Genomic DNA, 144,179 nt, shown 5'->3' with positions numbered 1-144,179 from the left:
TATGTTATTGTTGTCCTGCGCGCAACCTGTAGGGTATAGGCTACATTTTGGGTTTATTTCTAAATGAAATAATTTACGCATTTGTTTATTGACGAACGGGAAAATCAGTAGATCTTAGAGGTTTTTTTTTGGTATTTCAATAGCAGAATTTAGTCTATTTCTCGTATTATTTTTAGATTCTTGAGTTCACTAATGAAATATCTGGATCTGACCAAATCTGGATCTGTATTAATTAGAATACGTCAAAACGCTCACGTTTTCATCTACAAATAATAATAATAATAATAATAATAATAATAATAATAGCAACAACAACAATAATAATCATCATCATCGTCGTCGTCATTATCATCACCAACAACAACAACATCATCATCATCTGCAGCAGCAGCAGCAACAACAACTAGGCTGCTGCTGCTTGCTAAAACAGTCCTTTTTGCTTTCTTTTTCTGCGAAGATTTGAGATGTATATATGTAAAATGGGGTTTAGTCCAACTATAGGTGATTGAAGCTCCATATAGCCTGCAATAAATCAACCAACTTGGAATTGATAATAATTTCCTAATACAAGATAGCTGTAGTCTTTCTTTACGGTCATCGCCGTGAAGATGTTAAACATCATGGAGCAAAAGTCTGTCTGATCAGAAGATTTTGAAATGCGTAAAATTCAAGTTTGCAAAACGATCTGCTTGGCACTATTAATCCTTTTTCCAAAATATTGGCTAAATTACCTACATTATTTTAAACGAGTATTGTAGAAGTTATATTTAATTGATAGACATAAATGTATACACCTTTAGCCAATAGGCATCGCTGGGTACTGATTATATGGCAAAACTAGAATACATTACATTCAATTAATAATTAATACGATTTAAACAACTTCATCATCTTGCTTTCAAATGGGGATTTGTCTGATTGCCCCCCTAAGAGTTAACGTCAAGATCATAACCATCGTTATTGCTTTATCAAACACAATCACAAAATGAATTAATCAACTGCTAAACGATCAAGCGCGCTTATCACTTCAAAGTAATGGATGGTATTAAGATTTGCCGATATTATTTTCTGTCATTCAAAGTAACAAATTGAACATTTATTGCATATATATTAAAAATTATACATTCATCGAGAGACGCAAAGGCCTCTTTTTTATTGAGGCTCTGCGCAAGGTGAGGCCTCTGAGGATTCATTGCTTTGCTTATTTCCCCCCTAGAAATGTTTCTGAAAATTGCCTCAAATAACCGCTGAATTGATTATGAAAGGAATTCACATCATATTTTGGGGGATGTTTTTAGTAAACCCGTGTCCACGAGAGTAAATGCATTTTAAAAATATTCCACTCTTCTCTCTTTTCGTTGATATTCCCACCTCTGCTTAAAAGGGAAGAGCAAACGGTTCATTTTGTTATTTTTATTAGTTACCTCATTTCCTAATCCGGCAGAAGATCAACTTCATACTCTGGTATGGTATCATAAACATAGCTGCGAGAGAATCACAATGCATTTATTGTATGATGGTCTTGCTCTTAAAATAGAACAGGGTCCAGGCGGGCAAGAAAAGAGATGCTGTCTTTGTCTCCATATTCGGAGATGAATGGCTGATGTCACATAGATGATTAGTTTGCACTATTAAATTGTCAAAAGGAAGGATTTCCCTAATAATACGTTTTTATGAGGAATTATGGAATTCAAAGTTGCTGGAGACAGAACTGGTACTAACAAAGGGTTAGGAGGGGTGAGGCAATTAGCAACCCGCCGAGAAAGGTCAGATGGAGTTCTCAATAATGTTCACTGCAAGTCTGCAAGCAAGGAAGAGGCTGGCATACGGTACAATGAGTCTACGTTGCCATTATACACAATTGGCTGTTTTTATTTGTGGACATTAAGAAAGCTTATAGCCTACTATCGGTATATGCTGCGAGCCAAGCCTATTAATCTGACCTACTTTTGTAATGCATTAACATAAGGTCGTTAAAATATTTCCCCGTGTGGAATGAGCGAAGACATCGGCTATAGCTTTGTCTATATCATTCAAATGTACCTGAATACATTTGTAAATTGTCACATAGGCCTATGCAAATGCAATTTAAAATAAGCAAATGTGACTTTTGTTCAAATGCTTGTATTTTAGAAATAGGACCTTGCCACGTTTTGTTGCCTCTTAGTTTATCAGAAAGCAGTTATCGAATGGAACATATTATAGGCCTGGACGGTACACAGATTATTGCAGGTTATGGGGCTATAACGAGTTGCATGTAAAGCCATCATTTTCTTGGTTAGGACATTATCATATAAGCCTGTATTTAAAACAGAACGTCGTTGAAGGAAACAGTCAAATGCGCAATTCATAGCGTAAATTATTCTGTGATATTATTAAAATGGATGAAAATGGATTTGGGTATTATCCTCGAACGTGCTTGGTATCCATGATATCCTTTGAATAAATCAGCAATTTTGAGAATATACAATTAAATTAGTCTGATATGATTAGTTTGATAGGCCCATGACACTAGCCAAAACGACCTGTCTTGAAGTTGTCAGTTTCTGACTCTGAAAAGCAACTGAAAAAAAAAGATCTATACGTGTGATATTCCAGTAGACCACTAGGCCTATGTTAGATGGTACTATATGAAGTGAATCGTAACGTTACACCAAAAATACACGATTTAATAGACCTAAGGTAAGGTACGGCACTTGAACAGAACAACAGAACTTCTTAGGGAAAGTTATATCTGTCCTATATACTGTATTTCCCTATTATCAATTTATAATACTCGATCTTTACTTTGGTATACTATTCCTATTAGAAAGTATGCCAATTGGACATTAATGTCAGTGTATACAAAAACATAACAACGAGACAATTCAGTGTATTATTTTATGAAGATTGGGCCAACCCTGTGTAATGTCGCTGCTGGCCATTTAACCCACATGGATAGCGGTCTTTGTCTATATATGATAGCTCTGGCCTGCAAAGACCCCTTCTATTTCGCATAACTTCTATTCTAGTGCTAACTTTTGTGTTAAATGTTAACAACTTGGAGCAATCCATTTTGTTTCCATCATCAAATCAATGTTGACTCGAACACTCGCTCCCTTTGTGCCCATTGTCTCCCTGCCCTCACTTGAAGATTTATGCATTTTTGATATTAAATTCCTCCAGTCATTAAGGCTGCACTCTTGTTGACTTTTCTTGACCTGCCGACCCCTTTCCTAAACTTTCCCATATTTAACGCGGGATCTTTTTTCCCCATTTTGGCGTCATTTGATTTCTTTATGCTCCGAAGTTGAATGCCGTCCCTCTCTGTGGCATGTGCTGTTTGCTCTGTTCTTGAACTTCAGTGCGCCACATAACCGACGCTGGCGTGTCCCCGTTCTGTACTTTGAACCCTGAATCTTCCTCAAAAAGTAGCTTGTCTTACATGCCACCCCCTGACTACCCAGCTTGCAAATTAGTTAAACAAACAGCTTCCCTAATGATTCCATGGGCCTGTCGATCTTTAAGGGGTTTTGTTAGACTCAGCTGCCGCTGCCGGGAACTTTGCTTGTCCTGCTGGAAACCTGGCCTCTCTGACCCGAACCATCACGGAGCTGTTAAACCCCGTGGACAGGCCAGTCCGAAGCAGTCTCCCCTAAGGCCAAAGGCCAGGGCAATGGGAGCAGGGGGACGCCACCAGCTGCTTAGGTGACGCTGGCTACAAAGACGCCTGGTATTACCCCACTGAAGGCCGTAATACTGATCATCATTTGCGTGCATGTTTCTGCGTTAATCATAGGAAGTAAATACAGACGGCTGCGTAATTATTCAAGAGGGCGGGAGTTACGCCTACGCCAAAAATCTTACTTTTAAACATCCGCTCTATCTGTCATCTGTTCAGTATCATTTTCGGCCCCTAGTTTGCACCACGTAGCCCATTCAGAGGTTTGCTTTGCAGCGTTTTCCTCAATTGCCTTGTCCAAGCGGTGCCTGTGTGCTCCCTGGAGGTCCCGACAGAAATTGATTCTAATTGTGGGGACTGTACACTGCTGGTTGCTGAGTCGCCTCTGGCTAGCCGAGAACCTGCTCGTCAGCGGCTAATTGACAAGAGCTTGTCTGTCCTAAGGAGCAGCTGGTCCTAACCACTGGCACACAAATGCAATCTTGACACAGACCCCCTTTGCCTGAAGGAGTTTGAGGGCAAATTTAGTTAAAATGAAGAAAGATTTATCGAAACTCCCACCGGGTGACGAGACAGACTAGGGGAGCATGATATTTCTATAGCGATCGCTTGTAACGCAGCCAGAACGTGGCATTTTAGGACAATTAAGCAGGTGACATAATTCCACCATGCATCACGGCAAACGATAAGGGGAGTGTTCAAAGTACTAATGGATCTGTCAATAAAAATATTGGCCACTTTGCTGAAGATTGAACTCATGGAACGCTGTTCTCCAGCAGAGTATGGCTTTAGGCAACAGCAGACCATTAAACCATCTTGGCCAATACATGTTCAGATTTATGGCCTACGTTTTTGAAGAACAGAGTAAACAAAGTATGCATACCTATTTTGATATATTTCTTCACGTCGTAACTTAAATGTTTTGTAAATAATCCGTAATGCTTTGTTTATTTTCTTAGCTATAGTTTATTCTAGTACACGTCCGTATATTTGATTGTTTCGTTCGTTTTATACTTTCCAAGTAGTAAAAACGAAGTAAAAAAAGTAAAATAGTAAAAAATAATAATAATAAAAAGGTTAAAAAAATGCAGTCGTGGGTAAACATTCTGTTTATTGTCTGGAACCACAGGCGTGCGATTATTATTTTCCACCAAGTCAATGAAACATGCCTAGTATTGTTTCAAGAAGGAAAGAAAGGGGTTTCAGTTTCCCAGTGTCTGTACGCGTAAGATAAGACAAAGCGAAATGGCAAACTTTCAGGACATTCTTGAAGCTATTCGCTCCTTTATTTTTCTGCAACAAAGGCTGCATTAAAGGACCCCGTTGGAACGCAGTTGGGGATCTTTCGGACTGTTTTAGACATCCATAGATTTCATCAATCAAGATGACTGCAGTTTTCCATAAAAATGCTGAATTTGGGACACTAACTGGGGAAAAGGGCTGAAAATCCTAAACTGTCTTGTGAGATGATAAATGACAATCTGATGACAAACTATTGGAAGAAAACTTGACTGTGACCCACTTTCCTCATAGGGAGTTTGAAATATCAGATTCTATGAGTGTCAAAGCGAAATATTTTGGTGGATTAGGCTTGCATAATAACATTTAATATGTAGAACACATAATAACAAAGGGGCAATAATATAGCACCAATGCAATATAATTTACTCTACATATAAAACACATATGAATAAAAGAAAATAAAATGAATATGTATTATGATAGGTGCCTCACCAATTAAAATAGAGCAACTAAATTGCAAACGTAATGTATATTAGCCTATATTATTTTATATCGTGTCCATAAGACATATGATTCGCAAACTTGGTCTTTGCCCCAGATCAAAGGCTTAAGCTTCCGTCCATAAAATTGTGGGCTCCTGAAATTTAATCGGTAGCAACGGGCCAATTGAAGCAGTCGTTTTCTGATGTATGTCTACTAGGTAACATATAGATATGGCGTCATCATAAACAACGTCATAAACAGGCTTGGGCCTGATGCGCCTCCCTCACCGTTAAGCATTGCCCACTATAAGCGATTATTTCCCATACGCTCTAGTCGGACCTCCAGATGTTATGAATCAATTTACAAGACGTGGTTGGCACCGCGAGCAGAGACACGCTCAAGCATTGGGTATGCTTTCATACTCACTCAGCTCTTTTTCTCACGGATGCCAGTCCACTACATTTCAAAGCTGCTTTTACCATTTGTGGACTCATCGCAGATCTACAAATGTGAATGAATTAATGATGAATGCTGAATACATTAATTAATACATGAATGATAGGGAAAGTTTTTAACTGTATTCATAACTCCTGTGTCAGCAAACAGTGTGATACTGGGGTGCAAAAGTGAACAAATGAGCCGTAAAAAGTGCATAGACTGCAAGATAATGTTAGGATGCAGAACGATCTTGTTTTGGACAGGAATAAAAATGTAGGCCAAGAGGCAAATGCAAGGTGGTAGATTAATTTTTGTATTTAATAGGTAGGGAGTTTATCCGTGTTGAATACCTCAAAGTGGGGCGCAACAAAATGAGAGTTTTTATTTTTGTTTTAAAAAAATTAAGTCAGTAGGCACTGCTCAGTCAGCAAGCGTGAGAGATTGTGCTCACACCGGGGAGTTATGTTATGATATTAGCCTTATGATGGGCAGTCCTCCTATAGGCTATAAGCCAAATGCCATGTGGTATTTTGCAAAGAAAAGTATGTGTTTGCATTTTGGTGATGAAAAACAATTAAAGCTAGAACCACAGGAGGTTTGTATTTGAGATTGCCTGCATGAGGTATTGTTTAATTTCATGGTTTGACTGGAGCAGGGATGCGATATTTCCTGCGGTGAGACCTGCATTGGTTGCTAATAGAGATCTAATTGATGGGCGAAGCCCTATTTCCGCGCAGCCTCCTTTATTGCTGCGTGCCGTCTACCATGAAATAGAACCTTAATCCGATTGCGCAATTCCTCCAGGAACTGAAAAAGAGCTCACGGCACAGGGAAAAATCGTTATTAAAAAAGTTAAAGCAGCCTTGAATTATGAAGCATGGAGAGGAAAGGAAAGGGCTACCGTCAATTGACCAGACATGTAACAGAGATCATCTCTAAATGTATTTAATTTTAACATTGTAAAAATTTTAATTTTAAATCGGTATTAGCACCTGCGGGTATTAAACGTTAATGTTTTATTACTTGCGTCTAAATACATTTCATATGTGCTTAATTTTACTCAATATCGTAATTATTTTCTGTTATTAGACCCTGGAACTATATATTTTTTGTTTGACATGTATGCCACGAACTATCTTCTTCTTTTCGGTCATCTTGGACCTCTGTATTTTTATTTTATTTATTTACTTACCATTTGATCTAAAAAAAACTAAACAAAGAAAAAGCGAATACATCACACAGAAATGTTGTATGGTCTACCTTCACTTTTTTAAACATATAGGCCTACAATATTATTCTGAGATGAAGAAAAAAAATATGAGTGATTTCTTGGTTAATATAACCATTCATTTTTGCACTCCATTCCATTCCAGTTTAACTGTCACTCCTCCAGGTCTTGACAAAATTTCCATAACATAACATTGATACGTGGAGCAGAACTGGCAATTGCCTTGGTCAAAATCTTGCAATACGGTTTATTATGTGACACTAATGTTATGGTTTGCGAATTAACATGTGCAGCTGCTAACTGTTTTATTAGAAGATTAATGCCAAGACTGTCTGCGACGTTAACCTTTAGCGCTTGTGGAGGACTTGGTCAGCGATAAGCATTAAATACAGACTCAGTGACAGATGGGATACCTAACCACATGACACATGGCAATGCGTATATGACGATACAGGATACACTGACCCAACAGTGTCCCTCTTTCTTCTCCCCCTTCCACCCTTCCACCCCTGTCTTCCTCTCTCCTTCTTTCTCTTCCGCATCCCCTCCCTTGCCTTTCCTCTAACTCTCCCTCCCTCTCTCTCTCTCTCTCTCTCTCTCTCTCTCTCTCTCTCGGCGCCCCCCTAGGAGGGTTTAATGAGGCATGTGTGCGGGAAGAGATGATTGATGAGTCTGAGGGCAAGGCCGAGCCCTAGCAGGGTACGGATCCACAGAGGCCCAAAGAAAGCCCGGATAGTGGAGGGGCTGGGCCGGTTCAATAGCCGCAGCCCCGGTTTATTGAGCCGAAACAGAGGGAAGGTGCCTCCTTGTTCCGTAATCCGTTTAGCCATTGAGCCACCAGCCGTTTGAAGCCGGGTAAGTGCCGCCGAGAGACGCGGGCGCGGCTAAAAACGGACGGAGCGGAGAGGACGAAAACGGACGTCCCGGGCACCGACGATTTGGGAGAACGAGGGAGAGGCTGGAGCCACTGTCCAGAATGCTACCCAGCTGTGGGAAGACCCAGCATGGGGCTCGCGCTGCTTCCAAAGGAGGTTTTGGGGTCGCGGAGGTGGGGGGGAAAGGGGGGCGGATGTTTCCACTACACCAAGGAATTCACACAAATGTTACATTTGTCACAGTGATGCACATTCAGAACAAGTAACAAAAGTTTAGGCAAACGGTGGCCTGAATGTAGGCAACATGACAAAGGTGCAGCATTGCAGTCAAGTTAGATTCAATTGTAGCATAAATAAATACTATGTATGGCTACTATGGCTATTAAGAGGAATTAATCATTTCATGAAAAGCCCAGGAAACACCACTAAAGCAATAGAATGCTTCAGTGCAAGTATAAAAGGTTAAATATTATATACTTATTAATATATTTGATCAACATTAATATATCAATATTTTAATAACAATTCATATTTATAAAATAATTTATATGTTCTGCGTACAAAATAATCTTAACTTGTTTTACAGTGATAAATTGATAAAATAAGCATCACTGTAAATCATTTTAGGTAATATTTATATTTGATTAGATGAGGATTCTACTACCCATAATAAACAACTTACCTACTTTCATTTTGCTAAGTAACAATATAACAAAAGAGAATCAAACAAGAATAGAATAAAATAACAATGTGTAATATTCAATCTGTGTGGCTAATGGTAATAACCTATTTTATTCTCTAAGAGGTGCTTGTGATTGCATTAATTTTAATAGGACTTCATTCCCTTTCTAATTTACTCCAAAGTACGACAAATCATTGTACCTTTGAGCAAGGTATTTATCATGAATTACTTAAATAAATAACTATCTATACAAAGTGATATTCACTTGTGTGTTTCACCCTGGATAAAGGATTCTGGTTAAAAAACAATTTATCAAAGTCTACAAATCACTGCCTTCCTGGTTAAAAATGTATCCACTCCAACTGCAATAACCCTTTTCAATGTTAATCGACCATATGATTCCTGTATGTGAAATGTATTCATTGCAGTTTGCTGAAGCCTGTAATGGAGAACTGAACCACAAATACCAAAACACAAGGCTCTATGTCATTTTTGTGTACTTTGTTTTTAAAATCATTATTTTTTATTATAAATGTAGAGGCCAATATTAGTTATGTCAAGCTGCATTTTATGATTGGTATAGTATTCACATATTGATACAAATAATTCTGAAGGCCAATTTACAATTCAAAACTAACTCAGTAGCAGCGACCATGGATAAATACATAAATTACCCCTACCCTACTAAAATGTGGGGGCCCATTTCCATGGGAACCCCACCGCCAGCACATCATCATCATCACCATCATCTCTTCCCATAGCCAGAGCCCACGCAGCTACTGTGACCAGCCAGCATGACTTTCTCAAAAGCAACACAGGAGCCATAACCTCAAACCAATTTGCTTTTATTGACTAGAGGTGATGGCACACAGAGTTCCAGAGGAGCTGCATTGCAGAAGATGGCGGGATGTAAGGATAGGGGGCAGGGGGTAACCAGTGGGTGGGAAGCACCAATTTGTGACTATTTAACTATGCACAAGCAGATCACATCTTATCACATAGCTCACCTGCAGGGCTATTGCTCCAACCTTCCCACAGAAGCACCACAAAGTGTAGTTTCTGCAGTTACAAATATGGCCATGAAATGGCAATACGGCAATAAGAATATAGGTAATTTGTTCAAGGGAGTATTTGCATAGCTTCATTCGATTAGCTTTAAATCAAACATTTTTACAATTCGGTCATGCTTCTTCCCATCAAGAATTTTCCCAACATCTCATGGACATTTCACATAAAGGCTTTGCAATGAACTGTGGGGGCTTGAGGCAAACATGGAATTACAGGATAACATTTTAGGTAGGAACATTGCCTTGACATCCTGATTTGCTTCACTGACATGGACAAGTAGTACATGCGCATGTGATTATGGCTGATTTTGAAATCCGTATGAAAATAATGTCACAGAGCATCTGAACACCAACACCGTTACTGAACCCCACCACCATCACCCAAAACTATAGCTGAACACTATTATTAAACACTAAAAACGGTACTAAGCACCAACACAATTATTAAACACTGCAACTGAACACCATCACTGTAAATGAGTACAGTTACCCAACACCAGCACGATGACTGAACAGCAACACTTCAGGAGCACCCGAGTACCACAGGCAACAGTGAGGATTTCCCATGAGCCTTCCCCTCGTACCTTCAGCAGCTCCACCAGTCTGTGCAGAGCCTTCACCGTGGTCTTGTTCAACAGGATATCATTATTGAGGGTTTGCATATACCTTTTATGTTTTTTATAAAGGTTTTTGATTATGTCACTGATGCAGTTTTCTTCCAGAGCTGCTGTTTCTGTGTGCAATAAAGAACTATATACATTGATTATATTGTCTGATCATTTTTGTTCTTTCCAAGAATACTAATGGTGTGTCTTTGTGAGATATGTATCAATAATTTGAAGCCACCATGTCAACAGGCTTGCAGAATTTAACTAATGGTCAAAAATGGCCAAATGTAAGGGATGCAACTGCCCTGAAGGTGAAAGATATAGCTAATTCAGGAATTTGGGCTATATTGTTAGAGTACGGCTGAATGGCCTAATGTCCTAGTTATGCTCAAAATTTTAAAGCCGTGTTTGTTTTAACCACAACTCTTATCCCAGCGATTTTGATTGTAAGAATCACTCTGCTAAATCCCTGTCTACCAATCGACCACCAAACAACAGAGGCACGTGGAGCGTGTGCTGAGCACCATCACCTCCCTCTTCCTCGTCTCTGGCTTTGATCAATGAATTAGCAGCACCAGGTCAAGCCAAGTTGGTCTTGGGCAGCTGTTTAAAAGCCACAGGAGAATTGACATTTATTACAGAGGCATGCTGGGTCTTTTTAAGGCAAACTAGCAGGGTGAAAAGGCACACGCCTCCAGCCAAAGCAGAAATTTGGACACAGACCAAATGGATATTTCTTTGATCTGAATGTTCAGACCTTGAGGGGAACATTTTATTTTAAAAATGCCACTTACCAAACAGAGGAATGAGTTTGGGCCTAAGTGACTAAAATCATATCTGTATCTAATCGACTGACTGCATTGGGAGAGGGAAAAATTATGAAACTCAAGAGAAATATGCTCATTTGTCGTTATTGCCGAGGTGTGCAATGCAAGTTTAAATTGTTTGCTTTGCTGAATTATTATATGAATATAGTCATTCTTCGCTGTAGCAATTCAAAGCTGTTTTCCAAGGAGTGTCCTTTAGAAAACAGACTGCAAGCGAATAACATGCATTTTAGTTGCATTAAAGGTTTCAAATAGCATGTCACAAACATGTATGGTAACCCACATTGCACAAAAACATCAATCACAGAAATTCACTGAAGGTAAAGGTGAAAATATTCAATCATTTCTGCAAAAAAAATAAAAAATAAAAATGAAAGAATTACTCAGGAAACCTTTATTGTCAACATATATTTATACATTGCTATAAATGGAACAAGCATCACAATGCGCCATGGCTGAATGAAAACTACACACACAGCCATATCTTTTTTAGAGAGCTTTTCTGAAATACAATGTTGAGCAGAAATATCAAAAAGGAATTTCTCTCCAAAAGTATAATTTAGGGTTGTTTGCAGCTCTTTGAGTTGCTAACAATAATATGTATTAGGATCACGGACATGTAATAGGGTGGGATTCTTAAAGTGGCTTATTTTTTTTGGGTAGTCATTATGTCACAGAGAGAAAGAGAAGAAGACCGAGCTCAAGATGTATTCTGCTCACAGAGACGGCTGCCTGCGAGAAAAGTAACTGCAGCAAATTCAATTTCTGGATTTGATAATGGAACCTTGAATAAATGAAAAAAAATTCCAAGTGAATCTGTGCAAATGAAAATAGATTTCGCCTGACATAATGGGATGGTGCAAGCCTGTCTCAAATGAGCTGTAATTTGTCTAAGAGGCCTCTTTTCTTTTTTTCCCTTTTCAAGGCTCAGTCATTGTTGCGTATTTATTATTTATTTTCCCTCGCTTCTGAGGGAATGAGAAATAAATGTGCTTTAAGGGAGGCGCATCCTTGTGTGTGCGTGCGTGTGTGCGTGTGCGTGTGTGTGCATGCGTGTGCGTGTGTGTGCGTGCGTGTGCATGTGTTTGTGTGTGTGTACCTGTGAGTGTGTGAGTGCACATGCACTTCTGTGTATCTCCCCACATTTTATGTGTTCATATACATGTCTGTGTGTATATGTGCCCATGTTTGGTATGTGTGTGTGCCTCTGTGTGTATTTGCGTGTCTGTGCGTGTGTGTATTCATGTGCACCGTTTGGCATGCTTATGTGGGCAAGTATCTATGCATGCGTGCGCACGTGTGCATGCACGCGAACACAGCAGCAAAAGCTTAAGCAGCGACAGGCTCTGACCAGTCAGATAGTCCTCCAACCACGAAAGGAAATATTCCTCCCATAAAAGCCCTCCTGACAGCTCCCATAAATGATGCGAGATTTTCATATTTCGGATATCATCTGCATTCATCTCGCGGGGGGCTGACCGAAGACGGCAGGGCATCCGGGAGGAGGTCCCTCCGCTGGCGCTGCGTTTGGCTGCTTCGCGGAACGGCCCGCAGGGACCCGGCTAATTGAATTGCGTCTCTGATTAGATTATCCCTGCAGCACTTTGCTGCCAATCTGAAGTATGGGCGCCTTCTATTCTACTTAACCCCGCTGCCCCGCACCCGCTGCCGCCTATATATGCGCCGAATGCATTCAGACCATCAAAGTTGGGAGTTATTATTATTTTCCTTTTCATTGTCTCCTTTTGTAAAAGCCCACATCGTTCATGGACAGAACCCCTTTTCCTCCCTCATCTACGCCAGCAGTCTCGGCCTTCGCAGTCCCAAACGAATCCGATTACACCACGGCTCCCTTTTTTGTCGGTAATGTTGTTACCCAATATTTGGGGGGTGGGAGACTAAAAAAGCCGTGTGAAACATTTCCAAATGAGAGGCGCATCGAAACACTCAACGGCCCTGACGTTTGTAAGATAGCATGTGGCGCTAATTCAATGGGGTTTGAAGACTTTCACGGGCCTTTTTTAGATGCACCTTAGTGGTTCTGTGTGGAGAAAACCAGGGGAAACTGTTTGGATGGACATACTAAATTAGCCCTTTCAAGACCTGTTTGATTGATGCGTCTTCAAAGCATCCAACCACACATTTTCTGGGATTCACTTTAAAATGTTTAGATTTTATTATTTTGTCATGTATAGTTTTTTAAAGCTCTGATCAGACACATAAATGGTTAGTATGCTTACATTTTCAAAGCACAAGCCCTGTAAAAAAAAAAAAAAAAAGATCGCTAGAAAATCTTTGACAGGTTCCTCAGCCAGTAAGACATATGCTCAAACACCAAGATGGTAAGTGAAAAGAGAGATAAGTGCTCACAATAATCACGTCATTGGATTCATACAACAAATCGTACACCAGCCAATCAACTTTGTGCTGAGAACTGTCTTTAAACAGCTCACCAGCCTTCACTGCCAATCACATCAGAGGCCCTTTTCTTATTTGCCACATTTGCGTTTACAGTCAGTGCACATTAGAGATCGATACATACTCTATATAAAGGAGAAATCCACTTTTGATTGGATTATCATCTATTGCTTCGTGTAATTGCATCAGAGCTCTTTGAACGGTTCTCTCATGTTGAACGTCTGGAAGAGAGACCTTCATTCTTTATATTTCTCCACTCTCATAAAAAGCGATTGAACTAGTGTCAGCAAAATTGGATTTTTTCCCTCTGTTGATTATATTGAAATACTTTTTTTTTTCGTTGGGAACAACAAACATTTCTTTGAAACTGTAAGAGTAAATATGTCAGAAACCAACCTTGGGTAGAGCAGGTCATGCAGTATACGTACACAAAATTTAGGCCAGTTAAATAGAGATGTATCCACAAAAAAGCTCATTTTTGCAAAGCATTTGTAATGCCTTCATTAATGAAGCATAGCAATTTGCGAATTAACTGTAGATTTTTTGCATTGCAGTTACATTAATGGATGCAGCCTGGCAGTGTTATCTTAGTTGTGTGATACACTGTTGCCTGTATAGTGATGCTGTGCAATTTCAGAGCCACGTTGTTGGTGGTGCAGTTAGGCTGACTGCATGCTTGTGTTCTTTTCCTAGTGCAGTAAATTAGTAGCAAAGTAATGATAATGCTCTAGTGCAGTAGGGACTATGTAGTGCGTTAGCAATGCAGAGTTAATTATGCAAGATGCGCTTGTGGCACGTTGCAGAGTTAAATGTACAAACCAGTCATTCCATTTCTGTAAAGTGATAGGTTGTTGACTAATGCATAACATATCTGTGCCAAGAATAATTGTAATGTTAGTCTCTTTAAACCGTATCTATTAGTGGAACTCAAAGAACAGACATAATTTTATTTAGAAGTGTCCTGTTTCAACAACGTTATTTGGTTATAGCCAATACAATCAAAGAAAAAACCTTTTCTGTTATTTATATATTCTATGGTACATAATAAACAATAGACAAATCTACATGGGTCTTTCAGAAACTTAAAATGAGGCATAACGTAAGTATAATTCAGAAGGACACAATGTAAATTTTTAAATTGTAAAACAAACTGTTGAGTCAGATCCTCCAGTATTTCTATGAGAGAGTGTCTTGCATATGTGGATTTTTAATTGTTTAATTGATCAGATCTTCCAAGTTCACAAACACTGTGTTTAAACCAATGATATAAATTGTAGAAAATCACTCTTAATTTTACTATAAAGAAGGGTTTCATTCTGGAGTTCAGGTGTCTTGATGGGTTGATTGCCCCCCTCCCCCCATCCGCAAGGCGGGCGCGCATGCACACAGGATACACACAACGACACATACACACAAATGTTTGGATCTACAAATCCATTGAACCTCAAATCCATCCATTGGAACTGAAAAACAGATGACTCCCTAAGAAAATAGAAACAAAAACATTATTATTTATTATTTATGATTATTTATTCATATATATGTAATAACTGATAAGTTGAAATTAAGTTTAAAGCATCAGTCGGTCCCAAAAGTTTATTATGGAAAAAAACCGCACTCATTAGTATTAACTTATGGGCATACTTGCGAGTATAGTATTGAAAATAAAATGAAGAACAACCACGGATCGATATGCAATAACACAATAACATTTTATTATTAAACAATATAAATGTAATATCTTTCGCACACTATTAACACTACAGTGCTCGACGCTTAAGAATATACTTCCTTTTACATTTCTTTATTATCGACACGTAATATTATATATTTAATATGGGCAGTATTACATTTTCGACTACAATGTACAATTATAAGCTATCTTCACGAATACGTAGGCTACTGTATATCCTCGAACTTAATATCATAAAGGTCATCACAGTTCAGAAAAACGGTTATCTCGCAAAAGCACTGTAAAAATGTGTTATGAGGTAGAGAGGACACCGTGAAACGAACTTACCTGTTAAGTCTGTCCGTGAACATTGACTACGACTGAAGCGTTCAGAATTCAAAAGGCACCCATCCTCCCCTCCGAGGTACTTTTCATAATTATTAAATTACGTTCCTCGCAACCCATTAAGTAGGGCATTTTCTTTATAACCACCTGCTCTTCCTCCGTCCACCAATTGGCACCATCAATCTTTCAGCGTTACCGGGCCCTAAAAGCTTTTTGACTTGTTTATAATGGGGACATCGCAGGGTCAGGGGCAAGGCTGTGTGCACAGTGATGCTCCAGTATTCGGGGTCACTTTGTCAGTCCGGCCACCGGGGTGCGAGGCAATTACAGGTCATTCTTTGAATGGATGCACATGAGAGACGAGGGGATGAAGGAAAAGGGAAAGTTTTCTTTCTTTTTTAATTCTCCCGCTGGTGTTGGTTAGCAATCTTTCTGTGACACTTTTCGCTCCGGGTATATTGTAAAGCGACCTGACCCTGGTCTGACAGGAGTTTTGACGTCGCCGACCGCACACAGCAACGGTCAGTGGTTGGTACTCTTTCTTACGGAAAGTCACAGACCAGTCACACCTCAGATGCAAGAATATCGCGCCAGTAAATGTCCTCTGTAAATGTATTTCAATATTTTTTTCGCGATCATCCATATTCTGCTTTTTCTAAATAAAAATAATACTATTTCAATAATGCTATTAAACGATACAGATGATAGTCTTGCAAAACTCCAATGATGACACTGCGTCCGGTGCTGAATTAAACCACAATAAGATTTGTGAGAGCTTATATTGTCCAAACTATTAGAATACAGATGTCATGTATTTGGATGATTAAACATCACAACCTGCTTATATACAGATTGATTAGTGTATTAAAATTAGTAAATCAAAGTTTCAAAAAAATGGATAGTGTACCACGTAACACTAAGATAGTTACACAATGTTACAAATAGCTTTCAAAACGGAGAATATGAAATTAAAATGAGCGCTTTTACTTATAGCGCTACAAGCCCAATTCAGACATTATACTTTTAAACTGCATCACTGTGACCAGCCAAATTATCGGAATATCATGAATCATGTGAGATAGTTAAATCGTAATTTCTTCAGGAGATTCGATGTATACTACACTATGAATCATAAAGCAGAAAAAATAATGACATCTTGCAAAAACATGCGGCATATGATGGCTCAATTTATTCCACATTTTTTATCACAGTGTGGGATTTTGATAATAATACAAATACAGTAGAGGAGACTAACTATGAGCCTTGGTTGTGTTGATCAGATAAACAGAATCAACACAGATGGAGCACCCAACTGCTAATGTGGTACAGCACACGTCTCTCCTCCCAGCAGGAAAATCATTAGCTAATGTTCACAGACCTGCTGAGTTTATAATCTCACACAGAGTGCCTCCTTTATATTACCTATTAATCATGATTACAGTCACAATCACTTGTATACACACGTTCATGTGCATGCATATATGTCCACAAAAAATACACACAAATTGCACACATGTACAAGCATGTACTCATAATTGCAACCACATGCACCCCCCTCTCTCTCTCTCTCTCTCGCTCTCTCTCGCTCTCTCTCTCTCTCACACACACACACACACATTCAAAACTCCTTCCACCACAGATGTGTGCAAATACATACCAAAATGTACAGAGACACAAATACTACATAATCAAACTCAAACACATGCACATGCACGTGTGCGAGCACACACACGCAGACACACGCACACACGCACACACGAGCACACGCGCGCACACACAAATGAACAACCTTAATTACATCCTAAACCTTTTTCCCTTCTGTGTTTAAACTGGCATCCTCTTTACATTCGGTAATGGGATTAGCGCTCAGCTAATGGGTCTCCTTCTGCCATTTGGAGACGATGTGCCCAGACCTTGGAAAGCACACACCAGCGCTGCAGTGGAGGGAGACATCTGTAGAGAAAGGCCTTAGCTGCTCCCCCTCGACCAGATCCATAGAGAGAGCGCAAACCAGAGACAGGTGCATTTTTCCGCAAATCGAGTTAGCCGCGAGACGCCACATCCAATTGGGCCAAATTGATGTGAGAGTTTGTGATGTCTGCCGTGGGTCATATAGAAAAGGTCAGTGTGCCGAGACAATGACATCAATCTGACCCACGCTGCACAACATCTGTGTTCAAGTACGCATGGCAAATACAATGCAAACATTCTCATGAGGATTGGAGGCCGTTTGGCTGTGGAGGGTAAGAAAGTGGGTTTAAAAGTAACAGACGTGTTTGTTCGTAGTAAAGTTGTGTACAACATATTAAACTTATATTAAACAGTGTATTGATCCAGTGCTTCTAGAAAGCAATACTTTCCACAATGCAAATATCATTGTGCATGATCACTTCTAATATTCCATAAATAGGCTTTAACAAATTTCTTATCGTTTTTAGAAGATCTGTGTTGTAGCAAATTTTGTGGCTGCTATATAAGATCTGTCAAAAAAAAAAAAAGTTTTTCATGAAGGTTTTGAAGGTTTTTAGATTACATATGATGGAATCAGTTCATTTAGTTGAACAAGGTACTTTCATTATTGCAATTAGATTTGTAGCCATAAAATGAATCCACCATGTATTTATCACAAACATTTACACAGAATTACACATTAATCTTATCATAAACATTAGTTTAAATATCTAATCTTACTTTTTTCTATGACTCTGATTGCATCCAGCTGAGGGAATCATATTACAGCCTGCTGTAGCATTAGATTTTATAATTCTGTTGTGTAACCCGATACTCCAAAATAACTCTGGAAATAGAAATTCAATGTCCACCTGTATTCAGCGGCTATGGCCATTCTGTCTTTTGGGGCCTATCTCTGCAGGGTATCTTGGATCTTGGATCTTCGATTTTTTGTTTGCATGCTCTGAAATGAACATGCTCAAACTTGAAACAATAGGCCTGGTTTCCAGCTGACTCAGTATTGATCCAATTCCACCTGTAAAAAAGATGAAGCATTTGATAGGAAGAGTTTCTAAACAACGCCATTTTCAAATATGCATGTTGTTGAATAAGAAAGATATGTGTCCTGTCAACAGCACGCATGTTCATTCTAACCAATAAACAATGTTCCACCGACGAGGGAGGGGCTTATATTGTCCTTTGTTCTTTTTCTTGTTAACTCTTAGCAACAAGACCGCAACATGAACACAGATATTTTCACTGATTTAACATAACATAACACAACACAACATAATGAGGAGAACAGGCCATTCACCATTCCACTGCTTGCCATTCTCCTGAATAAATTAGTGCCCTGTTTACCGACAGACTAGATATTATCTAACACTGTTTTTTTCAAGGCTAGTTTCTGCCTCCGCTATATGACCTGGCAGCTATTCCACACCTTGACTACTCTCTGCACAAAAAATTATTTCTGTACAGAATTTACTTTTTGCTAATTTCCATTTATGTCTCCTTGTTCTACTAACAGATGGTATTTCAGAGGTATCGCCTCATAGTGACACATTGTTTTCATTACACCTCAGTATGAGATGCTGTCTCTGTTTAGCATGTCAGTTTATTTCAGAAAGTATACCATTATCATAAAATAATAATTTTTTTTTTTTTTAGAATTATTGTGTGAAATGATGCTCTTATTTGAATTCTTTCTTTGGCAAATAAATTACGATTAAGACTGTTTTCTTTTTTTTCATGTGGAAATTAGTGTCCCATTTTGAAATAAAATAATGGTGTTAAATCAGCCAAGGTTGCTTTATTTGGCACTGCAAAAGCACCCCCTAGCTACATCCTAGGTAGTTACAGGTTACCATCTGAACCTCTAGTCGATGTATTGGAAGAGTACACAATGCACATGGTTTAGCAGTGAATCTTGTTTGAGTAAAGATAGCATTTTAGTAACGCAGGCCAATTATAATAGGTGATTCCAAATGTGATTCCAAATGTTTTAGTAATCACACAAGCAGAAAAACATTTGTGTAGCATTCAAACTAAACCAGGGACAGGTATTCATTGGGATATTAATATTTGTCTCTTCAGCAAGCGATTCTGTACTTCTACAATGAGATAAAAGGAAATCTTCTTTGGTTGATATGGTAGGCTACATTGTCTGATCTAAATAATTCACTAATTTTTTTTCTTTACCCTACCAAGTATGCATCTTTAGTGTTGTATAGGCAGCTAAAGATCAGCTGATCAATTAACTGAACAATCATTGATTGGCTGATCACATTATTACATTAGAGTGGCAGACTGACTTAAACAAGGAATTACATAGCTTTAATAAAAAATAAAAAAGCATAAAAGTTCCAGACCTACAGAAAAAGATAGCAGCCATAACTGTGTGTTAAGAAGTGGTACTCAACTGAGTTCTTAGCATGGTTATCTAACCTGGTGGACATTCACAATCTATTACAACTGCTTAATATGTTCAACACATTGAACTATTGAAACTGCCCATCATATTCAGTATCAGCATTTGGCAAATTCAGAATGTTCAACATATTCAGCATATCCAAGAAAAGTCTTAGTAGCCAACTTATCTATGAAACATATTGTGTAAGAAGAGGGTCAGTATTGAGAGCTAATAAGCTGCTCGAAGAGGGAGGTCTGCAATCAGTTAATCAATAAATCAATTAATAAATTAGTCAATTGGTCATTCAATTAACCAATCGGTTAGTAAATCCATTAATCAATCAATGCATTAATTCAAATAAGACTGTATCCACCTCATGGCTTGTGTAATGCACAAAACAAAGACATGTAAGCGAGAAAATGGAAACCGTTGAAAGGCAGCTATATGCAACTGACATTAGAATAGAGTTTCTGAAATTTACAGATGGCACGAAATATTGTAATTCTATGATGGATGAAAATTCACAAATATGATCTCCTTTGAGATGTCTTATGAACGATACTCCTTCCCTGAGCACAAAGTATGTTTACAATAAAGAAAGCACTCAATCATTCATTATGTCACACAGGCTGTCCTGTCACTTGTTCTGCCAAGACGTTTATGGCTAATTCCAGTAAACCTCTACGTACCCAAAGGCTTGTCACCCCCTGTAGACTATAGTGATTAGCAGCCTATCCGTCTAGAATGCACAGGGATGCACCCCAGTAAGCCCCCAGTGCCAAAGTGCCTGAGGGAACTCACTGAGCGTGCGTGAAGCCTGAAGATGGGAAGATTGGCTAATGATAAACTTGACCGTGACTTCCCCAAAAGGCATTTAATTCTGCTGAAATAACAGCTGAGCAGCAAATATTTGCCACTGCAGCTAATAAACGTCAATTACTAATGCGAAAGCCTCCCCACTCTATCGCCACTCTTTTCATATGCATTTTACCAGACGACGACAAGCAACAATCAAAGAAAGGTGAACTAAATAGAAAAAATAACTATGAAGGATTTTTATTTATTTTTTATATTATTATTTTTTATCATTAAAGATGCTTTACCTTAACCTCGACCAGCGCCATGAAATTGGCTCTGTAGATGGAGTGGAGTTTATCCCCACTAATGAATATTAAAAAAAAAACACTACCAAGACTGTAGATTTTAACAGTACAGGAAGAAAATGCGACCGTGGGGCGGTGTGAGAGAGATCTCGATGGGCGGAGAATTCCCTTTTAATCAAGAGAAATTCCTCCAATTACGCAGAAGGCCTGTTTCAAAATGTTAAGTGATATTTCTGTTAAATTGGTCATTTCCCGATGGATTGTTACACGTAATGTCTCCATGGATTAATGAACTACACGAATGAAGGCATGCGAAGCTAGGCCCGCTAAATGCGAGTTCTTGGAGACCACCCTATGGTGAACAACTGATGGCGAATGTTAAACTGTGCAAGATGAAACGATGACAAGGAACTCCGTTAAGAATTTAATTCCATCTCATTTTGGACAATTTTATGAATACGATTTGTTCATACTTGTGAGAGATTTAATGATCGCATATTTTGAAAATCTTATTTCAGTCCGGTCGATGGCCATTTTTTCGTTAATGTCGACTTAAGAGCTCGGAGTAATTTAGTAATTGATTCAAAACATTGCATCCCGCCAGTGCCAGACCCACATTTGAGGGTAATATGTTTGCTAATTTTATCCTACTGAATGAGATTACTATGCTAATATATCTCTCCATGCCTGGTTTCTTGGTCACTTGGGAAGCCTTGCTATCTGGTCCAAAGACCTCTGATATGAGCGAATGGAAGCGTTCGGGATAGGGCCGTTGGAAACAGAGCCCAGCATTCCTCCAGTTCCCCCGTCAGACCGTATTGTTAAAACGACCAATATTGTTGCAACACACAAAGTTCCTAGTAAAGAGAAATAAAACAAAGTAAATAAATACATTGTTATTATTATTATTAGCCAATTATTATTATTATAACAATGATGATGATAACAATAAGCATATGTCTCTAATAATAATAGTTATTATTATTTTTTTATTTAGGCTATTATTGTCATTACCATTGCTGTAGTTGTTGTCGTTGTTATCGTTGTTATTCTTGCTGTAATTGCAGTAGTGGTTGGTCTAGTAGTTACAACAGAAGAAAGCTTCAGGCAATTAAGGCTTGGAACCACACCTACGCTCAACTATTTCGAACGCCGTTAGTAGGCTACTCACCTTGACAATGCACAAGCGTCTTAAATCTGTTGCAGGTCCTGTGAGCAACTTGATACATTACATAAGCACGTGGATCCCAGTTTAGTTTACTTATGATTACACAGAGCTCAGAAAAAAATAATATAACATAAACAGTTTCTAATAGCAAGTAAGCTGAATAGGCTTATACGATTCGAGAAAGTTAAATCATTAGTTGCTTCGCTGTTTTGAATATCAGACCTAAGATAAAATACCCTAACAGAGAGCATGGTCGATGCTCTGTCGATGATTCTATAAATATGAAATGTTACATTTTAATATTGATACAGTCTAAACAGTTGGTTTTAGATGAGGTGTTAAATTGCTCATAAACACTGTGTCAAAAACGAGATCCTCAAAAATTAACGAAACTTTAAAAAAAGCATTATTACATGAAGCAGTTGTAATTTCATTTTGAGCATCATTTTAATAAGATTGTAGCTCGTGTTTTGGCATATTTCTGGTTTTATTATAGGTTTTGGATTTTTAAATTTATTTTAGTAGGTTGCCACGCTCCTACTCCAATTAATAGTTTTTCCCCCAAGATGAAATAAACGCTATAAACACACTTAACGTTCATCACAATGAAATATTAATAAAAAAATAAATAACGAAGGATTGACCAAAATAAATATTTATGCGATGTGTTCATGCCTTATATTGCCCGCATTAGCCTAAATGTTTGAATACAGGTATGATTTACTTAGCGTAAGATGTTATGATTAACAAGACGGGGATTTCTCATCTGCGTCCCCGTCATTCTTGTCCTCTGTTTTTATTGATAGGCTAAGTCTATACAATGACATTATGCTTGTCCTTTTGTCTCCCTGTCTACCCACATTCCTCCTTTCCTGAGCAACGACAACGTGTTCTGAAGAGAGAGAAGTCACCCTTATGCCAAACGTCTCACTCTTTTGTGTGCCAATTGCAAACTGAAATTTAGGGTCTTGTAAGCTTTCTGTGTAGACTGATTTATTTCGAATGAAACCATGCGATGGTTGTTATTTATGAGCCATTAAGTCAGTGATACCAGGCAATATACTGTTAATTATTTAACACACCTAGCTACATCGTTTCCTTGTTTGTGTCAGTGAATGTACTGACCCACTACACTTTTGAAAGCGCCCAATGACGAGCTTGCAAACAACGAAATATAACCGCGGTTTTGTTTGAGAAGGCCTATTTATTTTGAATATCCCTAGTAGTCGATTTCCCCCGGAAAGGTTGTACTTATATATAACTGTATGGAATTATATTATATTAGCTGACATCTATCCAAAACTGTAAAAAACAATGACGCTACATTTTCCAGAAAATCTATATAATAGTCTACTGCAAGGTAATAAAATTGTTTTAGAATTTTGTGAAACATCTCACAGCTGACTTATATTACTGACCTGCATAAGCATTCGTTTAGCCTTATCAAATGTTAGTTATACTTCAACAAAGTTGTTCTTATTTCTCTCCATAAATAGCCTACTGAAAACAGTTAATAATGCAATGAAAGATGCTGAAAGTATAAAAGAGAGGCGATTCAATGGCTGCTGGATTATAGACCTCGAGTATAAAGAGCCGTTTGAATGAGAGAAACGGACAGCAAAGATGTAATTCTATTTGCTTCACCAATGTATCAGAGGGACTTCTCCGTCCTTTGTGCGTTATTAGATTATTCCTTATGGTTTCTTTTTGCCATCGCCAGACGCGTGGAGCAAAGTCAGAGAACCAGTTGCTCTTTGGTTTCAGTAATTAAATTAACCATTTGGTAGGCTACAAATTTTAGCCTGGACTCGCGTGTAGAAAGAAAAACATTTACATAAAGACGGGTATGTGTCAAGGAAGAATTAGCATTTCTTGTCTTCAAATTCTCCAGCTGAAACAAACGAGGAAAAAACTGAAAATTTTGCATTTGAAATCTTTTCCTCGATTGAAAATGGTCACAATTATGTGACAAAGGCCTAAAAGAAGCTCCAAATTTGGTTTAAATTAAATGTTGATAAATAATGTTTTATTTTTTATTTTATTATTTTATGAAACGACAAGGGTTAAAATAATAACTCATGAAAGTTTTTTTTGTTGAAAACCGTTAAATCATTCAATTATTCCTTTGTTGTTTGATCTTCGGGTTTGTGAATGGTTTGTCTTTATGACCGAGGCAAGTATTCATCTTCTCCGTTGAAAAAAATGACACAAGTAACTTGAGTAATAACCTTCGTATTGACATCAGTCTTACCCGCTTTAAAAGTTGGAAGATACCCAGGACAGATGCTTTCGCATCCTTCGTTTTCTATGGGAGACCGGGAGACAAGAAACAACAGGCCGTTTTGTCTCGACAATGTGTTTTTCAATGTCAGGCGGTGAACATTAATTTTCATTGATGTTGTGGGGAAGAAAGATTATTAGCGCTGGACATCCTTTGCTTTTATCAAATAATCTCTGAAAATCACCTGTAGCGGTAAAGCCACTGAAACAAGAGACAACAGGGCATTAGCGTAAATCAGGATTCCAAACGTGTGCAAGATTGTGAGGTATTATTTATATTGATTCTGGGTTGAGAAAAGACCAAATCATGCTAAAATAACATTGCTTGAACATAATTTCTACTTGTAATCTCCCAAGAAAGTCTTCTAATTGCAAGAATATGGCAGCGTTTTTCCTAACAAAATTAACCACTTAACAGGCCAATATTGCGAGCCGAACTGCCCCAATGACTGCTTTATGAGTTTGTTACTTTAATTACTAAGTTGTTCCTGGGCACGGAAAGGGAATGAAAGATGCAACTTTAGTAATTACAAGCAAATTTAAATAAAGAAAAATAAACAAATAACCGCGCTACGCAGATCACCATACACAAGGAATTAAAAAGGACATTTAAGTGAGGAAATTATCAAGTAGATAGTCTTACATTTCTCTTGAGATGTTATTTTATGATATAGACATCGTTATTTAAATATAAAATATCGCTAAATTCATAGTGTTATTATTATTATTATTTATTATTATTATTATTATTATTATTAATAATATAAAATAACCATCATTAATATCATCATCGTTTGTATTGGCTTCCTTTTCTTCTTTTTCTTCTTATAATAATAATAATAATAATAATAATAATAATAATAATAATAATAATGTTTTACGCAAAGTTTGTGTATATAAGACCAATTCCATATTTGAGGAAATTTAATTTCACTAAATTATACTACATTACACAAATTATTATTATTATTATCATTATTATTATTATTATTATTATTATTTAGTAGTAGTAGTAGTAGTAGTATTGTTATTGTTATTGTTGCTGTTAATTTTTGTCGTGTTTTTCACCATTTCTAATTCTAATATTTCCTATAGCCTCGTGCAAGGGTTCTTATAGATAAAATCATACGAAGAGTAGGCAAAGACCATTCAAACCGATCCCTATTTCCAATATATCTAAATAGTTCACGTGCGTCGGGGGTCAAGCGAAGTGCTAAACTGGGCATGTAACATTCTTACAAGCGTGGCACCCGGGTTCCCGCACTTCAGGCCAAAAAAAAAGAATGGAAATCTGCGCAAAGAAAACGAGAGAAGGGGAACACTATCCAAAATGTGTGCCCGGGGTACATGATCAGTTAAAAGGCTTAAAAGCTCGGGGGGAAATTGGATCAGGGAAAATCGTCACCCAACTTTCATTATTTCCAAGTGGTGTGATTGAATTAAAGGGGTGGATGGTGGTTGAGAGAGGATGGAGGGGGCTCAGCGCGTAATGGTGCGGTATTAAATTCTAATTAGAGATGCAGGGGATCAATGATGGAAGAGGCCGGACAGCTCGGTCCCCCTGTGCCAGCCCAACAGACTGATGAGTTATTGTCATGTAAAAAGCGCCAGCAATAAGACCAAACGCTTTGCTATTGTCCAAGTGGAAAGAGCCAAGTTTATTATGTGGACTATATGCTCTAGAGACCTCGGGCTAGGCGGCTCATAGGAGGCTTTTCATAAAACAAGGCGCTGTTTCTGTGAAGGAGGCCAGTTTAGAAGCAGGCGCCGAGCAGTGCACATCTAGCCACAGTATAGCCTCCTTCGAACAAAAAATAAACCGTTATCTCCCCCCGAGCATTATTTTTAAAATCTCATTAACCATATCTCGAGTTTACTTTGAAATACATTTTTTTCCGAGGGAGAAGAATTTTTTAACCCACTGAGCCTTTTCAATGTATAAAATGGAGTACTCTTACCTCAATTCCTCTGCCTACGAGTCATGTATGGCTGGGATGGACACCTCGAGCTTGGCATCTGCCTACGCGGACTTCAGCTCGTGCAGCCAAGCCGGTGGCTTTCAGTACAATCCGATCAGGACTACATTTGGGGCCACCTCCGGGTGTCCCTCCCTCACTCCGGGTTCCTGTAGTCTGGGGACACTACGGGACCACCAGAGTAGCCCATATACTGCAGGTAAGGACGTTCTATCTTTTGCTCCGTGCGCGAGAAAAATCTTCCCTGGTATATAGAAGCCTTGATTACATTTGAAAATGGAAATGTGCTTAGTATTTTCCAAACTAAATTTGCTTACACAAATGAAAGAATCTATCACGTTAGAAGCGATTGCAGGCGAGAGGTAATTCAGTTATGGGGTTACACTATCCCAGTCACACCCGAACCGCCAACAAAATTATCTTAAGCTGCCAAAATGATAGGCATAATTTATTTACTTTGCGATGAGACATAAAGCTCGGAGAATAATTAAATAACAAAAGCTCATTATTGGCACTGCATTTACGTTACAGCAGCAATAACTGAGGGTGATGACATAATTACAACAGGTTTCCAAACTTTAAAAACATATTTAGAAGTAATTTGTAGTGAATCTTAATACTACACTAATATTATATTTATCCGTATTCAAAGTCCGTCAGATGTATAGAATTTCAAAAACATTATTATTATTTGCATTGTACGTTTTTTTTGTTGTTTAATTTCTTATGTTTTGATGAAATATAAAAGATGTTATATTCTAAATGAAGTAAATAGCCTACTTATGCAGCGGCAATATAAAGTATTGATAAACATTTTGCCGAACATGAATGTATTCGTTTTTTACACTTTGTTTTGTGAATACAGTATGGGCAACTTCATACAGATTGTGGTGAATGTTTATTAATGTATTATTCATTTGGCCTGTTTTACAATATGTTTAAATGCTTACATGTGTGCCATTTCCATTTGTTTTTAGTCCCCTACAAACTGTTTACGGACCACGGTGGCTTGAACGAGAAACGGAAACAGAGGAGGATCCGTACCACCTTCACCAGCGCGCAGCTGAAAGAGCTAGAGCGAGTTTTCGCTGAGACTCACTACCCTGACATCTACACACGAGAGGAGCTAGCACTCAAAATCGATCTTACAGAAGCCAGAGTTCAGGTGTGTTTCCTATTTGCACGTAAAATACACACGTAATATAAATTGATTGAATTCAATTTCAGGTAACTATTAGCCGATACGTTTCAGGACAATGACAATCCGAAAGCATGAGTTCTGTATCGCATGCAGATAATATTTTGTTTGGTGCAAAGTCGATATGTAGGCTAATTAAACACCGAGTCTATGTAAAACAGTAACAATGCAACTGTGACTGCAGCCACTTCAGCGCAATTTCACTCGATATCCAGGCATAGAATGAGCCGTTCTTCTGTAACCAAGGGTTCCAAATTACAAGAGCAAACATCAGATTGTGGTCGACTGTCTTCTGTAGTTCAAAATAAACAGCTCTTCATATATTCAGAGATATCTCTGTGGGAGCATGAAAATCGGACAGATCAACCGCAAATATTCACGTTATTGAATCTAGGCCTAATCTTGATAATGGGTATTCCTATTCACAGTAAACAGTAAAATATATTTTTAAAAATTGTAAAATGTCGATGTTAAATCAACTCTCGAGCAGTACGTTGTAAGAGCTGATTTAATACTGGACATTTTACTGAGTTGGTATTACCATATGCCCTTTCAAACATGCATATGATACCACAATGGTGTTCAAATAATATCAAATATTAGCATTACTGTAGCTTGTTGTTACTGGACCTCGCTACGGCGTGCATCACTATGATAAGTGGAGCTGGCTACCTAGTAGTACAGTTGGCATAGCTTCACTTACAACCACTACACGATCTTACACAATGTCGATTTTAAAATAAGATGCAAATTATCTATCTATTCAAATCCTTCCAGGTGTGGTTCCAGAACAGGCGCGCCAAGTTCCGCAAACAGGAGCGCGCAGCGGCCGCGGCAGCAGCGGCTGCCAAGAACGGATCTTCGGGGAAGAAATCTGACTCAAGGGATGATGACGGCAAAGAAACAAAAGCTACCGACCCAGACAGTACCGGGGGTCCTGTGCCTAACGCGAATCCCACCCCTAGCTGTGGTGGCCTAAGCCCGACCGGAGGACAGGTTAACCCCGGAGGGAATGGGCCAGTGGATCAGGTGAAGACGTCTATAGCTGGAGGATTGGTAGGCACTGCGCCCAGTCAAGGATGGGCACCCACTCCCGCAAACATCACCTCCATTCCGGACTCTTTAGGCGGACCGTTCGCAAGCGTCCTGTCCACCTTGCAGAGACAGAATGGAACCAAAGCTACTTTAGTAAAAACCAGTATGTTCTAATCGGCAACATGGAGACGCTTGAAAAAAAGAAGAAGAAAAAAAGAAGAAAAAGTTTCCTCTGTCGACTGTACAGTCCTTACTCGTGCAACAAGGAATGCCAAAAGACAGGAGACACGCTTCTCTTACAACAGTTAAAAAACGAATGGAATGGAGACGAGAACACAATAGCCCTGGTTTGATTGACAGGTTCTGCGCTATAGCGACCAACCTTTTGCTGCAGATAGCCCTCAGTCAGCGAGTGGAGTGACAAAATATTTGTTCTACGCAGTTTTTATTTTCACCTTTCTGTGTTCATTGGGGTGTTGTGGTCAGCACTTACCTTTACCTGTTCAGGGACATCAGTCCGTCACGAATGTATTTTCATACGAGCCTAATGAGGTTATCATTCTGTGGCCTTTATTCACGTGTCAAGATAATTTAAACAACTCAAATATAAATTTCAAACAAATCCAAACTGAAGTCAGTGTTGATGAGACATAACTAGGCTACTTTCTTTTCATGAATAGATATACCGTATGAACACGCACGGTCTCTTGGGTTATGAATAAATATTTAAAAGGCACCTGAGTTAGTTCGCATCATATTTTTCCAGACAACACGAAGTAAGTTTCAAGATCTAATCAGATATAAATTGTATTTTTGAGAACAGTATAGGTGGCCTTTAAAATGTTGTAGCAATTATTATTTAAAAAACATGATTTCCTAAAGGCACAAACTGCACATTTCACTGTTGACAGGAAGACTTAAATGTTTTGTGTGTCCTTCTACAGCTGTATTTGTGTGGATCAGATGTGTAGTGTTAATAGATATAAACCCGTCTTTATTGTTGACCCTAGGACATTATGGAGTGTTTTGACGTTTATACAATGTCACCACGTGCGAATTACTTCTGGCATAAACCGAAATGATTCAAGCACTGTACGTGTACGATTTTAGTTGCATGTTGTCTTTTGTGTCCAGTTTTTAAATATATTTTTTCTTTTTAGTGAGTCAAATATTTCAGGTTTTGTCCAGATTTGAAAATTATTTATATGTAGGTAAATGAATGCTTATATTTAAGAAGGAACTATTTCTACATGTGTATATAGTTTTCCAAGTGTATCCTTTACTTGGTGGTTGATAAAATGATAACAAAGATGCACTGTGTTTTCATTCGTCACTACAGAATAGCCTATAACTGTCACCTGACTGTTACCTGTTCACAAATGGAAAATCAAAAAAACAAATGTTCGAATACGCTTGCGTCCAGAGATAAACCGGAGTGAAGCAGATGAACCAAGAAAGGCTTCCGTCAGTTGCTGCATGATCTATTATGCTTAGACACTACTCACTTTTAAAATGACCATTTACTGTGAATAAAAAAGAAAGGTACTAATATGCTTTTTTTCAAAAGTGATATTAATTGAAACTTTTTAGACATTTTGCAGATCTGCAGGATTTTGCGGGGCTTACATTTAACATAATTTATTATCTACAATACATTCAGCAGTGCTACAAATAAGTAGCCTATGTTACGTGCATCACAAAAACATCCAAACCATATGGAGATTGCACGATTATCGAACGACATTCTCAAACATTGTGTTTAATATGTACACGTACTCGGCCACCAATATTGTTAATTTCTATCTAAATTCAGTGATACGATAGGCTATTTCGTTTGGTAAGCCGTGAGCTCACCTTTCAACGCGAATATAAATAAACCACTCAAGCCGGACAATAATCAAAGAAGGTGAAATCAACCACTTAATCCAAGAAACATTTATTTGTAGATACTTTTGATAATCCTTAAAAAAAGATTATATATATATATATATATATATATATATATATATATATAAAGATTTGATAAACTGTAAGCCTACAAATTGCACCAAAATTGTTTTTCGTGAAAGAAACTTCAGGTATTACGTTAAGTATTAACAGTTCCGTGCAGGATTTACATATACCCCTTAATCAGTCACGTTGTTAGCTGCATATTCAAGTCATTAAAATTTCCTGGCCAATTAATATCAGAGGAGGCTATAAAAAAGTATTTTAAAGTACAGTGTCCCAATAGTTACTAAAAAAACTTTGTCAAATGGTTTTTCTTGCAATTTTTATTATTTTTATTTTTAGAAATCGTGTTTTGAAATCCGTATAAATGCGTACGGATACGTACTGGCTTCATAATGAGAAATACAATATACTAAACAATTATATCATGTTGGCTATTTTATATTGCTATATTACCCGCCAAGTATTACGAGTTTAACAAATGCGTTTTGACAGACACATGCACGGCTGTTTCAAGTGTATGCACAACCTTGTCTATAAAATGATCAACAAACCGTCCTTTATTTCCCCCATCCTTCTTGAATATTTAGAAGTTCGGGCTCTATATAGCGCGTGATTTGATGCCCTCTTGTGGCTAATATTTAAACATTTTTCCTTGTATAATTGTCTTTAATTTCAAACTGTTCCGACTCAAAATGGATTAGAACAAAAACAAAAAAATATATTCAAATCAAATAGGCACAGCGACAATGTACACATAATTTTCTTATTGTTAACAATCTCGTGTTTTATTTTTTAAAAATAAAAAAAATCAGGACATTGGACAGCGCCTTCTCTTTTTCGAGAGCATAATATAACGGTAAATAAATCGTAGGTTGAATTATACGCACACATGGAGGCCTATAACAATAATGACAAGACCGATGTATGTTTAAACATTTTATTTATAAACATACATTTGCTATAAAAGCCATTGCATTTCAACATTTCTATTCTCTGTGTTTTCAGATGGATATCACAATAAATACAGAGTTTAATCGCACGAATCGTTTCCATTTTCACCATATAAGTATATCCCATCCCAGATAACATTACACCGGGACTATACTGCCTCTCTCCAGGTATCAGTTACACTTTAATCCTACCTAAATAAACATAACAAAACATAATCAGAACTGAAGCTTAAAATATGTAGGACAAAAAAATAATGCAGACGGGACGAGTGCGTAATAACTACTACGTATTCCTCAAAATAATCGCTATTTGCTAAGCTGTGAAGAGGTGGGATGATAATATCATACTCGAAAATAAAAAGTGTACGCTACGTACAGATACTTTTGAGAATATATGCAGGGAGAAGGTCTGGTGTTTATTTGGATTCAGAAGGAAAATCCACTGAGATGCAGCTAAGCTGGCAACTACGGAACTGCAGCACGTCGGTTGAACTGGACTGCGGAATTCGATTTTCACAGAATCATGAAATTCAACCAAATAAAGAGTCATGTTTATTATTTCCAAAATAAATACGGAACAAGCCTTCGTGGAGACCTGAAATATAGCTACTGTAATAGTGTATTCGAATCCCACACATTATCAAGAGGGAACAAACACATGGTGTATGCGAATGCAAATTATGTAGCCTATGCGTAATATCAGTGTATTAATATATTGCTTTAAGGTGCCGACGGAGAGCGTCACATCCTATTCTTGTTGGAAAACTGTCAAGAGTGTGTCGGAAAGAAAGCCACGGGCTGTGTATTGCCACAGCGCTCCAACTCCAGAGGACTGTAGTTATTGTCTCATTGTCTCCATGGCGTTACATTTACAATGAAAATGAATATCCTGCTCACTTACGAGTCCTAATCAATATAATTCATCTTTGGATTTAAACGTAAGCGCCAACATTCCACCAAGTGTGCAATCACTGGTATTCCTAAGGCACGTGTGCAATGTAATGACATTTGGAGACCAAATCTCTAACACTAAAGGTAACGAAATATTTATGAAAAACGACTTTGCTTAATGAAACTATTGCGAGCAGGGTCTCTGTGAGAGAATCCAGCGTACATGCACATCTTTTTTATCGGCTAAGATCAATTATAGCCAGTATGTAGGCTAATTTACCATCCGACTCAATTGCCGGAGCGAAAAAGAAAACATAAGAAAAGCTTAGACTACGTTTGACACGTAAAACCATGAATTTAATATCTCAATTTTCTTAAAACAACAACAACTCTGTTCAAGCTGCCTTAACTATATACTTAATATATTAAGGCAGATTAAATAATGAACCGGGTATCTCAAACAAATTTACATAAGTGGAACTTAATTGGATTAACCTCATCAAAAGGTTCTTATTTAATTCAACACAGCCTGTGAAGAACATTGAAGTTCTCGAATTCCGGAACAGGCAAATGGTAAAAAAAACGCGTAACATGCCTTAATTATCACATCTGCAGTTAGGCTACAAACGCAGCTTTACGATTAAGGCATTACTAGCACAACACCCCATTTTTCCTGTTTTCATCCAGCAGTAAAAATGAATATATTACAATGATAAAGGACAAAATTAAAACTACATTTTTTTTATTTTCGAAAATATGTTTAGCTATTTTATTTATTGAACTATAGGTTACAGGCAAGTGTTCCCTTTAAAATGACTATCTTCGGTTGCAGCTCGCATAATAAATTAGGCGAAATTTTGGGAGGCGGATCCGGATTTTACTTAATTTACTGAAATCTCAGTTAAAATTTAGCTGTTCTAAGTCAAAATACAAAATTTAGGGGATTAAAAAGAAGGTCCACTTTATTGTTTTTTAAAGGGATCTCCATAATCCTTACTATAAATTAACTTCACTGATTAGTGTTAATGCCATTACACAATTTTTAATAGGCCTACAGCGACTGCCTTCCTTTCCAAAGTTTTAATATTTCTGATCAGCTACGGCATTTGCGCAGGTTCCAATATTGCTTTAGGTGTAGGCATAGGGAACAATATAATGTATGATTCTGGAACGAAATATAAAACCAGCAGAACAGGAAACGTATATTTGGCGAACAAGCCGGAAACGTAGTTAATTCGGTTGTGCTATACCTTGCAACAGTTACCACAGGGCACGACTTCCTCTGCTTGTTGGGATCCAATCTATTTGGTCGCCATAATTATTTCTCACAATTTAATTCAAATATCATTTTCAGACTGGAACCATCCCTCCAATCCAACTTGCGATTGTCCAGACAAACAGCGGCAAAGGAGCGGACAGTATCTTAAATCCTCGCACTGTTCAAAGGCCAAGTTTCTTCACAACGTGGTGGGCTGGCCAGCAGCTATCAATGAAAGAAGACGAAAATCATTATTCGTTGATTTCAGGCAGCCCTTGCAATTTCAACAGGAAACTCCTCTGACCAGTTCTAGTCAAAAGCAGCTACTGGTTGAAAAAATTGCATGGTCATTATCCCCTGAAGGGAAAGGACAAAGAGAACAGGTCAAAAGCATGGGAAATGGAAACCAATGAGCGTGCAGCACATGCTTGTGACTTACAGCGAGATCTGATGTAGCACTGGTGACAGTTGAGGAGGCCGCTACGAATTCTCACATCTGTACCGGTGCTGGTGTCACCTAACTGTCCTTTACAGATTCCACACTACACAATACACAGCAGGGGTGTGGGGGAAGAAGTGAGAGAGAGAGAGAGAGAGAGAGAACCATAGTTGTATCAACATCTCACCTTGCAGTTCCTGAAGGCCCTCATCAATACCAGTTTCCATTGGAACCACCTCAAATGCTTTTACTTGTTTACTTTGCTAATCATAATCATCCGTACAAAATCAATTCTCTATGAACTGTTGAGAATAAAAGGCAAGGCTTGGCCTTGATGATGAAATACATATTTAAGCACTGGTCAGTATTTTTCATTTACTCAACAATATTATTTGTAGTTTGCGAGTCACTGACAGCTATGGAAAAAGGGGACAAAAAAAGCAACACTTGGATAAATTTGCTGTTCCAAGTCAATAAAAAACCACGTCTGGACTTTTACACAATGATAATAAAACAAACATTAAGATCCCCAGCAACGTGATCTCAGATAGCTACTGATCATAACTTTATTGGCAGTATGTCATTACTGACATTAATCCTGTGGTCACAAACCTTGAAACACTGGATGTGGAAGTAGAGGCTCAGGGTTTCGATAATCATCGCAGCCCCTTTGCCCAAAGGGTGGCCACAACTGGAGCAAAGCTTTTTCCCACTGACCGACCTGCAGGGGGCAAGAAAGAGACACCCACACAAACACATGTATGCAAACACACGCACGCACACATGAACGCACGCACACACGTAAGTGTATCAGTCCAGGTGGTTGTATCAAACTGAATTTTGCGTGGCAATATAGTACAGGTAACTCCTGGCTGGTCGGACCTTTGCTTGAAGATAAACTGAGGTTGCAGGACAACAAGCTAACCTGCCAGTAAGAAAAACAAGCCAACAAAAAACGGTTTGCCCTGGAAGCTTGATTTTCTGACATGAAACAAAAACTAAAAGGGAGAAAATCCACACTCAGTCCAATCAGACAGTGACGACAATTGTCAAGTGAGACAGGAGACTGAAGACGTTTACTAGAGTCAAGCGTTCGCTAGAACGCTTACTTCCTCTCCTTATTAAAAAGATCAACATCAAGTGGAAAGCACTGCGTGAACATTCCCAAGGTGTCCATATTGTTTCATATATCTCAAAACATGAAATTGAACTGGCATTACAAAAAAAAAAGGCAAGCAGCTCAATGAATGCATGTATATGCATGGATGAGGCATTGTGTGTCAACCAGGTTTTGCTGCAGCATCAGTCCATTCTCTACCGGAGCAGGACCCTGCCACATGCAAACGAGGCGTGCACAGAGTTTGTGGGGGGAGGGGGGGGGGGTCACAGGGGTCACCATTCTGTACCTGTTGGGGGACTGGGGTTGGACATCAGATGAGCATGAAGATGACGGGGATGAGTTTGTCCCTAAGTTCTCATAGGAACCAGACCTGAGAACAACAAACCAATGCAAACCTTCGTGACCACATGTGAATAAAAATTTCCACATGCAAAAATAAAATGTGAATAAAAATTTCCACATGCAAAAATAAAAACGTGACATGAAATCACATGAAATTCCTCGCTTTCACATGCGACTGAATTTTTCAAATGTGAACCGCAATTTTCATGTGAAAACGACATTGTCGCCACGTATGGCCAAAATACAATGTGGCAAGTACGTTACAAGTGCAAGCATCCGTAAACACACCTAAAAATATATTTAAGCAGACATGAGCACACACACACACACACACACAAAGGCAGACCTCTTCATCCCCCCAGGTTGGGTCTGTGGAGTGTTCCAATTGCGGTCCAGTGAAGCGGTCTTCCTCCAGACCTCTTCCTCCCCCTGCTGCTCGGTCTGTCTGCTGTTCCATGACGGGGCTGACCCAGAGGCACAAAAAAACAGACACTTCAGAATGGCACGATTCTGAGAGCTTACGCAGACACAGTGCACGTAAATAAGAAGAATGCATGTGATATTACACACATTAAAGTAAAACAATGAACATGGTGTAGAAATAGAATATGCTAAGAATATATTATAAGAAAATATATTATCAAGACATTTCAACACTCTGAAATATGTGGTCCAATACACATTCAGATATTCCATGATATTACACTGCTTTAAAATATATACGTCATTACATTTTCAAAAAAGGCGATATTTAATGAAACATGTTCCATATCTGCTAGGGAAGGTTCTCTAATCTGTCAGGAACTATCAAACCCACGCTTATATATATTTCTATCAAATCATCAAACTATGAAAGCCTTAAATAATTCAGATACATTAGTAATTATCCACTTTCACAAATGTAATAATACTGACGATGTGCCCCCATTGCCTGTCGTGACCATGTAGAAACTTCAGCGTAAGTCTGGGGTCGATGTTCTATGAATGGGGTGAATCCAAACGAGAGCTCAGCGCTCTTCACTTGCCACTCCACCCCCTGTTACCCCCACCCTCACCCGTCAGGGGTGCAGTCTCACCAGGGAGGAACTGCAGCTGGGGTGCGGTGGGTGATCTTTGGCCGTTCTGCTGAGCTGGTGCGATTGCTTCTGTCTGTCCGTAGTTCAGGGACTGTGAGCTATGGAGGGAGGGGCATAACGCAGTGAAAATCGGAACCAGGCAAGTCTTAAAGATGCACGGCTCACTCTGAAGACATGTCTTAGAACATTAATCAATTACACAATTTGTAAAAGGAATATCGCTGAGAAGAAGATTTTCATATGTCTTCTTTCAAGATTATCTCCATTTACAAAATAAACAAGACAGCGCAAAGAAATGACAAGATATTAAACAATAAGATGCACATTGATAGGAGTTCTCAGTTCATCCAATAGGGGGTTATCTAGACTTCCAAAACTAACTTTTCCGTGAACCTGCTGCAGTCCTTCGTTGCCGCGGTCGACTGTCCACTGACTGCTTCATTCCAGTCTGGGTGTTCTCTTTTCTCTTCCCTCTCTCCGTCCACCCCTCTCTGTGTGGGAAGGGTAGACAATGAGCCAGTGACACAGGTGAAAATTTGCCTGACTTTCAGACAGAAACTATGTAACACACAACGACAGTGCCTGATTGCTCTTTTTACCTGTTCAAGGTTTGAAACTTGTGCTAATTTGGAATTCTCGCTCGTCTCAGCATAATTGTTTTACGCCTTCTCACTATTGCATTTATCAAATTGTATTTAAAATTCCCTGGAAATATTTCGTCCACATAGGAATACAAAACCCAATGACAGTGTTTAAATTGATCTTTCAAAATAGGAATGCTTGATGCAAACTTAATTTATAACCAAATCAGATTTACATTTTCATCAATTTTTCAGTGAAGTTGTAAGGAAAAATGTGTATTTTTATTGCTGCGGTAGTGAAATCTGGCAAAACTAATTTATGAGGCTAATACTCTACACTCCATAAACTTGCAAAATATTTTGTGAGCACAGACATAGACCTGTGGTTGTCCTTGGCACTGAATACCAAACCCTGTGACTTTTGGCAGTGGAAGGAATGCACAAGCCTGGAAGCTAATCAGATTTCTGCAAAATGGAAATCTCAATATATTGACACTGCTAAACAAATTGCACGACTTTCCGTGTTTTTGATCCGTGTTTTGAGCTTTTCGGGATGAAAATGCAATATTTTCAAGCACTGAGGAAACTAACGTTCTGATTAAGTTTGAGGGTAAAAAAAAGACAACTGTGCCATCCTGGTAAATTCCAGGAGCTTGGTACGTGCATGTGACCATATCCCCCCCCCCCCCCCAAATTCTGCACCCCCACCCCTCATCCCTCTTGCTTGCCCTCCATCCCAACGCCAGGCTCACCGCCTGCCTCTCCAGCAGCTCCTGCTTGCGCTCCCAGTCGGCCAGCGAGCGGACGATGGTGTCCTGGGGTCCCGCAAGGGGCGGCTTCTCCGCACAGTTGGGGGAGGACAGGGCGGACGAGCGAGGGGTCAGGGGGGCCACCGTCTCCTCAAGGATCTTCTGCTCCTGAGGCGAGAGGGGCTGTCAGCACAATGTCCAAAAAAAATGCCCCCAACCGGGGAAAGACCGTACAATGATCAGGGAACGATCTTAAAACAATCTTATAGCTGTTACGAATTTGAGTGTTTTTATCTTCACAAGAAACGTTTGCAGAATTCATTTTTGCATGTATGTGAAGAAGGAGGCAAATACTTGCATTTAATCATAAATCAAAGTTAAGGCCAATTATTGACTGAATCCAGGCCAATGAGTCTGGAGAAAGAAAACTTCGAACCAGGAGAGAAAAGGGGGAAGTGATTTTCACTTGCTTTTACAGCATCATTTACAGTTCCCAGCTAGTTATTGTTTTTTTAATGTTCTGCTGTGTTACACCATAAATAACCTTGACCGGAAAATTGTGTCTTCCACAAATAAAGTCGATTATGAATATTACAGCTCATCATTATTGTTCGTGATGCTGCTCCCTGGCGGGCGGCGGGTTCGGCTCCCACCTCCTCGTGGTACTTGCGCTCCTCCTCTTCCACCTCCCTCTGCGCCCGCTCCCACTCCTGCTTCAGCTTCTCCTGCTCCCGCCGGTACTTCTCCTGCCAGCCGCACACACAGGACGCGCGTCACGCAGGGATGACGTACAGACGAACGGACGGACGGACGCGGGGACGCATCGGCTGCCGACCTCGCCTCCCGGTGCCTCCCCCCGCGTAGTCGAGCCCCTCGGCCGGACCGACGTCGCGACCGTCGGTCGTTAACGGCAGGTACGCGAGGACGCTAGCTAGCAGCTAGCCTGCTGCGTGTGAATGCTGTTGAGATTTTCTTTCAGGCAGAAGAGTTTGCTTTTGGGGACCTAAAGGCCTCTTGAGGACCTAAAGGCCTCTTGAGAATCCCGTACTGCAGGTCTAGACTCCGCCCCTTTCTTTCCCCTTCCGTCTACTAAAATGTCACCCACCTATCTGAATCAGGCTCAGACGAAGCACCTGCCATCAGCAGACCCCACCCCGGAAGCCAAACCCTCGCTGCGTTTAGCCACTTCACCGCTACATGCCGTTCACATTCAGCAGTGCGCTGCCGTGTCCTCTTGACCGGAACATTCCGACGACATCGACAAGACCGACAAAAACACAGAAGCCGTGCAGAAGGTGGCATGCGGAGCGTCCGCCTGGCAGCGTGCGGGACAGGCACCATGGGTAGCCAACAGCAGGGGAGAGCAGCAAGGATGGTGCATGGCGCATTAGCGCATGAGCGCATTGGGCGCATGGCGAATGACATACAAACCAGCCCTGGGGTCAAAGGTCAGCCAGACGAACGGTCATCCCTGCGTACAGCAAAGCGGTGGCTGGGCGGTGAGGGTGGGAGGATAACGAGCGAGATGCCAGCGACGTTCTGAGCGCACATTGAGCAGGGCGGGGCTGAGAGGGGGGTTCGGCCTTGGCGGCGGTGGGGGGAGGAGCAGGGATTGGCTGAGGGGCAGGGCTGTGGGGCGGGGTCAGGCCTAGCGCTGGTTAATCTACCTGAAGCATGCGATCCTGCTCCTGCTGCCACCTCTCCTGACGCCTGCGCTCCTCGTTCGGGTCCCAAGAAAAGTGGTCGGACCGCTTAGGCAAATTCAACACTGGGACCAGGATCTGAGGCTGGGGCCGCGCCCGTACACAGCAGCACACACACGCACACACACAGGTATGCATGCACACACACACGCACACACACACAGTCATACACAGACACACACACACCAATACACATACACACACACGCGCACACACACACACACAGGTATACATGCACACACACACACACAATCACACACAGACACACACATAGACACACACAAACACATTCATGCACACACACGCGCACACACACAGGTATGCATGCACACACACACACACACAATCACACACACACACAGGTATACATGCACACACACACACACACACACACACAATCACACACAGACACACACATACCAATACATATACACACACACAAACACACACATTCATGCACACACACGCACACACACACACACACACATGCACACACAAAGCAGAGGAGAAAGGAAAGGTGATAGGAAGGTGAGGTCTATAGCTACACCTGCAATGTCATTAGTGCTAGTGATGTCATCACATTAGTGATGGAGATACTATTTTTTGTGTGATGCTCATACTACACAGAAAGAGAGGAAGACCAGGGAGGAAGCAAACAGGGAGGAAGCTCTGGGCTGTTCTGTTTCCTCTTCAGGCCAGGACCATAAGTTTACACATGCAGCTGTGGTTTTGACCACGACACTTGTGGGCTCAGCTGAACTAATTCAGTTTTACTCTCTCAGATATTAAAAATTAAAGTGTGTAGAGAAGCAGTCTAAGAATTGTGTTTAGTTACATCAGCAAGAGAGATGCTCATTTTCTTTCCAAAATTAATTGCTTTCATTATTACTTGGCACCTACAGTGTTTCTTTGAAAAAAAACAAGACCCAGAGAAAACATTTAATCGGTCATTACAAGCATAAATGAATAACACACTTTCCCTGGGGTCCATTTTGAAAAACATATTTGTGTTTTCCGGAAAATTTATAATTAATTTCATGTTGAAATTAGAAACACAATATAAAGACTACTGCAAGGTAGATTATTTATAAGTAAGTCCAATGTGATCTTTAAATTAATATTGCTTTAGGAGGCAAAGAGTTGATGACTATTTACAGCCTCTTTAATAATACAACTCTTCATTCAGGGCCAGGAGAGAAAAGGGAATCGTTTTCATGGCTTTTTAAAGCATTTTAAGCAACAGGTTTCACCGCTGTGACCCTGATCCAGAATAATGAGCTTCTGCGGATACTGACCTTAGCCTTAGCACTGTCCAACTCCACACCTGAGGAAAAACCATAAAAAATGTATTGCATCATTTTAAAGAACGTACTGTCTCAAGCAGCAGCCACTGCAATGCAAATGAGCAACCGCACCAATTCAGATTGAGCACATTCTTCAATTAGCATCCCCCCCCCCCCCCTTTAAATTGACCTGGATCCACATGAACTGAATTGCGTGCTATGAGAAATTTTGTAGCTGAATGGGACATAACTGCTGGGACCCACTTCCCAACCATAAGATTATTTAGCAGAAGCCCCGTGCAGTCGTGTGGGGTCGTGGAGTGTAAAAAAATCCGAAATCTCTGTGTGAACCGCTAAGGGTCTTGTGTTATGTTCACCTGCGTTAGGTGGTCCCTGAGGTGGGTTGGTCGGTGGCGTGTGAGCTGGGAGCAGGCTATCTCCGGTGTCTTGCGCCGACTCAAGGGGACGGTCATTGACCTGTCAATCAAACATGATAAAACTGTTCACCTGCAACAGACTCACGTGCCTATTAAAGGTGGGAACAGAAGCTTGACGGTGGCCGAGCTGTGACCTGGTTTCCTGATTGGGTAACAGGGAGGCTCACCTGTGTCGCGGTAGGTGTGTTCGCGTGCTGGTGACCGTCCGTCACGGGGAGCTCCGCTGGGGCGGGGGCGGCGGCAACAGCGTTCTGATCCGTCGCTACGGAGCTCGCCAAGGAGGGGACCTGCTCTTTAACATGCTGGACCTCTACACCAGACACAGGACAGAAGCAAAAACATTAGACACCGTTTATGCCGCATAACGTTAAAAAAGGCACCAAGTCAATTCATGATTCACAAGTGCTTCAGTGAATATGGCCACTATGAATACAAGTGCACTGAACTTGCATGGACAGAATCCCCTTTTTCCTTTTTCAGTAATTAGCTTTTTGTAAGTGGATTGTCACAGTGCATACAATGCATAGTGCAACTGAGAGACTGAAACACAGAACAAAAGTTATGAAAACATAATATGAAATAATATGGGTTTATGAAAACAAAAAGTTTTCACATTGGCCACTAGGTGTCAGGCTATGTGCAGTAAAGAGCATGGCATCCCAGACAAACAGGCTCTCCAGACCTTTTGAGAGGCAGGGCTGGTCAGTGCCCTCTCTTCCGGCTGTTCCATCCGGCGAATCTAAGAGGCCGACCTCAGCTTCCCCCTCACGAACCACGCCCTCCCTCTGCAGCTCCTATGGGCCAAAAAAAAACAAAAAAGAGATGGTATGGTCTCACTGCCTTACAGTAATGCTCAGGAAGACACTTACCGTTATTATATTTCAATCACGTAATTATTGATTGTAACATGATTGTAGTATAATAAAGATAATTATATAATGACTGCGTTAACTCCAAATTGTGCTAAAGTGATATTGATCTGTTTCTGAACTCTTTGCACAGTGTGTGAAGCTGAGTACTTGCCGTGGGGAGGGATGTGGGCTGGGTGGGCGTGTCTTCTTCCCGCCGCATGTCCTCAGGCGCCTCCGCGGGTGGGTCAGGAGAGACGGAGGGCGCTGTGTTGAGTGGTTCGCAAGAGCTCTGATGGGCGTCGCCATCCCCTGGGACTGCCTCTGGCTCCGCCTCCAGTCCCGCCTCCTTCCTGGGACTACCGGAAGCTGGGGTAGAGGGGGCGGAGACTTCGGTCGCGCTCTCGCGGGTCGCCGTCTGGGCGGGCGAGGGGAGGAACCCCGTCAGGTAGTCTCCGCCTTCCTTCTCCGCCTCCTCGCTGTCCTCCGCAGGGGCGAACACGTCATCGGTCTCTCCGTTCACAGGCACCATACTGTCCACCTGGACCGGGGGGAAAAACACACTGAAGGCCTGATTCCCCACCAGCAGACTGGGTTTCATTTACCATTCACTCTCTGACAATGGATAGTTCAACTAAACTCCATCAAACTTACGAAATTCCATTAAAAAATTCACAGTGGTGGCACTGTAGCAATGTGCAGGAATACACTCTTAATATGAAATGTCATTCACTTCTCCGCACCCTTTAATAAGGGACTGGGCAATACTCCATGCAGGATTTGAGCCCGCAACCCTCTGGCTGCCAGACTAGTTTCCAACGACTCTGCCATACTGCCACCCACCATGAAAAAACCAAAACGTTGCGGTTGCAGAATAAAATAACCCCTCGATTACTATTCATAAAAGCTCTCGCACATGCCCATTGGCATCGGATGGAAAGCCTGCCCGCCCGCGGGTGCCCGTGCCAGCTCCCACGGACCCGCTGCCGGGGCGCCCGGATCGAGCGGGTCAGAACGTGAAGGGGCCGCTCTAATGAATGCGTAAGGAGCTCTGGGGAGGGTAGCCCGGCCCGGCGCGGCGCGGTGAATGGCAGTCTCCAGCCAGCCCGGCGGGGGCCCGCGTGGGGGCCTTTGTGTTCTGAGGGGTCCACTCCACATCGAGAGGGACCCGCTCGTCGCCGGGGGAACGGAACCCCCCCCCCCCCCGCCCCCCCCCATTCAGCGGGGCCGCCCCCCTTCTGCGTCGCAGCAGGACTTTCCCACGATGGGAGCGGGCGTGTGTTTGGGGCGAGTTTGTTCCTGCATTATCCGAGACCATGTTGTCCGCAGCTGGCAAAATACACCCGACAGGCACTAATCACAAAAGAGGACCTTAGTTTACATTGTAAGCATGCTTTCAGGCTTTCTCTGCCATTTCAGACAACATTACTCTTATCATTGCCAAAATGGCACGTAAAAAAAAATACCCCCATTAAAACAAAAATTCATTGCTTTATGTCAAAAGAATGAGTCGTTACGTTTATTGACGTAGCAGTCTAATGAATTCATAAATTGATTAATTTTAGTAAGTTATAAACTATAGCTCTTCAAAACAATGTCATGCTTTGCCAATTTTGCAATTTACTGCAATTCCCATCAAGCATTTTGCCAATATCTCGCAGATGTCATACACGAAGAATTTGCAAAGAATTATGGGAATACAGAAATGGCTGTGCATTTTGTCTTGCTAGATGAAGTTCAAAAGGCACATCTATTCTACGTACTTGCACATTTATACAGCATATGATTGATTTTGAATCACAAAGACAATGACAAGTCGCCAACAGCATGAATACTAATGTGCATTTATTTTTCATTACACAGGGAGAACCTGTTTTCAAGCGTCCCAGATTGCTCGGATGTCATAAAGAGCTATTTGTTTCACTTGAAGATTCGCTAACTTATAAAGCAGAAAGAGCAGAACATTAAAGAAATGTGAATATGTCTTCTTCCTCCTTGTCCTACAGTGACATCTGATTTGTATCATGTTTGCAATAAGATGTGGTTTCTGTTGTGTTTTATTTACTTGCACAAGGAAAACATACAGATGGACACGATAGCAGCTATATACCTATTGTGCAGGTGAGAAAAAATGCCCAAAACGGCTTATAGTACTCTCACCCAGTACTGGTCAGTCAATTGAATTAATAAACAATAACAACAACAAAAGAAGGAACAAAAAAGCAGGCAAACATGAAAATGTTATAAGCAAGCACCGACAAGCTACAACACAATGGCAGAATCTAGTAGATCAGGGAATGCTGGTTTAGCTTAGCGGGGTGTGAGGGTAGTTTTGGGTCTTACCTGGACTGGCTTGGAGGCTGAAAACGAGTTCCTTGGCTGGCTGTAAGGTTTGGGGGTGAGCAAAGGCACTGCCTTGGTGGGGAGGGTGCGGTTGGGGGAGCGCTCGGGGGACCCGGCCCGGTTCTGGTTCTGGTTCTGGTTCTGGGCCCGGGCAGGGGACTGGGGCAGCCCCACCATGGCCTCCACCGTGGAGGTGAACTTGGGCGCGGGGAGCGACTGCTGCCTCAGGTACTTCATGGCGCTGGGCTCCCTGGTGGGGGAGGCGGAGGAGGCGCGGTGGGGCGGGGCCCCGGGGTCGACGGACACGCTCCGGTCCAGGAGCTTGGGCAGGTGGAGGCGCTCCAGCACGGCCTCGCTGATGGTGAAGCGCTGGGCGTAGCGCTGCAGGACGGCGGCCGCCTCCTCCGGCGTGCGCGCCTTCCGGTACGCCTCGTGCAGCTCCCTCTCGCGGCGCTCCCTGCGGAGGGAGGGAGGGGAGAGAGGGATAGAGAAGAGGAGAGACAAGAACAGGATGAGACATGAGAGCAGATTCAGACAAAAGAACAGGATCAGACAGGAGAGTAGCATGAAACACTGGCCCCTCAGATATTGAGAGTAGGTTCAGCAATTAGAAAAGTCACAGACAGGAGAGCAGGTCTGGCAAGTAGAAAAGTGTCAGACAGGAGAGTAGGTTCAGCAATTAGAAAAATGTCAGACAGGAGAGTAGGTTCAGCAATTAGAAAAGTCACACAGGAGAGTAGAGTTGGCAAGTAGAAAAGTCAGAGAGGACAGTAGTTTCAGCTAGTAGAAAAGTCAGCCAGGAGAGTAGGTTCAGCGAGGAGAAAAGTTACGGACAGGAGCAGGTTCAAACAGGAGAGTAGGTTCAGAAAGGAGAAAAGTCACAGATAGGAGAGTAAGTTCAGCAAGTATAAAAGTCAGCCAGGAGAGTAGGTTCAGCAAGGAGAAAAGCCACACACAGGGGAAGGAGGGACTAACACAGGAGATCAGCAGTAGACACATAAATTATAACCAGCAAGAGTTTGCTTTTCTCCTCAACCTGGGACACATACTTTTCCTCCACAATCTCCCTGTAGGTCTTGATGCTCTTCCTCCTCTGGGACGTGCTCTCATCGTTGCTCAACAGCCTCTCCATCGTCTTCCTCTCTTCTTCCTTCTTGATCAGGTCCTGCGAGATGCTCCGCCGCCTGTTCTTCCAACGCGCCAGGTCCTACAAAGAGCCAGAAGACGTTAATCAAGGCAAGCAGCTCCAAATCACCACCACCGTCTCCGCCATTTCTCCCTTCACCATCTCAGTATCGCTGCTTGAATCCCTGCCACTTTTCTCTTAACCATGACCACATCCTAACCATGTCCATGTCATCTGTCTTTTCTGTCATCTATCTAAACAGACTCATTGTCTGTTTTTCCCATTTCACCATCTGGCTTATTTTACCACCATAATGGCTTTTACTTAAAGATGTTCTCATTCAAGGAGACTTACCTACCATTACACAGGAAAATGTTCAGTATTAAATACAGAGTACATATGGTCCCTATTGGACTCATACGTACTCTTTTAGAGTTAAATTAACACTGATCATTTCACTGTGTAGAGGATACGATTACAGTTTAAAACACATACACCCCAGTGAAAAAAGTGGCAACATTCATTCAGAAATACTAGCCTCCACCTGAGTATCCTATAATAACACAGGTCTGATAATAAATGCAAATGTAAAATGAGGCATTTACATAGTAACTGCCCTTGTCTGAATTGAAATAATGCAGAAATGGGCGATGGCGCCCCCTTGTGGAACTCACATCCTGCCAGTGGTCCTCCTCCTCACGCAGTCGGTTGTACTGGTTGTGCATGAGCTCGTGGCGAGCCTGGCTGTGGGGGTGCTGGATACCCTCTTCCTCATATCTCACGTCAATCATGCTCACACTTCTAGATGCACAGGACGAAAAAAAAAAATAGGAAGCGGATGCCGTTACTACCGCAGGGAGAGGACGCGGTCGCCAAGAAAAACACCCAAGAGACACCGGGAAAGCCTCGATGCCAAACGGCTGTTGATTTTGAGCTCTTTTTTCATTCTCTCCGCTGGCAGTCAGTCCTGTTGGGAAGAATGTAAGCAAGAGCGAGACGGCGCAACTGTGAGACCCTGGTCATGCAGTCTGACTGGCCTCCTGCTTCGTTTTTTGTTTTCGGTAAGGGCTGCAGTGAGAAGTACAAGTCGGGGAAACAGACTTTTCAACACAGAGATGCAGATTTGAATCTTTAGCACATATGATTTACAAAAATAGAGATTTTCGTGGATCTTGGGTACTAAAGCTTCAGTAAAAATCCAGCCCTTTAAATGGATATTTGAATTATAAGCAGTGAAAGTAATCCTGGATAATTAGTACAGATGGGAAATTCATAAATAATAATGCGTGCAATAAGAAGGCTTGCTATTAATGAGTATTCACTCAATAATATGCAGTTCGAACGCTATGGGGGTGAAAGGGTTAACGCAATGCACAGATGCAGAAATATTTAACTAAATGCCCATAAAAAATCTATTATGGGTTCCCACAGCTGCTATTTTGTCTTCCCTTAATTAAAATAACAGGAACATTTTTACCATTCTGTACATTTGAATATCAGCTGTAATGTTTAAGACATCTCTCTTACCGTACACCCTCGTGCAAAGTAAAAAAAAAAAATTGACACAAGAATGTACTAATTGGCGGGTTGGGAGAAAGGAAGATAAGAGTATTCACTCTGTGAAACGGGCTGGGCACAAGCACATGCTGCTCAAGCAAACTGCACTGCCAGCAGTCTTCGCCCTTGTCCAACAGGGCGGTACAGGTGGAAGGAAGTTGTCGTCAGCATTAAAAAATATCTCTAGACCGTGCGCCAGCAATGACCAGTGGCTCCAGGGGAGAGGGGCGGACAAAAACTCCACGCAAACTTAAGTGAACCTTCGAGGCCTTTGGCACCCATGGCAGCAGACAAGAAAACAGTGGGAATTTTACCTTGCCCATTGTTTATCAAAAAAGGAGTCTCGGGCCTTCAAAACTCAAATTAAAAAATGCCACACTCCAATGATTAATCAAACAAGCAATTACAACTTATTTTATTTTTTATTTTCAAAGCAGACCAGGAAATACAATTGGCTGGTTTTAGATTTGAGAGGAGATTAACCAGGAAGTCAGCATCTCAGCTGGGGTCTGTTTAGGAAGCTAATTTTAGAATCACGTGAGGTCATCGCGCACACAGCCTACCGCCGCACCTGCACTTTGTTTTCAACTGCAGATCTAGTGATCGGGTCAGTATTTTTAACCGCTTCAGCGTCCAGTCATTTCCTTACTGAGAAAACAAGCCACAAAAGAACACACTTGGGACAATCTGGCCATTAGTGCTCAGACTGACCTTTGTTTGTGTGAAACAATGCGGACATTCATTTTAAATGTGAAAAGAAAAGTTCTGCATGGATGTCCAATACGTTGAGGGTACTGTGCCAACAGAGGATTACAGACAATAATGAGCTGTTATGATCAATAAGAAAAGGAAATGAGTGCTATTAGAGGTTATTCTGAAAGCCTCCTTACCACTACAGTTTCAGATAGTAGAGCATGCTGGTCACTGTAGTCAATACCAGTCTAGTCATGTTGTTACTGTTAACAAGCAGAGCAGTATTAGTCACTTAGAAAAAAGAAAAAAAAAACATACACACAACTTACCCAGGGTTCCCTCAAGAGCCAGTACACATTAAAATGTCAAGTATTCATTCAACACTAACAGTGTTAACTCAACTCTCAAAAGATAACATTTGGTCCCACGTTCCAGAGTGAAGTTGAATTAACACTGGACGTTTTCCTGTGTATATAAAGACCAACTGGGCTTTACGTTAGTGGATTATTCTGGAGGTCTAAAGGAGGGCCTTTGCAAGTGGCTCAAAGGCCTGACCAGATCGACATAATCACCAATTGCAAGCAACAAAATCCAGTAAAGACAAAAGTAGGTCCTGCCCCCCCACCAGTGGACAACTGAGCATGGTGTTTCAATAACTAGAGCATGATCCCATTCACTTTGGTCTACATGACAAATAGCTTTAAAATACTGGAAGTGAGAAGCTGATTCTTTGGGAATATTGTCATGGCACTCAAAGCAATGTCAAATAATACACTTAGCCTCGATCAATGAGAAAATAAAATGGAGGGAACGCCATTTTAGGCCAAATATTGACTTGTGATGGGTTTTTCCAAATAACACTTTCCCACTTTCCCGAACACTTATTAACATACGATTTCAATTAGCTAACAACAGAAAATTTTAAATGAATTATAAACTACTACAAAGTAACAGCATTTAAAAAAAGCTTTTTAAAAACAATAACATGGCTTCATAATAAATAATAAATTAAGATCAAACAGCTGCCACCAGTAACTATGTTGAAAAAAAAACAGCTATTCTTAAAGAAATAGATATCGCCACGGTCACAGGCATAACTCTTGACACTGATCAATAAACCTCACACACTGTGAGATACATGTTTTATATTGTGTCCGTCATAATGTCATCAGGCAATCATGCTGATTGGCTGTCACATCTCAGATAAGGTCAGTAAAGAGGTCCCTACCCCCCCCCCCCCCCCCCCCCCCACCTTGCATTCGAGAGACTCAAACACGTCAGCTCTGTTGGTTAAGTGCACGCATGCGCTCTCGTATCTGCGCAACAGTATGGAGCTGGAATCGCAGAAAAGAGGGAAACCATGAGCATGCACATGCAGGCGACCCGTCACCGAGGCGACAGGAAAGAGCGAAGGAGTTAACGCACGCGGTGAGAGGGACTTACTCGTGGTCATCTGAAACACTAGATCTGTGGCTGAATCTACAAAAACAAAACATAGGAAAGAAAAAAAAAAACACTTAAGAACAAACAATGGGGTTCAACGCGCATCCAATGAAGGACAAATGCACAGAGCAAAAGACATTCATGCAGTTTAAAAATCCCAATAATGCAATAAGTAATATTTGAAAAGCAACACTATTTCCCAGAAGGCATGCACACTGGCATATCATCTTCAGAAGACTTCAATAGTTCAGAGCCTGACTAGAAACACAGAGCAGGTGTAATTTCAGGTGCTAACCAGTAGGCGGCACTCTTAGGATGTGTACTGAAGTACTCTCACAAAGTCCTTTCTAATGTAAACAGTCTGCATACATATTACTTTCACATACAAATTATCCTATTCTTAAGTTAAACAAATAAATCCAGTTCTTTCTTGTTAGCTTGTCCAAACTTCAAAGACAGACCCCTTTTTAGAAACCACAACACAGGCACTGGTGGCCAAGTTTAACACCGCAACTTTAGCAACGAGGACGGCTTCAAAGAAACGTTGAGATCACCATGGGCGTGCGTCAAACTGTGGTTTGTAGTTTTATTGAAAGGGACCACAAGAAAGCAAGAGAATGCTGGGCTTGGATAATGAAACACAAAGATCTGTGGCACCAATATGACAGGAGACAGCAATGAACATGCTTTACGGTCAAAGCCTACTGAACCAAAAAAGTGCTTCTGTGTTCCAATGCACATAATGCTGTAGGCAAGATGGGACTTTCAGCTTTTTTTCAAGCAACGAATACCATCAATACATTTCACCTGATCAGGGAAAAGCTATTATTTCAGAATTATTTTATAAATCTGTTAGACCGCAGCAACCAAGTAATTTACAAAACTATTATATAATAAGCCATTATACAAAATGATGATAATAAATAATCATAATAATTGCTGTGGATTTTAGAGGTGGATCTGCAATAAGGATCTGACAGAAACCAAAGGCACATTGTGATACTGCATTGTTTTAGTACCCGGATAAAGGAGAGTCCTGTTTCGACAGGTCACTGGTCATGCAAGTTATGCAGTTACTTCAGATGAACGGTATCGAAGAAATGCCTCCTTGTGTGGTCTTCATGTCACCCACGCATGCTCCAAATGTAAAATAAATCAAGCAATAAAAAAAATCAAAAACAAAAGCAAAACAAAACAAAACAATTTCGCGAATGCTGTCGTTTAGGTTCCATGCACAGGATGTCTGCCGCAGCAAATTCAATCACGGTCTCTTCCCACAAGCAGGAAACAGACGGGAGGTCCAGAATCCCCCTGTCCAGAATTTCCTCTCCAGCCCATGCAGAACACGGCCCCCTGGAGCTCACAGTCTCCAGCCTTCCTTTTCCACTCACTTCCTGTTGCATGCCACCATCTGAAGGGGGACCTCTTATAAAGTAACACATGCAGCACAGCCATATCCATGCACCTTCATCAAAATAAATCTTATTAAAATAAGTAAAAATAATGAAAAAGATCCAGTGAAAGGGAAAAATAAAGAAACAAATTCCATTCCATCCAGAGGCAGAAGACAAGGGATTTAGCGTCATCATCAAGACAACTAACAGACATGCAGACTATCCCATTATTTTTAGTCTTTTAAGTCTTTAAGTCTTTTTAAGGGCTGCTGTTCAATATCCTGTTTCGCTGTGGTACAACTGCAAATGGGGCTCTTCTTAAAGTGAAAATCAGCTGCTCTGTTGCCTTTGAGGTGCTATACAGGACAGCCTCATATCTGCTTGTCTAAAAGTAGCAGACCCAGCAATGCCAAAGATGGGCTTTCACAAGCTAAACTGGGCTTTCACTAGTTAAGCTGGGCTTTCACTAGTTAAGCTGGGCTTTCATTAGCTAAGCTGGGCTTTCGCTTCTTAATGGACAGATAGGGCCTGGTTTTTGTCAGTAAGGGATCCTAATATACTGTGCTTTAAAAGAGCTACGCAATAGCTCAGCTTCCTTTAGAAGACCAAGTGAACACCCAGTCGGATCAGATACAAAATATAATCCACGGACATGGCACTGATAAAACTGAATATTACAGGTGATGGGGAGTCTCACATTGGGGCTTGATCATCATCTAACCAGGACGGTCTACGCGGCCGGGATCTGACCCCCTCGCCTTCGACCTTCCCTGGCCTGCCCAGCTGGACGGCGGGCGCAGGCAGGAAGTGGGTGGGGCTCAGGCTGGCGTGCTGGGGCGAGTTGAGAGTGTGGCGAGTCATCTTCACGTCATCTCTCCGCGATTCCGCCGCGCGGGAAGCCGGATCCCTGCCGTGGCCCGCCTCCTCCCTGTCCATCACCAGGGGGGGCTTCCTGGGTCTGTCCGTCCAGTTCCCCGGGGCGGTAGCAACGGGGCTCGTCATGGCGATGGAGGTTGCCGCGTTGCCGGTCGTCGACAGCCCCCGGTACAGTTCCAGCGAGCTCGAGAAGCCCAAGCTACTGCTGAGAGAATTATCCAGTTACATCAGGCAGAGGGAGGCAGGCGGTGGGCGGGGACAGTTGGGGCGGAGTTAAAACATGCCAGGAACAAAAGCAAATAAATCAAACTCGCGCTTTGAAAGTGACTTGAAAGATGCAAGGAGAGTGGAGATGCACAAGAACCAAGCAGATATATAAAAATCTTACAAATACAAAGTATAACTCCTGGTGGATTAGAAAAGCAAAAACAAAATACAAAATAAACAATAAAAAAATTGATAGTGGAAAACAAAAGCATGTGGCTAAACAGTATAGTTTGGTTTATTATTACAATTCATCAAACAGATAAAGTCACTAATGCGAAGGCAGTCCAGCAGCTCGAAAATCTTTAAATTCCTGATCTCACCCCCCTCCCCCCGCAACCCACCAGTACATATGTAAAATCAATGTAAAATAGAAGTACACCGAGCTGTGGGCACCAAGAACATTTACAGCGCATAACTTCCCATAAAAAGCCATTTGCTTAGTGCTTTCCCTGGCCGATGCTATCTCCCACTCAGCTGTCTGGGTAAAAGGGAAAACAAAGCTGATTGTGGGTGTGGTCTCCTTCTTAAGAGATTTGGACAGGGCCAAGAAAAAAAAATGTAAATGTCGGCAGCCAAAACACAAGGCCCACAGGAATCCTCCAGTTTTGCAGGCTCGCATGCTGTTTTTCACCAGGTCAACGAGTATTTGTTGTCATTCTATTAGAGTCCGTTACAAGCAGTGACCTCCCGCACCGAAGCGGGACAAAAGACGAAGTTCTACGACCGTAAATTCCGGACATTACTGTGAATCATTTTTCGAACGGTTCATCTACAAACAGCAAAATACCGTAAGTAGAACCACCTGTCCTAGCCAGCGTTCTCTTAGCTTAACAAAACCTGCACTGAGTAGGAGTTGAGATGAATCGCGGTAATCCGTCATGCGCTGGAACTGAGCGTGCAAACGCACGCAGAGCTCTGGCCTCGGTACGGAGGCCTCGTTCCATCGCAGCGCCCTCGCGGCTCCGGGGCCGTCACAAATCTCCCGTCTTCTGCTTTCGCGGCTGTTTTGGTTGGGCTTCCTCTTAACCTTGACGCTGTTGGAGAACCCCACCCGCCGAGCACTTCAGTCTTGAAGGACGGTCCTCTGGAATGCCCTGGCCTTGTGCGCTAGCGCGTCTTTTGTTCTCCTCCGTTTCCTCTTCCATCCTGACGGTTTCTCACCCGCTCCTGTCTCCACCCTCGCCATGGTCATTATTCAGCTGGGGCTTCACGCGCACCCAATGCAATACAAACCCTTAGGCCCTCAAATGGTTGCGGGTGATCACACTGGCTGCTGGCAGCTAATGCAATTGCATTCTTCTAACTGAGCACTCTGGAAACTTACTGAGTCTTGTTGCACTGTGATTCTCGTGCTGCCGCTACGTTTTATATTACAAAAGTATTTCAGGGTGACATGTTTAATTAGGAATAAAATCCTATTATGCACTGTCAAAATAAAAAAATAGCTTGTTATGCATTGCAAATGACACTAAAGCTGACATGATTCCATCTGTAGTACAATGAAGTTCAATACCATATTGTGTCTCAAACTAGTCCAGAATAGCAGCTGATCTGGCTGTGCAGTCTTTCCCAGTTCCGAGCCACTGGTCTCCAACAGCCAGGGCAGTGGGATGCAATTCAGAAAAGTTGTAAGTACTAAAGTACAGCACATGATATTTTTGGTTGCAAACTGAGCTAATGAAGCACATTCCATCACTGTGTATGACAGTCTTTATGTTCCAACTACCAGAGTCACGACCTTGGGACAGTATGGTGCATTACAGTAAGACCTGGCAACCCACTCAGCCAGCTTGGAGCCGCAGCCAGTCACAGGGAAGGCACAACGGTAGCAGCAAATCAGTGTGCAGAGTTTCAAGCTCTCCGGCTCAGTACCACTCCTTTGTCCACCTTTCCCTTCAGGTTGGGCTTTTATCAGCATTTTGGAGTTAGCAAGTTTGGTGATAGTGGGAAGACAGCTGTGCAGTCAGCTACCAGGAAAGTTGGGGTAGGTTGGGTGTGGCATCCAGTCAGATCACCTATCTCTGCCATCTCTATCCCTTCCCAAGAGAAGCATTGAGTACTGAGTGCCCCCAAACCAGAATCACCACAGACCACTGAGTAGGCACAAAGACCAATGAGCAGAGCTAAAGCAGGGTGATGGAAAGAGAACAAAGCTCAGGGAAATGAAGGAATCAGTACAGGATCATCTCTGAATTCAGACTCCCCAAATTTCTTTTACCACCCGGTCTCACTTTTCTATGAAAATGGCGATGTGATAACCGACTGCGAGCCTCGACGCATTGCCACGGAAACACACTCCGGTCCCGCAGCCCGCTTTCCCACAGGGCTGCAGACGGCGAGCCCTGGGCTCCCGGCTCGCCTTCAAGGGAGGGATAAATCAACAAAGGCATCCGGCGAGAGGGACGGGCCGCTGAAAGGCCCTATTATGCCTCGGGAACGGAAAACGGCGCCTTTTTCTGGTCGGGCCGGACGCCGGGGCGACGTCCCCTCGAACCCGCCGGCTGGCATCGCGGTCGCGCGGCCACTCAGCGGTGGGCCAGATGTTTGGCTGCTAGGCGATGCAAACACAAGTGCCGTCACAGGCACGCATGCACGCACTGGGGTGAGCCAAAAGTTCCCCTTTTGTAGGGGAACCATAGAAGTAGAAGCCATTGTAGCAAAAGATGGTTTTTAACCCTTGTGGTCTCTTCATATTATGTATGCATCCCCGTGTCCACAGGGTTACAACTGACCCACCCTTGCCAAAACTCCTGTGATAAAGCCTCTCTGATGAATTTTAAACCCTAAATCAATACTTTCCAAGTAGAAACAACCTGTCACTCATCAATAAATCAGTGAATAGCTGTCTTTCTACTTCACAGCTCAGAGAGACTGTATTTCATCAGTCTACACCAATCATTTTCGCTACAAAGGATACATCATTTTTTTGCTGCAATTTATGTGTGGCGCTTAACATAAATCATGACTTTCATAGCTGCAGGGTTAAAAAAGACAATTTGTGTACCCTGATGATGCATCACTCATAAAAATTATTAAAAAGTTAAATGTTCAACATTTTCTAATGGAAAAATGATCAAATTCCAAGCTGAAAATTTTAATTTGGAGGGTGCTCATTACTGTTAAACTCATTGTTGATTAACAGCACAGTTAACAGCACACTGGCTTTAACAGTAAGCACGGCACAATTCAAGTGCAAATAATCGTAGTCTTGCAGCTTTCAAGAGTTATAAGCCAGCTTTAGTCAATAATTCAACACATGCACAAAATGGTGCAAAGGCCTTCCTGTTTTGGGATCATTAATGTCAAAATATTCAAAAATAAAACAAACATTCAGTTGATTTAATGCCAGTGGCCTGCTTCAGAGCTTTTGTTCCTGGAAGGCTGACCTCCCCTCACGCAGTCTGACGGAGTCAGGAGACTGGACAGCTGCTGGGATACACTCTCAGACAGGAGAGATTCAGACAGGAGGGCTTCTGATGCTCTGTTGCTGCTCTGCATTGGGGGGGCACAGGGGATGTTTCCAATCAGGGGCACTCAGAGGACACAGCAATGACTCAGAGCACTGCAGTGGAAACACACACACTCTCACAAAGCATGGCTGCTGCAGTCAAACAGACTTAAACCTGCCGCGCATGGGCACACACACGCACACACACATACATACACAGAGGAGGGCTGTGAGCCGGACCTCCTCCGGGACACCATAATATAATATAATATAATATAATATAATATAATATAATATAATATAATATAATATAATATAATATAATATAATATAATATAATATAATGATTAAATTACATTATACACTTTCAATATTATATAATATAGGGGGAATACACACACAAACAGATTCTCAATTCTAATAAAATTAGATTTTTGTTTGTGGAAAACAAATACTTGCTCTTGGTTATCAAGATTAGGGTAGGGTCAAACTCAATGCAATCTCAGACTTAATTCAGGTTAGATTTAAAATCCAAGCCTGACAAGAACTCGCCCTCACCCTCTATCCCTTATGGTATTCTCTGTACTTATTTATAACTGCAAATAGTGTATACTGAATACGCTTCTGCTAGCCACACTCTTCCAGATCCCCATTCACTTAAGGTATTTCTGTTTGACCTTTCATTCCTGCACAAACACCATGCCGTCACTACTTAGCGTTATGAAGATGTCCTCACTTCCTGCCGGTGTGTCATCCCATAAATGAGCCACGCTTCGGTCCGAGAGGAACTAAAGAACACATCGCTTGCTTGTAAAATAGCAAACTCCTGAGAGAAACCTGTATACGAATAAGGAGTTTTTGTTGCTCATGTCGATAAGTTGATAGCCCACACATAGACTTTGCCCACTCATGAGCCTGCACTGGGAACAAAGATGGATCCTTAAAAAAGAAGAAACAACAGCTGTGCGCTAAAATTGTTAATTGCAGCACCCCGAGCGTATATACGCCTTTTCCAAGTATCATTATTTCTGCCAAATCTTTTTTTAATCTATTCCATGTGAACTCTCTAGGGAGAAATAAAAGGCCCTCTTTTTAAACAAAACATGAACAATGAGGGGAGTGGGGGGTGGTAGAGGAAATAAGATGATTACACTAAAGCCGCCAAAACAAGGGAAGGGCAGAACTAAGAGTGTGACATTTCCGCGTCGGATGGGGTGATGGAGGCTCACACTTATGGGGTCTGAGGGCTTTCTGAATGAATTGGATGCGGTGGGCTCTCCTGCTAAAAATATTCAGCAACATCCCCTGCCCTTCCTCACTGTCCTCCTCATCCTTCCAAATCAACCAAGGCTTCCCCTGGGTTTTCTGGGTAATAATATGGTACTCCTCTGAAGACATGTCACTCACACTAAGACCATGGGTGCAGGGCCAGCCTATTGGATGAGAGCACTGTGGAAAGCAAGGAGCCAGAAAATATTGAAACTGCTAAAAAAATAATCCGTAAAAGTCTTATTAGCGATTAACATTTTTGCTCACAAAGTCAAAACAAAATTGTACAGTCCCTCGACAAAGGTTCTGTGTTTTAGTCTCGTATCACAACAGTATTAGGAATTCAGCTATGCTGGATTTGGCATTAATTCAGAGCAATGTCTCACAGTGGTACACTGAACTTCAAACATAAGGACTCTTGAACAGACTCGAGGTGAAGGAGCCAAATCCCAAAAGCTTGCTCTCTGTTTGGAAATACCAAGTAACCACAGCGAGTCCAAGAAAAACAAGCCCCCCAAAATCTTGTTAGTTTGGAAGGTTTATAAGATGTCACCTGACAACTATTGAGCAGTGCAATTGGTTGAGTGTCCACCCGAACTGTGTAACTTCACCAATCAGGAGAGCCAATTCAGTTATCTGGGAGAGGAGAAAGCTCAGGCAAAAGCCAAAATATTTCTGGTAAGGCACATCAAAATTCATTTATATATCTGCTTTTTTTCAGCCAAGGAACCTCTTCCATCAAACACTTGGATGTCTGACAAGATGGGATACCTGCAGTATTGTTTCTCTGTGGAAGACCTTGTATGACATTGAGAAGTTCGTAATTCAGAGATTCGGTTTTAGAGTGAGACATGGTAAATGCGTGGGTGGGGCAGCACCTGGGTTCAGAGGTCGTCCTGGTCCGCCCCCGCTCCTCCGAGTCGGAGTGCATCGTGGGAGTCTGGGCGAAAGCCAATAAGGTGTCACCGCGTGGCAGGGGGCTGTTTTGTGCTTTCCTTCGGGCCAGATCGTGCCATTCCTCACCGTCCTCTTCATCGGCCGGCCCCGCGGTCCGCGGGAGCCGGTTGTCTTTTCGGACGGCGGTACGGGGGGACTCATTCACACTGCAGCGCACCACACGACGGGACACGACACGAAACGACACGGATCACACGGAAGACCACAGCCACGACACCCAGGAGACGGCACGCACCACGGCAACGGGAATGGCGAGCACGACGACGAGGACAACGACAGGGGCCATGCACAGCAACATATGCCACAGGTGGAAATGGAAGAGGGAAAAAAAAAAAAACCAAAACACAATGCATTAAAAACGGCACACAAACATGAAGGATCATAAGGAGGAACAGCATGGAAGGGTGGGGCAGAAGCAGTGACAGTGATTGACAGTCGAGCAACGGCCCAGTTACAGCAATCCCTTGGACCCAGCTTGGACCCAACTCAAGCCCATGCAAATATTTAGCGGCTCCCACACAGAAAATATTCCTTTTGTTTTCAGGCAATCCCACGCCGTTAAACAATCCCATATACAGCCAACACCCAATAAAACGAGTGTTAAATGTGTGAACTGTAAACGCATGTCACAACCCAAGTAAAACACAATTACTGCGCACAAATTCACTGCTACGCCTACATGCACACACGCACACGCACACACACACGCTGATAGGAATATTATAACTGTGACTCAATCAGTCAAAACACAGGCATGACAATTCCAAATTCATTCAGATTCATTAATGAATTCCAAATTCAGCAGTCCGAATTTTAGCAACTAATTCAGGCTTGACGAGATCCACCTAATCGAAGCTTCAGCCGGTGTCTGGGGACAGAGAGCTCCTCACAGAGCTCCTCCAGGCTCCACCTCCAGATCCACGTCCCCGTATTAGCTCCCCCTTCTGCTGCAACCCACTCAAATATCCCACTGAGACACTGTGTGGGTCCCCATCCGCGGAGGCACTTACGGGTTCCAGTTTTGGGGCTGTTTGGGTGAGAAAATGCGTCTCTTCACAATGAACTGAGAGGAAATGGCTTTGGTCTCTTCTGCTTCGTTTTTGATTTGGCTCTTGAGCACATTTCATACAAAGGTTTAATACCCCTGATGAACTCCAACGCTTGTTAATGCTAATATTAGCATTTGTTATAGTAAAATAAAAACAAAGATCTCTCCCTCTCTTGCAGCCAAACAACCACAGGAATTAAGAGGAATAGTAAAACCAAGAGTAAAAGTTGACAACAACTTCTAAAACAGTTGAGTTCCCCTTCCTGCTGTATACAGAATCTATGTAATTATTACAATGAGAAGAAAGCCATTTTTGAAGTAAAACACCTGAAGCATTTTTGATATTTACAGACCTGTGGTAACAGTTGATCTGTCTAAACAAGAAAATCTCAGATACAGCATAGATGCTTTTTCTCTCAGTCACCCTCTCCCTTCACTAGCTCCGTGACCCCCAACCATACACAAAGACTTCAAACTATCAGGCTACAAAGAAACTATGTACACTTGTAACACATTCACAAATGACATTCACAATATAAAAAATACAAGCAAACCCACATACATATACTCACATAAACATACTTTTATGTATGTTTACCCAGCAGCAAACACACAATCACACTTCAAAGTGGTAATGTCCTCACACACATAAAGACACTCACATAAACAATTCAAAACCACAATCATGCCAGCACACTTCTAAATAATGCATGAACGAATAAACTCAGAATAATAAAAACTCTAATGTTCTCTAAAAACACACACTTGTGCATAAACACTAACTTACATCAAACACAAATACACCCACATTCTTCAAAGAAATTCCAAGAAATTTAATGACGCTCGTATTCCACAAGAATTGTATTTTAGTCCAACAAGACCAAAATGTTTACGATAAACAAGAGGATGAGCTAGCTTTGCTCTCCTGAGAAATGTCTTCAGCTCAGCTAAATATAACATTTTTAAAAAACGCTTTCTGCAAATATATGGAATAAAAACACAACCAGCTCACAGAGAAGGGAGATTTTCAATTTTCAACAAATTCAGTTCATTAGAGTAAAAAATACCAGCAATGCATCCCTTTAGCCTTGTCTACACAGGGGATGTTCCTAATCATTAGAGCCTATTTCTCATCACCATGGAAATAATAAGACATAAAAAGTGCTATTTCCCCAGTGATTTTAATGTCTAAGCATACCCAGGTGAAGCAAAAGCTTTTTTCTTCAGTACATATAAATAGCTATGATTAAACAGCTAAAATGTTTTGTTTCTCTTCAGGTTTAGCTAAAACCTGGGGAAGCATGAGGATTCTGCAAGTGGCCAAACTCCTTAACTTCACTACTGTGCCAGTGCCAGGTTTCCACGCCCTATATATTTAACACTGCGAGCAACAATTTGTCAAACGGGTAGTGGGTCTCCTCTTGTAGGTTTTTGACAATTTGAAGAGGATCTACACTCCACAGGGTGAATTAAAGTGCCTTTGAATCATTGTGCTCAGTTTGCTGTTTATGGCTGTTAGCGTCTCCCTCTCTTTTTCCCTCCTCTCTCCTCTTACCTCCCCAGGTGGTGGGTCTGTTGGTTGGCTGTGGCTCTGTCAGCCCCACTTCTCTCTAAGATTCTGGGGTGAGGTTCCGAGATACTGTTCTTTTGGCTCCTCTTTTACTGTTTCCTTGTTTCTAATAGTCTCGGGGTGGCTGTGGTGTCACATGTTAAACATGGTTGTCACCAGGCAGTTTACCACTATCAAGACTACGCATTTTTTTTCCTTTCAATTACAAGTTCCTTCCCCCGTGACACGGCTCCAGCGATGATTATTCCATAAACTACTGATGTGCCTGGAATATATATTAGCTACAAATTATGGGCTGTTGCAATGCTGAACACTCACAGGAACTCTCTGTCAATTACAGAAGGATGAATCATTTAAAACGTTCAGAGTCCAAAAGCTTGTTCACATTGATGCAGTATCTCTGGTCTGACTGTGCAGTGAATAAATATTGACTATGTACACATGCACACCAATGCTTCGTTATTAAACCAAGTAATCAAGTATTCAGTTGTTGACATAAGTCATGTAAACATTTGATAATCATAATGAGTATAATGCATAACCACTATAATACATATGGTATATTACTCACTGAAATGGGCTATTTATCCATGTACACACTGTATTCATAATATAACTAAAAATCCAGAAACATACTTGCATATGCATGTTCTATTTTGCAAGGAATCTTGGGTTATAATCACCTCATTATCTGGCCTTGCATTTTTGGAGCAATGGAAAACACATTTCTCTCTCAGCAATAAAATTATGTGCTTTCTGCTTAAAAAAACTCCAGAAAACTTTGAAAAGAAAGACTTATGAGCTATTCTGCAAGTAAAGAAACAACACTAGATAACACAAAAACAGGCATCTCTCCCAATGTAATATGATGGTTATGTATACAGCGATATCACTGGGCAGCATACTGAATGTTTCATGCAGACAGAAAGAGTAGACAGATGGACTAAAAGTTGCATCATGGTGACCAAATTTTTTTCCTCCTTGATGCAATGTATTGGCCATGTTGACCAACTCTGGGACAAATCTCCTTTTATTAGCGTGGAAAAAAGAAGACCTGAATCTGCAATGTGAAAAGTCCGGTTTCTATATTGTAAGCGTTTGAAGTTCACACACTCAAGGAATGCTTCCAAGCCCCAGGCCTACCGGAGATGTGCATTAGGAGGTCTAATAATGTTAAGCCTCACGTCGTGCCAGACTTCCCAAAGTTTTAAGGCGAAAGAGCGTAATAAAATGCGCTCCGAGAGGATTTCAGTTTTCTGCCATCTTTCTCTATTTTTGTCTCCAGTCTGGGCACGTAGCAGGAGCTTCTGGGCGCCTACGGACAGTTAAAAACACACATCTGTTCTCTATCAGTTCCCCCTCTGCATCGACGCTGCCCGAAATGCCTTGGCGGCCTTCATATTTTTTAATTTTACAAATCGGCTATAAAGAGATTCCCAGGCATCCGGTTTAATTTGGACAAGGAAGAATGGGAGAAAATTGGCCTTTTCTCTGGGTTTTTTTATGGGCTGCATCCAAATAACAACTGCTCAGTTTAGAGACAGGGTGGTCAGAAAATATTTCTCGAAATCTGAGATCCAAAGCTTCAGAGACCACCTTTCTTCGCATCACATGGAGGGGGCTTTCCCAATATCTTATTATGAAACACAGAGGGATTAGCACCTGCTTCTGAAGATGTGTCCTGGCTTTGTCCTTAGAAATCTTTTTTCTTTTTTTGAAATCTTAGCAGCCAATGGAGACCTCACTAGAAACAACAGAAGCCTCCATAAAAAGTACAGAGCTTAACGGGAAAGCATGCTTGCACCAATTCCTATACAAGTCAAGTACACAAACTTTTACATGCACATCATGTATGCATCCACTATCATCCGAATGCCTTTTGTAGTGACCAATCCAAACAGAGCTTATTTTCTTCACACAAAAAAACAAGAAAGTGTGAGAAATAGGAAACTGACTTGACTTGGTTACTGCATAATTTTGCCACACTCTCCCTGACATTGTTAAAACGACATGGGAGCCATTTTGAACCATCTTTCACTGTCTCCTTAGAGTGCTCTTATGCTTAACTCCGGTTGTAACTTCCAGCAACTTTCTTCTGCTTAACTGGTGAAGCTAAAAGAGGTCAGGCTGGATTAGTACTTGGATGAGACCTCTCAGTGGAATAAAATTGCAACAGGCAGAAAACCAATAACGCACGCGTCTTGCAAAAGACAGAAGCTTCCCTAGCATTCTGGAAGTGTGCCCAAGAATCTCCCACTATAATTGGTTTAAGGACCTGAACTGGAGCAAGATATGTTCTGAAACAAAATGGCTACATGCAACATCCAGGAGGGTGTTACAGATTGGTGGGGGTTGAGCTGAATTATTTTCTCTGACACTGTGAGGAGCTTGGAGTTCCATACAAGTAGCTAATTAAAAGCAATGCATTAATAAATTACAAGACTGTGACCGTACTGTCATAGAACAATGAGAATCTTTGCAAAACACTGGTTTAAATATAAGGATATTTGCAGTATACTGTACATACTACTAAATACAGATTCACATTTGCCTATATTTGACCCCACATCATTATATTTGTGTTATTATATGCATTATAGACATTGTTATTGTCATTTATTAAGAGTTATATAAATATTAGCCATGAAACCAATGAAAAATGCCAATGAAACAAAAATGAATGAAGCATGATAAATCAACAATAGGCGGAGTCAGCCTGTCAAACCAGCATTGTAGAACTGTGTATCTGTGTGTGTGTGTGTGCGTGTGTGTGTATGTAACTGTGTGTGAGGGAGGGTGCTACCTGAAGGGTCTGTCTCCTCCTATGGGGGAGGTGGCCGTGCTCCAGCTTTTCCGGCACTCCTCCTGATGCTCCACCCTCTTCTTGCGCAAGGGGGCAGGCACATAGGCGCTCTGGTTGCTCTTATTGGGCAGGTACTGGTTGAAGGGCATCACGGTGCGCGGCTCGCTGCAGGAGGTGCGGCGGGCGAGCATGTCGTCCTTCCGCATGTCCGGAAGCTTCCTGTGGGGGGCGTCGGACTCAGAGTCGCTGCCGCGGCCTGGCGAACCGGGAGGAGACCATTAGTGAAGTCACCAACAGAACAGCAGAGACCACCGAGTGAGGAGGTGTATAATAACAGAAACTCCCTCCAGTTCGATAAAGGTATTATAGCCTCTTTGTTGCTTGTGGACTGTAGTTGCATCTGGAGATCTGCTTTACTATTGGACATTGGGGTCATTCTTTGGTGCTATTGCTATGAGCAGCACTGAAACAACTCTAACTGTACATGAATAATGCAGTAGGAACATTATTTGTGATCCATGACTTTTGCTAGATCTTGTCCTTAGTTTAACTAATGTAGCAAAAGTTCAAAATGGATGTTTATCATGTATAGTTACAATGGGGTTAGTCATTACTTTTGGTGTTTCATTTTTAAAATTGTTATTAACATTTCCCTGAAGTTAATTCAAGGATCTGATTAAATATTAATTCAAAAGGAGAAATATTGTACATTTTTCAATGACCAATAATGAGGGATATTTAATGCCATTTTCTGAATCCAAGAGAGATGAAACGCAAACATCATTTAAAGCTAACCGTAAATTAACAATGAAAACAAGTCAGATACTACATAACTGTGTTTAAAATTCTCACTGCAGCATGAAACCGGCCTCTTTTAGCCGGGCCAACGGTAAAAGCTCTGGTACTGTTCAGCTATGCAGGGCACCGAGCCAGGGCTTGAATCTTTACCCACTTAAAACAAATAAATGCTCCCTTGGTGACCAGCAGCACATGGCTTCCATTTTTGCAGATCCACACCGGGTTCTACGGCATATACATTCGGACAGCTTGCGTTCAATTACACCTGGCTCTACATGAGTGCATGGCTGAAGGTCTTCTCCCCTCCACGTAAATTCCTCCCCAAGATGCGCTCCACATGTTTGGAAGTCGATTCGACAAAACCACAAAACCCTCTTTCAAAAGCACGTATAAAAAAAAAAAATCTTCAGTACATATTCCATAGCTAAAAGCTCGTAAAGACCGGTTTAAATCCCTGGTGATGAGAAAGGGGATTGTTCACCTTAGCACATCTTACGCAACACTACTGCAACAGTTCAAGATGTCAGACTTGAGCCAGATAGACATGCGGTGCTATTTAGTGCACACTGAATGTCGGTCTTTGCCATTTAACCCTCCAATAAAATTAGCCTCAACTTGTGGTTCTGGATCCACCCCACCAGAAGGGACAAATTGCCACAAATGAGGGGGCATCTGCTGGACAGATTCTTGGTTAAATCACGTACATGCACAGCTCCACATGAAACCATGTTTATGGTGCCTCCGCTCAGTTACTAAAACAGCTGTTTCTTGCAAAAAGCATCAGCCTCAGAATGAGAGGAAGAGAATTCGGTGTCTCTCAAAGGATAAGGGAGCTTAAAACCCCATCCGCCCAGTTAAGCGGCCTTTTCTCAAACTGAGGTATCGAATTACACAGCGCAAGCTCTGCCAGCATGTAATAGACTCAATTTTCTCCCGTCCAGTAATCATGATTACCTGAGCTGAAATACATATCTAAAAAGCACCAGTGACGACCAGAAAAGGGGCCTGTGCACAGAGTATCCATGTAGAGCACTTTATTTAGGGGTAAACAGGGGTAATTGTGGCCTCCATTCAAGCACTAATAACATTGACTTGGCCCCTCTGGCTCCTTTGCTGGGGTCGCAGACAATGCGAGTACACTCAAACTGTATGGCGTCCGTCCAAACCGGGGACGGGGGTCTCTTCCCCTGTCTGGGGTCCCTGGAACCCACCCAAAGTCACTCAGAAGCTCTTTTTTTAAACTGGCTTACAAAACCTGTGCACCGACATACTGGCTGACCCGCCCACTAACATTCCAAATGACAGGACTGGACCAGAGCTAGTTTCACCATCAGCTGTTGAAAATAACTTTTCTTAGTTCCCTCCAAATCCTTTGCTCGCCTGACCACATTTTAAAGAAATCTGCTCATTTGCCTCATAAAAGTTTAGGAGTTCATTTTGTAATAGACTCTTTTCATAGAATGCATAGAACGCACCGTTATTCATGGTTATTGATGTTTCTTGGATCTGACACATAATCTGTTTGCGCAGCTAAATAACTGCTGAATGAATTAAGGCCAAGCATATTTCTCAAAGATACAACAGCAGTGTCCCATCCAGGATCTGAACGTATGCCCTACTGGATTTGAGCTCAGGACCCTAACTGCAATCCCGCAACAGCGGCCTGAACTCTTCTTCGTCGGGAGGAGGAGGGGAACCACATTAATTGTAGGAAACGTTCTGTTCTGTCGACCGCTGTGGGAAATTCCAGCACAAACCAGAGAAAGGGAAACACGTGCTTCCTGGTGTTAAGGTGCTCGGGAGCGCACAAACACAGAGCGCCTCAGAACTACAAAGGTCTCCAATCGCCGACCAATCGGTTTGTTCGTTCGCGTCTCCTGCGCCCGGGTCGTCTCCTCGGCTCGCGAGATTCCCGGCAGCCAACAGGATGTTTCTGTCATTCTGTTTTCACAAGGCCGTCTTTTTTTTTGGTCACAAACTCACAACAAACGTGGCGTCTCCAACTCATCAAGGCCGCTTTTCTTGAAAGCTGGCTGCTCCCCCTGCACTTCCGATAAGATGAAAACACGCGCAGGCCAAACAGGATGCTTGGTTCTCCAGCCGTTTCTTAGGAGTTCGCCAGACTCCGTTGAGACAAATGTTTTGTGCTGATGATGGAACATTTACAAGTTTTCCGTTTGATTAAGCTGAGCAGTCACATTTTGAAGGAGCAATCAATTGTTTACAGTGTTAAATTATGGCCAGGGTGACATTACAAAACTCCTCTCGTACAGCCATTTTATAACATTTTGCCTTTTCGGCTGATTAAAGAGTGAAGGGTAATTATTCAGGGTTGTTATATCTGAGCTAAGGCCTTCATCAACTCATGTCACAATAACAATCACTCATCGTACACTGTCACAGACAACACAGCATCTGATCTTACACCCACAGCACACTCGGTGGTGGGATGCGTAGAAACGTGTTGCAAATGCACATGCAGAAGGCACTGCAAAGTCTTCTCTCATAGGCCCGGTGAGTTTCACAAGCTCATTCCACAGGGAATATACAAGATGTGGGAAAACCCCTGAGTGCCATTCTCAGGTCTGTGTAAACCTCTGACGCGGACCCGTCCACTGCCGACAGAGGGCAGGTGGTAACGGCTCCACAGTCCCTCCAGGGAGGGGTTTGAGTCTCTTGCAAATGACAGACACCCCCTCCTTCCCCCCAACCTAACTATCAAAGTTGGTCCCTCCCTTCACCTACACAAGTGAAAGAGTCACCCCTGAATTAGTATTACAGTCCTTTTTCTGTCCTTAATTTGTGAGGAACACATTCTAGAAGTTCCCATGCAATGTCACGTTCTTAGCCCCAAGCACTATGGTTAGAGCTTCTTATGTTGTGCATAGCAAGCTCTAACCATAACAAAAATGAGGGGTCAAAACACAGTTTGAGTGCCGCGCTTTGCGCCAAACCCCTGATAATTCTCAGAGTGGTGTCTGAGCTTGCCCAGCTCAGGTCTAAAGGACCGGTAACGCTGGAAGCACGGCGGTTCCTGCGTTCCCGAATTCACCGCAGCGGTCACGGTTAGCGAGCGTCAGCGGACCAGCCCCTCGCACCACAGACACACAGGTGTGCCAAACACGCCCCAGGCAAAGCTTCAGCCTGGCGTCTGATCTTCAGGAAACAAAACTTTCAAAAGTCCCTGGCATTGCATCGGCTGGATTCTAAAAAACAGTGATCGAAAATGTCTTGAGAAGGATTCTGCAAAAACGAAACCAGCATTTCAATCAAACCTGTCTTACTTCTTCCTTTCAGTGGAAGTGCTGCTCAATCTTTAGAATGATATCATATGCCAGTATGATTGTGTAAATACAAAGGAATAGTAGAGCCAGCTAGGGAGAAAACTTTTGGTCGCCACTGTTCAAGTTTTATAATACATACAGCTTACTGACTAACAGGCATTAGACATGTAACTTGAAAACAGGAATAGGATTTTCCTTAATGATTATTACATAGCAATAGCAACTTAGCGGTGGGTCTGTGTATGTTAACAACATCACCTTGTGCTTTGAAATGTACACTAGTGTACAGGTAACAAAGCATCATTATCGTCACCGTAAGTCGATATATCTGAACTGAAGCCACACCAGTGGATCAGTTTCTCTTCTATGCCAAAGGGCAAACTGTTTCTGTCTTGAACAAGATTTGAATAAATAACTGTGAAACCTTCAAAATGCTGTGCCAAATACTAAATGTCAACATGTCTGCTATGCTACCAATCAGTTGCGCCTTTTACATGAGATGTTTTCCATTTATGAGTTCCGTCTTGCCACGTGAGATCTTTACAAGCTGTTGGATATGTGTATTACTCTACATTCTTTCATATAACAGACAAGTGGGAATAGTTCCAGGTGGTAAAAAAAGGTGTTATGTAGTAATAAGCCAAATGTTTAGGCAGCATTTTGGCCCCTGAAGCGCATCCTCACTGGCAAAAGCTTTCCTCTTCAGCTGTCCGTCAACAGCTACTATGACACAAAGCAAGGCGAGAAAAATTTTTACCTTAGATTGACAGACTGAGAAACAGAAAGAGTGATTACAGATAGAAGTGCACAAGCTTAGCAGACAGACTTTCTAAAATATACTGACAGACACACCGACTGACAGAGAAACACCTACAGACATAAAAAGACATACTGATTGACTTAAAATGAAATGATGACCATCACCAACTAACTCACTGCGTCATATGATTCACTGGGTCACATAATGCAAAGCGACAATGGCTCAGACATACCAACAGACCAACAGACTGACTGAGACTGACTGACTGACACAGACTGACTGACAACACTGAAGACCAAAAAGCAGACAGTATGATATGCCGATGACTTAAAAAGCAGAAATATAATACCCATGAAAAACACCAACAAAGACTAATTTCTCAATCGAGTTACTCCCCAATTAAAAAATAAAATAAAACAAAATATTACATGCACTTGTGCATGCGTTTGCTGAGAAACAAGCTTAGCGTTCATATATCATTTATGGAAATTCTATATTAACTAGCAAAACAGTCTACATATGAATCCGAATAGCTTAAGAAATAGTTAATGCCAGTTGGTTTGTTTGGGCTGTCGTATGAACATTGTCCAGGAATGTATCTCTTGAAAGAACATGTAGAATTATACCCATCTAGTATTTGTTTATTCTCATAAGTGATTGTTATGACTTGATATTCCATCTGTATTTTGGTTCACAGCTGATGACAACCTTTGCAGAATTGTTTTATTTTGAAAGCATGGTGTCAACTCGTTATTTACATTGGCCTCAAGGAGTCATCAGTGGTGAGATTAGTTTTACTGAAAACGTCTCACTGGTCGCTGAGGGAACTTTCTCTGTTTTTATTCGATGGAATCTTGGTACAGCTTTAACTATGAAAAGAATGACATTTCCTCATTACAGGATTTTAAGATATCCTGAAAGAATTTAAACTCTGTTCAACATGTGTTTGGATGTACACCTCATTCCAACATTCCAGCACTAACATTTTTATGTTCATATTATGCATAAAAAGAGAAAGATTAATTGCTACCACATGGTAATTCAAGATATGCTGCCACATAAGTAAGAAAAAACTAAATACTAACCCCACAATACATGGTTAAAACCAAAATGTGGTAATAATCATCTGTCAAGAAATATGTCTCAGGTACACTAGCCTGGAAAAGAACAGCTAGTATTTTATGTGCTGCTCGCATTGTGTAGACTCAGCAGACGGCCATCTACTCTCTGTGACATCACACTTGCCATGCCACCAAATCACTAAAATCACTCATGCCCCCTTCTCCACACTGTGACATCACCCACAGCCCCTCTCCATGTTGTGACATCACTATTGCCAACTCTCCTCCTGCACCTCTAAAACTCTGTTCAGACCAAAGATTTACAACGCAACTAAACCATTTCAGAATGTTGCAGAGAGGAGTCTGATGCCAGCGCATGCAGCCGATTCAACTCAATCATTGCAAAGAGTCACCAATTGTAGCTCATCACATCACGAATCTTTGGCCTGACCTGGGCTTGAGACCGCTAAGAGATCCTGAGAGGACTCCCATTCCACAAAGCCTGAGTTTGTAGGTCCTCTCACACAGCCTGCCATCCACCCCTGCAATATAACATGGGTGCCCTGGCAACAATGACTCACACTCTGCTGTAGAAGCCTATTTTTGCTGAGCTGCAAATTTTAGAAGAAATCCTTGCACTGCACAATCCTGTTCCTCTGTAATAAAATGCAAATTGTGAGGACTAATCTACCCTGTCGCTGTTTGACCACAGTATGTCCCTGTACCTGATATCTGTCAACAAACCTTGCCTTTTTATCTGTCCTTTTAACAGCTTATCTTCACATAAACGTGAGTCATCGCAGCTGTCTTCTCATCAACATTGTTCTAGCTAAAGAAAAGGGATGACCACACAAACACACCCACTGCAGACATCAGCAGCTGGACACTCATAGATGATATCTGTAGAGGGCATACACTCACAACAAATGCATATTGTTGTGCCTAACAGATAATGATTTCCATAGCTGATATTTTAAATACAACATAATTAATTATACAGAAGTAAATATAAGAATATGATTTAGGTGAAGCACTGTCTAGGTTCTGTATATAATAGAAATTTACAACTTTTTAATAGCAACATGCTCGTTAAAAATCTAGTTTTTGAGCCACTTCTCCACATAACTAGTTGGTTGAACAATGAAGCCCTGTTAAGTGAACATTGGAGCTTGCCTCCATACCCCTGTGTATGGTGCGGGTTCGTGTGTGAGTGTGTGTGCTTGTGTGTGCCTGTGTGTAAATGGGTGTGTGTTCATTCCTACCTTTGGCATTGTTTGTGTTTATGGGGAGTGAACATGTGTGTGAATGTGAATATGAAGTGTGAGTGTGGGTCTTAGTGTCTGTGTGTGTCCATGTGTGTGTGCGTGTGTGTGTCCATGTGCGTGTGCACACGTGATGTGTGATTATAAGTGTACGCATGTCCCGAACCCTACCCCTGCCTTAATCCTAACATCAACCCGACCCTACGCTAACGCTTACCCCAACCCCAGGGTTACCCACCATCGCTGCTGCCGCGGATGACCACGTCGGGGGAGGGGGTCTGCTGCGAGCGGGAGCCGAACGAGTCCAGGCTGTCGAAGGAGTCGTCCCGGCCGTGGCGCGGGGGCGAGAGCGAGTCGCTGCGTTCCGAGTCCCAGCAGTCGATGTAGCCGCTGTCCCGAATGCTCCGCTTCGGGCTCTCGCCGTCCTCCACCTCCTAACGGGGCACACGGTTTTGGGGGGGGGGGGGTGGGGGGTGGAGGGTGGAGGGTGGAGACAGAGGTGGCTGAATCACATCCTTCAAAAATACATCAAAAAAGACTTCCCGCAGACAGCCGGAGAACCGGTCCGGGCTCAGTCCGCTGCTCTGGAACTGCGAATGTGACACAGAAAGAGCGGCCGGAGCTGAGGGTCAGAAGTGGGTCAGCCGGGGGCGGGATTTAAGTCCCCTGCGGACGAATCGCCGGTCAGCGCGCGGAAGGTCCCCTCCCCTCAGGGGCCGAGGCGAGGCGCGGGGGTCCGGGCGGGGCGGACGGGGAGCGGGCGGGTACCTGTTGGCGGCTCATGCCGTTGGCTCGGCGGTGATGTCACGACCTGGCGCTGCGGAGCCCCCAGCAAAGACGGGCGTCCCGAAGTGCAGACGCTGCCGTTTGCTCCCAGACCACGTCGGCGCGCGTGAAAAAAATGTGAGTGGCCGCCCCAGCCCTCGCAATAAAAACCTAACGCTCCCGGCAGCTTGGACGGTCACGCTCCCCTCCTCTCTCCATTCCCCCCTGCCTTGCCTCTCACCTCTGCTTCTCCTCTCTCCTCCTCTTTTTCCTCTTGTTCCCTCTTTCTGTCTCTGGCTCCCTTGTCTCTGCGGTGCTCTAATACATCGGTATTATGCAGTTTTCCTTCTCTCTCTCTCTCGCTCGCTCTCTCTCTCAAAGAATGAAATGACTCTTTCCTCTCAGCGCTGAGACCAGAGACAGCCTTTCCTGCCCCCCCCCCCCCCCGAGAGGAAGTTCCTGGTCCAGCCCTCTCTCTCTCTCTCTCGCCCTCTGCCAAATCCCTGATGATGGAGGATGTGGAGGCATTTGTAGCTGACCCACAAGGCTGGGGCTCCAGGAACAATGGCAGCCTTTGACAGCCCCCTACCATTGGGGAAATTCCTCTCCCTGCACAAATCTCCTCTCCAAAAACCTTTGCTGGAACTCCACCTTCACTCCCTGTGAGCTAGACTGATTCACAGCATTGCTTCCCAGCTGACTGGCTGACTGATTGACTGCCTGACTGACTGGCTGTACATACTGACTGATGTATAGGCTCTGTTCAGACTCACTGCAGGTCACTGTAGCTTCCGTGGTCAAACAGAGGTTGTCAGAGAGGGGAGGCTATGTCACGGTGAAGTGCAGAGACTTTACGGGGTTGGCTGGAGGCCCCCCCTCAACAGCAGTTAGGAGGTTATAACACAACAGAGACCATCTGACCTGACCAATGAGGGGTAGTTTCTGGGGCTGTTTTACGAGGTCGTATTGACGCCATTTCGCGCGGTCACACAGAGGCTAGCTGTCTGCCGCTTTGACCTTAGATCACAGCTTGCCCGAGGGGGGCAGCGCATGCAAAACGTTTACAAAGACAATTACTGACTTGAGTCAGGAGTCTGTAAATATGAGAGGCCCGTGACTTCTCTCCAGGAATACTCTCGTAACACCTCCGCTCTCGGGCCCTGGACGTTTAACTCTTGTTTGTATTGGCTAACACACAGGACAGTGCCAACGCGGGCTCTAGCCCGTGGAGAAAAGAAGTAACTGCAACTCTCTGTGAAAGTCACTGAGGGGATAAACATGCCTCTGCATAAAACCCCTCATTATTATGCACCTCACTGATAGATATGAACACACTGATACAGCCCAATAGCATTGCAATATAATATTGCAATTTTGTGTGGCATACAAAGTTAAGGGAAATATGTTGACTATGCAATTTGCTAAGAGGTAAGATAAAAATACAATGAGTTGAAGTTGTATACTTGTAAATGTTAATATTTATATGGAATACACTTTCAAATATGCTTATATGTGCAATTACATCATTTTGCAGTATATTCCACAATGCATGTGAAGAATTAACATATTTTAAACTGGAAATAGCTGTCTATTTTCTAAAATATGTAGCGCTTGATTTTATCTGACATACTGCATACATATTTTTTTTACATTTTGAACAAATATAATATATATTTAAAAAATGTTTAAAACAGCTGACCCTCTTTTATAAAAGTGCAAGTATAAGGAAAATCACTTAAAACAGCAATAATGTTTAAATATATCGAGACGCCCATTACATCAGGGTTCATGGAAAAAAACTGTCAGTCTTATCCAAATGACATCATCCCCCGCATGGCTAGCCCTTCCAGATAGGCGGGGGTGGGGTGGAGTGCGGTGGGGAGGGGCGGGGCATACAGAATGAGCCCCTCCCATTGGGCTCAATGAGCACTCAGGCCTCAGCTTTATGGCTGAGAGCTCGAATCAGGCTACAGAGGGAGCAGGCTAGAACCTTCTGTGACACATGCAACGACAATAGTACACGGTACGGGTCAATCTCCATCTGTGAGGCGCGAGCTGACCCAGCAGTGACCGGCCTCAATTCTGGCCCGGGATCCAGTAAATGACACAATGAGGCAGTCATTCCCCGCGTAAAGGCCCCAGATAGTAAACTAAAGAGGGAGGGATAGGAGGTGAGCAGATTCAAGTCAACCTCAGTGTCCTCCAGAGAAACCTATATACACAGTCTATTGGCTTAGCAGACGCCTTCCTTTAAGGTGGCTTACACATCTTGTGTTTTATATTATCCATTCATGATATTTAATGAACCAAATGCCTCGGTCAAGCAGCAGCCCTCCCGGAATCTGAACTTGAAACGGCTGGTTACAGTACCACAGCCGAAACCGAAACCATAACACCCACCTTGGCCCTTTTCTTGAAATGAACAACTGCAAATGTATGTTTTACAAAAGTTTGCATATTCATTATTATGTTTCAGAAATAGGGCTAGGAGAAACACTGGCCCCTTCATCGGCATCACAGCCTCGGCTCCGCATTCCTACGGTCTGTCGCTCGTACGTCAAACCAGCCCTCCGCCTGAGAAGCGAAAGGTTTCCGTAGAGATGCTTTCCCCGCGCCCTGCTGCGTCCGCGTACGCTAAGAGGCACCCCGTACCTTTCGCATCTGTGTCAGCAGTCCCTCAAACTCCTTCAGGTCCAGCGTGGGCCCGCTGTATGACGCACAGCTGTTGGCAGCCTTCCCCAGCCAGTATATGGTGATCAGAACCTGCATGGGGGCAGGAACAAACCGCTTACGTTCTCAGTGAAACCGACAAAACCATATGAGTTTAGGAAGTTAGCACACTCAGGGGGCTAGTGTAGGTAGCATACTCAGGGGGCTAGGCTTGATAGCACACTCAGGGGGCTAATGTAGGTAGCATACTCAGGGGGCTAGGCTTGATAGCACACTCAGGGGGCTAGTCTAGTTAGCATAATCAGGGGGATAGGCTTGTTAGCACACTCAGGGGGCTAGTCTAGGTAGCACACTTTTGGGGCTAGGCTAGGTAGCATACTCAGGGATTACAGTACAGGCGCATGCAGAAAACGTCCTTTAAAACAGCTAATGCTGGACATCTAAACAATGCCGAAAACAATGATCACAGCTTCCCTGACCACTGCCAGGGTCCCAATTAACATTCGAATGAAGATAAATAAAGCACACCCCCCCAAAGTTCAGTGTTTGAACCAAATCAAAATAGTGAACTCCCATTCTAACCCAAGAGGAAGGACATTAAAGGCTGCACACCGTACGTAGTAAAATGTTCAGTGTTAAATCATCTCGAACAGAGTTTACATATACAGAGTTCGGCAGAGATAATATGTACTCTGAATCAGTGTTGATTTAACATGGAACATTTTACTGCGTACCTCCTGCCGCTGGCCTTTGGTACATCTCCTTTTGTTCCCCCCGCCATGTTTATCCGGGGTCCCTGCGCAAACACGACAAGGCCGCCCCATTGTCCGCTGGGACCGTGACCAACGCGGACCGAGTCGCCTCGCTATTTACCAGGAGGGGGACGTGCGGTTAACCTTTCAATCCCGGTCCCAGCCGCCCTGCGGTCTTCTATACGACGCCGACGTCGTCCGCAAACACATCCCTCACCCGAGACAGAGGAGCGGGAAAAGAATAACCGCCTCTTTGACGCGAGCGATCGAAGCTTCCCCATTCAAGAAGTGTTTGTCTCCGCTCTGTGCGCTCGGAGTTGCGCACACGCGCGCAAGCGTGCACAAGCACACGCACGAACGCGACGCGACACCAACCCGTCTGCCAGGTTCTACGCACGCCGCTCGCTTCACGCACCCAGAGACAACTACGTTTGGTCAAAGGCAAGGGAATACCATTTCTGCCTCTAAAGCGAGGGGAAAAATAAATCTTTGCTTCACGGTACACGGTAAAATGTTCAGTGTTCAATCAGTTCTTACAGAGTACATACGGGCCCAGTTGGACCCATATGTACTCTGCTATAGTTGAATTAACAATGGAAAATTTATCGTGTATGAGAGAATGTGAACATCATCTTTCTGAAATGTTTGTACTTGAGGCAGGTCACGACTGGTAGAATTTCTGTCCATCAGCAGGCATTTCTTGTTGTCACTTTAAAATACCACGCATTGCTTGTGACTTTTGTAATGCTTCACGGTTTCGAAACTGTTTCCCTTCAGAAGCCATACCGAAGGGTGAGGTGCCTTCAAAGGTTTGTTTTATTATTTTTTTTTCCAAAAAATCAGCTGTCACTCACACGCTCGTCATTACACAATGTTGCCACAGTAACGGGTGAAAACAAGCGCTACGTGTTTGCTTATCTGACAAACTGAAACTCTGATGTTTACACAGAACATTCTGCCTCATACCAGTCCTGAAACCAAGACTGCCAGATGTAAGCCAATATCTGTCTTGGCACGAGAGCGTTCTTCTGGCGAATGGGAGCAATGTTCTCAAGCGTGTGCAAGCCTAGCGACTTTTGTTCTCCTTTTTGACTGTTGTTTTCTTGCGTCTGGTTCTACTTTTGTGTTTTCGCCATTAGAAATAAGAAATTTAATATATTAATCAAACCTGGAAGCAGCTACTGCAACATTTCTCTTTAATGAAATGCCACATTAAATCCACATTAGCAACCCAGAACGCCGGCTCTAGTAAAAGTACATTGGATGGCATCGTGCACTGCAGATAGCCAAACCCCCTACCGTTTGATAATGGTGATTAGCCACAATAAGACACACTGAAGACTGCCCCCTAAACAGGCTGCATGTAGTGCTGCATTGTAGACAGAGAGATGACTACATCACAGCACTGCAGCCAGCCACAAGAACACAGAAGAGAGGTGCATGAGAGACAAAGAGAGAGAGAGAGACACGGATAAAATAAAAAAATGAAAGAGGAAAGGCAGAAAAAGAAAACGAACGAGACAGAGAGCTGAGAGAAAAAGAGCTCACTCACATTCTTCAGTTTCCTGCTGCAGTCCGAGCCCCTGCAAGAAGAGAGAGAGAGAGAGAGAGAGAGAGAGAGAGAGAGAGAGAGAGAGAGAGAGACTGCATTATCGGTCAGAAAAAACACAAAACATAACCATCTCTGCATTTACACAGTAAAAGACAGAAGGAGCAGATACAGAAGAAAATACGAGCATCTCACCAGCATCTCTGCCACACTGCAGTCTGCCACTTGAGAAACAGGGGAATGCCGATGAGAAGGACCCTCTCCTCCACTGTTCATTTCCTCACTTCAAAGCCTTTATTTACTTGGCAGACGGACTCGCACGAGGACACTCGCACAGTTTACATTTTTAAATGCTATCCAGTTATACAGCTGGGCATTTGCTGATGGCTGAAGCCATTCAGGCTATTTGCCTGTTTTCGAGAGCCAAACCAGACACGGATATTGAACCTGCAACCATCTGAAACAAGTTTGGTTTTCTAACCACTTTCCCACACTGACCGATTTTTTCTTTCATACTGAACTAACCACCTGAATTGTAGACAAATTATCTGGGGTGGAAAATCCAGTTTCAGAAAAGAAAAGTCCCTCCCAGAAATTTGATCCAATCACCTGGATTTGCTAATTAGCACAATTCTTCAGCCAGGAGAAAGGACTAATTAGTGAAATCAGCTGGCTGGGCTCATGGGTGGATGAAACAAATGACAGGACTTTCTGACCCCTGGACTTTCCACCTCTGCAAATCATGAAATACAGGCAGGCTCTTTTGCCTTTTGGTTACTAACAAATTCATAACCGACAATAAATCCTTGTAACAAATGATTCTTATTCATGACATTATCTTAGTGATGTGTTAAAGTTCATTTCATAGGCCGGGACATGTTTTACTGATGAAACAAGCCCACTTAAGCTCTTCTGAAAGCTATGATAGCTTATCCTGAGATATACACCCACATTATTAATTCATCCATGAATGAATACATCCATAAACAATAAACCTTACAAGGCCTGGGATAAAAGAGGATTACTTTTTATCCTCATAACATAAGATACTATTTTACCCTTTGCTGTAACGGAATTTTCTTTTCTTTAGCAAACCACAGTTTTCAAGGTCACAGTAGACAAACTTGACCATGTAATTCTGTTCTGTGCTGTCAAGTGTCTCTATCTGTAAGTAAATTAAAACCAGTCTCTGTATCACAGTCAGAAGGAACAGTGACTACAAGTCAAATGCTGGCAGATCCTAGGCTCGGGTCTTCCAAATTCCCAAGGTTCAAGCTTATACATGCAGGCTATGCGCTTGATATTTGACAAAAATACGAGGTCAAAAGAAGATACCCAATATTGAGCCATAAATCCAGTACAAACACACCCACGTTTGTGCTGCATTCACTGCACAAAAACCCCGGTATTATCCCCACATGAAACAAACGTCTAGGCAATAATTGCACAGGGCTCAGATTTGCCACGTGAAAGACGAGCAGCCTCATTGGGAGAGTAACTACGGACCCGGGTCAGGGGTGTAAAAGTGACAGTTGGAATCTGCTAACCATGTTATTAGCCTCCCTCAGACCAACATCTGTTCCTTTTGGGTTTTGGCTACATCTCCTTCCCCCCATAATGAGCGCCAGAGAGGACAGGCGAAAGTGAGAGCTTGGTACCAGGAGTGAAACCCGTAGGGCTGCTCCTTCCAGCCCCAATGGTTTCTGTCAGAAAGGTAACAACAGGTCCTTGTCTCTCCGCTTTCCGATCACGCGTGACTAAACCAGCGTTGTTGCGTTTCCCACCATCTCGCACAACATGATCTCAAGCCGGCAGGCCTCGCCAGATTCCACGAGGTATGAGGTCATGATATCACCTTTTCTCCGCTCCTCTGCAGGTCCATCCCTCTCCGGTGACCTGTCACTAGTCTTGGAGATCGATCAGGTTTCCGACAGCAAACAGCTGCGCTGCATATTTCGGGACTTCGCTCATTTTTTTAACGGGCTGGGCCTAGTTGTTAGGGTCACCAGCCGAGCGGAGGAAAGGCCTGTCTGGACAGAGGAAACTGGCACCCCTCACAAACTGGTGCCCTCACAGACTTATGGGAGAATGGGACTAGAACTCCAGGAACATAGCTCACAGCTCTGGAATCCTATGTGCTGTAACTGCCAGTTCAACATAAATATCCCCTACATCTCAGGCACTGCAAAACTGTCCTAGGGCTTTCATTTGAAATAGGTTTACACCAAGATGGTACAGTAATACAAAACATAAAGAATAAAGTGACACTAATGTGATAACCCCACACCCATTTCTCATATATATATTCACACACAATGTTAATCAGGTAAGCGACAGCTGAAGTTCACGTTTTCAGCTGTGCTCCTGAGAGAGATTAAGAATCCAGCAGGTGGGACTTGGGTCTCCGCCCACACACACACAGCACATTAGGCTCGGCTACATAACTCATCCACCCAGACAGCCCTTGTCCAAAAAAAAAACTTACACCGCGAGCTCTCAAACAGCTCAAGTGTATCGCGTCGCCTGCCCTGGCCAGATTTAAGCGCACGAGCCTCTGTTCCAGAGTTCAGCGCTCCGACCTCAACAATTCACACCTCCCCAGCAGCACAGCGGACAGACTGGCTGTCATCGTCACCGCGCCCACAATCACAGGCCGGTGTGACAGCACCAGCACCCGCTGAGACACCGCGAACCGCCTCAGGAGGAACGGCTCCTGAAACTGAGGACGTCTCCATCAGCCAACGTGTCCGCAATATATCATATACGCGTTCAAGGGTACACTTTTCCATATTGGATTATCCCGTTTCTGCACAACAGGAAATTACACTAAGCTCTTTGTGGCTTTTTGGCTTGTTTACTGTAATTACAGCCACCAAACTGGGGACCTTAAAAGGCAGGCTATGATTCATTATGCTAAAGAAAGAAGTGTTGTGAAAACAACAACTTCAAGCAGACAGATTGATGAATACACAGCTACAAGAGACAGAGAGATGAGGACGGCGCTGAAGAGTGTGTGTACATGTACATCCAAAAAGTGTCAGAGTGATTGTATGTGCATGTATGTGTGTGTACGAATGTACACTAGTGCTTTTGTGCGTGCAAATGTCTGTGCACGTGTTTTTGTATGTGTGTGTGTGTGTAAGCATATGTATGTGTGTGTTAGGGTGTGCGTGTATGCACGCGTGTGGTCCCTTACTTGAGGTTGGCGCGTATGGACGTGTCCTGGAGATCCCCGGGGTCGAACAGCTGTGATCCCTTCAGTCCCAACTCCTCACAGCCTCGCAGGAACAGGGTCAGGTTGTCCTGGGTGAGAAGAAGGCCAGAGAAACACGTGTAGCACTCTGCCACAAGCACAGCCTCTGAAACACTCCAACGCAGTCCAAACGCAGGTGCACAGCCTCTCTGAAGCACTGCCCAGTCCACTGCACAGTCTCTCTGTAACACTATGCGGTCCAATGCGGAGACGCGATCTCTCTGAAATAAAGCACACTCCAACGCAGAAGCACAGTTTCTCTGAAACGCTGCTCAGTCCGACACAGAGGTGCAGTCTCTTTGAAACACAGCTCAGTAATTGCACCGCACGCTAGCAGCGGATCAGAATCCTGCTCTCCCTGCCTGGGCCCTCCCCTCCAGGTGTCCCCAAGCGCATTGTTAACGCAGCGCAACCTGAACCGGCCCGACTCCCAGCCTGTCAATGGACCGGGCCCAGCCCAGCCCAGCCCACCCCAGCCCAGAGTGAATGAGGAGGGGAGGGGCGTCGCAGTTTCCTCACCCACATTGTTGCTTCGCCGTTGTTTTCATTTTTTCCCTTCGGAAAGACAAACAGGCTTTCTCAGGTTTGCCTTCCCCTGCCCCCCCCCCCCCACCCCCAACCTCACTTCCCCCGCATTTGAGAATCTCCCCAGGTGACAGGGAAGGCCCGACGCGCCCATCCTCGGGTTCCTCTCCGAGCCGCCGCTAACTGGGTCACGCGTAAGAGTGCGCTGTTTCCACAACTGAGGGTGCGAACCTTCGGCTAAGCCGCCGCTCGGCACGCAATCCAGCTCCTGGGGCTCTGAAACGACCTCGCGGACGAAAGCCAGCGGCTGTGCTTCAGTTTCAATACACCACGATGCGCATTCGCTCAAATTTAGCACAGGTTGTCACAACTGGTTAAGTACTCAACATGCAAACATTTTGAATTCTACTGAGAAAATTATTAGTAAAAAATTTTGGCTTCCACTAAATTTGTAATCTAACCCTGAGTGAAGATGAATACCACAACATAAACACACAATTGAAAACTTTTATTTTACAGTATGAATGCCACAATATGTGGTATTGTAAAGTTGGTAGGCCGTGAGAAACTTCCAAATATATTCGAAACATCCTTCATCACACAAAACTGGTTGAACCGAAAACATACATTAAAACTTTTATTTTTTAAATTTCCAAAAAGTGAACTATACCAACAGGATGCGGTTAAGGTTAGTGTACTCTATATCTACATGCTATACTCAAACTAGTGAATGCATTGAGGTGGTCTGACAACCCGTTATTAGTGAAACTCGCACAATTTTTCCAACCAGAAACTTCTCAAAATGGGGTTTTAGAGGAACAGTCCGATCGACAGCCTTTTTAAAATGAGCTCCAGCAGAAAAGGAAACAATGCCAAGCCTTCTTTAGCCAAAATCTGGACTGTGTTTCAGACCTGGCTTCCCCAAAATTGAGCTGTTACTGGAACTGCACACTGGCTGTACACAGATAACGCAGGAATGTTTGTGAAATCGTTCAATTCAGACTGTTGACTTTTTCCTAACACAGCCATGCCATGGCTGGCCATTTGCAAAACACCCTGCAAAGTTGAAAGTACTGCTGACTGATATTAGCAAAGACAAATCTGTGAAATAGTTAATGGAGGCTGTGACAGAAAAGATTTGAAACAAAATACAGGCTGCCTGGTATTACAGTGTGTTGATGGATTTACAAGGAGGAACTGATTTGTTTTGTCACAACTAATGGAAAAGAATCTAAAGCACAGGAATGCTATCTAGAGTCTGCCGATGAGAACACCATCAGAAAGACATTAGCCAAACTGCTACTTCCCAAAAACAGAGGATAGTTTCAAGACTGCAAGGATGGGCTAAAAGACTTTAGGAGTCACATGCAACAATGCTCTTATACAGGGCAATGTTTCCATCTCAACTGCTGACTAACAGATGGTGCCACCTTGCCATTTGAAGTGTTGCAGTAAGTCTTACACAGAGAGACACAAAGAGCACCTTTCCAGATACTATTAATGGAGTGCAGACAACAGAGTCACAATACCCGCAATGGTAACAACGTGCAGTGTGATTATTCAGCAAGCTGTCCTTCATAAGGACCGCAGGGCCTGTAGGCCTACTCAGCAGTGTTGCAGGAGAGATTTTGGTTTCAGTACACACCTACCTCAAAACTTCCTCGGACTTTGAATAGAGTTTGACTCGTTAGGTTTCTTTTTAATGGTATGAAACTTAATCTTCTGATTCACAATCCTCAGTCAAAAGAGTGTTTTCAATATTGGGGTATAAATGAAACAATACTACTACTGGTTTTCCTAATGAGTCCATGGAGATTCCCCTAAAATTACCTGATTTAAACACAGATAACAATAATAAGGGCCCTATTTCACATTTTACCACTTGGTCCACCGGTTGATAACACATAAACCAGTCATAATAATAGCCTCATGACCTTGTACCGGAATCAATGACCTAAGCCAGAGTTTAACTAGCATCACTGAAGCAGAGAGAACAATGATTAAAAAAGAAAGGAGAAGGTGCTCAGACCAGGACAAAGATGGTCAGTGTGTGTGTGTGTGTGTGTGTGTGTGTGTGTTTGTGTGAGTGTGTGCGTGTGTGTATGAGTATGTGTGTTTGTGTGTGTGTGTGTGTGTGTGTGTGTGTGTGCGTGTCCTAATGTTTTACAGATGTCCAGGCAGTGGACCATGAGTTGACACACTACTCCAGTATGCAAATGATTCAGACTGGATCACCCTCCAGGAACCACGGGGGCCTTCCCTGTCAATCTCGGTTTGGAAAATGGATGAAATTTCAGCCACCTCCGAGCCCCTGGGGCTTGATCCCACTTCCTCCCGGCACAAGACCTCGCAAGTCACATTTCACGCCACACACAAGCTCTGACACCTCCGAGAGTCTCCATCCAAAAAATAAATAGAAATGACAGTGATTAAAAACAAACCTACTGTTGGGTTGTTCTAGAGAAAAATGCAACCCAGGAAAAGTATCTACTTTGGGAGGACCACACATTAGTTTAACAGCCTTGTGAGAGCTGATGTTAGTTTGGTACGGCACTTTCCTGGAGATTCATTTTCAGAGCCTTCCTAGCATTTCCAAAATTAACTGAAAACGAAACTTACATGATGCTTTTTCTTGAAATTAGTGCAAAATAAAATTTTCCAATAAAGTTACCAATAAAAATGTCCAAAATCAAATCAATCAATCTAATCTAAACAACCCTTGAATATACGTCCACACATTTCCACATCCCAAATATAAAACTATTCCAAACATTAGAATCCCGCCACAAGACTACAATGAACACAATGTACAATAAAACTTTATTGTAGGGAAACACTCAATACCTCATTTTGGCTTACATTGGAATGGACGGGTGTACAGGAAGCAATCAAATCCATCAAATCATACACACTGCAATGAAAACACAGACGGCAGAATGCTGAGTTGCATCCAAAAAAACCATCTTGCACTCTTCAACAGAAGGCAATTGACCTAATGACCTAATGGTTGGAGATTTCACAACAGACATAGTAAGAAAAGCCTCTATTGTCACACGAAACAAGCAAGAGCACGATCACAATTTGAGTGTGGGAACAGACAGCCGAAACTGATCTCAGCTTCTACCAGGCTTTCTAGTGAAGAGTCTGGTCAAGACACCCTTAACAGAATTTCCTAAATTATGCAAAAAATAAATTTAACCTGTTTTTACCAATGATTTATAACACCAGCCAGACAAGCGATTGACATCTGGTGCCTAGCCTACCCAAGCTCATTATGAGTCGTCATGAGGCATTTGGACAGTGTGATCATGACGTGTTTGATGACAGGTGGGTGGTGGTGCGTTAGACCCTGTTGCAGCTGGGCTGTGATCAACTGCTTCACAGTGACATTTCAACACTGGGAAAGCTATACTAGGCACACCACTAGAAAATCAAAATGGGGATCTGTCTACAATGGAAATATTTTTTGCATTTTTCAAGCTTTCATATCTCACCACCAGAAGGCCTAAATTAATATGAATGAAAACATACTGTCCTTACAATATACTACTTTCTTCAGAGAATCTAAAATCAAATCTGTATTTTGGTTCAAATTGGTTTCCGACCATGTATTTATTTATTCTGCTTTCAAAGATACATGAAGGCTTTTCCTTTAAGAAAATGAGTGTGGCCTATGGAAATGCCTCTCTTGTTTTTCTCTGGTTTTCAGGAAAACAGAAATGGGGGAGGTTGGGTAACTTTCAGGTATCATGTTGTGCCTGTTGTTGAAAGAGCATTTTGTGAATGTGGGGATGGAGGAGGGGCCCTTATCTCCTGATCAAAAAAGTTCAGGGACCTGAGCACTCAAAATAACATGATATATATATGCCATAACCAGCACAGGGGAATGACAAAAATTATTCACACCAATTTGCAATCTGAGAACATAGACACCTGGCCAGGGTCACATGGTTTAACTGATTCCATTGTCTGTGTGGGAGTCAGATATTTGTTAAGACACCAAACAGTGAAAAGCCTGTGCTCATTGGTCTTTCAGGAGTTCCAAGAGGTACTGTTGGGGTTACAGGTCCAGCCAGTCAGGGGGAGAGGGTAGGAGGGAGATGGAGAGAAAGAGAGAGAGAGAGAGAGAGAGAGAGAGAGAGAGAGGGGGGAAATAAAATGCATCTAGACAGATAGAGAGAGGCAGACAGACAGACAGACAGACAGAGAGAGAGAGAAGCAAGAGAGTGAGAGGGAGAGAGACATGTGAAACAATGGAGCCAGAAAAAACAACAAGCTCCTGTTCATACTTCAGCTGCGGACTTCCCAACCAAAACAACAAATTCCTTCCTTTTTTTAACTTCTCCCCACAATATGCCCTCTGTTGCCAAAAACAACACTAATTTGAAAAAAAATGTCAACAGACAAAGTTTAATCGGAATGCCTGACTGAAAGTCCAAAAAAGTTGCTTGAAATCCAGGAGCCGTCACAAAAACAAAACAAAAAACAAAATGTGACATTCTTCCCAGTGTTCGGTTCATAGCGTCTGTAGCTAATAGGTTTAACTGTCTGCGTAAACACCCCGCACACATTCTGCCTGCGGGCTCGCTACTGTCTGCTTAAAGACGAAAACAATGCTAAGCTGGGGAGGCATGGAGAGCACAAACACAGGGGTCTAATGAGATGTCATCACTGCTTCCATTTTAAAAACCAAGACATTACCTCTGATGCAGAATATCAATAAACTATTTTATCCATAGTTTATACTACATTCTGGTTAGCTGTTGATACAGTTCTGGCTATTTATCTGTGTAAGTGCAGTATTGCCCTAGCTCCACAGCACGTGCTACATGTACACAGAGTATGTTTAAAACCCAATGTATACCTCTTAACTTTTCCCTAGACTGTGGATTGGATGTGCTAGTTATTGAAATCACCTCAGTCTCCCTTGCATGCAGTGTAAATGAGAGTGCTGAAGTCATCTGAATAGAATGACATCACTGCTGCAGCAAAGTGCCAACGATGATTCCGGTCATCTCTGAGACAGCAGGGTGACAGAACGCGTGACACCGCGGTGACATCACGGTGACAGCACAGCGACAGCAGCCCGAGAACTCACGCCGTGTCCTCAGCAACAGGAACGGGGCGCTAAAACAAACAGCTAACAGCTGGAGAGGCTAGCAGGCCGGACGCTAACAGCCTGAAGCGTGGCGGCCGCATTGTTGCCTCTGTGGGACGGAATGCGGTCGAGCAGTGGGAGGACAGGGCCCGCTTTGTCCCTGCCCGCAGGGCCCCGGCCACACTGCTGAGAGGGCACTGTTGTCTGCTGCCCGCCGAACTGGAGCTGAGGGAGGGATGGGAGATGGGCCACTGCACAAGAGGGTTGCGCTACACACACACACACACACACACACACACACTCACGCAAACACACATGCACACACACGCACACATGCACATGCATGCACACACATGCGCACACACACATGCATGCACACACACAATCACAGACATGCATAAACCACTAATGACAGCCAATATCTTCCCTCCTTGCTCATTATGGTCATCTTAACCTCATGCACTAAAGGCACATACTATTTAACTGCTAAAATCACAAATGGAAAGATATGGATTTTCTGCACAACTGAGACTTCATGGTTTCCCTGTGGTCTCGTCCAAAAGAATGCGAAAGAGCGAGAGATAGGGAGAGAAAAAGAAAGAGAGAGAGAGAGAGTGGGAGAGAGAGAAATGCAGGCGCCAAGGCGACTTGGTTCCCGTTTTAGAATGTGAGCCAGGACACCAGGGAAAGCGCTCCCCTGCAGCAGACGCGAAAAACTCAAAGCAATCAAAGTCCCTCAGTCTCCTTTTCCTGGCCGCAAAAAGACAGAGGCGGTGAGCGACGATAACCGCAGGAACTCGACCAAGATTCACGAGAAAGTATTCCCTCTCACCAAAGGAAGGGGGAACGGGACGGGCTCCGTTTATTAGGACGTGAAAGATAACGCAATCACCACTGCCTGCTGGAGGGCAGAGAGAGAGAGGGGGGGGCCGGAGCAAAAATAAGGTCATGTGACTAGCGGCAGCGACAGCCCTGATTCGCTGACCTGACAGAGTGGAGTTATGAAAGACCCATCCACAGCCATGTGTCACAGCAGGTATGGAGTTGCAACTCGGTGCCTCATGATCCATTATATTAACCACAGTCCAACATAGATCTGTGAGAATCGTAACCCTCCTGATAGGCACTACAATTTAAATCATCAGAGACATCAGCTGACCTGTGGCGAAAGGCCAAGAACATAAGAGATCTCACGTCTTGCGTGCCTGCCTATAAAAGAGGGTGTGGGTCCATTGTGTCTTTTGAAAACATTCTCCACAATTATCATAAAACGGGAGGGCAGTACAGTACGGTGAAAGTGTTTTGTTTTTTTTTTAACGTGGGTGTGTAATCACACTTTTGTCCTCGCAAGCCCAAGGAGGTACCGTCGACCGGCGGGGCCAGATAAGACGAGCGTGCCTGCCCGGCCAAGCCAAACTTCCTGCAAAAACAGTTTAATTGCGGCCTGTTGTTCTGCGCCGCTCCACCCCCGGCTCGCCCCGTCCTCTCGATTATCCGCAACCCCGTAACAAAGAGCGCCATACAGCCCTGACCGCTCGCCCTCCCCTTCGAATGGGGTTATCTCGGCTCTGTCGTTCAGCCATTTTTCTTTCAATCCTGTTTAACTTCGGTCAGCTTTTTTTTCTCGCACCATTGTTCTTCTTTCTTTTTGCTTTTTGTCAAACTCCAGATGTTTTCGTTTTCTATTTGAATTTTGTTCATTGAAAATGATATATTGACTGATTGATTGACAGATTCATTTTTTCATTCATCTGACACCCACACCCTCTCCCCCTGTTGCCCCTTATGTGTTTAGTCTTATGTGTTATTTTAGTATATTGAAGAATAACTCCTGTACTAGTTTTATAACACAGCAGATATACCATAATATTCATTATCTGGATCGTTCTCGCTTGGAAAGAAGGGGGGTAGGATCCTGAATCGTTTTGATTAAAATGAACTGCATTTCCCAGTATCCCTCTTTGACAACATGTTCCTGAAGTCCCACACACCTGCGCCCACCCCTGAGTCCCATTCACACGCTGTCGAGGTGGGACAGCCATTAACTTCATACGAAAACAGAGACCTCTGCCCTTGGTTATTTCCTGGTATTCAGAATGGGTGGAACAGAGAAGGGAACAGCAGAACAGCTCCCCTGGGAAGCCGTTTGGGAACAACAGGGACGTAAGCAGTCTTCCAGAAAACACGAGGTGAAGCCGCTAGCGCTGGCATGTCCAAACATTGGGCGCTGTGCTAGCAGGAAATACTGTAATGATGCTAAGCCGCTTGATGGAGAACCAGGGCCTGGTGGGAACTGTAGTTTTGTGGCATTGATGGCACATGCAAACCCAGATGAGGAGTGGTCATGGCTGTTTGTCACTGCCAGGCAAAGCAAGAGCACTCTCATTCAATATAATCTCAAGGATTACAACTCCAATCCACATCGACATTTTAATACTAGTGCAAGTACTCCAAAGTGAAATAAATCAAACCACTAATCACAGCTAGCGGGGAAGTCTGAATCCTCTTTCAAGAGTTCACTTTTCAACCTTCTGTAGTGGGAGCAGGTGTGTTGCTTCAAGCCGAGAACCGTCAGCCAACACTTCCTTTACTCTCATGAGGTCTTGGCATGACTTCAAAAGAAAAAATAAAATCAACTGAAAATGAAGAGAACGCTAAATTAGGAATATTTCTTATTTGGTTCATGTTTTACTTGTATTTAATAAGCAGCTTTTTGTTCTCAGATTCCAGGGGTGTGGTTTAAATAGTTCTAAAAGGTTCTGATTTCAAACCAGGACATTTGGTTTCAGAGACATGAATGAAAATCAACAACCATGAAAACCACACGTCTGTCAACAGTTCTTCTAAAAGTGAAAATTCTTACTTAGAATCTGTACTGTACACTACAGTGTACAACCCAGTTGTGTTTATTGTATAAAAAAGGCAGCAGCCTTCATTGCAAATACCAAAAAATTAAGCAATTTTGAAACGAGAACCAAATGATTTATATTCTAAATTTCCAATTCTCTTTTGAGTTCACGTTTGTTGTTCCAATTACCTAGATGTGCTAATTAGCACAATTCTTCAGCCAGGAAGTAGAACAAATTAGTGAAATCAGCTGGCTGAGTTCATGGGTGGAAAAAAAAAACTGGCAGGACTTTTTACTTTTTGACCCCTGGACCTTCCACCTCTCCCTTGCCAGTGTTCACCCACAAATTAAAACAGCGCCACCTTCAGGATGTAGAGAGCAAAGAAGCACAGTGAGAGGTATTTGTTCCCACAGCACGGGAGAAATATGGCTACCAACTGTATAAACTGGGGAAGCATGCCTCCTGGACTTTTAACTCCGATTGGCTTATAGTGTGGTTCACTGGTGACATCAATAATTCAATCAGGAATTCCACTAGTCCAGAGTAGCTGATTGATGCTTGTTTGAGCGAATAGCTGGAATGTGTCTTTCAAGAAGGTGAGATGGGAGTTTGAACAGCTTACCTCATGCATATTTATTTCTGCAGGCACTGAAAAGAAGGGCATTCAGTTCTGGGAGGAGAACAATTGTGTAACACTCAGTATTAAGCGGTCAAAAGGCGGCATCTAAAAGGAGAATCAAAGGAGGGCAGACCATTTCCATGTGAGAGGAGAGGATTTACTGCAGCTGAATCAATGATGATTTATTCATAACGGTGGAAGTACATGCAGGCATGTACAGAACACCGGGCCAAAAAAAAGAAAAAAAAACTGCAGACAGCTATGTAAAGTACAGCCATTTGTAAATTTCTCACAGTATTTAGGGTAATCAGGAGACTGAAAATGGGGATTTCTTGGAGTCTGAGCACCCCTTAAACACCCTTGATGGAGAGGCCACCACACAGCACACGGCTCAAGCTAAATGGGAAACAGACTCAATCAGGTAGGCTTCTGCGCAGGAGGTGTGAGCCTGTCTCTGAGCCAGCGTGTGATGTCATCGCACTGGTCAGAGGCCTCGTTTCCCCTGTCACACATCATTTCCCCTGCCAATAAACACCTGACTGTTACTGCACTGTAGCGGAGTGCATGAGCCTGAGTCAGCGCAATGCAAGAAGGGAGGGGGGCAATATATTGAGTGTGCGAAGCATCCAAACTAAAATGTATTAACGTTCTATGCACCTACAGCATATGCGAGAATAGTTCCCTTTTGGAAAAAGGAGATGGTCACACGGAAATGTACAGAGAATAAGTGGAGGACAAATGGAAGCAGACAGGAAAAAACATGGCAGAACACTTACCAGTCCTGCTATGGGAGTAGGAAGTCTGTTGATCTTCTTCACCAGACCAGGCTTGATAGAGCTCAGCAGCCTGTAAAGATAGAATGCTTTAGAATACAGGTAAAGACATCAGGTCTTTACATATAGCAGACTACATATAGTAGGGTCTACAGGCATGGACAGCAGGGTTTACTCAAAGTGCAGACTGCAGGGTTTTGACTTTAGGCATAAAAAGCAGGGTTTAGACCGGAGATGAAGGCCATATCCATTTCTGGTTTTCATGCTAACTTCTGGCCTTAATTACCTTATTAGCACTAATATTTTAGCTACCTATTTGAAACGTTTTACTGTCATCTAATCTGAGTGAGCCAGTGTTGGTGTATACAGCCATTTGGGAATTGCGTAGGGTGTTCAGTCTCAAATATTCCTTTGCGCTTTCGGCACTGACGCAAGCTGCACTGTACAATACAGAAGGAAGGAGCGGGGGTTTTTAATGGGCAAATGATTCAATGTGACGCGACGCTGATTCTTCTCACTTTAAAATCTGTCCCGGTTCCAGCCCTGCAGGCTTTGCCTTTCCGTTTCGGGCAAGACTAACCACGGCCACAGGCATGTTTCTTCGCTCAGCATTCATCTAGAGGGCCATAAACTGGATTTATATCGACTGTGTAGCATTATGGCTCTTTATTGTATTTGTGGTTTCTCATCCAAAGCGCTCCATTTGAAAAGCCCTCCTATGTCGCAGTTGAACTACCTGCCAGCTTACGGCCCACGGCAGTTAAGACAGGGAAGTGCTGGCGAACCATCGATCACAGGATGCAAAAGATCATTGTCAAATCCCATGCAAAAAAAGTGACTGAAGAAACTGAAAGGGCAAAACGGAAGAACAGCTGCCTGCAGCCACCGAGTTATTTGCTTTGCAAATTCATTTTATTATTTTTTTGTGGACGGACAGCACGTGTTCCTTTTTCATCCGCCATTTTCTCCCCCCTGCAGATTTCCCAGAGCATTTCTGGAAAGTTCCTGGTTCGGCGGGCGGGGCGGAGAGCTCCGGTATCTCGGCGGCTTCGCTTCTCGTCTCTGAGATCTGAGAGCGGTTACTTTTTTTGGCAGCCGCGTCGCGCCTCTTGCCCCCGGTGTCGGGTCCACCCTGGTGACTCCCCCCCCAGGAAGACCCCGTTGCCCGACTGCGCCACTCCCTCCCACGGCTGTTCCCACGCAGGCTACCAACCCCGAAGGGAGCCCAGGACGGTTCACCGATTAACAGAAACCCAGGAAAAATACGCTCGGGTGGACGTTCCGAACATTTATCGAACGCTGTGGCGCGAGCCAGGAATTTGGGAATTCCTCCGTACAGAACATTCAAATAAACACTTTGACTGGGAAATTATTTTCAAATGCTTGTTTACAGACGTTCTCGTATAAATATTGAGCTGCCGTATCAGGAATTATGGCCGTGAGATTAACTGCTGTTACTTCTTTCCAGAGGACCACTGCAGAGCCGCTGCGATCTGCAGATGCGGTGGGAGGCTGCGTTTTACTGCGCCCGCGATCAGATAAAAGCACAGAGGAAACGGACGCGGAGGAACGCCCTGTCTTACAGGACGAGACTGTGAAAGTGTCAGAAAGTTCTTGTGATTTTGGACCGCTGTCAGGATTTCAGAAATCTACAACTCGAGGTCTCAAACAGGCTTTATTAGCAGAAGGCGAGTTTGCAACCAATTACAATTTGAAACCAGTTACAAAGCATTTTAGAGCAACAGAATATTAAACCAAATCCGCTCAGTCATAAAAAAGGCACAAGAAAGCTAGAATTCATAACCATAAATAATACACCATTTATAAAAGAAAATAGCTAAATAGCATATAAAGTGTAGCAATATAACATTACACCCCCCCTAAATACATTGAAAGCAAATAATAAACAAAAGATTTTAAATCTTTGTCTACCCTGTTTCTCTCCATGTGTCTGCTGCTTTCTCGATCTCTCCTACTCTTCTTTCACCGCATTCGCCGCTCCTTTCTCTGATCATCACCATCTGCCACCCTCTCAACCCCCTCTAATCCCTTCAGAGTAGTTATTCACACCTTGTCAATCCGCACAATGCCACAGAGGCAGGAAATGGAGGCGTTTCTCAGCCTAATGACCAGCACAGCTACGAGCGTAGGATGCACCTGTTGCAGGCTGTGGACGGGTAGAGAGACCGGCGAATTCCTGAGTGGGTGCACAGTGCCCGGGTGTGGCAAGATGTTTAGTCTAGGGCACCACTGCTGACACTGCAGTCGCCAGCGTTTTCCCCTACACTCCATATTTTGGTCCGGTGTTAAGAGACACTCCCTCTCTCTCTCTCTCTCTTGCTCTCTCTCTATCTCTCTCACACTCTTTTAGAAGCACATGGTACAATGAAGAGGTGCTGTGTTCTGTTCAGGGTGACATGTTGGTACTTCATTTTTGAAGTTACTTGTGTTTGTTTTTATGTCTTTTTTCTTTAGTTAGTTTTTTGATGTCTTGGTAAAAATTAACCATTTACTGTAATGGTGTCTTTTTTGTCTTTTATTTTGTGTTTGTCTTTTAAGTTGGTTCAGTTTCTGGTGTTCCTTTTGGTTTGTAGCAATGTTTTCTCTTCCCTCCCCCCCTTTTTGTGAGTTTATTTAATCTTTCAGTTTTATCCTATTTTATTTCCTTTTCTCCAGGTCTGTGTGTGTGGATACCTTCATTTTGCTTGTTATGTTCTTATTTTATTTAGGTTTTCATTTTGTGCAATAAAGGAGTCTTTAAACTCTCTCACTCACTCACTCACTCACATGCTCGCTCGCTCGCACACACACACAAAGCAGAAACAGGGTGGGATGCTAAGCATCTAAGCACTTTACCTGGGTTTTCATTTCTCACAGAACTATTTTGTCTGTACAGCATTGCCGCAAAGGTGCAAGTACTTCAAGCCGAACAAACTGCAGGCCGGTAGCTCAGAACTTGTTGTTGGAAAACATGCTGAACAGAAGGGGACATTCCCCAATTTCCTCCAGGAGCGGAGTGTTCACATCTTATCTGATGGAAATCCAGAGCTGTGCCATTGAAGCTCCAATGCATGGTTAGGCCCCATTTTGTCTCATATCAAGGAGCAAGGCGGCGACACAGCAAAGTTCTGTTTACGCTCCCCACGCAATGTGATGCCAGACGATATGATAAGAGATTATATCGACGCGATTTCAAACTGAGCATTGAGCGTGATTATTACATATAATGTTGGCCACCCTGTTTATCGACAGGGTAGAATCAGGTCAATGCTGGTCCATGTTATTTTCCTGTTTTCCAGTAATGAGCTTTTCTGCTTTTCTACAAGACTAGAATAGAAACTCATCTCATTTTGCTGTTTATTTATTTATTTTTTTTCACAACAGGACATGTATCTGTTAATATGTATTCGTCTTGAAGTTACAAAATAGAAAAATCTAAATTTCCAGATTTTTTTAACAATAGTACCTGTTAATATTAATGGTGGATTTGGTAGTTTCCACATTCTTCTTGTAATTATTTTAATTGTCCTATATTATACCATAATTGATATTCCAGTATTCCATAAATTTACTGATTTGCAGGTTTTGTATATCAGTATAATAGTTGCATATTTAAACATTCAACATTCAGTATTTCAATGTTTTGATATTGGCTCCTTCAACTTCAAAAGCTTTTAATTCTCAAAACTATAGTTTAGCATGAAGTAACCCACACAAACACACGTACACACACACAAAAGAGGTCAGGAGAAGAGTACAGTATCTCCAGCACAAAAGGCCCATCTGTTTGCGTTCACGCACCAATCAATTCCAAAGGAATGCTGGTACCTGCAGGATTATCGGGACTATGACAGGGCTTACTGTAACAAACCAGACAAAAAAAAAAAACCTCAAGGGAAGTACCCATAAATCTCCCTGATTTATTCGACTGTGGAAAAAAGAGGCCAAGACAGATATACCGTTCCTAGCACTTGAACGAAGACCACATGTAAAGGAAGTACGGTACGGTACGGCCGCAAAGATGTCCGGTCTGAGTGAGGTATGCAAGCACTCACATCCATCATTCAGAGAGACAGGCTATATGTTCTCACAATAGGAATCCTTACTGTAAGTGTTTTTTTTTTCTTCTGAAAATGAAATACAAACATACTAAATCATCCCGGCAGCCTTTATTAGAATATCAATAAAGTGGCCGACAAGCCCCTACTGGCTCGCAAATCAGCTAGTTCTATTCTCTCCCCGAGATGCGTAAATTGAAAATGTAAACAGTTTCATCCCCTGCCATTTAACACGCTGTGTATTAATTCCATACATTTTCTCACAGCGTATTTCTCACAGCGTATTTCTATCCTAACTGCAGCAAAAGTGTAGTTATCTGCTTGTAAGAAGGCCCTATCCGGTATGACATGCATGAATATTCTTTACATGTTACACCATGGTACAGTTCCAGTTCATATTCACAGGAGTGGTTCGGGTTACGTGCTGTTCCTTTCCCGAGGGTACAAGTGCCAGATATGCCGGCAATCCCAGCATGCACTTTTGATCACAATCCAGTTATCTAGCCACTGCTCCACGCTGCTGGTGCTCCCAGATAAAAGCCTCGTTTTGAGTTTCATTTCATTTGCAAGCGGAAGAAAGGGAATACTGAAAACATTGGCGGGAAGTCTGTTTGATCATCCCAGCGATGAAAGCTGGGAAACAGGGGAGGCTGATGGGACGGGAGTCAGTCTGAGAAGCTCTGAAGAACAACAGCAGGACCATGGGAACCCCATCATTTAAACTTCAAAAACAAACAAACAAACAAACAGATGCAGACACACACAAACACACACACACACACATTTATTATACACAATGGGGACACACACGCACATCCATTTATCATGCAGAAAGGGTATATATGCACATATAGACACACACACATCCATTTGCCATGCAGAGTGGGTATGCATGCACATATAGACACACACACACACACACATCCATTTGCCATGCAGAGTGGGTATGCATGCACATATAGACACACACACACATACTTACATCCACACACTCACATGCACACACACAAACACACACACACACACACAAGCCTAGAGCACAGTCCTTTAAGGCACACCTACACACTGAAAACCCAATGTACTGTTTAAACCACTTAGAGAAAGCCCACTGGCCCACAGCTGAATTGTTAACCCTTAGTTGATGCTATTACTATTAATACACACTCTCACTCAGATCACAGGTTCCTGCTCTTCAGTGTAGCCTGAAGTTATTACTGGAAGGATTACCTCCTAAATGAGCCTCTCAGGAACCAAAAGAGAACTGGAAGTACCCAACACTGGACAGCATTATCAACAAGAAATGTTGACCATCAGCACACCCTGTGAAGAACACTCAGGCAGATCGGACAACTTGTCTAAAATGTAGTTCCGAGATTCCTGAGCTGTTAATGTAGAGTACCCCTTCCAGTTCTCTAAATGTACACAGTATATGCACAATTAACCTTTAACATAACTTGTTAAACACAGGTATCTCAGTGGCACTTGAAAAAAATAAATAAATTCAGGATAAAATCAATTACGTTTGATGATCAACCATGGCTAAGATATTTGGCATCCGACCAATCACTTCCCTTGGGATTTTTTTTTACCAATTAATACCTGAGTTCCCCCTTAATTCGATGACTGAGTTGAAGCCTGGAATGGCCACCGGACATAAAGGACTAATGCGCCTTTCTCTGGTCTTAGCGGTGGTTGCTGCTGTTTGCCCGAGATCTCAGCTCTAATAGCAAACAGATGTACGAAAAATCCCAGGCGCTCTTCATAGTCAATCCCTTCTCCGCCCGGGGAAATTCATCTTGGGAAACGGATGAAAGCCGCAAGTGTGGAACCTAATGCGAAGCAGGCTGGTAAACATCACAAACCCAGAGACTGGACTCCCCAAAATCAATCAATGATAATGGGAATTCCTTTTTTTAAAGAGGAATGCTATGGTACAGTATACATCCATTATGTTTCAATCATGGGAGTCACATATTGTAGTTCACATAACTTACCACGGAACATTCTGGAAACTATGTGACATTACCCGTGTGACATATTTAACAGTACTGCTGTTGGTTCGTGTCCAGGAACCGAGGTCAGGAGAGATGACCCATGAAGATGGATTTTTTTTGCTTCTAAATTTTGACTGAGGAAAAATTTGTGAAAACACTGCAAGGGAATGCCCACACAAGACAGAAATGCAACAACTGATATTCACTCATTAAACCACCACTGAAAACTTATTCTTTAGCCACTTTGTAAGTTCAGTTGAATTACACCTTGTGTTCAGGTGTACAGGCTTGAAATAGTGCTATCATTGGTAAAGTCCTACTTCATGCAATTCTGGACACTGAGGTGACAGCTGGGTTATGACGTGTCATCGAAAAGTGGGCGTGTTCATCTCTGGACGGCTCATACACCTGGATCTCATCCTGATTTTGGCAGGGTGAAGCAGTTTGTGCATCAGGACACCCTGGACTGAACATCACCACATGCCAGTGCAAAGTGTTCTCGCATATAAGTGTGCATGCCTGCATGCATGCATTAATGCATGTGCGTGCATGTGTATTTAAGAAGGTGGAGACTTCCCTAAACTTACTCGCACAACAGGATCCCGTTCTCCAGGCCAGCCCGAAAGTCCTTGTCACCAAATCGCCTGCCTGTGACTGCCTGGAATTCAAGCAAAGAGACATCTTTGTCATGTCATCATCTCCAGATCTTGCAATGGTCACAGTTTACTCCTAAAAGAAGTCATGTGCCATTTTTCTACAAACAGATGCAAGTTCCTACAGGTTTTCCATAAAGCAAGTTCATATTTTCAACTATTTTTAAATTGTGTTTGAGATGGCAGTTAGGTTAAATCCATCATTAAAGCATGTGCATTCACAGAGAATATCTATAGCGGGTCTCTCAGCAATAACCTTAAGGTAAACAGAAATGACAGTTGTAAATAAAAACATGGGTAATTACACACAACCGTTCAGACGTTCGCAAGCCATTCAGGAAAAAATAAACTTCAAAAAGGACAGAAAGAAAGAGTATAAACAGCCAATACTTCTCATCACCCTCCGGTTGACAGCATTCCACAAACAAACTTAACATTAGCTCCCTTTATCTCACCCAAACATTTAGCCCTTGTTCCCGGAGGAACTAATTCAACGTGGCACAGGATCTGGTAGTTCTTTCTTGCTCGCTAATATGTTCCTGGTGTCACGGTGGGCCTGATTTGGATCAATCACCATCCATGTAAACAAACTCTTAAACCGTGGAAGCTGTTCAATCGGGTTCATCAGCTTTCTTTCATTCATCCTCTTTCTCTTCTTACATCGAAAGCCTTTGATATTAATCTGAACAAGCTTGATCTAAACCCTCACTTAAGAAAAAAGACTTGCGAGGTACAAATGAGTTGCATTCTGGACAATTTCATCTTGTCCAAACCACTACCACCAGCTAATAGATCAGAGCAGCTGAGCATTCTTCCATAAACATCCATAACAATATGGTCATGTATTTGAATCGCATGTCAAAAAATTGTCAAATCATTCAACCAATCAAATAATCTATCAACAAATCAATGCATAAAATCTAATTAATCAAGGGCAGCACATTCTATTGACCCCAAACAAATGTTTCTGGATTAAGACTGAAATGAATTACTCCCACATTTGTTCAATCTGAGGCCCAGCAATATAGCCCCATAGTGAGGTAATGACTTGGTGAGGGACACATGCCAGCGACAGAGTCAGTGTTAAGGGTGCTGAGGTTGTTTCTCTGCTCCCAAACCTTCTGTTCCAGCACAAACCAAACACATATTCATATCATTCCATCAGGGGAGTGAATTTATCCCCTTAAGGGGTTTCCACTGTCCAATTCAAAAACAGCACATAAAAAATGCAACCTCCTGTGAGACTAGCCAATTTACACCAGAACCGGCCAGCACAAACCGTGAAGAAAGCCCACAGAAACTTTCTGAGCCCATTTTGCTGAATAATTACACCGTCTCGCCGAAACAGACTGTAAGCGCTCGAGGGGAAAGGGTAAGAGAGAGGCGGATTTAAAAGCTCCTTATTTCTGTTGCAAAAGAGATCTATCAGTTTATGGGACTGCTTTGGCAACTAAAAACAGTCAGAGGATAACTTTCTCCCAAATGTCCCGGGCTTTTTTATTTTCACAGCTGTGAAAAAGTGAAGAGGGCCAGAGTGCAGCAAAATTAGCAAGTTCGGTTTGTACTGTGTCATTTCGCTATTTTTTCCTTGGAAAGCGTTCAAGAAAGCAGGCTGCTGTCCACCACCACTGAATGACCTAACATTTCTGGGGAAGAAAACCCCCTGCCTACCACTGTGTATAAGTGTCAAAGAAAAGTCTAGAAAACACAACTGGCTGACTCCAGCTCATCCACTGGTGGTAAGGTAATTCTCCTATTTACCACTGGGGGTGGTAGTGTACACTACTTAAGCAGCGGCAAATGTTTTATCAAGTTTCACGTTTGAAAGCAACATTCAAAGAAAATAGCAGCAAGGTCACCAAAAAAATGTGTCTAGCTGAAAGATAATAGTCTAAAAACAAAACTTCAAATGAAAGCAAGATCCTTGATTTATGAGGAGGAAATGGACATTGACACTCCTTTGAGAGGTTGAACAAGTCTCCAGCAGTGCCAGGTTGTGCTAGATTTCAATCTGGCTTCTGCTCAGACCACCAAAATTAGAATGGAATGCAAAACAAACAGGAACAAAAAGGCACTGCTAACATTATTCTGCCACAGTTTATTAACAGCTGGAATATGAGACCAGAGGGAACGACAGCCAACGATTTTCAGTGTTATGTTTTCACCAATTTCGGAAGTGAAAACACAAGCCTCCATTTTGAATGTCTCGCCACATTAATGACGCCAGTAAAAAGAAGGAACAATTCAAATACTTTAACATGAAATGAATTGCCTATGAACTTATATATCAAAGTACAGGCAAAGAGATGAAGGAATTTCTTGCAATTCTTGGTAGTGAAGCACATCTGTGCCAGGGAGGCCATTCCATAACCAAATGAAGAGCGAACATTTCCACTCATAAAAGGCCTGCCAAGATGCATACCATTTCTGGTTTGTTTTTCTGGGTTATTCTCATAACTCTTTGAGAAACGATACTCAGGATTCCGACTGTCTAGAGAAAGAAAAAAGACAGAAATAAAACAAACAGCCGAATATTAAGACAGCAGCACATGCTGCTCCACGTGCGGAGGAAGGAGCCGGATGCTGGGCTACAGAGTGCAGGACTACCTTACCAAGCAGGCCACTACGGAGATGGAAACCAACACCTGCATCACTGGCACCTGCCATAGCAGGCACATTGGCGCTTAGATCAGAGCTCTCAAATACCAATGTAACTATGGCAACCAGACCAGAAAAACTCCATCTTGCAGCTGTGCTCCATCCCCACTGCCCTACAGCCATATCGCAATAAAAACAACATCACCCAGATACAAACTTATAGCCTACAACTAACTATTATGGATAATTGGGTACATATGGCAGGAAAATTTGTTAAAGGCCGTGCTATAACACAACTTTGGCATGTCTTTGGCAGACAAAGTATCTGTCAGTGCTGAATGTTTTGGTGATGTGTAAGCCATTAAAAATTTAATACCAGGATAAAATACAATGCGGTGTGACAGTAGGTGCTTGATCTCCAGTTTTAGGGTACCTATTATGGCCAATTATCTTAGCAATGCCAGTCCCAGAATTTTCCATACCACACTACCCGCTGTTGCTCACTGAGAATTACTGTAAAATGGTTCCTTTATGTGAAAATATATTACATAGTACAACAGTCATAAAACATCCCCTTTAGTGAAATAAAGTGGCAGTAGTGCCCAAGGACGCTGAGAGGATACCCAGGTAGTATTCTGAGGTGTCTACATTAATATAATACTTTTTTTTAACTTCAGAGGTGCTCAGAGGGCAATCTCAAGTCTGTTAAGTACAAAGGTGTGGCAGCAAGTGGAGGGACTGGTGCTAATTTTCTGACAGAGGTGGGAAATCCAGGTTCAGAAAGTCAAAGTCCTCCCCAGTATTTTGTTCCAATCCCCTGGATTTGCTAATTAGCCCAATTCTTCAGCCAGCAGGTAGAACTAATCGGTGCAATCAGCTGGCTGCAGTTCGTGGGTGGAAGAAACACACGGCAGGACTTTTACTTTCTGACCCCTGGACCTTCCACCACCGTTAGCCGAGCTCGTATTTTGGAGCGGAGCATCACAGAGGCGCAGGTGAAAGTCAAACCGTGACCGCGATCCGGCGGATAGCGGAGTCCGGGGGTCGTGCCAACCTCCCCAGCAGGGTACCAAATAACCCAACGGTTAGAACACAGAAGCTTCTTGTCTGAGGGGTCTGTTTCAAAAACAACCCAGAGGGGGTCACACAAGGCTGCTCAATTAGATCGCGGAATTTGTTTCCTTTGTTATTTCTGCGGAACGCAGCCTGGTCCAAGTCTCCCTTGAAGCCGCATTGTTTCTAAACAATTAGAAGACATTTTTTTTGCATTAATTCCCTCCCGGTGGACGCTTTGTGACATAACAAGAGCCATTCTCATGGATCCATATCCAAGTCTCTAATCTTTCGCTGTTTCGCTTTGTTGTTTTTATACAAAGCAGGACGTCAGTGGGACCAAACTGAAGAGAAATGAGAAAGGAAATGTAGGCCATGATGAACTGTTCAAAGAGCAGTCAATTTTGCCGCAGTAAATCCAAACAAACTCTGTTCACTTCACGAAACATTACCTCGTCTTCAACAACGCATTTTTGTGGTTATAGTGCTAATGTTTGCAAGCACTCTAAACATCAGCATAACCCTCTTACATCCAAGGGTGGAATGCTATGTTCTGTTTCAGTGTGTGAAAATGGTAGACAAGCCTTCAGCTTCGAAAGGCTACAGCAGTCAATGGAGCAGCCGGTAATGGTAATAAGCAATTAATGGGTGACACCCTTAATACTAGAAATAAAGGCAACTGACTCAAATATTTTTTAAAAGATTAGCCAGCATTTAAGGTCTTTGTTTCAAACAAATACAGTTCACTACCCCCTCCACCCAGTATCTAACCTTATTCCTGGTCGAGGGCGCTGAAGCATTTCCCAGCATGCACTGGACAACAGGTCACCAATCCATCTCAGGGCACACACACCATGCATACTGAACCATTCACTCATAACTATTTTCAGTTTAGAGACTCCAACTAGCTTAACCTGCATGTTCGGACCGTGGGAGGAACCAGGATGCAAACCCAGGACCTTCTTGCTGTCGTGTAACACAGTGCTACCCACTGCATCAACATGACCCCCCAGTTCACAACATATCCCTTCCAAAGTTAGACATTATAAAAGTTGATCATTAAAAGAATTACGTATTTCAGTTTGTTTGTGGAGAAGTAGGCCTAAATAGCCTGAAGGATGACTTCAACAGCACGTATGCGTTTATGCCTTTCCTCGAGGGCAACAAAATCTATCCTGACATTTCAAGTCCTAACCCTTTTCACCTGATCCCAGAGACTGTGTTTGTGGGAAGCGTTTACATGGAGAAACGCAGCTCAGTCTGTACAGCACGGGATCACTGACACCGGGTGTCTGTCTACGTCACAGTCATGGGAGAAGTCACCCAAACAGTCCCGTGGAGGTTTCCTGTCATTCAGAACATTTATAACCATGCGGGTGCAGGTTTGGATACCAGTGGGGTGCAGGCCCTTTGCCTTCAAATCACGTACATCATGATATAAGGAAACTTGGCAAGTAAAATTGTTCCGGCCACTAAAAGAAGAAATATGATTTGCACCCTCATTGCTGTGTGACTCCTGGCTCCTGTTCAAAGTGTACCAGCACGATATAGTCAGAAGACAACAAACCACTGCTTTAAATTAAAGGGATGGTTGGAATATATATATATACATACATACATACATATGTGTGTAGCACATTAAATGTCAGGTCTATGCCTCACAGTTTTAAGCTCTTAATCTACAAACCTGTTTTACATAAGCACCAACATCAGTTTACCTTCCTAAACATCAAGGTCTTAACAGAGAGAGCTCACGATCAACCTCCCATGACCAGGCATCTCTCAATGCCAACTATCAGCACAGTCACTGATAATTATGGTGTCATGACATTCCTGAAATACCACATCAAACATTAAATCGATTACACTAAAACTTTGCCCTCTTGGCTAATGCATTGTGAATGTGGCACTGATCGACTGGTGGAAGCTTCACCATTCTTTTTCATCTGAGGTATGTCTACCACCCCCAGCAATAAGCACAATCCCCAGGAGAGCTATAAAGGAGGTTTGTTACTTGTATTCAACAGGTATCTGCAATGTCAATGTCATCCTCCATCGCAAAGACAACAACAAAATGCTGCATTAGTTTGAAAAGAAAAGGGCAATCGACACTCAAATAAAGCTCGTCTCAGAACATAACATCAGGCCAAACATAAGAGCTCTCCGAAGGCAGATTTAAAATAACCGTGGCAGAGTGCGTGTTTTCCGTTGTGTGCCCGCTTCTTCCCTCCCTCTCTCTCTCCCTCTCTTGTTCTGTGCCAGGCCAACGAGCAGCCTGCGGAGGCAGCCACGCATTGCCTTCCTGCAATAAAAGCAGCCATACGCATAAACAACCACATTTTACCTTCATTTATCCAAAGGCACATTTGGCACGGTCCTGCTCATCCGCGCTGAGCAGCTCTGGCAGGGACGACACAAACTTTATCTTGAAAATACCTTTTTAAATGTATGATGTGTGTAGGCTGTGTTTACATTCTACTTGCAGATCAAGCCAGTAGCAGTCAAAGTCACAGTCACCAGGAAAGCCAGAAATTTTCATGTACATATTTATATGTTGCTGCTGCATTATTTTAACAGAAAAATATTGCCACGACCACAGAGAATCAGTAAAGGACATACCGTGTTTCATTTGCTCACTACGGAACTAAAATAATCAAGGTCTCAAATGAACTCCCTTGGCCCACAAGGAATGTGGCGCCACATACAAACATGGCTTAAATATTTACAGGATCTGGATTCAACAGTTTCGAGGCAGATTTACAAAACAAATTTCGGTCTCATGTCAACATTCGCTGATGGAAAAGTTCCTTAGGTCAGCCAATGGGAATGAAAACTTCCCAGTCCAAACCTACACTCTATACTTCCTCAATTCACTATTCCTGACTTATTTCTACTGACAGAGACAGCCAGAGACATCCATGTTTGTGTCTGCCATGTTTATGTTGTCATATTTGCATTTTATTTATGGGGCATATACATCAGTGGAAAGGGCTTTGGCTGACAAAGAAATATTTTCTTAAAATCTCAGACGCCAACAGCATTTTTCAGGGAATTTATTTCAGGGATCCAGTTTCAGAAACGTGGCTGCCCTCTCTCTGCTTTCCAACTGCGTCTGGTCGATGAGTCCGTGAAAAAGTCCCAGTGATAAAACTTAAAAATTCCGCAAAGCAGGGCCAGAACTTTCAATGTCTTGCACAGACTCCTACATAGCTATGAGAGCTGATAAAGGTTGAAACTGCAGCAACACATCGCCCTTGGACACTCCAGGTGCTGATGGGATAGCGGAGGACTGCCTTTCTCCCTTCAGAGCACTGTGAGGAAGATGTGAGCAATGCATTTCAGTGAAGAGGGAGGAAGAGAAAAAAGAAGGGAACAGGGCCATAGATGTATCTCAGCAACTAGACTTGTGCTCCCAGAAACTCCACTCCACCGGGTCAAAGAAATAACCCCAGGTGATTAGTCTTCTAGCGAGGATCAAATAAAATGTGCATTTTTCTAAATTCCAGAAGTCAAGCTCTAAGAGTTACAATCCTGTTTTTACCAATGTTTCAAATAGTAAATTTTGTAATAAAATTGTTGTCAAAGAAATGGCAATAAAATATGCAGTAAGACTGTAAACCATCGTGAATTAGTTCATTCAGACATTCAAGAGACAGCCTTTCTGCTCACTGCTTAGCCCTCTCCCACACAGCCAGAGACGAACAAGCGCTATCCTGTCTTGCCGAATCGTTGAAAGCGGCCATTTTCTGTGTAATTTACTCTTTTATTCTTGTTACACCGTTCTCCCTATCCCTTTCCAACCCACATGACACGAGCCTGGGACTGATTTAGGGGAGGAACTTCACGGCTTTGTTGCGATATCCATTATCGGATGTAGATAGTGCTTCGTCTCCTTGAAGAGATGGATTGCCGGTACATCTACTGTAGAGCACAGTGCAGGACAAACGTGTGGTGTGCCTGTGTGTGTGTGTGTGTGTGTGTGTGGTGCATGCGGTGTACAGGTCTGTTTGTTTACAAAGTGAAGTCCATGGCCGTGTCAAACAGCAGGTGCCTCTGGTGGAAGACTGCTCTGAGCATGACCCTAGGAGACCAAAAGTGAAGTCCCTCATCTACAGAATGGATGTGAAAATACAAGGTAGGTCTTCATATTCCGCAGAGGCAAACCTGAATACAAGCAATGCCATGTGCTCAGAACACTGTGTACAAGGGGCTACAGAAAGGATCTAAACCAGAGATTCCCAAATGTGGGGCAGGGCCCATTTGTTGGGTGCAAGAGTCAATCAGGTGGGCGTGGGTATTGGTATGAGATGAGCATGAATATGAATAAATAAAACAACTCATACAATTACTACATATATTACAGTTTCCTATGACATTCACTGCGGTAATCACACAAATTGTACCCGCAACTCTTTTCAAATTGATTCCATAATTTAACATATATTGATCTATACTTTGTTCATTTAAAGTAGAAAAGGGCCACTGTAAGACACCAGATGTTGTAAGTTTTCCTGGATAAGTCTACTAATTATCATACAACATCATGCATACCATACAGCTACTCTGAGTCTGGAGTAAAGGATGGGTCTAGCGAACCACTGCTACGATATCTCGGTTGATCAATTCAAGCATTATGGGTGAAGCATGGCCAATAAAATTCTGTTGTACTTGGAAAAGGAGAACAGAAGCAGCGCCTACAAATCAGAGCACCCTCTTATGGAACCACGCAGAGCTCTGACATCACGCCAGGACAGATAAATGAGTAGTGAAACATTACGCGCGGTCATCTGGCACAAGCTCACTTCCCCCCTTATCCCTTAACCACGAACGCTCTGCTCTGTAACCGACCTGGATTAACCTGATTTAACGCGCCTTAAACATGACAGCCATAGAGGAGTCAGGTAACCCACCACGAGCAGATTATATAGCATTAGCAGAACAGTAAACCTGCACAAAAGAACAATAATGAAAGGATAAATAACTGCACTTATTTCCGCCAAAAAAGCACCAATAACTGCATATACTTGATCCTCATTACCATGTGCTAATCAAGTGGTGTTTGGTAATGAATGATGGTTAGTTTAATATTACGATGGCAAATTCCATTTATGAGGACTGATTATATGAAATAGATAGCAGGATTTAAACCTTCCCTCTAGCTGGCACACTGTGAAGTCAAATCAAGTGAGCCTCTTAGCCAAATGCCCAGCCATTTCCTTTTCTCTTCTTAGAGGACACCCGACTGTATCTGACAGACAATCCAGTCCACCATCTCCCAACCAGAAACCTCAGGATGCCTCCATCTGACTCTGGGAGCACTTGCCATTTAGCAGATGCCTATAACAATGGGATTTGGCTCCAGCTCTTAACAAAAGCATTCCGCAATATGCACTTTCATGCGAGTTTCGTCCAATGTCCCAGCAATGCATTGAGATTATAATACTTTTCAGATATTCCCCAAACAATACAGTTTCCTTTCTTTCAGCAATATAAAATGTAAACAAGAAAAAGTAATGTTGGACATGATCACATGGGGCAAATTAAGTTCAACTTGTAAACTGTGTGTGTGTGTGTGTGTTCTCTGCAGCACTTTCTTTTTCCAGTTGTCATAAGTGAAGTGGAGAGAAATCCCAGCTATTCTCAGCTTATCCCTCCATTTTCTCTTGTGGTTTGTTTCAGGCTGAACAGAAATAATCTCAACTGCCACTTTTTAGTTAATACAGCATAAGCCTGTTTGAGCTTCAATTCATAAATCTTTAGGAAGAGAGTTAATAGCCTAGTATTTTTCACTTTCCCTCTTCCATCCGTCGCGTTTTATGGACCGGTTGGACTGCCTGGAATAGAAACCCGCCAGTGGCGATCTCGCACACAGAATCTCGTAAACCTATCAGAGTTCCTCTGGACTCCTGGGTGCTGCCGTCTCAACCAATCGGAAGTGTCTGACATCGATGGAGTTGGACTGACCCATTTAGTACAGCATGCCAAGCCAAAGCTTTTATTAGAAAGGACAAAAATAAGCAATGCTAATTACTGTCATCTGTGCTCTGTTTAGAAACTGTGACGATTCCATTTGAACACTTGACAGGATGTGTAAGGACTGCTGGTCATTCACAAAGTCAGGCAATCTATCCATTCTATCCTGAATTTTCAGGCAACTGCTCACACGACTAAATTTGGAAAAATGCTAATGCACGTGCGTTTCAAGTGTTTTTCTAAAGAAAATTTTCAACCTTTACTTTAAAATAGTGCGCATACTCTATCGGTCAGGAGACAGGCTCTCATTACAGCAGTCATAATGAGAAACATACACAGACATAAACAATCGATCTGTGGGTCACAGAATGGAAGGCCACGCAAAAACAACTTGGACTCATAATGAAAACCAATTGATTTATTGACTGCTACACTGTGATTCATTTTTTCTTAAATTTACAAACACGCATATACAACGTTGCATGCTGCACATTGCTAACATTTTTATACATTGTCCATTTATGGAAGTGGACATTTACTGAGGCAGCCAAGCTTTGCCTTAGTAAAGTGTTTTGCTCAGAGGCATGAAAGCAAGGCCCTTCCCCAATCCTGGGATGTACTGGATATTAACATTCAAGCAAACTACACGCAACATCGCGGCCAACATTGCAGCCAAAAATGTATCCACTGTCTATGATACATCAGCTGTAGCAGGTCATATGCATAGATTTCCATTCTCTCCTCCAATATTTTTGTGGTCAAACACCAGAACACCTTAAAATACATATGCACTAAATCAAACATGCATATTTTAGGGATGCTGCCGTTTCTTGTTACCAACGCAACCTCAGGTATAACACCTTAGTAAAAATGGAAAAATGATATACGTCTAGTTAGCTATCTATAAGGGTCCCACAAATCCTTAGTAAATATGGCCCTAAGTTAGATGGGATTTCAATCTCAGATCTAACTTTTTTTCTCTCTTGCGCTATGAGCAGTCACTTGCTTTCTGCTTCACAGACTGGCAGGATCAGATACTATGAGCTTCCTGCCACTCAATCTACACCAGAATTCTCACAATCAGATGTGGCACAAGTATAACGTGCCTGCTATGCAGGTGTCCAGAGTGTGAGTGTGTGTGTGGGCATGTGTCGATCGCTCAGAGCTCTTGGTAATATTGACACAACTGCAGTCTTCCTTGTGTTTCAGCCCACTAGGGGTCCTAACCCTTGCACATCTAATCCTTAGCCTGCTGTCAAAGCAAAAAGAAAACAATACCTGTGCTTCGTTTCAGCAACATCAGCCTTTATCTCCATCCAGTGTGCAGAAATAATCATACACACACACACACACACACACACACACAGACATACAGACACACATGCGCACACACACGCGCACACACACATACACACATACACACACACTACAAAGCTTTCTTCAATGGTAGGAATACAGGGTTGACAATGGGGGTGAAATTCTATACAAAGACAGTTAACTTTCAAAATCTTTTTTGTGGGGAAATGGCCATTTGTATGGGTGTGGGGACCAGCTGTTCAGACAGAAGGCATGTACAGGGGACCAGGTTTCAGGAGCCAGGCACAGGAGAGAGGGCTTTAACACTGTAAAGAACACTGCTGGTGTGAGAGGTTTAAATGCATAAACCTGTTAGGAGCACAGTGCTGGCACACCCCCAGCATGCAGCTGAGCGTGTGGAGAGAATGAGAGAGCAGCCAGTCACAGACACACCAATCTGCTGTGCCACCCCCCTCCTGCAGACCCTACACACAGACACTCACACGCACACACACACATACACTCACACACAGACACTCACACGCACACAAATACACTCACACACAGACACAGACACACACACACACACACACAAATACACTCACACACACGTATACACAGACACACACATGCACACAAACAACACACAAACAGGCAAACACAAGCGCACAACTGCTCAAGCAAGCACAAACGCCCACAAGCGCAAATTCAAAAGTGCCCACGTCGCATCCTGACGCCAGCGAGAACGTCAGTCACATTCACAGGAACACACCGATACCGTCCAAGAGCTGATGCACCGATGAGATTACATTCATCAAACAGCCTCATCTGTTCACAGCGATTGCTCACCCTCACTCAATGCCAAAACCCACAAAAAAAGAGTCACTGGTGCACAAGATACATACAAGTCCACTTGCAAGTCGATATATTTAAATATGTACACTGTTGCTGTTGGTATGTCTCCACTATTCTACCTGTACAACAGTAATTCTTCCCTGAAACCCATTAAAAGCCTGCAGTGTCCTTCTGCAAGAATCAATTTCTGTTGCAAGCCTGAAGCCATCACAGGTCATTACTTTAAAAGCCTCTCGAACCACACTGTTTAGATACGTCATTTTTCAATAGCATGGTTCTTCTTCTCCTTCTTCTTCTTCTTCTCTTAATTTCTCCATCTTTTTTTCTAGACTGTAATTTCGTGCCTAGGCTGAGGCGGGGTAAGGAATGAGTCGCAGGGGAAGGATGCGGCCTACATTCCGAAGGTGCCGTAGTTATTAACGCGAGCTCTATAAATCACCGCCAGCCGAGGAGGCGGAACGCCGCACGGCCTTGTGGGACGGAGGGGGACGCAAGTCGAGGCAGCGTACAAAGGCGCAGGGGGGCGCGGTGACGAAGGCGTGCGGGGGCCAGGCGCTGCAAATAAGGCCTTTTCCCAACACTCTTCTCCCTTCCGTGATTTACAAAGTGACTGTGGGGGCAAAGGGGGCCCAGATTGATGTTCGGCGAGGATATCTGTTACCAGTCAGTTTGCTTGTATTTTTTTCAGTTGTCATTAGGCCTTTCAGTGTTAGCATTTCAGTGTTTTTACAACCATTTATCAACACGTATTGTTATATTATTCCAAAATTTTAATTGTTAACTAACTTGTGTCAGTTCTCAGAAACATGCGCAGACAGGTGACTAATCAACCAGAGGGGTCACTCTTGTATGATTAGAGGGGGGAAAACCCTGTAGAGTGAAATCCTCCCTCTCTGGGCCAAAGCAATGTGTCACTTTGAGGGCTCCCATAAACGATTAGCACTGCCACAGCTGGGATCTGATCCAAACCGCTCTTCTCGGATTCCAAAGCGGTTCCCTTCTCGTTCAGAAACTGATTTCAATGCTACGACAAATACGAACAGCGAATCACATTCTCCGATTGGCCGAATGTAGATTGTGTATAAGTCTGCATCTCGGTGTCTTTATTTCCCATATGAAATAACTTTATTGTTTGCACGCAGCATATTGACAGTATTTAATCTGCAGGGCAAAGCTGACCCAGGCACCGGCCCCTCAGCGGAACACAAATAGATTTAGAGGAGGCAATGTTGATGAATGTCATAGGTTGTGGACTTGATGTAACACATAGGGCTTAGTCAGCCCAATTTAAAATGCGAGCAAAAGTCACCCTGAGCCACAGAGGACTGCAGCACAGCACATGTTCATGAATAAATATTTTGAAACAATTAATGTCAGACAGGGCTGCAGCCATGTCTCTGTGGGGGGAGTGAACTTTCCTCCTGTCAGGGTGCCATTTCATCACACGCTGTTTAGGCCCTTGAGATCATGCACATTTCGGACACGTTTGTGTGTGTATGTTTGTATGTGGGCATGTACAAATGTGTGAATATATTGGTGTGTTCGTGGGTGAAAATGTTTGAATGTGTGTGTGTGTGCGTGTGTGTGTGTGTGTGTGTGCGTGTGTGTGTGTGTATGTTGCTGTGTTTCTGTGTGAATAGCGGAAAAGCTAAAAGTTCATAAAATTCCCAGTGCACCTACCAATTTATAACCACAGCCACGACTTCCTCCCGCCCTCTTCCAAATTTCAGAGACAACCAATCCTCCTTCAACCCCAGATTCCAATACGAATCACCCACAAACTCCCATTGAATCCCAGATCCTTCAATAAATGAAATGCAAAGAAAACAGTGGAAATCCCTGCGTGCCTTGGAGAGCGCAGACCGATGAAATCAGATATTGCAGAGGAGCAGACAAACTCCCAGCACAGGCTAGGAGGGACAGGGCTCCGATGGCCCATTTTATGTTGCCGTTTGGAGTGAGGAAGTAGGCCAACATCCAGTTCCCCAACGGCCTGGCCACGCTCGTACTGTGAGCTAATATAGGGCTCAAACATACGGGCGGCTCACGCACAGAGACCTCAGATAGACAGATTGCTCGCTCGTTACCAGCCCACACAGAGCTCAAACGCTGATAACTCACTCACTGGAAATGTACGTAGGGTCCAAACAGTCAGGGCACAGTCTTGCTACACGCTCACTTTTAGCTCAAACATAGGTAATTCTGAGACAGCTCAGAGCTCAAACACAGGTCTCTTATTCACTGAAAATGTAGGCTACGTATAGCTCAAACACAGGTTCACCAAACCTTTGCTTATAGTTGAAAAACAGGTCACTCATTCAATGAACCTTTACTTATAGCTCACAGACAGGTTACTCGTTCATTGAAACTTTACTTATAGTTCAAGCACAGGTCAATCATTCACTGAAACTTTACTTATAGCTCAAACGCACTAATGGCATAAATTCAGCCAGCCCTGGTGATCTCCAGTGGAGCCACTGATTTCCAATGACATAACTGGCCTGGAATTATTCCCTGGCTGAAAAGATTCTCACATTTCTATTTCAACTTCTGTAACATGTCTCACAAATTAGAATAGAAGGAACAAAATGGAAACCAGAGTAGAACAAAAATGTTCAGTTAGAGAATTTTTAAACTTTTGTTTTTAAAAAGTTGTTGTTAGCTTTCTAGTTAACTGCTGTTCTCATACTTGCTACAACAGTGCCATTAATAGGCATCAGCTGTCCATACAAAATGCAAAATTGATTTAGCAATCATAAAAATCACAGAAAACACAGCTGTAGTTGTCACACAAAGCAATCTTCGGAATGACATCTTTCCCCAGCTACATATCTAGCTCCACTGCAGGCAATATTGACCAGACTGTTTTGTAGCATATCGAAGTTCCGAAAGCTTTGGCAATGAATGCTGCAAAATGGTCTACTAGTCGCCCTCTGCTCTGCTTTTAACCAGGCCGCAAACGGGTTGAAGGGCTAATGTTTTATTAGTGGGTCTTCCAGCTCAGAAGTACCAAAGGAGGGCATATCATAATGAGGCAATATAGTAGATGGTTGAGCTAATCTCATCCATGTAAATCTATGCAGCAGTTTGTTTGCCCCCCCAAGTATTGACCCCACATTGATTGGCAGAAAGCCTGGCCTGTCCACATGTGTGTGTGTGTGCAAATGAGTGCTATGCATGTGTGTGCGCGCACACTCACACATAAGTATAGGCGCATGGGAGCGTATGCGATGCATGTACATGAGAGTGTACTTTGGTGTGCATGCATGCTCAGGAGCTGACCTAATCAGACCGTCCCCATCGGCTAACAGACGTGTTGGAAAACCAAGGGCAAAGTCACATGATGCGAGTGTGCTCTGACCGACAAAGGCGCTCGGCACAAAAGCACACGCCCACGATTCAAAAGAAAAGGTGGCTCGCCATACAATCGAGCCTGCATGGAAACTCTGCCTTAAGGGGCAGCAGCTCCTGTGCCGTAGAACAAAGCGAACCTTTCATAAACTCAGCATCGTGAATGCCTTCACCGCAGGCTAAACCGAACCTGCCGCACAGCAATAGCTGAGGGGGTATTGCTGTTTTGGCCTGTTGCTATGGTGCGGTGCGCTCGGCACGGTGACTGCTGTCAGAGGAGACACCCAGGCCCAGGAGGGCTTGCTCAGGTCCTCGGGACGGCACATCGTATTCTCTCCCCTGACGGTGAGCACAAAGGCAGATTAGGAGCCATTGTGGGAATTCTTTTTAATTCAGGAAGCATTAATGGTGACTTCAAAACAGGACTGATCATAAACACGCATGGAACGCTGAAATTACCCACGATTCCTGACCCCTAGGCATAGGTTAGATGATTAACAATACAGCAGGCCCCCCTCACCTCCTGCCCTGCCCTCAAGGCCCAAACCAGTGCTATAAGTGACCTCCTGGGTCTTACAGCAACCGTCATGAACCTTGCCGTCCATCAGTTTTGCAAGGCCTTGTGCCTGTCCAAACCCTGAGGTAAGACAGTGCATCACTGGAGTGTCACAGCACAGCAAGTGAGGTCACCCCAGAGAGGGAGACCTTGTCAAACGCACAAACGGCAATGTCGATAAGACCAGAACCTCACCTGGCCAGAGCGTACAGCATAGCAGCAACTGAGTGCGTAAGGCGCTCAGCTGTTAAAATATACAGCACTGCCTGCACAGCTCAAAGCAGGAGTTTGGGTAGATGGGAGTTTCTCTAGGAAGCCACCAGTTTACTTAGCATTATCTATACCTGGTGCTTCAAGTTTATATTCACTTCTATAGGGAAAAAAATCGTGAAGTATTTGAGAATGAAGCCAAACGTAAGAGTGTGGTGGTTTGCACCATTTAATGGCGAGAACTGTTTGTCTACTTAATACATGTGTGTAATGTTAAAGTGTGGAACTAAACACGCCCCCTGAGTTTAATGTTCTTACAGAACAAGATTATGGAAATTACAAGGAACAAGAGCTACAGGAATAGACTGGGAGCACTGAAATAAAGACAAAAGAGAAAAGACAAACAAAGATTTACAGGAAGCCCATTCAGGATGGAGCACATTTCAGCTTTTGTATACTATCTGACAACAGCACTGGCGAATGAACAAAGCCCAGTGCCCAAAAGGAGCACCTCTATCTTTACAAGTTTAACTATTAATGAGGTGTTTTCTATTACATGGCTTTCACTGTGTATGTGCCAATGAGGAACACAGTGGGACTGAGAAAAGATAATAAAATCGAACAAAAATCTAACAGGGGGCGGGGCAGGGGTGGGGGACTGTTTTGACAGTCGGTGTTTACAGTAGGGTGCGGACAACTTGTGCATGAGAGGTGCAGTGCTGTGCCAAACCACATCTCTCTCCCTCCAGCTGATTCCGGATCAGTAATACTTCTGTGTGAGCACTTGGCATAGCAAACTGATCTCTGGCCAGTGATCAGCAAGTAGCGATCAGAAGTGAACAGGCAGTGGCAGGGTGTGTACGTCACAGGCCCATACACTGCAGCACTCACGCATGCTTCTATATCTGAAGCCCCATACCAATTCCTCCACCTCCTCCAACTTAGACATAAGGAGGTGGAGGAATTCATATCAGGCTTCTGATAAAGAACCATGAATGATATAATGCTTCACACATCCAGCAGCTGCACAGCATGGAGGTTCACTGGGATCTTGCATGGTATGGATGTGGCAAGCATGCGGACTTAGGGTTAGAGGCCTATAAGGCTCAGAGGGTGTAATTCCTGGTTGACACTGAGCTTGGCAGTCCTGTGGATTTTTGCAGTGGGGAACTGGAAGGGGATCAAATGCACAGCAGGACACTAGTAAGCGGCCCGCAGGAGAATGAGTGGGGGGGGGGGAGGGGGATACATGCTCAGCAGTTACACTGTCTGCAACATTCGTCTTCACGGACAGTCGCTCTCCATAAACTATCCCTCTCCCCTCTCTTACAGGCAATGAAGTCAGGCTGATTAAAAACCCAGAGTTCGGGTTTAGCCAGGGCCGCGCGTATCACGGTGGCCTCGTTAAAGAGCTCGGAGAGGTGAGCTCGTTAGAGTCAGAGGCACGCGGTGAAACGCGCATGTGCATCAACGAAGCGGTCGGCAGGAAACTCCTGGGAAAATGCGCAAGGCCAGAGGGAGCAGGGAGGACCCGTCCACTGAATGCAGCAAGCGGCATTCTGTCTCCTACCTGCCTTCCTCACTACCTCACGGAGGTCAACATCACCACCGACAAATATAGACTGAGGACTATTTACAGCCTGTCCTTTACGATCCTGTAATCTCTTTAGCGAAAATAAGGCAGCCTATTTTCACAAGCAGGTCTGTGTGTTTACTCTGGCTGTGTGTGTAAGTGAGAGGGAGTGAGTGAGTGAGAGAGAGAGCGAGAGAGAGAGAGAGAGAGAGAGAGAGAGAGAGAGAGAGCGAGAGAGAGAGAGAGAGAGGGAGGGAGATAGAGAATAACACTACTTTATTTGAGTACCACAGTGACAAGGAACCAGAGAGGGAGAGAAAGGGGGAACCAGAAGAAAGAGAGGAAGAAGAAATGCAGAGGTGAGAGGAGAGGGAGAAGGAGAGGCAAGAGAGCGAGAGCGTGAGCGTAACCATTCAAGCTGCTGGGAGCGTTCAATTTTTATTGCCGCTCATATTTTTCACGCGCGCTGACACTGTCTGGGAGCAAAAGGCGAGCCAACAGCATTAGCCGCCAACAGGTACCCGCCCTTCCCCCGTCCACCCCGCCCGGACCCCCCGCGCCGCCTAAGGCCTTGTGGAGAGCAGGCCTTCCATCCACCGCCACGCATCTGTCCGTGCACTGACCGGGATTCGTCCACAGGGGAGTTAACCCCCACCCTCAGCTGACTCTCTTCTGACCCTCCGCTCCGGCCACTCTTTCTGAGTCATATCGCAGTTCAGAGCAGAGGACTGTGCCCAGACCGGTTTCATGGGTGTTTGTGGGAGCGTGGTGTTCGGCAGATTTAAACTTAAATCAGACAGAATCTTTAAATGAAAATGCTGTAGTTTTATTTCTTAATGTAATTTATGTAAATTGCTTATTTAATATCTTACATGCTGACCAGTTCACCTGAACTAACCTGAAAAATAAAGTTCTATTCTATTCTATTCTATTGTCTCAGAATGATGAAAGGGGTTTGTGGGGGTTGGGGAACGGCAGTAGAGAAGTAGGAACAGACGGGGCTGACTAGACTCCAAGATTTAAATCACGGGAAATGCAATAATGGCTGAAAATGAGACATTCGCTGCGGGCACGCATCGTAAACCTGGGCAGGAAATTTATAATTACAAGGACCAGAAAATGTTTTCCAAAACAAACAATGAAACAGTCCAGATCCCTGAAAGACACGAGAAAAGGATTCTGCCATGTGGGCTGTATTTTCAATTGTTTGTTCAAAAGAGCACTGTAATTATGCAGCAACAGTGAAATAAATCTAGATCTTAAAGAGTGATGCTATCTAGCTTATCTCTTCTCCTTTCTCTGTTCGCACAAAACTAGGCTTAGGCTTACTGCTCTACCAGATCTAAGAAAGAACCAACACACACAGAGCAGTGTGAAATTTTACACACTGAAACAACAAAAATTCACTCTCTGCATCCCTATTGCAGTGGTTCAAAACCACATGCTGAACACCACCAATTAAAAGGACACTTTGGTTTCACTGACTCCTTCACATCCAGGGAAAGTGTTTGGTTGGACACAGTGTACGACACTGTCATTATTTATTATCGAAGGGAAGAAAATCAGAGAATTGCTATGGCTACGAAATGAGCTGTGTCTACAAAAGTGCAATTCTTCACGCCAATGCGCCAGAGTCCAAACTGTTATCACTAAGCGGCATAGACATGTTCTAACTAATCTCTGTTGAAATGGGCAGTATCAACTTTCTTTAACAAGACAGAATCCACTGGGGAGGGGAAAAAAAAACAGAAAGCCAGTTATTCTTGGACTAGGGTCTGTTCTTAGATTGATTACAGTTTATTTTTGCTTTACCTGATTATCTGATCTAAGAGAACGTTCCTATTCAGACCTCTCATTAGTTATTTTTAGACTTAACACGTACTCACGGCTAGGTAAAGTAGTTGCTTGCTAGGAAGACAGATATCATTATAACGGGCTCTATACAACCGTAGCGCACACATAAATGAAACACTGTGCTACCGGCCTGTGTGGTGAGAGTACTGCTTATCTAAGATTCCCTACAGTGCCATTTATTTAGACTGGGTTGAGTACAATTAGCCTAGCATTTGCCCTGGGGCTACACTTTTCAAATATGTTCAACTGCATAATGATTTCAAGCTCCAGTTACATGTAAATGTTGAATGATTGGAACAAGGTTAAGCGTTGATTTTAATGAACCCCCTAGATTCCCTTGAAGCCCCCGGTGTAGATGAACTAATTTGAGTGACAGGGCAGGCCTGCCACTTCCAATGAAAGGAGACCGTGCTCCATACAATTGCTCTCATAGTTTCCACAGTTTGGTCCTCTGTGTACTAATGCTGCAGTAGCCAGAAGCGTTTTTTGTGAATGACAGCTGTCGCTGTGGAAACAGGGTAAAGTTCAGGGATGCATGATGTGTTGTGTGGATACAATGATGGCGTGTCTGTGAAGGTGGGGGAGGAGCTGGTACTGCTGGCTCATGGTGTGTGGGTGGTGCTGCTGGAAGGAGAGGGGGCATGGAGTTGCTGGGTAATTCCACCAACTGTGCTCACTGGCACCCACAAATTCACCAAACACTTTGCACAAATCTGAACTGCTGGGCTACAGAAAAATGACATCACTTGTACGATATGCACCCCCAGAAACAGTGACTAAGCACAGGAAAACATCAGTACTGGTTGGGAAAGCCTTCAATCGCGGGGCACAGCAAGATTACACGGGCGCCTGCAGCCAACCGGATGTACTTGTGCTTCTACACGTGCAAAGTAGTGCTTGTGTCTGTGTGTGAGTGCCTGAAAGTAATCTCGAATCACCACACTCAGGCTGAACTGATTAGGATTTAATCGGCAATTTGATAGTGCCTTTCTCCAAATTACACGGAAAGGAAACTGATCAAACCAATGAAGGAAACCCTTGTAATACAAGCTGACACTGTACAAACAAACTAAGAGGCGTTTTTTTTAACCCTACTTCATTCTGATGTGAGACCGCAAGTTCCAGTTGTGAAAATAACTGAGGAAATGCACAGCAATTTGATCCTTTGAGAGATACTGACTGAAAATGGCCAGCTGGGCTAGAGAGAGAGCCACAGACCTGTTTCCTGGGCTCTAGGAACAGAGGTTCACGCTGAAGGCAAGGCATCAGACGCATCTGAGCACGCGCACCGTGACCTAACGCCGCCCGCGTGGGTGAGACGCGGCAACGTCGCGAAGCGCGCGTTTCCTACATCCCCAAAACCACGCAGGCCCACCACTTGAACCTGCCTTACAGAACCAAGCACCGAGAAGCTTTACTGCAGGACAGAAAGAAGGGGGGGGGGGGGGGAGCACAGGGCCAACATTGTGGCTGCACAGCACCCCACAAAGCCCCATTATCCCCCTCTCCTCAGCCACTCTGAGTGTGTCGTCGGAGTACCTGTTGGCACAGGTGTAAGGTTACCCCCACTTTCGTTAATATGAAACCCCAGCCTCCGAGCTTTCACAGTGTGAATGAACATGCAGGGCGCGGGGGGGGGGGGGCGGTTAGCTCTTTCATAAAGAGCTCCTGAAATTCCTCGAGTCAACCCGAGCGTCCACCCCACAACCCATCCTACATTCGAAACCCAGCAAAAGGTAGCGAGAATGAAGTAAAACCCTTCCCTGTTTGCTGCCATTGACAACCACGCAGTTGCCACAGCGACAGGCTAAGTGGGCTAGCAGCCACCTTTGTCAGCCGGGTACTTCCCCCCCTGAAAACTTTTGCGCGACACCCATTAATCCAGGCACCCCCCTCCCAACCCCCATTATAATAACAAACATCAGGGTATGCGCTTGGTTGCCGGGTGGAGACAAGAGCTCCAGGTCCAAGCACCCTTTCGCCAAAAGACTCAATGAGCTGTGTCACAGGCTCATTTAATTTCCAGCCTCTTCCACAGCAATTTCCATCGGGATTCATAAAGTCTTATCTTATCTTATCTTCTGTAGACCAGTGGTTATCAAACTCGCTCCTGGGAGACCAAGTGTGTGCCTTTATGCCGATTTTGTTCCAACCACAATTGCAATCCGAGAAGTTTAACAAGCTGTTAAGTTTTCTCAAGCTTTTCATGTTTAGAGGGATTTACCCTCTTAAGCCGCATTTTGTCCGAAATAGCTATGCATGCCACGAATAATAAAAGTTGCATATTTGTTGCAAATTACATAAAGAGAGGTAAAAAAAACTGATCGAATTACAGACTGGGGTGAAACATTAGGATACATCGCCTCTCAAACGAACCATTTGGTAGATAAAGAAGAATTCAAATTCAAAGCAAAACGATAACAAGCCAAACCTGCATTGCGTTAACAAGTTCAAGGAAAATAGTTACGAAAGAACCTAAGCACATGTGCTCAACAGCCTTAACTGAGCAAGGGATTGGCTGGAACGAAAACCCAGCATGCACAGGGGTCCCCCAGGAACGGGCCTGAGAACCAGCGCCGCAGACCGAGCGAGCTGGGCAGGGAGCGCAGCGATACGGTAAAGCTTACCTCAGCTCATTCTGGCGGGCCAGACCTTTAGACGCGAGCGCCGCATCATTGCCCCAATCCCCGACGAATAAGCCGAAGCTCTTACTCAGACCACCGAATGCGAGCCAAGAAAACCTTCCCCTGCACAGTGCCAGTGCCAGAGCCTCCAATATCTCTCATTTTAACTGGGCGCTCAATATCGGGTTCATTTACATTACAGGCATTTAGCGGACGCTCCTATCCACAGCGACTTACACAACTTTTTGACATAGCATTTTTACATTGCATCCATTTATACAGCTGGATATATACTGAAGCAATGCAGGCTAAGTACCTTGCTTTAGGGTACAACGGCAGTGCAACCTTTAGGTTACAAGCCCAGTCCCTTATCCATTATACTACACTGCCATTCAAAGCAGGAAATGGAGACTTCAAATCAAATGCCCCCCATTGCTGTTCTCATACAGGTGCACCCACAGTCACGGAACGCAGACAGAAGCACGGCCCTTCCTGTTTTATTGCAAAGCCCTTGGAAGGGGGAAGGCTGTGCCGCACAGAGACGGGGAAAAGGGGGAGCCCCCTTCAGTAAGCACGCCATCCGAGAGAGGGAAAAAAATGGCTCCGGGACCATGTTTCTAATCTAATCTCACAATCACGGCCCGCCAAGCGCAAATCAAATCTTTCATCTTATTCCCTCCGCAGCCTTGAAGCCAAAGGATCATAATACTGTACTTTTCTTCCCCAAAAACCATCTGCTGTTCATTTAAGACTGCACAATAATGTAATAAATAGGCCTTCAGCTTTTTATTGTTGTTTTACAAAGCGTGTAATCATCAGTAACTTTCATCAGTCTATTGATTTCCTGCTTGGGTTGTTGCTCTTTTTTTTTTTTAGATTCCTTTTGCACCCTTCTTCCGAACGCGGAATCTGATACTGGTTAATTATTCAGTGCTCTGGCGAGCGACATGAGTCCACGTGAGGCGTGGGTTACCCCACCTCCACACTCAGTTAGTCACTGCCTGAAGCAGACCAGGACCCAGTTATTCCTGTACAACCTCACCCTCACCTCCTCTCTGTCTCTCTCTTACTGTCTTTCATTCTCTCCCTCTGTTTCCCTCCCTTGCTTTCTCCATTTCTCTTTTTCTCTTTTTCTATTTCTCTCTCTCTCTCTCTCTCTGTCTATCTGTCTGTCTCTCTCTCTCTCTGCCTCTCTCTCTCCTTACCTCCCTCCCTCCCTCTGTCACTAGGCTGAATGACACAGAGGACATCTTTTACAAGCTGTGGATGGGAGCCGCAGTTAAAATAAGCATCCCTAGGCAGCGGGGAGAGCCAGGCCAGCATCACACGGCAGCAGGCTGAAGTAGGACACTCCACCCAGCCACATTCTTTTCATAAAGAAACACTGCAGGTCCTATGGAGGCTATTTCTCAGCCAATTTGAGAATAAAAAAGCAAAGAGAATCAGACACGACGAAGTAACACCACCACAAAAACACATCTGCAAAGAACAAAAGACAAGATCAAAACTAAAATGTACGAACGGCAAAATGCCCAAACTGAGGCTAATGTCTACCACCAGGAAGGGTCATCGCATGACGGTTCTCATGGGGTAGTTTTAGGGGGAAATATTTACGTCAAGCTCATCCTTATTCCGTTGCAAATTGATTTACTCCATATGCATTTGTTTGGCTGGCACCCTTATCTGAAATAAATTGCAGTACTTAAATTTGACATATTACCCATTTATGTGGCCAAGCATTTGGTGAAGCGATTCAGTAAGTAAGTACCGTACTCAAGGATACAGCCAGTCCGGAAAGGGGCTAGCGTGCCTAGAATTTTGGGGGCGGGAGTGGGTAGTAGGAGAGCGAATGTGGATTGGGGGAGAGATAGCAATTCCGAGGGGTAATTGGGGAGGGGGGAGGAAGCAATTTGGGGCAATTGGCCACCAGCTGCCACTGATGCAACATGGATTTTGTTCCCCCTTTGTTTAGCACCCATCCAGATGGGTGGCAGCCTACAGGACCGCCCATGTTGCCTATGCCTAGAACCGGCCCTGAGCTCGGTCATGTCAAAGGCACACTCTCCGTGTACATTTCAATGTCCCATTGTACAATGGTCTATCATGAACGTATCAAGATGAGTACAAACACAGGACAGGTCTCTCTTCCTGTATTTCCCCAGTGTTCGCTCCAAGAGCCTTACCAGACCTACCAGTCCCAAATACAGATGCTCCATACAACAGTCATTGCTCTACTTCCGTAACATTTTGCTGCATGTTTCAAGCATCTTTGCCAATTAATAAGACTGAAGTCTATCTCACCAGACCATCATTGTACATAAGATTCCGATCTTAACTCACCTGCCCTAGTAAAATAAAGTGAAATAAAATAAAATAATATAAAGCACTATTCATTCAAGTGGGTTAGGTGAACTACCTCATCACATGACCTGTTAAGTGCGCATTAATCAAAAGAGGAGAAAATAAGTTCGCGCTGGAATGAAATGAAGCTAGAGGCTGATGACTGGGTTCACCCCTCCGCCCCCAAAGGCGCTAAAATCCGCGAAGGGGGTGCTTCATGCCCCCGGCCCGGCTCCCGACCCTCGCGGAACATTGAGAGTTGACATTTTCCCAAGGCCGCGGCCAATCCCGAGCCCTCCCTCACCTGGCAACCCCCGAGCCTCGCACCAGGCCCGGGCCCTCTGACGCCAGCCAACTGCTGCAGAGACGCCATTGTGAGCACGACTTCCCCTAGCTTTAATGTGCAGAAATCCTGGTATTGTGCTCCGGGTTTGGGTGGAAAGGCCGGGGGGGGGGGGGGGGGGGGGGGGTTTGGATACTGTATCCTCCTGTTAAAATGAGGTAATCTCCTTAACGAGCGGGGCGTGAAGGAGGGCCGCATTGACCGACCGTCGTTTCGTTCCAAAAAAAAGATAAAGGGGGAGGGGAGAAAAAGAGGGGAGGGAAAAGGAAGTCGAACAAAAAGAAGGGGTGGTAAAAAAAAAAAAGCTTTGAGCTAGGGTTTGAAACAGAGCGTGAGGATGAAGTATTCGGTCTGTTCCAGCCTTGATTAAAAACCGCTACATGAATTCACTCTCACGCCTTTGACATCAAAGTGCTTATCATCACAAAAAAAAAGTGTCACCTGTAAGCTTACATGGATACCAGGTTTCCAAAGGCTGATGAATAATAATAATAAATAGCAGCGTTCAGTTCCAGAAATTGGAAAGAAAAGGTGTATTTAATGGTATAATTATTGAGATCCGTGGGAGAAGGGGACAGCATCTGTCCTGTGACTGGGACCACTTAAGGGATTGGGGTCAGAGTATGAGTCCTGAGTAGTCGCAAACACACGCACGTGCACACACACACACACACACACACACACACACGCGCGCACACACAAGAAACACTCAAACCCACACAGAAGAGTATGAGCCACAAGAAGTCTTCACTTCACAAAGATGCACACATAAATGCATATACAAACCTACAACCACAGCAAATTTAATCTCCACAGGAATACCAACCTCCACATAAAAAAACATAAAAACCAGTAATAATGATATCACCGTACCATAGATGTGCATCGCAAAACCTACAGTTTCCATATTACTTTTTGCAGTGTATTATCGTCAAAAAGGTTATATTTTTGTTTTTTTCATTTGAATTTTTCAACAAAATTTATTTGAAGTGCCACCAACTTCACAGACACACGTTTGGGCACTTAGGCACAATAAATTTGGCAGCAACCAGTAGGCCCAGAGAATCTTTCACAGTGGATCCTTCACTGTCATCCTCATCATTACAGAGCCCACTTTGACAAGTTAATCTGTGACACAATGTCCACATCTCCAAATACAAAGCCTCCCCTGTCACCATCAATTGAAAAGCCTATGATTAATTTGTCTGTATGCTGTGCAAACAATGTACGATGGAGTAACACACAACATAAACAGGGCTGCACTTTATTCCTGTTGCACTTCACTGGAAGCCATCTTTTATCGCAGGAAGAAAAGCATGGGCCTATACAAAGGACTGCTTTTACAGACTGAGGGCGAGCAAATAATGGAGAACAATGTAGTGTCAGGGTCTGTCATTAAGAAAGACTGGTACAAACTCTCACCAAAAAGTGCAACACAGGCACAAGGAAATGTCCGGAACCCTGGCTTAGCAACAGAATGGAAGACATTCACAAGATACATTTGAGTGTGTGCATATATGAGTGTGTGTATGTGCGTGGGGGGAGAGGGGAGGCATCAGGATTTAAGTGTAACTAGATTTATGTATATTTGCTTGGATGCAGGTGTGTGATGGAGCAACGGAGATTTATGAATCATTGTTTTAGTCATGAAATATCTGGAGAAGACTACATGAGATGAGACCACGGACATATAATCTTTCATAAACCGATTCCTGTTTGGATCTGAAAATGAAATGTTTCAAATTAGGTATGCCAAATTTTTAGTTTTTGACCATATAAGTCGAGAAGCTTTCGAATGAAAGTTCCAGGCTCCTGAAGAGGCATGTGCTGCCAGATGAATAATGATCATATGCTAATGACACCACCCTTTCTCATTCTGAGTAGTTATTTATATTAGCCAGAGCCTAGGGACCTGCTCTTTCAGTGCAGAGTGTAAAGTTCCACAGGGCTGCGGGGACGGACCACACACACACAGACGCACGCCCACGCACACACACACATACACAGAACTCAAATGCAGCCAGTTTCAAACATAATCGCTAAGGCAATTTTTACATTTCATACTGTCACATGATAAATGAACACATCAAAAAGCCATGCTCAGTTATATAACAAAGGTCACAAACTCCTGGATCTCCAGGCAACTGTAACATGCTGAGAATGATTAGCCTTCTCCTCCTTTCACCATGCTCAGCTCACATTTCATTTCCTTCCCACAGATCTGCTGTACAAGGTATTCTCACCGGGACTACATATCAGGGCCACAAAATGTCTGACAGCCACATATCAAAGCCCCCCGTAACTGAGCGCACCCACACACACGCACGCACGCACGCACACACACACGCACTCATGCACGCACACACATATCCAAATCCCACATGTGTGAGGTCCTCATGTCAGTAGCCCATATGTTTGAGCCCCTCATATCAGAAGCCCATATGTTTGAGCCCCTCATATCAGAAGCCCATATGTTTGAGTCCCTCATATCAAGCACAGTAGTCCTCATATCATGTTTGAGGCCCTCATATCAGAACCCCATTATTGGTTTTGAGCAAGCCTCCATGCCCAATATCTAGAACCGCATATGTTTGAGCCCCTCATATCAGAAGCCCATATGTTTGAGTCCCTCATATTACAACCGCACGTGTTTGAGGCCTTCACATCAGAACCCCACATTATTGAGGCCCTCATATTAGAACCGCATGTGTTTGAGGCCCTCATATCAGGGGAAATGTCCCGTTTTACGGTTCAGCACACGCGTTTCCGTTTGTTCTGTTTTTGGCTTCGCTGCCATCTGCGAGTCCACTCCCTGACACCACACACATGGCGGAACCACATCACACTCAGATACGATGGGAGTTCTAAAACGGTACGAGTCCAGCCTGGAACGTGTGGGGGGGGGGGGGGGTGGGGGAGAGCTAGGCGTAGCGAGGCACCGCATTCCTGGCTGGGCCACAGCCCTGCTGGCAGATTAGCGACTGGGAATTATGGGAATTATCCCCTTCGGAGCCCGGAGTCACCGCAAGCTTCAAACCGGGTGAACAAATGGAAATAGGACCATTACCAGCTGAAGCGCTCCTCAGCGTCCGAGCAGCACGAGTCGCAAACCTTCACAATTATGGTAGAAGCCCACCATGTTCAAGAGCGTGTTTGTTCACTCATTCATAAAAAAATGTGGTGAATATTTGCATCTAGAACTATTATATTCGTAACTAAAAATTTGTTTGAAATGGCATTGAATCTTTGCTACATAAATCAAACAAATAATTAAAAGTGGCTCTGTCCTGACTTTTTAAACGTTGCTTCACAAACTCTGAAGGCGCCTACCGCAAATATGGGGAAATCTGACACTGAGCATTGATGAAAACAACCGATTGAAATCATTTCAGAAATTGCAGTACAATATTACTCTCACATTAAATCCATTGACATTAAGCTCAGCCCCCTGTAATTATTTTATTCACATGCAATGTTGGCATGACTTGATCATTACAGACTTTCATTCAGCATTTTGCTGCGTCCTCTCCCTCAGCACAGTAGACTCCTCCCGCAACAGCAGGCCCACAAAAATGTCACATCAAGGGTTTCAAAGGCCTCTACAATGACGCTCATTCACTGGCTTCCTCCAACGCCTCAATCTGCCAGCTCATGCAGACGTAAAGGGATGTTCATTAGCGGGACTTTAAGCGGGCGTCCGAAAAAAGGAAGGTGTTACCCTCGTTCTGTAGCCGCCACCTGCACTTGACTCCCGTTCTGTCATTTGTGGAGCTGACCCCCATAAGGGGGACACTGGACCCTGTGTACTGAAGGTTTTACCTTCTGGAGACACCTCATAAGTAACAGACTGAGCTCACATTAGCTAGCTGAGTATTGGCTATTTAATTAGGTGACAGGAAAGCATTCAGCGAAACAGAACGACTGTTTTGTATGTTTTTTTTTCTGCCCAGTGCATTGGAACTTCCTCTGAAAGTATAAACAAGTATCCAACAGTTAAACCATTCTTTCGGTATTTCAGGTCTTTAAACCTAAACAACACACACACCCTATTTTTATTTTTGTAGATTATAATATATGAATTTCCCAAGCATTCAAGAAATGCTTCATACCAAGGTCAGTGCATAGCAGTGTCAATCTGTCCGAAAAATTTAAATAGGTTTATTAACAGATTTAAATTCATCCAGATCTACCATTCTCCCTTACTTAAAATCTCAGTTCTTCCAGAGTGGACTGTGTTTTAAACTTCTTGCAAAGCTCTGAATCATGCAATATAGTCGATAGTTGACCACAGAAACACAATTTACTGAACAGGCACAGGTATAATCTGCAGGATGTGGAGATTAAGTATACTGTATAATTATGTATAATGTATAATCGTTCCATTTTAATTTTTTAGACTGTGCTTAAGGAACACAGTAGCAAAGCACTGAGTCCATGCCTGCAATATACCCCTACATAAAATCTACAGGCACTCCCTGGTATCTGAGTGGGACTTCAGGATCCGTTGGCATAAGAATCCATCGCATAATAACCCTGCTAATCCGTTAGCCTGCTCAGCTGTTTCCGCTACACCAACTTCTTTAAATAATGTCCTGTTGTTGTCACGTCACAGACCAACCAATTCACCCTGTGACACAATGACAAGGTACTTGCTCACTTCCTTCTGTTTCTGTGCATACCAATTGGCTCGTGGTGCCTATCAGTTGTAACTGAGGCCCACAAAGTGTCTTGTCCTGTGGAAGGTGACTGCTTTACCCCAGGGGAAAGCCAGCACGATCGACCCCGTAAGTTGCCTCCGGGCAACACCCAGGGCACACACAGGCAAGCCAAGGACCCTGGCCCACGCTACCATTTTCTGATCTAGACGACGTCTCTTCTGAAAGGACAGCAACAAGCTGCAAGGCGGACTCTGAGGCAGAAGGTTCAGTTCCAGACATAAAGGAGGCATTGATAACAACAATAGGAAGGAGGGAACAGGGAGGAGAGAAGGACAAAGCCAGGGAGAAGGAGCATGCCTTTGGCCCTAGGAGATGGGAATTCTTCTCTTATTGCCCCCAGGCTGATCAGTGAGCTCACCAGAGTGGGCAGAGGAGACCGTGCTGTCTCCAAACCCACCCAACATTCTTCGCAGGTGGGCCGTGTGGCTCATTAATTCTGAGGAACTAAATTCTGGCAACTCAATGCGTGAATTCTTTCAAAACAAATGCAGATGAATTGGACATTGCTCTTCTGCCTCACATTTGTTCAGAGTTTTGGAAAGACAATGTAAAACACGTCCATCATTGTACACAGTAAGACAGGCAGAGCCAAAATGGAGGCAAGGGAGCACTAGAATGATGGACACTCCATCCATAACAAGACTGCTGGGACAGTCCACAATAGCACAATAATTAATGAGCCAAGTTCACCATTGTGATGCGGTATTTCCCTCTGGGAACAGGTGATCAGCACTGTGTATCTGTGTATAGTGCATGCAGGTGCGTTAGCACTCACAGTGGGATTTCTCCGGTTGCTTAATATCCCTACTACTGGCACAGGGCTGTGGAAAACAACCTCATCTCTCCAGAAATTTTTCCACGGTCCCGTTTCTTTCACATTATTCACCTTGATTCTGGTTTCAGAAGGAGATCAACTTTCACGTTCCCAGGGGCCGAACCCGGGGCTTCATTCCATTCCCAAAGCGCTTCCTCTTCCAGAAATTCCACCGCCGTCCGGCTCGCTATCACAAAAGCGCTCTCATTACTTTTGACGTGTTTCCATCACTGAGGACAATTTGGCATGGACGCGTGTCTCTCGGACGCTTTAAATAAAACTCCCACTGTTTGAATGACATGCAAATTGAACATGTCAAATTTAGAATCTTACTGGTTGCCTGGTGACCAGCTATAAACGGAATATGCTTCGTTTTACGCCTGAGATCCCAAATAGATATTATCACGCACAAGTCGAGCCCCAGAGAGCTACAAAATTTCCTCAAAGTTTCTCCTTTCATACACACAGGACAATAGAGTCTTGTTCTCCAAAAGCTGATGGAATGCTATGCGATGACTTCCACTCTGTAGGTGCCGATGGCTCCAATGGGAAAAGGAATTGTCCCTGGGGAATTGAAGCACCCTGCGGATAAATAAGGCCTTTGTGGTAGCATGACCCTTGGAGCTAAGGGGACTGAGTGCTGCCTCTCATGGGGTTATTACCTTTGCCTAAAATGTATGCCATCATAAAATAAACCACTTTTCTTCATTCATCTTCTGTCCTGACATCACTGCAACTCTGCAAAACCAATCATTGTAGTGCCTATGATATGTGAAACAGACAGATAGAGTGAATACCAAGGACACCTGTGACAGGAAAACAGGAAGGAAATGGGGAAGGAATATAACAGTTATACCAATAAAGCCAAGCGAATTAAATGGGAAAACGAGGAAGCAAGATGAACAAGCTGTTTCAAAAACCTATGCACTGGGACTGACCTGGGCTCAGAGGTACTGTGTGGTCTTATGTTGAGGGAATTAGGGTTGGATCGATATCCGGTAATACAGCATACCAGGGTATATAAAAATACCAATGGTGTTATTTCAATATGGCATTTTGTTATTATTCATATAAATTTCAGTCAGTTCCAGGCACTGCCCCACCAACCCCTGTCACTGTAAACTAGAGGAAGTTTGTATGGAAACAGGCCTATGCTGCAGCTGCTTTACACAATGTTGATTGTTTGTAAATTTGATAATGCTATAGCTGGAATTTCAAATTCAATAGCTATATATGGGTCTATTTTGTCAGGGAATGGATGCAGCCAAAAAGAAAGGAGCCTGCCACTATATAACCTGAAACTGAAAGCACACACCTGGGCTAAGCTTGTGCAAGGTGAGCTTGCATAGAAAGCCAAGTACAAACGTTACTCAGTTCGCCACTGACAGAATAGGAATGTGAAGCAACCTGACTCCGGTGTGCCGCACCATAAAACTGTCATGCAGAAATTCATAAACATATCGAAATGCAGGTCTAAACCCCAGAGCCTGTCCAGAAAAATCACTGCAGCTTAAGTAACCAGTACTTACCAGAGTTGAACATGGACTTACAGGCTTCCCAACTATGGTAGCAAGCTGTTAATTCAAGTATAGTGGCGCCGCTACAAGAGCAAACCTTTTGAAATGTTAACGATAACGTAGCCCAGTGTAAGTGCAGTGATTAATAAACCGCAAAGCGGCAGATGAAACATCTTAGCATGCTGACGTTTTTCAGTCATTATTTCAACAAGTGTAAACACATCCAGGGATTGTTTTGCAACCACTGCCACAGAATTTCATAATAGCTACACAACCGAGCTCTGTATTTTAAAAGGCGATAAGGCAGCCTTGGCCTAATCAGGTTCTGTTAAAATTATTTCCAAAATGAAATTTTGAAATAGTAACAAAATAGTTCTTCAAAAAACAAGGCACAAATGAAGTCATGAAGCCCAGTGGCTATGCACGTCACTGGAAGCTCAATGCCACACAACCCAGCTGTTTATCATTCATTTATTTATCAATTAATATTATAAAAAATTATATGCTGTATACCCTGCTATTTTAATGGCCAACATGAAAGGGAAAAAATACAGCCCAACCCTTGTGAGGATTGAGCAAAACTTGGACTCATCTCCTCCACCTAACTGGATATAAGCACACTGCTCCTGGTCACCTTTACACAAGTATCATAACTAATTCCAGAATAAACAGAGTTGTGTGCTGCAAAACCTTCAAAAGTAAAACTTCCTGCAACTTATAAGACACAGCTCACAAACAACGCCCTTACCAGCTAGCAGAGCAGGGGCCGATGACGTCAATTACAAGACCAAAATGAACCGTACACAAAGGACCAGTGTGTGAGGAAACATTGACACCTAGACATTAAACCCTATTGTGCATTCAATTGACAGACAAAGACGACAAAGATACAAACTATCAGCGACACTCAAACAGAATGACTCAATTATATCAAAACATGTAGGCTAAATCCATTAGCTCACCATGTTCTGTAAGCTCCTTAAACAGGGAAGGAAAAGCCATCAATCATTCTGGCAACTCACAGCTTTAAGAGAAGTGAAAGGGAAGGTTGTCCCTTGAATGAACGTTGAACGGACATGGGCAGCTGATCTGTGATCATCCTAACCTGCTAACCTGTGTTTATCTGGGATAGGGGAAACTAGGTTACCCAGGTTAACCCCATGCAAATGTACCATGAAGCAGCACTCTGAAAATATCTCAATCACTATTCAGCACGTTACTTCACCGCTAAGAGGGCTTTATATAAGCCCGGGCTCCCGGCTGGATAAACCCATTCACTTGCTGCTCTACTCCCTCCCCCTCATCCGCTTAACAAGTTCAGACGTCAGAGGGCAAGAATACAGCATACACGGCAAGCAGAGGAAACATCTCAGTTTCTCAGTTTCAGAGAGGATTTCCATTTCAGCTGCTAAGTTTCCAGTTCATAACATCAACCAGGAAGTTACAGGAAGATGGAGCCAGAATGGCGTCTGCAGCGCGGGTCCGGGAGCATTCCGGCACATGCCGGTCACCCGAGGGCCAACTGTGTCGCCGGCTGCCGGGCCGATGACGGACACATTGTTGCTGGGGCGACCAGCTGGTTACAGAGGGGGGGCGTCAGAGGCAAAGGAGCACTGGGAAGGGGAAGGGGGAGGAGACATTTGTGCGCCTCATGCACAATGAGCACCGCCCTCTACACCCCCCCCCCCCCTCCTTTCTGAAAGAGACCATTCATGGTCATTGTCATTTGGGGGGCCCATGCAGTCACCAAAGAGGGGCTGCTGGCACCTTCCTGTCCTGCTTCAGCTCTGGTGCTGAGGAAGCCCAAAAGCGCACTTTGGACAAACAGATCAGGGATCCGCAACAGGGAGGGGCTGACAAGGGAAGAAAGGGCCTTTTGTATTGGACGGCAGATGAATAAAATGTCAGAGAGAGTGATCTAAAACAGGAAGCTGAGAAGTCTGAACTGAACTTGCTCTCTCCTCCTCAACGTGAGCAGAAGGGAGAAAGCACTGAGCGGAAAGAGGAAGAGAAAAAGGGAGAAGGAGAAAAAGACAGACAGAAAAAGAGACCACAGAGACTGAGAGAGTGAGAGAAAGAGACCACAAGAGCGGCTCCCTTTGAGCATAAAAGGATTACACAGCTCAGAAAACAGCAGCAATGCAGCCAATGGAGTCAATGAATCCATCCATAATTCAAGCCCTTTGCACGAAAATTGTAATTTCTGATTACAATATTCATAAATGTGAACAAAGCACAACAGAAATTGAAAAATGCAACCATTCAAACACTTCAGGCGAATACAAGCAGGCTGAGCCTGTTAGTGACAGGCAGAAATGCTGAATTTGAAGCATGACGAGTCGTGAATAGAAAATTTATTGGATTACCAGGATGTGCACCAATACAACACTGATGTGGAATCTGGTGACTGCACTTACTGCAATTACGCAATTTGGTTCTCTGTAATTTCGCCAATTTTAGGAAGTGTGTCCCAATAAAAAATAAAATAAAATAAAAATAATAGCCCCTTACATAACCAAATAAATGTCACAAGAAGTTGTAAAGCTGCTTTAAGAAACAGTTATAAACTGAGGGCACTTTTTATTTCATTTCCAAATTATGCAACTGCGACTACATGAGACCGCCAAGTCTGAGTGCTAAAACTGTCGCTGTGTATCTCCAAGACATTTCATTGGACGAATGCACCATGCAAGTACTTACGGTTTTTAAAGGGCCGTTGCAATGAATTTTAATTTGCTGGAGAGGCGGTGGACAGAAAACATTTTACTTGATTTAGTACTGGCTTAGTAAAAGTTCTAACCACATGCATTTATAATGGACGCATGGTAAAAATTAAAGCTAAATACTTTGAGAATCCAGAACTCTGTAATATTCTATTTCCTATAGGCAGTTGTCCCAGAAAAGTGCACATCTTGGCCAAATGCAGTATTTTAAGTCCCCTCATCTGCTTTTTTTCCAGCAGTACCCCTCTGAGCAAGAGCTGAATTTTAAAAATGGCCATCTTATGGGCTCGCCCAATCCAGCAGAAAGCAAATGAGATAAACATTATCAGCTTAGCCCTTGCTGTCCCTACCTCAATTCAATTCAAAGTCTATGTGCTATGATGAAACACAATATTTTTTTAGGTCAACTGCCTTTTGCTAATTAAACTTGATGTACTTTTTAAATGGCTGTCCTTGGTATAATGGCAATGGTAGATCAAAAATGATGTAATTTAGGTCATTCACTAGCTAAGTTAATTCTTCCATAGCCTTTGATTCAAAATATAGGAAGATAAGGAGAAAAGTATTGTGGTAATGGGTACAGCTGTTTATTTTTTATTTTATTAAATCCATGTGCATTATATAATTAACTGCATTGATCTTACCAACATCTCAAGTGTATGCAGCTAATACAATCTTAGGCATTTGCCTTACATGCAAAGGTCAGTATGAACGTGAGCCATTTGTTCCGACCGAACAAACAAAGTTTGTGAAATATCCTAGCTAGACATAGGGAACCTACAAAATTTGCTTTATTTTTTATTTCTAATACATCGTACAGCATTCTCATTTGGTCTCTGCTATACAGGCTTTCTGAGGTCAATGTAAACAGCTCTGTGGTGGCTGCTTGCTTAGGATGAGCACAGATGCTGGCGAGGGTGTCCTGAATTGAATTTGTTTTGTTCCATCCCACGCTCGCTGACTTATCCAGTCAACTATAACATCGCAAAAGTACTCACGCCACTGACGGCTGAGTTGAATGCTAAGGAATGATGCAAGACGCATTCCCACACTGTCTCACAATGGACAATACAATGGACATCTTGCATCCTGACGGTATGGGAAAAGAAATACAGGCTTTCAGGTCCTGTCCTAATCTAGGCTTCTCACAACACAACTGCATTCCAGCTGCTGATCACAATGTGAAAGCAATATGAGAGCAGTCAACATGAACCCCAAGTGGGATAATGCAGACACACGATCGCAATGTGTTTGCCACATGGGCCTCAAAGCAAGCTTTTCTATGAATCATGCGTCAAATAAATAAACTTGTGATAAAATATACAAACAACTTTGGGTTGCATATTTTGTAAATGTACTTGAATAGTAACATATTCTTCTTCATAAGAGTGATATAACTCATGCATATGCACTACATAAGCACCTTCATAAGCACATTACAGACATTCACAAATTCTAATGTCATGGAAATGTCACTTGGTACATCAGTGGCAACATAACACTACATATTCTTAGTTTCAATTACTGACATAAGTATTCGCGAGTGCTTGTGTAATACTTAAGGAAGCCCCATATAATGCCTATGAAGAAGTTAGCTTCTCTTTTGAAAGACCTTTCATAGAAAGTGCTACCCATTTTTGGATGGACCGCAACAGCGGGGCCAGTCCTACAAATGCATCTGTGGCTGAGTGACTGAGTGAGTGATGAAGTTACACCACTGGTCGGCCGGATCACGTGTGTTAGGTCCAGCCATATACTAGGTTTTGACCTGGTCTTGTTTAATATACTGCACATGTGGCTATATAAACATTCAAACACAGGAGTTTTGTGCATGAGATTTCCCTTTTCTGATTAATTATACTGTCTTGATACGTTTTTGAATCCAATGCAAACAAATATATTCAGCGAATACGTTTTTGAGGGAAGCTTCACGTGTGGGGACACCTTGCTGCAATTTTACAACGGAGAAGATCCGCATGCACGTGCACGTGTTCGTCTGTGACTTCATAAATCAATTTTCTTTAACAAACTCATCGCGCTCGGCAACCGACGAAAACGGACGGCCGCTTTTCCAATGCCGCTATTCAAAGTGAGTTTCCCCACGCTGCCTGCCACGTGCAACGCAGCGCGTCTTCATGACCCACGCCCCCTCCGAGGCTGCGGATGCGCCGCGCACGCCTCTCCCGGTTTCTCAGCTTCGGAGAAGCAGTCCAGCACCCACGGGACCTCGGAACTGTAGACCGGAGCGTTATCGCAGTGAAGTGACCCAGATACTGACGCGCTGTGAAAAGACGATTGTTTTACTGTAATTGCCCGAGACTCTCTGTCTAAAAACCACACCGATGCTATCGCCTGTTTCACAACTATGTAAGCGTTACACACCTAGAGACTGAGGTGCAATATTTCAGTATGTGGATTGCCAGTGCTAAAACTGCAGACAGCAATATTACACCAGCACTGTGACGGAGGTATCGTGTGAGTTAATACAATTAGGATTAAGAATGAAAAATCGCTTCGCCATTACAAAATTGGGTTGATACGAGTTCAGGGAACCTGTATTAATTTATGACCCGTCGTCAAAAAACACATCTGTTCTGCAATCTGCTGAAGGATGCATAGGACATATTCAGATGAAACACACATTTATGAAATCAATGCATGCAATTTACTGTAACCCAAAAAGCATGAGACTCATGTGAAAGTCTCTGGAAGCATTTAGCATTTTTTCTCAGGCTTGTCCTTGTTTATCATTGTGTTATTCCCTAGTTCATACAATTCCATATACAACTGCACCAGTTTGGAATGTGTTACAGGTTTTTGCTCATTTCAGAACAAGAGGTTTGTTCCACTGCAACTTTTTCATTCTAAACATCAGAAACGGATGACACAATAAAAAACTAAGTCCATTACACATAATAATTGTGTATTCTTGGACTATTTGCCATTTTCAAGGACTTTACTTGTTACAACAAAAAAACAGGTTACATTTAACCCTAAATGTAATTGCTATAACAAAACCTGTATCTGAAATGTTATACCTGACAGGAGAGAGAGAGAGCATGATGGTGCTCTTTTCTAGGCCCAATAAACTGCCGTGGAAACCAGATGTGTTGTGACATTAATTTATGGGACAGGAGGTCAGACTGGATCAGGGGGGATTTGACTCAGTCTGTCTGAAAAGATATCCACGAATCCACTCTACTGCTATTCCGGTGCTAAACGTCCAGTCTCCCGGAACATTACGTGATTAAAGAGGAGAAGCTGCACATGTCACCAGATGTTTGTGGGATAATGGCCCTGGTAGTGTCTCAGTATGGGTACTGTACCACTTTAAAAAAAATTACTGTTCTCACGTCTACACCCAAAAATGAGTGTTTTCAAAAGCTTTTCTCTCAGTTTTGCCCAGAATCCCCATTTCCTTTAGCTTTAAATGGCCCTATTCACGCATGCTCTGCAGGAGCAATGTGAGGCGTGTCCGGTCACAATGCACATGCTGTCTTCCCCAGGTTGGGATTAGGGGTCTAACGTAACCCTTCAGGTTTCTTATACAATGTGCTTGATAGACCAATGGACCTCAAGTGGAAAGCTGCTGCTCTTTGTTTCCTGTTTGTGCAATATATTGGGATGGCAGGTCAATCAATCAATCAATAAATAAATCAAAATTTATTTATATAGCACAATTCACAAACAATTGTCACAATACGCTTCACAGACAACCCTGGCCTAAACCCCCAGAGGAGCAAGCCTAAAGCAACAGTTGCGAAGAGAAACTCCCTGTGGCAGATGGGAAGAAACCTCGTAAGGAACCAGGCTCAAGGGGAAACCCATCCTCCTCTGGTCGGCTCAGGGTGTAGATTGGTGGCAGCTAAATGACAGTCCTGAAATAGTGGCTCAGATGATGGGCGGGGCCGGGCGGCGGTGGTGGGGACAGCAGGTGGCGACGGAAGTGGGCAGGGTATGCCATCCTGCCAAGTTATGCCTTCTTACTTGAAATAATTTAGGAAACATTTGGCAGCATTGCTTTGGAATACAGCTTGTTTTATTTGTGTGAGCTAAGAGAGCCAATATTGTTTCTTGTAACTAGGCCTAATTTTGATATCAATACTTTCAATTGCAGGCCTAGATTTTGCAAGTTTGAATAAATGATTTTTAGGCCGTGTGTGGTATGCAGTATGTGTGGGTAACTCGCATTTTTGTATGTTGAAAACATGTTTTTCTTCAGATATACTGTAAAACAATCCATTCTATGACCAGAGATTCTCTAAGAATTTGCCCAAAGCACTATCCACACTGTCAGTCCTCAATGCATATCTGGTTCAATCAGTTACAAGCAGAAGTGTAAATCCATTACAAAGAGCAGACTGCAGAATGACTTGTGATATTATTCAGAGAGGACATACAAGACAAATGAAGGGGGAAGGCAGAAACTCATTCCATTACACCCCTCTCTAATGAGTTATTTATAAATTGAGAACAAGGAGCAGCACCTACAAACACCGGAACATTTGAGCTAGAGAAATCTAGACATTGCATTGGGAGATGATTGATCATACAATGAGTAATAATCAAAGGTCTCCCATTTGGATATTAAACCAACTAACCCCTGATTAATTTGTCACCACAACAAGCAACTTCAAATAATTTTTTTAAGGTTTAAGGTTTAAGGCTATCTCACAGAAGAAAACCCAGGGAAAGGCCGATTGGTCGCTCCTAGTTTTTGTAGATCTCATATTCAGTGCACTTGGCATGACCAATGAAATATTTTCACATATTTCATTTTGAAGTACTCAAGATGTTTCTCAGGAAATTGAAGTTTCCACCTGAATTCATCAGGCTAAGTACTGCCAGTACTGCGTAAGCATCACTGCCAGAATTGCAAAACCGAGGGCTATGCTATCATTGCTTTAAATCTGCCCTAAGGTCTACCCTATAACCACCGGCTCTCTGACATGAACTCCTGTACAGACCACACACAGAGTCGAACACCTCATCACTCAGAGATTACACACGCTGTCACAATGTCGCTACTCGCCGCTGCCACTAATCTGGATTAGGATTTGGGAAGGGGATGGGGGGTGGGGGGGATTTTAAACAGGGCTGCCACTGCAGCACGAACAAAAGGGCCTCAGTGCCCTGGCAGATACCACAGTGGCCTAAACCGAAATGTTACCGTTCTTTCCCGACATGGCGGAACGTAGATGCGGCCACATTTTTGGGCGTTGTTCTAACGCGGAGGGCGCACACGTCTTTTGCGAGCGAGTCGCTGCGGATTCCCACCGCGTTGCAGTGTTGGTCCCGGAGCCTCTGGGTTTGTGCCAGGCCCTCCGCTTAACGTCAGCTTCCTGGAGGGACCACGCAGCTGGCCGCAAGCTCTCCTGGCCAGCAGGGGGGATTGCCCTCCACCGTATGTCCCGGTCAGCCACTGCCAAACATCCACACCTAATCCCCTGCGAGAACCTTTCACTCGATTTATATCCATTTAGACACATCACACACTGCAGATGCACAAATGGTGTGTTTAAGTACCAACGCATGTTGCACAAGGTAAAAGATTAATCATGGATTTGAAACCACATTCCGCATCCCACTCAGTATACACAGTATATTGTGGATGATGTCAACAGTGGTTGATATCAAACAAATATTTACAAACAACTGACTCAGATATATATATATATGAAAGGACATTCAGGATGTGTAGAACATACACTAAAGTAGCCACTTAGAACAAAAAACAAAAATAGGTTTTGAAGGACACCCAGCAAAGTTGCACACGTAACTGTAATCAGACGGCAATTGTCATTCATTTAAACAGAGTTGAAAATAAGAGTAGGGAAAAGCCACATTCTCCCTTTGATGAATGCAAACTTCCTTTGGAAACCTGAGCACAAACGGCATATTGTAATGTTCTGCATGCGCTTTCTGACCCAGCAGTGTGACACGTGTGCTTTTCTGCTCTTTGCCACACTGCAGCCAATACAGCAATGCGACATACGTAGCTGACTTATGCTGTGAAGCCAAGGTATTTTCTTTTAAAACAGGAGCAGGTTAAATCGAATATATTTCAGCTGGCATTAATGCAAGAACAACATTTCCAGAGTCCTAACCCCGTTCCTTAAAACCACAAAATACTACTGAGTGCACAGCCCTGGACTTTCTCTCATATATCAGCAACAAATAATGGCTGACTGGATAGTGGTAGGTGTCAGGTAACCGGGCTAAGGCTTGCTCTGCGCTGTCTCAAACCCTCAAGTCTTTTGCGAAGGCTCGCCCCTTTAGCCACATACCATGATATCACCATGCAATAATTCCAGAGCCTGAGGGATGGGATTGAGGGTCTAAGCTGTGTTAAAATACACTTTGGAATGCACCATAAAATCTTCATCAATATGGCGGTGCTGTCATAACGTTTAAGAGTGAATGGCAGCGTGTGTCCCATTATCCCATTTATAGGAATCGCAGTTTCCAAAATGGCAATTTGGATACATATAAATCAACATAAATGCAGTGTACTTGCTATTATGATAATGGCTAGTACATAATACAAATAAAGAGTCAGTACATAATTGGCCAATAATGTACGAACAGCAAATGCATTAGAACAAGCCAATTATACAGCTAATTTTGTTATTTCATGTTATTCTCAATGCCTCAATTCAATTAAGATAATCTTCTGTGTGTTAATTCATGCTACTGATATGTTGTCTATCTTTTACTGTGTGGCAAATAAATTCTTTGGCCTTGTTCTGTGGTTTGACATCCCATTTAATTGCTGCAGTTTTATTTCAGGAAGGACATGGTCCAAGCACACATATGTTATAAAATTATCAGCAGTGACAAGCACATATCCATCCATATTCAATCCAGATTTTTATGTAGGTTAATATTCTGTGGCAGATGATATTTCGCATTATTTTCGAACTCTGGAAGAATGTGGACAAATGATAACTGTCTTGTTATAATAATCATAATTATGTTATTATTAGTGTGTAGTATTTATTATCATGTGAGCAATCTCACCACTGCATTTTAGAACAGCCTTCAGGGTTGGTGGCACGTAACTACCAATTCTCAAATGAAGGATTAGAGGCCTTTGGATCGCAGCCATGGACTAATTACTGAAATTTCCATCACTACTTAAGTGGAACTGATAATTAGTGCTAGTTGTTGGATAGAAATAAAGGGACCCAACCATCAATGAACCAAAAGATTGAGCATGCATGCTAACAGTCACATTGTCATAAAATACAAAGCTCAATGCGCTCAAGCTGATCTTCAGGGCAACTTGCACATTCATCACAAAACATGTTGTCTGTGGAAATGAGCAGGACGATTAATCACCTCCCTCTGAGTGTGGGCATCTGCAGATTTATTCCTGTTCATTATTGTTACTCTTTCTTCCACACCTCACTAATAACGAGGTCAAACTCTCAGAGGTTTAGATTAAGTCTAAAATTAAATGGGAAAAAAGACAACTTGCACTTTTTGAAGGCTCATCTAATGTCACTTTTTAAAATAATAATTCAATTATAATGCGTAAAAAAATAAGACAAAGGGTATTCAACGAATAGAACAAAACTGATCAAATTTAGTGAGTTGCTGTGTGATACAGTAAGGCACTTTAACACTGCCAACGCACTTGCTTTTACACTGTGGGAGGTAGGCACTGACAACAGTATAATCTGGTAGGGTGTGGTGTCCGTTGCTGCCTCAAACGTTCAAGTATGGGAACAACCTATCAAGGCCTGTCTCATACATACTATACTTCTACACAATGTCACATGTACTCACTCTTTGTGACAAACTTCTCCAGAGACCAGCTATAACTTCTACGGAAAGCGAAGAATGGAAACTGGGAACTGGGCTAGGAACTGAGCAATTCCTGCAAGACACACTTTTCCTTGAACCACCCACATCATTCCTATGAGCAAGCAGTTCAGCGACCATCCCAACCATCTGCTATGTGGTACATTCAAGTCTCATGTATGGAGAATTCTTCTGCTGATGCTTTTTAAATGTCCCTTCATAACCATGTAATGCCTTAGCATGGCTAGGGTCCCATCAGTTTCACATTGCGATGTTTTGAGTGAACAAATGCAATCCCGGTACGCGCAAACTTTGATGACTCGGCAGAAACTTCTGAGACGCACCCGCAACGCAGCGCTTCCAACTGTTTCCACAACAGCGTGAGAAAGGAAGACACTCGCGTCCGCGTTTTTCCTCTGTCTGTTTTTGGTGACATCACTGCACTGCAGGGTATGGAGGCGCTGATGCCCAGTGCGTCCGCCGCAGGGAGCATCCTGTTTGAGCAACAGTCAAGCTTCGGCCACGCCCCTCAGCCCCCATCTAGCTTTCTGGTGTGCTGTTTGTTCTGCCTGACGCCCACACCAAATTCCCTCCAAAACAAAATGCATTATTTACCACAACACCCAAAGCAGGGCTGCCGGGACAAGAATCGTTGCCGTCTGACATGTGACAGTCACAAGACTTCAACTGTTTTGTTCTACTAAAGCAAATCTATGAGGATCTACCTGGTCAGAGAATTGTCAACTGCTTTTTGAAAGTTTGGATGGAGTCCCACAACCACTTAAAAGAAACCCACCAGACCAGTTTTTCCAAAAATGCAATCATATCTCGTAGCAACATGTCAGTTCTTTTTGGCAACATAACTGCCCCCTTACTGCCTACTTGATAGAGTTCATATAATGTTGCCTAGGAGAAAGTGGTGTTTAACGATTGTCCAAAACAACCAACCCCCCACCCCCCCAAGATTACAGACCAAAGAACCCAAACAACTGGCAATTGACAATTCCCCACAGGTCTCAAGATATTGGAATAACCTTACCCGGGCTTGAGGTCTGATATCATTTCAAGGTCTTTATGAACCCGGGCAAGGAATGGAACCACCACAGACTCCCTGCCATATACACTCATTTCAGCAACCTCCAGGACCTGACAGGACTGTGGTGTAAAAATAACTTTGAATTTGTACCAGTAGCACTTCTTTCTGAAAATGTAAATTGCTGCATTTGATTAGGTGGGAAAAAAATGACATTGTGCTTAATTTCCATAGGTGCAAATGACAGTCAGTCAAGTACCATGGTGCTCAGTGAGAAAATACCTGAACTATTCTGGCCGCTACCATTTGAATAATTTAGAGCGATGTCCAGGAGAATGACGATTATATTTTTCTCATATTCTGTATGCTGAACACAGTCAAAGTCATTTTTATCTAGCTCAGCTATATACGTGCTTGCTACTGTTAAAACACAGACCTACACCATGTTGACTTTCAACTCTGAAACATACATGGACAGTGAACTGTTGTCTCTGAGTTGTATACAATTGTCACAGGTGAAAATACTCCATTTTATACATTTTTTCTTGCATACCTGACTTCAGAGCCATAACAGCAGCACCAAAGGTCAACTGTCCCCTACTGCACCCGTATATGCCAGCTTTTACACAGGTTAACAAAAAAGAGATAGTTCATTTATTTATTTTCTTGCAGGAGCATGCTATTTTCTGTAGTCCATATGGAAGCCATCTTGAAAATGAAGGACCAGTATAAACTGACAAACCCGATATGCACGACTCATCTGGGCTTTAATGCCTGCACTTCTGAGGGGTAGCTGCCATACTCAAATTCTAGGTGATTCTGGTTTAGATGGGAGCAATTAAAAGGCACATAATTAGCGTTCAGGAAAACGTCTGTAATTCCACTCCTTTGTGGAAATAGGGCTTCATCTTCGGTAATTGGCTACGTCGACAAGCAAGGTTTCTCATTCCACATAAGGACACGAAGTGGCCCTGTCTCCAGTTTGGCTTTCAGGCCGCAGACGCAGTAACAACACACCTGTACAACAGCTGCATAAATCAGTGTCTGCAGCACGTTCTGAAGGGACTCTCGCATGGTCTGAGATGCACAATTTAATTCAGTTTGACTTAGGAGTAATGAAATTAGCAGTTATCATATGAACTTTGTTTACATTCGCCCCAGAATCCAAATACTGCTGCACAGTTTATTTATGGGAGGTGTTCCAATGACGTGCTCGTGAAAACATCCCAGATTCCTTATTACACAACATCCCACCGCACACACCCACTTCTGCTCTGTCTGTTTTTGGCACGGTCGAGTGCCATGAGGAACTGTGCAGTGTCCCACCCCAGCTCGATACAAACCCGACATGTAGGCCAAGCCATACGCAGCTGTATCTATGAAGGTGCTTTAGCATAGCATTAGCATCAAAACAAAGGAATAAATGAGCCAAGAACTGTGGATAGGCCCTTTTACGATAGCCTCAGCCGACTGTAGCTTGGTCTATTTCAGGCTATTTCTATTAGCGCGTCAAGGACATGTACAGACGGGAGTCTGGGGGAAAAACAAAACAAACAGAACAGTACATGCCATCGTTCAACACGAGGGCAATACAGCGTAGAGCCGCAGGTCAAAATCAGACAAACCACCTCATTAACAAAGCCATGCAATCCCTCCCCAGTGACAGCTCCTTCGCTGCCAATTTCTACTATGCGGACGTCGGGCCCAAGAGGATCAGTTTCCCAGCCTGTGGACAACGTTAACGCGGCCCGATTTCGAGAGGATCTGCCCAGGGCTCCTCCTTTTCCCGTGTCTGACACAGAGCCTCATTGAGACTAAGGACCTGGGAGGTGAGCCTCCCGTTACTTCCTGACTCATTAAGAACAGCTTGCGCTGGACAGCGGACACAGGAAGGCGTTCGGGACCACAGGGAAAGGGCCTGTCTAAATCTCCCTCTGGTCTCAGCCCCATATCGGCTTGTCAGGTAACAAAACACCGCAAGCATCGTTCCTCAGCTCCAATTACACCCCAAACCAGCGATCCTGAAGACAGCAGTTCAAAGCAATCGTGGCCTATTGTAGCTCAAAGGGAATTATGAAAATCAGCAGTTAAAAGTTGTCATATCAAACCATCGAACCCCACTTCAAAGCAGGGATTCTTCTTCAGTCTTTCTTTGAAAAAGCATGTGGAATCTGGTTTTACAAAGAATTATTGATAAGCACTAAGTGGCGTACGAGATCTATTTACAGCACAAACATTTCTGAAGTTCAATCTCTACGTCATAAGGATTCATTGTAAAACAACTACTCAGAGCAACAAAGTTGATACAACTTCACACTGATAACTTCACCTCAGATGCCAACCGGACACAACTTTTTGGTAGCTCTAAGATTATTATAACCATTACCAACATGTTAGCTGCATTCTTCCTTTATGGCATGTGGACCTTTTCACTGATTAATTGCCTTATAAGTAATGTAACTCAAAAACTGTTTTGCCCATAACAATTTTAAGCAAACAATTACAAACGCACATGCCACTCATTTGTCACCAATTCGTCATTTTGATTTGGAGGTCACTACCACTGACAACTGAGGCAGTCCAATCACATGGTGTCAGATGTCCACCTGCTGAATTAATGAGTGACTGAATGAGTGAATGGATGGATGGATGGATGGATGGATGAAGGAGGGCCAAGGAAACACATTGCCGTCCTAGTAAACAGGTTCAGACAGTAAATAATTCATAATGAGGCTAATAAAATGACAAATGATCATTGGGATGCAATCTGCTAGACATAACAATGCAGATGGGGTTGACATCATTGTATTTGGAACTAGCTTAGCTTTGAAGTATTGTCTTGTTTCCTCTGAGCGCACAGTTACAGACGAATACAGACATAAAAGCTCTCTCACTAAATGCCCAGGCAGACCAGTCATTCATCCCGTTTCATTTCCAGCTCCATTTCTTCAGCTGAGTGGACAACAGCAGGGTCTCCTAGCACACGACTCACCTAATGAGTGAGCCCTCATACTGCACTGTGTGCTGTGTGTGAGCTGTGTGTGTGTGTGTGTGCTTGTGTGCATGTGCATGCGTGTGTGTGTGTGCCTGTGTGTGTTTGCGTGCATGTGCATGCATGTGTGTGTGTGTGCCTGCCCGTGAATGTGCGCGTGAGTGTGTGTGTTCATACCAGGATGTACTCAAGGCAGTGCAATGTTTAGTCTACGTACTGTGGATTTCTCTGGAAGGGGTGTAACATGTTATCCTCATCTGCCTCCAGATTCAAAGCTTCTCCTACCCCACATTTTCAGAGTCTTGTTGTGTTTTCATGTTTGTTTTCCATTTGTTTATGCTGCATTCATCAAATACATTTTATTGAAGTTTTGCATCCATATATATATACAGGTCCCTTTTCAAATCTAGAATAATGCATTTTAAGATAATTACCAGGTCAGCATTACCTCATGGTTTGACTAAGAAGCTTTATGGCAACCTCCTGCAACTGTGAGAGTGAAGGCAGTCCTTGAGTTCTGTCAGGTGGTTGCCCGACCCCTAACTCCCCATGTTTCCACTTTTAACATCAATTAGGCACATGAAATTTCAGAAAACTTCATGCAACTAATAGCAGCGGTGCTGGCTGAAACCAAGCAACTATGTCCTTGATATTCTGAATCTTCCTATATCTTCCTTAGAATATTATGCTTTAATATCACAAGTAGCAACACTTTTAGACCGATCAGACTGTTAATTGATCTAGGGATAGGGCTAGGCTATATCACAGACTATTTTAGAGCATTACAAGTTTAGAGCAACCGTTTTCCACCAACAAATCAAATACACCCGTGAGAAACCAAAATACAGCTGCTCAAAGTCAACATGGCAAGCCAGTAATTCAGAACGATTCAAATTCTCTCCAAACAAAACCCCGATTGTCCGATTATTGTCCCAGAAGCTCGCGATGCACCCTAGATCAGACCACATGATGCCCTCATTGTTTTCCTCCCAGCGCGAATGAAATCCAATACGCAGGGCCAAATGATAACTTTGTATCACTTTTAGAACAGGTGAATGTGCTATCCGTTAAGTATATATAGCTTTAGTTTATTTAGCTACATCAAAACAAATATAAACAGCTTTTCAACTCTGTTTAGACTATGCAGCAGTGTCTCGGAAATTCATGTCAACAACAAACATGAAAAGATGTTAGCCTACTTTTAGAAATGAAAATGCAACTTACCTCGATCCATTTCTGTGCCTCTTGAAATGCTGGTTCAGGAGTCGCCTCGGAGTGTTGATGATGCCCAATATCAAAACCGGGACTGGCCATTTGTAAAGCCGTAAAGGGATGAGGGCACCGGACCGCTCTAAAATTGTGCTTAAAATGTAATGGCTCTGTGTCGGGGGATATTAACCCCGAAGAGCGATTCGCAAACCCAGTTGTAGGAACAGAAACTTCCTAAAACTATTTCTGCGTTTTACTTTAACTCGCCGTACTACTCAGTCTACGCTGTTTCCTCCGGTACTCTCACGCGTGCCTGCTCGCTTGCCGCAGACCTGCACTGCAATCGGCGATACCACTGTCTCTCAACCGCTGGGACTGTTCTCCGGGCTTCTAGACTCGCACACGCTGCAATGCGATTCGAACCAATGGCTAAAAATAAACAGAAAAACGGAACTCCGCCAACAGCCAATGCTAAGCAAGCAAACACATCCTGCAGCCAGTGGCTGTCACACGCCTGCTCTCCACAAGCGGGACACTGGCTCACCAAAAAGCGATGAAAAGTATTTCTAGAGGGACAATGGTGTGTGCCATTAGCGCTCCGATTCTAGCCAATAACGGGAAGAGGACAAACGACTGACAGCGCACGAATAACATCCACTGGCACTTTTTAATTTCGAACGGGGAAAAGGGTATGATTTTACGTCAATACAGAATCGACAATGAATGTATCTACGATAAACTGCAACACCCGCCACTACGGACAAAGCTAAATTCACAACTGAAGAGTTTACTTTGAATAATAATCGTTATGTAGGGCCTAGGCATAACTACGTTTCTTTCAAACTTGCTTTCTGGGTAGTTGCCCATCAAAACGATAGAGTACCCAACTCTAACTCCCATTCAGGGTTTATCTCTCTAACATACC

At 43.1% G+C, this 144,179-nt stretch overlaps 2 protein-coding genes across 13 annotated transcripts; one reads left to right on the top strand and one right to left on the bottom strand.

The window, feature by feature from the left end:
- The first annotated feature begins 26,050 nt into the window (after positions 1-26,050).
- On the top strand, positions 26,051-29,980 carry LOC135259732 (paired mesoderm homeobox protein 2B-like). The gene is made up of 3 exons (XM_064344421.1): positions 26,051-26,635; positions 27,414-27,601; positions 28,412-29,980. Exons 1-3 carry the CDS (start codon positions 26,395-26,397, stop codon positions 28,841-28,843), a joined length of 861 nt encoding a protein of 286 aa, XP_064200491.1. The 5' UTR covers positions 26,051-26,394; the 3' UTR covers positions 28,844-29,980.
- A 1,565-nt stretch (positions 29,981-31,545) lies between these two features.
- Positions 31,546-143,801, bottom strand: LOC135259731 (LIM and calponin homology domains-containing protein 1-like). Of its 12 annotated transcripts, none has more exons than XM_064344407.1 (29): positions 143,270-143,801; positions 95,751-95,821; positions 89,115-89,184; positions 79,191-79,297; positions 75,998-76,028; positions 73,676-73,786; positions 70,497-70,692; positions 63,094-63,349; positions 57,594-57,818; positions 51,553-51,936; positions 49,462-49,497; positions 46,443-46,569; positions 45,692-45,849; positions 44,643-45,099; positions 42,475-42,840; positions 42,134-42,245; positions 41,619-41,761; positions 41,392-41,491; positions 41,027-41,055; positions 39,696-39,815; positions 38,682-38,774; positions 38,032-38,196; positions 37,080-37,189; positions 36,678-36,796; positions 35,969-36,086; positions 35,567-35,650; positions 34,773-34,881; positions 34,161-34,263; positions 31,546-33,946 (listed from the first exon to the last, which is right to left on the bottom strand). In XM_064344407.1, the coding sequence occupies exons 1-29, from the start codon at positions 143,357-143,359 to the stop codon at positions 33,921-33,923; spliced, it is 4,116 nt and encodes a 1,371-aa protein (XP_064200477.1). In that variant the 5' UTR covers positions 143,360-143,801; the 3' UTR covers positions 31,546-33,920. The 12 variants fall into 12 exon arrangements, with proteins under 12 accessions (XP_064200477.1, XP_064200478.1, XP_064200479.1 ...); XM_064344408.1 differs by having other exon boundaries at positions 51,553-51,933; XM_064344409.1 differs by having other exon boundaries at positions 36,699-36,796; positions 143,270-143,799.
- Positions 143,802-144,179: the final 378 nt, after the last annotated feature.

The sequence above is a fragment of the Anguilla rostrata genome, chromosome 7 (assembly GCF_018555375.3).
Source record: "Anguilla rostrata isolate EN2019 chromosome 7, ASM1855537v3, whole genome shotgun sequence".
Classification (NCBI taxonomy): Eukaryota; Metazoa; Chordata; class Actinopteri; order Anguilliformes; family Anguillidae; genus Anguilla; species Anguilla rostrata.
Note: the sequence above shows the minus strand (reverse complement) of the source record. Positions and strands in the feature narration are given on the sequence as shown.

Bases quoted from the DNA above. Each gene is read 5' to 3' on its own strand.
- LOC135259732 (XM_064344421.1), top strand. From the start codon at position 26,395: ATGTATAAAATGGAGTACTCTTACCTCAATTCCTCTGCCTACGAGTCA. The intron at 26,636-27,413 runs GTAAGGACGTTC...ATTTGTTTTTAG, and splicing joins GAGTAGCCCATATACTGCAG to TCCCCTACAAACTGTTTACG. The intron at 27,602-28,411 runs GTGTGTTTCCTA...AAATCCTTCCAG, and splicing joins TTACAGAAGCCAGAGTTCAG to GTGTGGTTCCAGAACAGGCG.
- LOC135259731 (XM_064344407.1), bottom strand. From the start codon at position 143,359: ATGGCCAGTCCCGGTTTTGATATTGGGCATCATCAACACTCCGAGGCG. The intron at 45,100-45,691 runs GTATGTGTCCCA...CTCCCTCCGCAG, and splicing joins AGGGAGATTGTGGAGGAAAA to GGAGCGCCGCGAGAGGGAGC. The intron at 41,056-41,391 runs GTGAACATAACA...GTTTTTCCTCAG, and splicing joins TCAGGGACCACCTAACGCAG to GTGTGGAGTTGGACAGTGCT.